General features: G+C 40.5%; 8 protein-coding genes and 2 pseudogenes across 8 annotated transcripts; 8 read left to right on the forward strand and 2 right to left on the reverse strand.

The window, feature by feature from the left end:
* The first annotated feature begins 16,223 nt into the window (after positions 1-16,223).
* Positions 16,224-21,583, forward strand: LOC132593115 (vomeronasal type-2 receptor 26-like; annotated as a pseudogene).
* Positions 21,584-27,012: 5,429 nt separating this feature from the next.
* LOC132593116 (vomeronasal type-2 receptor 26-like) lies at positions 27,013-44,519 on the forward strand (annotated as a pseudogene).
* Positions 44,520-49,558: 5,039 nt separating this feature from the next.
* On the forward strand, positions 49,559-50,506 carry LOC132593117 (olfactory receptor 10C1-like). Its single transcript, XM_060282129.1, has one exon. It carries the CDS (start codon positions 49,559-49,561, stop codon positions 50,504-50,506), a length of 948 nt encoding a protein of 315 aa, XP_060138112.1.
* A 1,223-nt stretch (positions 50,507-51,729) lies between these two features.
* On the forward strand, positions 51,730-59,907 carry LOC118094524 (vomeronasal type-2 receptor 26-like). The gene is made up of 5 exons (XM_060282130.1): positions 51,730-52,017; positions 53,102-53,271; positions 56,653-56,845; positions 57,441-57,567; positions 58,997-59,907. The coding sequence occupies exons 1-5, from the start codon at positions 51,730-51,732 to the stop codon at positions 59,905-59,907; spliced, it is 1,689 nt and encodes a 562-aa protein (XP_060138113.1).
* Positions 59,908-65,315: 5,408 nt separating this feature from the next.
* Positions 65,316-72,623, forward strand: LOC132593118 (vomeronasal type-2 receptor 26-like). The gene is made up of 5 exons (XM_060282131.1): positions 65,316-65,603; positions 67,348-67,677; positions 68,941-69,168; positions 69,994-70,120; positions 71,725-72,623. The coding sequence occupies exons 1-5, from the start codon at positions 65,316-65,318 to the stop codon at positions 72,621-72,623; spliced, it is 1,872 nt and encodes a 623-aa protein (XP_060138114.1).
* A 1,505-nt stretch (positions 72,624-74,128) lies between these two features.
* On the forward strand, positions 74,129-75,088 carry LOC118094525 (olfactory receptor 10C1-like). Its single transcript, XM_035135040.2, has one exon. The coding sequence runs from the start codon at positions 74,156-74,158 to the stop codon at positions 75,086-75,088; it is 933 nt and encodes a 310-aa protein (XP_034990931.1). The 5' UTR covers positions 74,129-74,155.
* A 1,352-nt stretch (positions 75,089-76,440) lies between these two features.
* On the forward strand, positions 76,441-86,370 carry LOC132593119 (vomeronasal type-2 receptor 26-like). Its single transcript, XM_060282132.1, has 6 exons — positions 76,441-76,445; positions 77,755-78,046; positions 79,951-80,558; positions 81,774-81,963; positions 83,701-83,827; positions 85,463-86,370. The coding sequence occupies exons 1-6, from the start codon at positions 76,441-76,443 to the stop codon at positions 86,368-86,370; spliced, it is 2,130 nt and encodes a 709-aa protein (XP_060138115.1).
* A 5,139-nt stretch (positions 86,371-91,509) lies between these two features.
* LOC132593120 (olfactory receptor 6M1-like) lies at positions 91,510-92,499 on the forward strand. The gene has a single exon (XM_060282133.1). It carries the CDS (start codon positions 91,510-91,512, stop codon positions 92,497-92,499), a length of 990 nt encoding a protein of 329 aa, XP_060138116.1.
* Positions 92,500-95,383: 2,884 nt separating this feature from the next.
* On the reverse strand, positions 95,384-96,373 carry LOC118094526 (olfactory receptor 10A4-like). The gene has a single exon (XM_060282134.1). The coding sequence runs from the start codon at positions 96,371-96,373 to the stop codon at positions 95,384-95,386; it is 990 nt and encodes a 329-aa protein (XP_060138117.1).
* Positions 96,374-101,799: 5,426 nt separating this feature from the next.
* Positions 101,800-102,723, reverse strand: LOC132593133 (olfactory receptor 5A2-like). Its single transcript, XM_060282198.1, has one exon. It carries the CDS (start codon positions 102,715-102,717, stop codon positions 101,800-101,802), a length of 918 nt encoding a protein of 305 aa, XP_060138181.1. The 5' UTR covers positions 102,718-102,723.
* Between the last annotated feature and the right edge of the window lie 6,003 nt (positions 102,724-108,726).

Raw genomic sequence — 108,726 nt, forward strand, 5'->3', positions numbered from 1 at the left:
TAACTGTGCCCCTGAAGGACCAGCCTGGGAGTCATTTTGGACTCACAGCTGTCCATGGATGCACAGGTCAATTCTGTGTCAAGGGCAGCTGTTTATCAGCTCCATCTGGTACACAGGCTGAGTCCCTACCTGCCCACGGACTGTCTCGCCAGAGTGCTGCATGCTCTAGTTATCTCTCACTTGGACTACTGCAATGTGCTCTATGTGGGGCTACCTTTGTTTTTTTTTTTTTAAATAATTTTTATTCAATTTCCAATTTATCCGATTAAAATAATAAAAAAAAACATTCTTTTATACACAACATTATAAATTTTCATCTATCATTTTGCTCTGCCGAGCTACGACTTCCCCCCCTCCCTTCATGCGGGTTTCTTGTTTACTACATTTTTGCAGTTCCTTTTTGACTGTTTGGTCAATTCATAGGATTTATTTCAATCCTGCAAGTGTTTTTAAAGATCTACAGTTTTTCTCCATATAATCCACATATTTACTCCAGTCTTTTTGAAACCTTGTCTCCCCCTGGTCGCGGATCTTGCAAGTCATCCTTGCGAGTTCAGCATAGTCCATCATTTTAATCTGCCACTCCTCAATCGTTGGAATTTCTTGTAATTTCCATTTTTGGGCTAACAAAGTCCTAGCCGCGGTTGTCGCATACATAAACAATACTTGATCTTCTTTTCTAATCTCTCCTCCCATTATTCCTAGTAAAAATGCTTCAGGTTTTTTTGGGAAAGTATATCTAAACATCTTTTTCAACTCATTATATAACATCTCCCAAAATCTTTTTACCTTATCGCATGTCCACCACATATGATAAAATTCACCATCTCTCTCTTTACATTTCCAGCAAGTTTTGTCACTCATTCTATACATTTTGGCTAATTTAACTGGTGTTAAATACCATCTATACATCATCTTATACACATTTTCTTTCAAAGCAGTACATGCTGTAAATCTCAACGTTTGAGTCCATAATTTCAACCACGCGTCATAATCAATATTGTGCCCAAAATCTTTTGCCCACTTGATCATCACTTCTTTTGTCAACTCATCCTTCGTATACCATTCTAATAACAAATTGTACATTTTTGACAGAAGCTTTGTTTTGCCTTCTAGCACTTCTATTTGGAATTTGGACCTTTTGTCCTCAAAACCTATTTTCCTGTCTTCCCTAAGAACATCATTTATTTGATGGTATTGTATCCATCCTGTTAAAACTCCTTTAATTTCTTCATAGGGTTTAAGTCTCCATCCTTTATCAGTTCTTATCAAAATTTCCTCATAAGTGGCCCACCTCCCCTCCATATTTACTTTCTTCACTGTTAATACCTCTGCTGGTGAAACCCACCATGGTTTTTTGGTCTCTAACAGCATTTTATTTCTTTCCCACACCTCGTACAGAGATCTTCTTATCACATGATTGGTAAACCCAGTATGAGACTTCTTTTTGTCATAACATAAATATGCATGCCACCCAAATCTATTGTTAAAACCTTCCAAATCTAGCAGGTCAGTATTCTTCAACGTTATCCACTCTTTAATCCAACACATACAAGACGCTTCATAATAAAGTCTTAAATCTGGCAGGGAGAAACCACCTCTTTCTTTTCTGTCTACCAAGATTTTATGTTTTATTCTAGGTTTTTTCCCCTGCCAGAGAAATCTTGACAAAATCTTTTGCCATTCTTGAAATTGTCTTGTACCCTTCACCACAGGTATAGTTTGAAATAAGAATAACATTTTAGGTAGGATATTCATCTTAATTGCTGCTATTCTTCCTAAGAATGACATGTTCATATTAGTCCACCTTTCCAGGTCTTTCTTTATTTCTCTCCATACTGGTTCATAATTATCACTATATAAGTTAATGTTCTTTGCTGTCATCCATATTCCAAGGTATTTTACTTTTTTTGCCACATCGAACCCATATTTTAGATGTAACTCTTGCTTTTCCTCTTTCGTCATATTCATTGCCATCACCTTTGTTTTCTGTCTATTTAATTTAAATCCTGCTAGTTGTCCAAATTTCTCAATTTCTTCTATAGCCGCTGCAACACTCTCATTAGGATTTTCTAGAGTTAAGACCAAATCATCCGCGAAGGCTTTCACTTTAAATTGCTTTGCACCTACTTTAATTCCTCTAATAGTTGAAAGATCTCTTAATCTATTCAGTAGTACTTCCAGGACCATGATGAATAATAAAGGGGATAAGGGACACCCCTGTCTAGTTCCTTTTGTGATGTCAAAATATTCCGTTAATGTGTTATTAATTATCAATCTTGCTTTTTGTTCTGAATATATTGCCTCAATCCCATTCAAAAAAGAATCTTTGCCAACCATTGATTCCAGATTTTTCTTCATAAACTGCCAAGATATATTGTCAAATGCTTTCTCTGCATCCACAAACATTAATACTGCTGGCTTATCTATCTTGGTTTCCAGATATTCTATTACATCTATTATATGTCTGACATTGTCCTTTAACTGTCTACCAGGAAGAAAACCAGCTTGATCCTTATATATCATTTCATTCAAAACTTCTTTCAATCTCTTGGACATAATGTCTGCAAACAGCTTATAATCGTTGTTCAATAAAGAAATTGGTCTATAATTTCTGACTTCTAAGCCATCCGCTCCTGGTTTTGGAATCAATGTAATATACGCTTCCTTCCATGTATTTGGGATCTTTCCTCCTGCAAGAATATCATTCATCACTTCTTCTAAAATCGGTATCAGCTGTCCGTTTAAAACTTTATAATATTTTGCTGATAATCCATCTGGTCCTGGGGCTTTTCCTACTTTCATTCTCGTTATTGCCTGGTGTACTTCTTGCCTTGTTATCCTATTATTGAGTTTCTTTCTTTCCTCTTCTGGGATTTGTTTCAATCCATGTTTGCTTAAATAATCACTGATCTTCTTCTCCTCTTCTTTCTTTTTACAATACAACTCTTTGTAAAACTTTTGAAAGGCTTTCTTTATTTCCTTTGGCTCCTCAGTCACTTTTCCTTCCATATTTATCTTCACTATCATATTTTGATTTTGACGTTTCCTTAATTGCCATGCCAATAATTTTCCTGTTTTGTTCGCTGATTCAAAATTTTTTTGTCTCATCTGCTTTATTTTCCATTCTATCTCCTGACTGATCAACATAGAGAATTGTGTCTGTAACATCTTTATGTTATGTTTGATTTGTTGATTCTCTGGTTTATCTATCAGGTTTTTCTCATTTTCCATGAGACACTTCAGGATTTCCTCCTTCTTCTTTTCTTTCTTTCGTTTCAGGAAACTATTTTGCTGTATTAGAAAGCCTCTCATTACTGCTTTACTTGCATCCCATACCATATCAAGTCCAGTGTCTTTATGTAGATTCCAATGAAAATAATCTTTCAGGATATTCTTAGCTTTTACTACCACCTCTTTATCTTCGAAAAGCTCCTCATTCATTCTCCACCTAAAGGAATTCTGATCTTTGCTTTTCATTTCCATAAATATTGAATTGTGATCTGATAGTGTTCGTGGTATTATCTCTATTTTACTCACCCTGGGTACTAGTTCTTTGGAGATCCATATATGATCTATTCTTCCAGAACTTTGATTTGGTTCTGAAAAGAATGTAAACTGTTTAAGCGTAGGATGCTTTAACCTCCAAATATCCACTAGGCCCAGGTTTTCTACCAATTCAAAGAAGGATTTTGGTAACTTGCCTTCATTCTTCCTTTTCTTTGTCCTGTCCAATTCTGGTACTGTCACTCCATTGAAATCACCCATAAGCACTATCTTTTGGTCCATATACTCTGCTAACCTTTCTTCCAAATTCTTGTAAAATTCCGCTTTGTTCTCATTCGGTGCATAAATTCCCACCACCAACATTTTTTCTCCTTGGGTCGATATTTGGACCGCTATCACTCTTCCTTCTTCATCTTTAAACATCAGATTTGGGTCCAATTTGTCTTTTATATACAAAACCACTCCTCTCTTTTTATTTTCTACTGAATTTATAAATTCTTTACCCAACCTTTTATTTCTAAGAATATAATTGTGTTTTTTCGCCACATGTGTTTCCTGAAGACAGATTATATCCAAATTTTTCTTCTTCAAAATATGATCAATTTTATTTCTTTTCTCTTTGTTATTCAATCCATGTACATTCCAAGTATGTATCTTCAATGATGCCATTTTACTTCCTAATATCAGGAAGATAGGATTTTATCTAGTCTTGGTCGGGTTCTTTACTTAAATCTTTATCTTCTTCCTCTTCTTCACTCTCTGACTCTTTATCCTCTTCCTCTTTTTCCTGTTCTTCTTCTTCTGATTTCTCTTCTTCTCCTTCTTTTTTCTTTCTTCTCCTTCTTTGTGGTTTTGGTTCTTCTTCCTCTTCTGCAGTCGCTTCAGCTAGGATAACCAGGTCTGGGCTCAGCTCTCCCAAGAATTTTTCGTACTTTCTCAAGAATTTCCCAATGTCATGCATACTTGTCAGCACATGTCTTTTCTCTTTATAGAAAAACATTATTCCTTCGGGGTATTCCCATCTATGCTGGATTCCATTTTTCCTAAGCAGGGCCACCATTGCTTTATAATTGTCACGTTTTTTCAAAAATCTTCCAGGAATTTCTTTAAACACGATTATAGGCTTGCCTCCGATGATTAGCTTGTTGGTGAAGCTCAAACTTAAAATCTCATTTTTCATCTCCATTGTATTGAGAACCACCACGCAATCACCAGGTGCTTTCCTTGCCTTGGCCTTTGCTGATTTTACCTTAATTCTGAATACATTCACAATTGTCTGGCTCACTTCTTCATCCGTCTTTCCCATCCATTTCGCCAATTCGGCAATTATCCTTGACTTAATATCTTCTCCCGATTCTTCAGGGATACCCCTTAATTTCAAATTCAATTGCCTTTGCTTCATTTCAATTAATGCCAAATTATCAAGCATTTGTTCATGTGCCCGGTCCATTTTCTTCATACTATCTTTCACTTTGTCAGTCTCTTTTTTAACCTCCTTTACCTCTTTTTGGGTCTTCTTGATTGTTTCTTCCATTGTTTTGGATCTCACCGACAAATCTTTTATTTGGGTTGATAATTCTCCCACAGCTCCTTCAATTTTCTTGTCGATCTCTCCCAATTTTTTATCCATTCGTTGTTCGCTGTGTTTAAATTCATCTTTAATTTTTTGCCATAGAGCTTCTAAATCCTTGACTTCTTCTTGCTTTGAACCTCTTCTATCTTTTGGTGTGCTTGCTGCCTTCCTTTCTTCTTTACCAGCCATTCTTCTACAAAAAAACAGGAAAGAGGGGAAATTCCCCTCTTCACCACTAGGGGGACCAGTATTAATAAATTCCTACAGTTTACCTGCCATAACCCAACCACCCCCAGATGGCGCTGTAATAAATTCCAATACCTAGAATCAACAGTTATTCCGTCTGCCACTGGGTGGATTACTCTAAAACCTCAAGTCTTTCCAGTACTTTTCCACTCCCAGAGACAGAGAACCAGCAGTTTCTAGTTACATTAAATCAAACCCTTCTAGCAAGTTCCTTCTTTATCCCTCCAGCAGTCAAAGCACCCTTGGAACCTGAAACAAAGAAGCCAAGTCTCGCAACTCTTCAGCCACTTATAGGCTTAATCCACAGTTCGCTCCAATAAAACCCAAAAAAAAGAAAGAGAAAAGAAGCCAAATACTTCAGCCACTTGTAGGCTTAATCCAAATAAGGGAGAATCCCAGATCCGCAGTTCCCCAGCAATAAACCCCTCTTCAGCCACTTGCTGGCTTAATCCAAAGTCGACCCCCCCTTTCCAGCCTCTCAGTTGGTGGGAAACGTTTTTACTTTGTTCTTAATTATAGCAAAGAAAAAAAAAGGGCAGCCTCCGTCTTTCTCCCCTTCGGTGCTGCAGCGATACAAGCAAAGCACTCAGGCAACTCAAAGCTCCTCTGCATTCAGGGCTAGAGCGCAGAAAATATAAAGTTCCCAGATCGCTTGCAGTTCCACCCCCAGGAAAGGGACAAGGTAACAATATAAAAGCTCTAAGCAATTCTTTTCCACCCTCAAAAAATTGCCTTGTTACAATGTAATCAAGGACTTCTGAAAAACTCACACCGCAGGCAAACAGTTTCACTTTCCGTCGCTCAGCTCCTACGATCACTTCTCTGCGCCATTTTTCCCCGCTGTTGGGACGGACTCCCTTTTTGCGCCCCACAGCTTCATCAATCCGATTGTTAACTTCAATCCATAATTAATTTCAGCCTTCTTTATTCCTCAGATTAATTATAATTTAAGGAAGCTTGCTGCTTACCATCGGAAGCCAGAGACTGCACTTAACGGAGTCAGTGGTCTCTCCCCCTTCGCGCCCGCAGCTCAATCCTTCTCCCGGCTCCCACGCAGTAAAAACCGGGTGAAGGAGAGCACGCAGGGCGCTGCTGGGTGCCACGACACTCAGGGTAACCCCCCCTGAGGTTTTTGAGGTCCGCGGAGCCTTCGCGTGACCTCTAAAGGCTCCGTTAAGTTCGGGATTCCCCGGAGGGCTATCCCGCGCTTCCTTCGATGGCCGCAGCTCACCGGAAGTCCGTGGGGCTACCTTTGAAGGTGACCCGGAAACTACAAATAACCCATAATGTGGCAGCTAGACTGGTGACTGGGAGCGGCTGCCGAGACCACATAACACCGGTCCTGAAAGACGTACATTGGCTCCCAGTACGTTTCCGAGCACAATTCAAAGTGTTGGTGTTGACCTTTAAAGCCCTAAACAGCCTCGGCCCTGTATACCTGAAGGAGCGTCTCCACCTCCATCGTTCTGCCCGGACACTGAGGTCCAGCGCCGAGAGTCTTCTGGCAGTTCCCTCACTACGAGAAGCCAAGTTGCAGGGAACCAGGCAGAGGGCCTTCTTGGTAGTGGCACCCACCCTGTGGAATGCCCTCCCACCAGAGGTCAAAGAGAACAACAATTATCAGACCTTTAGAAGGCATCTCAAGGCAGCTCTGTTTAGGGAAGCTTTTAATGTTTGATATCTATATTTTAGTGTTTTGTTGGAAGCCGCCCAGAGTGGCTGGGGGAACCCAGCCAGATGGGCGGGGTATAAATAAATTATTATTATTATTATTATTATTATTATTATTATTATTATTATTATTGTTATTATTATTATTATTATTATTATTCCCCGTTTCTCATATTTTAAGACATACCCATAAAATAAACCATAGCAGGATTTTTAAGCATTCAAGGAATATAAGCCATACTCCAAAATAAGACATAGTGATAGGCGCAGCAGCAATGCCGGCCGCGGCAGGAGGAGGAGGAAAAAAAATAAGACATCCCTTGAAAATAAGCCATAGTGTGTTTTTTTGAGGAAAAAATAAATATAAGACGTGTCTTATAATATGAGAAACACAGAATATTCAGAAACAATCTTTATGATTAGTAAATTGTTTACATGAAAGAAAATAGAGAAATAAATGATAAATGTAGAATTGTGATGATATAATTGTGTGGAAATACGAAGTAAGTATTCGAAAACGAGATGAGGAGATGGAGGGAAGTCGAATAGCTCTGTTGAGTTAAAAGATATGTAAAAGGAAATAAGATGTGACTGTATATGTTAAAAATAGAAAATCAATAAAAATATTTAAAAAGAGAGAAATGAAATAGTTTCAATAAGCTTAGCAAGTGTGAAAAGTTATGAAATAAATGAAATATTGAAAAAAAATCATTTAATTCAAATTCATATTCTTCCACCCAATTATTGTTTTAACAAAAGCAGGGATTTAAAGAAACCTAGAATATTCATTTTGAATATTTGCAAACACCCATTTCCCTTGAAAAAGTAAAACATGTTAATAAAGCCTGAAAGGTACTAAAGACTCCTAATATCAATATTTTTATCAGGGAAGAAGAGGGTAGTGCTTTTTCTCTTTAAAAATGTTTAGGGTTACTCTAATTGTGACTCAAGAAAATCACCATTTTATAGCTGAAATCAGTAAAAAGAAATACTGTACACTAAATGGGCAAAAGTACAGATATTAACAAAATGTTTAGGGGTACCCCTGCCTGCCCCAGAAAAAAAGCACTGGGAGAGATTATAGCCCTGACATTCAGGGCCTCCATATACCAGTTTTGAATAAATTTGATGTGGATTTTCAACAAGGTGGGCTTATTCCAGACTCTTGGAAATTATCCAAACTTGTTTTATTACTATACCCAACATTGATACTGAACTTCTTGAATCATAAAGGGCATTCTCTTTTATTAATGTGAATCCTCAATTATTTACTATTGTTCTAGCAAACTACTTAGCAAACCTGACTCCAAAATATGTAAAAGTCGATCAGATTTTTAAAGATTAATTTTGGATCACAAACATAGAATATTTAATGTGATTTACCACACAAATCCAAAGGGCATTTAATTGTCAATGGTGTTACTTGATGCCACAAAAGCATTTGGCAAATTGGAATGGTCCTATCGCTACAAAATTACCCTTTCGTTAAGTGGCTATGTGCTCCCATATCACTTCTTTTTTATATATAATAATTTTTATTAATTTTATACAAACAAAACAAACATAAACAAAACATACAATATAGCACTGTCCCTTCGTTTTCCCTCCACCCACCGGTCCACTTCTGCCACCAGTGGTGTGCTTTAAGAATCAAAGGGGTCCAATTATAAGTTGGGTTTAGCCTCCCCCCTCCCTCCTCCCCCCATATCCCCCCCTGCCACTGAAAGAACAGGGATGGAGGAGTTCTGGGGATTGGTTTTCCCCAGCTCTTTCATAGACATATTTAAACAGATACAAACACAACAAAAAAATAGGGAAAAGTTACAACTTCCCAGTTCTTGTTATCTTAACATTATAATAGTGACTCCCTCGATAGTCTTCCTCCTGGTTTTCCTAACAAACTCTAGTTGCTTGTGGCGAATTTTCTATTCCAGTTTAAAATCCTTTTCTTATAATATTAACTCAATCCTCCTCCTTTTCCATGCTGTCCTCCCACAGGCCCCCTCCTGCCACAAGAGGAACCCGTAGGGCACAGCATTTCCAAGGTTCCGTTATATCCCCTCCTCCCCCCTCTGGGCACCCCCTGCCACTGAGTATCCCAGAGTAAGGAGAGGAGGGTAGGCAGCTTTCTGCCTAAACATCTATCTTAACTCACAAAAATTTATATTAACTTAAAAATTCTTTCCTCAGCCATTCTTCCCTCCAGAAAATACAGCATCTCTTCTTTTTTTTCTTTTTTTACACTCCATCCCCTCTCCCTAAGTCTTTTCCCCCAATTGGATCAGCATTTCCATTGACAAGCCAAAATTTCGAAAACCGTCTTTCAGAAACCAAAACAAAATCTTTTAACTAAAATTTTCACCCCACACCAATTCTTTCCCAATTCCATCTCCAGGCCTCCGTCCCCCCCTGCCCCTGTCCTTCCCAACCCTCAATAACACCACCCCACATTTTAGCCCCTTCAGGGTCTTCAATTCCATTGATCTTCATGCTCCTTTGCTTCCCATTTTCTTGCTCTGCTTGTTTTTCTTCCTTTTGGAATTCATGCTTTGCTTCATCCCAAACATATTTTTTATAGTCCAAGTCCCCTTCAGGATTTTCATCAGGTTGTTTTTCCTCACACATAGTCTCAGACTCAACAGTTTCTAAATCCAAATTTTCCTCTAAGTCCTGAACTTGGACTTCAGCCTCAACTGTTGATAAATTGGGATGTTGACGTTCCTTGTAAATGTCCTCCCATATTTGTAGGTAGTTCAGCACAGCCTCCTGGAAGGCTCGAGAATACTTTGTTGTCATACTTCTCTTAACCGCAGACAAACAGGAGATAGGGAACAAAGGGTACTGGAAAATTCCTTCCTGTTAGACGATCGACTCCATTTTGGCTGTTCTTTTCCTTTGTTCTTAACTCAATCACAAATCCATTTTTAACTCCAATTTAAATAGTTCTACCACATTTTCAATCAGTTTTTACTGTTCACAGCAATGCAGTAAATCCACCCGGTCTTTTGGCAGTTTGACAGCTTTTGACAGCTGTCAAAAGCGCTCTCCCCCTTAATAATGCTGTACCTCAAGGGGTGCCGGAAAGAAAGTTTTTCTTTCTTTCGGGTCCACCGTCCCAAAAACTTTAATGTCTTTCGGCATAGGTTTATTTAAATCGCCTCCCAATTTGCCATTAGGAAGAGACCGACTTCCGTTTCTTTAAAGTCTCTCCTATTTTTCCAATTGATGAATTTAGAGTCCAAATAGAAATTCCACTTACTTTCTGGAAACCTTTAATTTTGTTCGGAAGAATCCGCCGCTTGCCGGGTCAGGACTCGGAGCTTCGCTTCTCGGAGGTAAGATATAGCCCAAAATGGCTCCCGCGGTTCCACCCCGCCGGCTCTCGATCGCTCTACTGAGCTCTCGGGCAGCAGGGGATCCGCAAAACGGAGCAACCGCTGGGCGCGTGAGTCACCGGGACTCTCTACCCGGTGTTTTTACGGGGAGTCCGCTCGCTCTGCGGACTCCCCCCCCCTCCGCGAGGCCAGGGACTTCGGCACGCGAAGTCCCTGCGTCCTTCTCTCCGCCGCGACAGACCGGAAGTCCCATATCACTTCTTAACATATATTGGACCGGAAACGTTTCCTTTCATCATTTCAACCATTTTTGCTTCCACACCTTAGTCAGAAAAGATAGATAGCAGGTAGGAGTTGAGCTGTTCTCCCTTTGCCATAAAATGTGCTTGTATTTCCCCTTGTGCCAACGTTTGACTTTTTCTTAACATCCCTCTCTTAACAGGGTTTAAATAATAATAATAATAATAATAATAATAATAGTTTAAAGATCAATTAGAGATATGCAAAGATATATGAAGAGGAAGATGAATCAAGACAATGATCCATAGGAATATTTCCAATGCCTATTCATTGACTTTCATATTTGATAATGGAATGCATATTTGTGAGTCATTGCTTGATCCTAGCAGCCCCATTTCACATTTGGATCCTACTAACTTTAAAATTAGAGGCACACACACTAAAAGGTACTTGGGCTAAAAATATGTTTTCTTTCCCCTGTTCTGCTAGGCTCCAGACAAGCCTCTTTAATTATTGCTCTTGCTTTTGGCCCTTATTATCCAAATCACATGCAGGTATTATTTCTTTTAAGATATAACAAGTACATGTTCTTGTTCAAGAATTGCTCAGAGGATACACAATAGAGTACCAGCAATTAGCCAGAGGACTGTAATGGAAAAATTCTCCTAGGAATTCCTGTGGCCAATAAGAAAATAAATCACATACATTGTGATGGATGCTGTAAATATACCTTTATTCTACACCAGCACTAGGAAGTAGAGAACCACAAGATAGATTGATTTCTGTCAATATATGTTTTTTTGGTTGTTAGCCTTCAGCAGATCTGCAGATTAGTCATTAATGTCAGGCTGTTGCTATCATGGAGATTCTAAGCATACAAATAGAGGGACCTGTGTGCTGATAGTTGGTCTCTAAGGTGCTACTGGAAGGAATTTTACTGTGTGCTGATGTTAGATTTGTACACAGAGTGGTGACATTAGTAATATTGTAGATATCAATAGATCAGCAGAATTTAGATTTAAATTGAGAATGGTGTTATTAGTAATTTTTTTGTTGCTGCTGCTGCCTCACATAGCATGCAAAGCTCAAGAAGCTCAGTGTAGAAAGTGGCGTTCCAAACCGATTCATCCCAGGTTTTATAAACGTGGAGATTTCACCTATGGAGCCATCGTTCTTCAGAGTTTCGTTTCTCTGTCTCCAATTACATTGAACAGACATCCTGATTGGGAACAAGTACCGAAAATGTTTGTATAAGGAATCATTTCTCCTTCCTACTTTGTCTCTGTCTATATTCCATTCCGCAGCAGAAAATAAAGAGATTGAACTTTGGTTTCTTTCTGATTCTAAAACAGGAACTTTGAACACACTAGACAAGGGAGAGCTGCTGCAAGGTCCACAGGAATCTTAAATTTTCAGCCTCCAGACAATGATATGTTCATTTTGTGCAATAGGAAAATCAGTTAATTAATTATAGGCATTTTGTATTCCACCTCCCTGTATACAAATATCCACTGAATATGTACTGGGGCTTTGGAATGTCACCTGGTGTTTATAACATTGGTTTCTTGACTTATGTGCATTTCCATCCTCTTTCCATTTGCATCTCTCTCCATCACCATGCTGTCTTCCAAAGCAGGATTCTCATGCTGTTGAAGAGTGATGGACAGCAGGACCCAGTTAAGTTATGATACTGAATTCTGCTTCACAAATCAAGCTACCACCCCCACCAAATAAAGGATCTAAACAGCTCAGATTTAGGACAATGTATAGAGTGAGAAGTATCCCTCTCCTCAGCTCTCAAAACATCAATATATGTTATTGAATATGTTTGTAGTTATTCAGTATAGGAATTAAACATGTCATTGCCCGGAGACCATCTTGCTTGTGAATCCTGGATGATCTGCTCCCTTCCATGCAGGCATTTTCCCTCTGGTCTGGGAGGGCAGTGCCCTGACTGAGTGACTGACTGACCACAGCTATAAAACCTGCTGAATAGACTCTTGGGTTGGGGTGTTGCTTAGCATGTTTTCTTGGGGTGTTTCATTGTTGTTATTTATTATCTTTGTATTTTCATTTTTATATCTGATTAAGAATTAAATCCTACTCTGGATTTAATCCTACTCTGATTTATGTGGAAATTCTTTCAGTTTGGCTGTGTATTTGGATGTGTTTTCTTTATTAATTATGACTTTTGCCATGTTTGTAATTATGCAAATATTGTCATGACTTGTGCCAAAGGTACTCCAATGGGTTAGAGGTTTTTTTTTTCTTTTTTACCCTCATTTTATTTTGCAATATTACATTCCATTACATCTTTAATCATTATTTGCAATACATACTATTCATATATCTATATCTATCTATCTATTTGGTACCATATTTTTACCACTATGATGTCCTTCCACCCGTGCTCAGCTTCCATTGTTTTTCATTCCCTTCATATTGTATTTAAAAAAATTATTTACATATTCCCCATTAATCCCTTTTCATCTCTTAACCTTAACTTTAAAAACTTTACAATCAATGCATTTCAATAAATTTGTTTTGGAACAATATTTTGTCTGGGTTAGAGTTTTCTTGCTGTTAACGAGAATCCTGTAGGTTTGAGCCCACCCAGAGATGCCTGTGGAGTAGATTACACATGAGGTTCCTTCCTAGTCTTCTAGGATTCTATGTTGTAAGCTGCCTTGAGCATTGTTTTAACTATAGAAAGGCATGCAAATAAAATGATGGTGGTGGTGTTGATAGGGTAGTTTTTATTTGTTCTTACGTTCCGGTAACGAAGAACAATAACTGAAAAGATTTTAGTTACAGGTAGGTAGCCGTGTTGGTCTGACATAGTCGAAACAAAAAATAAATAAATAAAATACTTCCAGTAGCACCTTAGAGACCTACTAAGTTTGGTCTTCAGTATTTGAAGAAGTATGCATGCACACTTAAGCTCATACCAATGACAAACTCAGTTGGTCTCTAAGGTGCTACTGGAATGATTTTTTTTATTTTTTGAAAAGATTTTGGGAGCAAACCTATGCACGATAAACTGGATTAGAGCAAGTCAGTGTGAATTAAGCTGAGGTAAAGCTACACCACATTCACCACACCACATTTTAATGTAGACCACATTTTAATGTATTTTGATGTGTGTTGGAAGCTGCCCAGAGTGGCGGGGGAGACCCGGCCAGATGGGCGGGGTATAAATAAATTATTATTATTATTATTATTATTATTATTATTATTATTATTATTATTTCCAATCCACATTCAGCAGCAAAGCTGCTGCTGCCGCTGCTTCTCTGCCTAAGCCTGGCCAGTGGTGGATTTTGGGGTCTCAGATTCCATGGGCGCCCTCTGTCTCTCACCTTCCATTCTGCTTCATAGTTGCGGCACACCCTCCAGCTCCGTGTGCAACCGGTTGAGATGTCCAAAATCTGCCTCTAGCCTGGCAGTGGGAACATAAGATTTTAGCATATTTTTGTATGTCGACTTGCTAGGTAATGTGTGTTAGTGAAATATCCTAACTCACTCCTGCTTGGGTCCTGCCCTCATACCTCTGGAATGACTATTTTTTAAGCTTCAGCTCAATGACCCTCAGCTTAGCCAGCTTCAACTGGGCCACCTCAGCCAAGGCTTGGCTACGATGGGCCAGCTTAGACAGGAAGCGGCCCTCTGACTTAGAGATCTGTTGCATTCTAAGATGCTCATCCAAGGGGATCTTGCTATGCTATAGGGTTGCTACTTTAGAAAATAACAGCTTCAGAAAGAGCAGAATATACTTATGACACAATATGCAACTCTCTTTGTAGTGGAGTGACAGAGAACTATCAGCATCTTCTGGCTTTGGCTTTTGCGGTAAAGGAGGTTAATGAAAATCCAAAGATTTTACCCAATATTTCACTGGGATTCAATATATATGATAACACTTTGCATGCTAGGTGGACGACTCCTGCTGCGATGCAATTTATTTCACCAAAGGACAGACTTCTCCCCAATTTTAAGTGTGGGACCCATGAAAATTTATTGACTATCACTGAGGATGTTACTTATTCCTATTTTCCCATACCACAAATATTTGCTATCTACAAGATTCCGCAGGTAAGAGTGTATGTGAGTAAGGATTCAAACAAATATTTACAATGTGAATAGTGCTTTTCATTTCAGAAGTGGTTTCAGATCCACCCACATTGGTTTTATAAAAATACATTTTTATTAAATTTCAATTAAAAAATGAAAACTATGCAAACACGATTTGGTGACAATACAATGGAACTTTGCTCGTTCAACTTAATGTGTTCCGGAAGTCCGTTCGGCTTCCAAAACATTGGATTTCCAATGCATGACTTCTGATTGGCTCTTCCAATGACAAGAGCCAATAGGAAGCTGCTTGTCTGCCACATTGGACGCTTGGCTCTGAAAACGCTTGGTTCGAAAACCAGAACGCTTGGTTCGAAAACCAGAAAATTTACTTCCAGGTTTTCAATGTTTGGGAGCCAAAACGTTAGACTATGGAGACGTTCAACAACCGAGGTCTGACTGCTTAAGTAATCCATATATATTTTAAAATATATTTTTAGAAATTTTCAAATAAAAAAAGAAAATCATGCAAAAATGTGTAAAATACAGTTATCAAACAAGATGTGATGCCTGTATAAGTAATCCATATACAATTATAGATGATGGATGAACAAAGCAGACATAAAATAAACCAAATCAGGGCTTTGAACGCATTGAAGGGAGCAGGTAGAGCTTTTCATAGAATAGACATAAAGGCTAAATAAGACAGAATTACAAAATAATCTATTATGCAAATCGAAGGTGATAAAGTATTCAAATGCCCTGACTCAATTTATCAACCACATTCATTCAAATTAATGGGACTGATGTTTTATCAAGCTGCTTTTTCAACCCTCATTAAACTTGCTGCTAGGGGGAAGGAAGAGGGTGACTTTCTCATTCCTCTCCCTGTTCATCAAATGGAGGGGGTAATTCCCTGGGATGTATTTTTGCAAGAAGGCCAAGCAGAAGATGGGACTGGTGAAAGCACAGAAACACTGTTACACAGAGAGGTGAATCCTTCCTAGTGTGCAGGCAGGAAGCAAAGTCGGCACAATGTGCTTCAATCTTCCCCTGAAAGACACAACCGGCAATCAGAAAAGGTCTTAAAGTTTTCACAATACTTTCCCAGTGCCTGCTTTTCTTCAGATTTAGATTCAGGTAAATCTTATGTACCGTTAAATCCCTAATGTATATCATCATGTTTTTTATCAGTATCATAATTATCTGAATCCGATTTAATTTGCAAGGTTGCTTCTAATGCAATTTCAATGGATAAGACAGTGGTGTGAATTGAGATTTTCTGGATAACATGTGAGATTTAAAATAGTATTTGATGTAAAATCAGAGAATTTACAAAATCTTGGAAAACCTACAGTAAAAAAATACATTACAAAGTATGAACAATCATTCAGATATATACATGGTGTTTTTATTAAGAAATACAGTACTGTAGAAATGTTTTTGCAGTCCCTGAACCCTTTCACACACAGAACACCACCAATGTAAACTATTTTCCCCCACACCGACAATTTGTTTAGCTCATATATGATTCTGCTTCAATTATACTGGAGAACACTGAAATCCCTTCATTCTACAAAATGGTTCCAAAGAGACTTGATCAGTTCAGGGGGATTCTCAAATTACTTGACCATTTCCAATGGAGATGGATTGGATTATTTGCTACAGATGGAATGACTTTACAATGGTTCATACAGAAGATGGTACCAGAATTTTCCACTCATAGTATTTGTTTTGCATTTCTTGATTCATTCACCAGTTTTGAATATGATATTGAGAAAAGAAGTTATATGAGAAGTTCAATGTATTTGTCTGATAAGATCATGAACAGCAAAGTCAACGTTTTGGTCTTCCATGGAGAGGCTACAAACATGATCTATTTGACACATCTTCTAACCCTAGGAATCAAGGCCCAAATGCAAAATCCAAAAGGAAAAGTCTTCATTCTGACAATCGGGATGGAGTTAAAGACATACCTCTTCAGTCATAACTTTGATATTCGAGATTTCTCTGGTGCTTTATCATTTGCACTTCAGTCTAATGAACTTCAAGGATTCCGACACTTTATTCAGAACAGAAACCCTTCTAACGCTAAAGGAGATACATTTATTAAAGATTTCTGGACAGATCAATTTCGCTGCATATCCCAGGATACTGTTATGGGAAGTATGAATTTATTACAGGGTAATTACTCTGGGAGAACTTATTCTTCTCCTTGCACTGGAGAGGAGAAACTCGAGAGCCTTCCTGAGCACGTCTTCCCAAGGAGTGTAACAGGCCAGAGCTACAGCTTTTACAATAGTGTCTATATTGTGGCTCATGCCTTACATGCCTTGATTTCATCCAGATCCAGAAGCAAAGCAGGGATGAAGACAGAAATAAGGAACCTTCATAATCATCAGCCATGGCAGGTGACAGAGTCCAAACCTGAATTAGAGGCTGGTTTTTCTACTTTTCTTATCAATTCCAGTGACATTTAACTGTACAGCTGAATGCAAATTGTTTGTTAGGAAGGGGTTTTTTTAGGTTCAGGAATTCCTTTTTTGCTGACATAAGCACCCGGCCCCTTTGCTTCTTTGTTGCCCATTGTGTAGAGATGTAGATGGGAACTTGTTTGTTCTGTGGAGAGTTTTCCCCCATATTTTGCGGAAGAGGGAATGATAGGGACCATTCCATCCACACAGCTAATTTCTACATACCACATCTGGAGCAGTTGGCCAGCATGTTTTCTTCCATTCAGCAGCTTTTCTGATTGATTGTTTGAATGGTCTTTGTGTGTGTGTTGGTGTGAGCATGTGAATGTGTGATTGGACGGGATTCATTTGGGCAGAGAGAGAGAGATAGGTGCAAGTATGGTATGTGAAAGAGAAATGAAGAGAGGGAGATTTAAAAGGGCATATGACAAAGAGTGGTATGTTTGAGAGATGTACATGGTGTGTGTTTTCAGACGCAGGCAGATCTCTAATGTTGCCTCAGCATGAAACAAATGGATAATAAGTTCTATATAGTAGCATTGGCTGCATCCGAATTGTTGGTCTCAGCAAGAACAGCAATATTACATCTCTAGGTCAAGTTAGAAGCAACAATGAATCAACCGATGGAGATGTTTTTTAGATTGATCCTGTGCAATATTCTGCTTTTGGTTTACCGCTTTTTGGCCAGAGGGAGAGAGAGAAAAGTGTTTTTGTGGGGATGAGAAATGGAGAGAGGTAAATATAAAAGGGTATATGTTAAATATGTATATGGTGTGACTTATAGACTAGAGCATTAATGGCGCTTTATTTTTTATTATTTATAATTGTGCCTCCCTTCAGCATTTATTAATTATCTAGTTACAGGTAGGTAGCCGTGTTGGTCTGGCGTAGTCGAAACAAAATAAATATTTTTTCTTCCAGTAGCACCTAAAGACGAACTAAGTTTGTTATTGGTATGAGCTTTCGGGTGCATGCACAGAAAAGCTCATACCAATGACAAACTTAGTTGGTCTCTAAGGTGCTACTGGAAGAAGAAAAAATATTTTATTAATTTTCTGTTCATAGATAGATAGATTTATATATAGATATATAGATATCCCTCTCCCTACTCTACCACTGTTTCAAATATAGCTGTACACAGACGTGATGATGCCCTGTTTGAATTTATTATTTAGTATATTCCTTTTTAACCCATTGCTTCATATTCTTATCCTTCATTCTTATTTGTATACATAGTTTTGTATTGTATACATATTATTGTATACATAGCTGTCCTGAGCCCCTAAGGGGAAAAGGCTGAGTATAAATAAATTAATAAAAATAATAATTTTGGTCTTTGTATTTTGTCTTTGTAATTTGTTTTGTACCTTTAAGCCTGTTTGGTTTTTTCATAAGCTGTTGGCCATAAATAATAAAGGTTTGATCTAGATTTATTAATTATTAATTATTATTTATTAATATTATCTACATCAAGAGCATATTGTCCACCACAGTGGCCTTCATGAAAGCGGTTTTATTTTTTTAATCTGGCTGAACCATTTTCTTAAGTAGCTTCTTTTTCTGTTTTTGTTCTAGCTCTACCATTTTTTGAAAGCTGTGTCATTTAACAACACTGTTGAAGAGAAGCTTTCCTTTGACCAGAATGGGGAGCTCATTCAAAAGTATGACATTATCAATTGGATCACATATCCAAACCAATCTTTCAAAAGAGTGAAAGTTGGAAGGATGGATCCCCGAGCTCCTCCTGATGAACTCTTGAGCATCAATGAAGATGCCATAGTGTGGCCCAGCAGGTTCAATCAGGTACAACTTCAATGCAGATATTTGGGAAAGTGCCCCAGTTCTTGATGAGGGTGAGGTCTTATGTTCAAAGCCCAACCCTCAGCCCAATTTTGTGCTTGCCTATGCTCATTCTCCAACCACCCAACCCTCTGAGGAGAGATTTGATGGAGCGTTCCCCATTGCATGAAATTTTTACTCTCATTTAAGCAAAAATGAAAAGCAGTTTCTGGACACTGATGAATGTTCACCAGGGGAAGTGGGGCTGGAGTCTGACTGGGAAGAACAGGCAGACATGAGGAAACTTTAGAGCTAGAGGATGAAGGACTCAAGGAAGTGAAGGAAGAAGCAGGTCAGGGAAATGAAGAGCCAGGTGCTTCCCTACCATCTCCTACATCACCGTCTCCCAGAACCAGGAGAGAATTGAAGGTGGAAGAGCAGAAACAGCTACCATGCAAGTGTAATCTCCAGCTGTGTGAATGCAGCCCATGAATGAAAGTGAAAGAAGCTGGTGAAGGCAGTGAGGCCCCCTGTTACTGCAATTGAGCCATCAATAAGGGATATTTGGGTATTGTAAGTGTCAGCTTAGACAAGTGCCATCTGCACTTGTTAGGCCGGGGACCACTCATATTAGCTGATTGCATACAAGCGTCCCTAAATGACGAGAAATTCAAACTAAAAGGCTTATGAATTTTCATGCAGAATTTTTTTAAATACATCTACAAATTTGGGTAACTAAATTTTACACAGAAAAGAAAGAGAAAGCGGAACCAGGCAAACTATGTTCCACTCAACATTGGGGCAGCAGTGAGTGTGTGTGGAAACCACATGAACAACATTGGTTTGCCACAGCTGTGGATGGGCCTGACAGGGCCTGTCACACAATCTAAAGGGTTTTTCAGAGCCTATTGTAGCCACAGGAAGGCACAACAGCATCCCAAAGGAGCCCATTGCACTTGTTTTAGTTTCAAGATAATTTTCACGTTTCCTTCAACATTCATTCCATACGTAAGTCAAATATGATTCTCCTGAAGATCAACATCTCAACCTTTCATTTGTTGATAGACACAGCCTGTTGCTTTGTGTAATCCCAAGTGCCCATCTGGTTATAGGAAGAAAAGCAAGGAGGGGGAGTCCTTCTGCTGCTATGATTGCATTGTATGCCCCAAAGGGTGGATATCTGATCATGAAGGTGAGAGTTTCAGCATACAGGTGCAAGAAGAATGTCTATACTTCACAGCCCAATACAAGGAAGAATAACGGGCACATTAAGTGAATGCAATTAATGAACACTGTGTTGGCAATGCCCTTTTATGCATCCAGGTCTCAAATGTTATGTGCCTTCCATATTTCAAATGAGATTTGGTAGTGTCTATGAATCTGTATTTTTGTGAACCTTGGCATCTAGAGCCATCTAGCACAGTGCCACCTGCTGTGCAGATGACAGAGAGTAACAGCTATAGCTACTTTGTGTTACTTATTTATTACAGTAGAACCTCTACTTACAACCACCTCTTCTTACGGTCGTTCCAAGTCACAAATGCTGCAAACCCAGAAGTAAACACTGGGTTTGCCGTGATTCGCACCTGCGCAGAAATGGCTTCTTCTGACTGCACATGCACATAAGGGGGTTTCAACCAATGATCCATTCCGCCCAGCGGACGGACCTCTGGAACAGATTATGGGCGTAAGTAGAGGTTCCACTGTATTGTATTTCTGTCTTCTCAGAAGGAAAGGGTTAAAAATAATTCTAACCTGGTATTTTTTGTGCTTTCAATTTCAGATATGCCTGTGTGTTCCAAATGTCCAAATGATCAATATGCAAACAAAGGACAGAATGCATGTATTCTCAAGAGTAAAACTTTCTTATCTTATGAAGAACCTTTGGTGTCAGTTTAACTATTTCTGCTGTTTTATTATCCATTATCACAGTTTTGATGCTAATAATATTTTTGAAGCACCATGACACTCCCATAGTTAAGGCCAACAACAGGGGCCTGACCTACACTCTCCTCATCTCCCTCCTGCTCTGCTTCCTTTCTGCACTCCTATTTATTGGCAGACCTGACAAGGTGACATGTTTTCTGCGCCAAACTGCCTTTGGCCTTGTGTTCACAATGGCTGTGTCTTCTGTGCTGGCCAAAACCATCACTGTGGTTCTCGTTTTCATGGCCACACAGCCTGGATCCAGGATGAAGAAGTGGGTGGGGAAAAGCCTGGCCAGCTCCATTGTCCTTTCTTGCTCCATTCTCCAAGGAGGCATCTGCCTGGTGTGGCTTTCCACCTCTCCTCCATTCCCAGATAGTGACGCCCAGTCAATGACTGAGGAGATTGTATTGCAATGTAACGAGTCTTCCCCAATCATGTTTTACTGTGTCCTGAGCTATATGGGCTTGCTAGCTATGGCCAGCTTCACTGTAGCTTTCTTTGCCCGGAACTTGCCTGACAGTTTCAATGAAGCCAAGTTCATCACGTTCAGCATGTTGGTGTTTTGCAGTGTTTGGTTGTCCTTTGTTCCAACTTACTTGAGCACCAAAGGGAAATACATGGTGGCTGTGGAGATCTTCTCCATCTTAGCCTCCAGTGCTGGGTTGCTGACTTGCATCTTCTTCCCCAAATGCTACATTGTCTTGTTGAGGCCTGAGCTGAACAAAAGGGAGCAGCTAATTAGGAGAGGAAAACATTGAAGAACATTGTTATTCTCAAAAGTTTCTTCTTCTTCTTCTTCTTCTTCTTCTTCTTCTTCTTCTTCTTCTTCTTCTTCTTCTTCTTGTTACTTATAGCTCATTCAAAGCTTTTCTGACTTAAGTATAAATTAGGATGTGGATTCATTGTACAAAGAATATCTTAAAATGACATAATTGTGAATGTTCTTTCCCCCCATTATTCACTTTCTATCCATATCATTCATCAAGACAGAGGAAGGCAGAATTCATTGATTTCTCTCTCCATGTTACCATTTCAGTAACACTCATAGGTATGTTATGTTGAATGATAGGAAATGAGCTTAGTTTTATTTAAGGTGAGTCTCCGTCGTTTGAGTAGAATGCTGTAATAACAATACCATACCGACTTTAAGAAGCTTTGGGAAACAAGTGAAGGATAAGCATTCATGAATTGGGAAAAACCTGTAATTCCTTACAGACAGCATCCAAGAGTGACACTCTCAGGTAATGCAATTGCGGGAGCAGTTCACTTCCCCTTCCACCTGTCTGTTCCTTTAATTTTGTGACGACAAACTGGGTTGCTGACTTGCATCTTCTTCCCCAAATGCTACATTATCTTGTTGAGGCCTGAGCTGAACAAAAAGGAGCAGTTAATTAGGAGAGGGAAACACCGAAGAACATTGCTATTCTCAACATGTGACTTCCACTGTTCATTCATGATTTTTCTAATTGAAGTATAAATTAAGATTTAGGTTGTGTTGTACCAAGAGCATAATAAAATGACATAAATGTTGATTTTCCTGTTCCTGTTCCTTTTCTTTTCTTCACTATCTGACTATACCATTCATCAAAACAGAGCAAGGCAGCATTCATTTAGCTCTATCAATCCTGTCTTCTCAAGAACACTGTTAGCTATGCTAGGCTTAGCGAATTTCATAGCAGAGGTTCCATTCCAATGTGGATCTCCTTCATTTGAATACTGTGCTCTATACATAATACCACACTGACTTTAAGGAGATTTTGGAAACGAAAGAGGGGGCAAACATTCATAAATCTTGAAAAATCTCTAATTCTACAGACAACATCCAATAGTGACATTCTCAGATAAATTCTAGTGCATATGTAGATCATGGTTGCATCTCTTTGTATCAATCTAGTTTTGTATCTGGTCTGTATGGTCCCCTGAAAGTAATAAGTCAACTTGGGTTCTCATTTGGAATTGCAGGTGTTGGAACAGATCCCCACCTCCTTGTTTGCTTCCTGAACTACCATAATAAAGCTTTGCAGCTAATCTGGTAATGTGCTATGTTAGGTGTTTGACAGTTACCTGGTGCAACTGTTGTGGGTTTCGCCACTATTACACTACAGAATTCTAACTTGTCAGGGAAATATAGGAAGCTCCCTACTTAAGAAAGGACACTATAGTTGCTAATTACATCTGTTTGGTCACCATGAAGTGAATCTCTTCATGTTTTGGCATGATCAGGAGTTTCTCATCAGATGAGCTTCATGACTCAAGTGGTCAATACAAAAGAAGGCACTTTATCAGGCTGCTTGGTTTCAAGAATCTAACGAAAATTAAAACCTGGCATTTTCTGGTTTCACTTTGTAAATAGTTGTGTGTTATAGAAGAAGAAGAAGAAGAGTTTGGATTTGATATCCCACTTTATCACTACCCGAAGGAGTCTCAAAACAACTAACATTCTCCTTTCCCTTCCTCCCACACAAAAAACACTCTGTGAGGTGAGTGGGGCTGAGAGACTTCAAAGAAGTGTGACTAGCCCAAGGTCACCCAGCAGCTGCATGGGGAGGAGCGGAGACGCGAACCCAGTTCCCCAGATTCCGAGTCTACCACTCTTAACCACTACACCACACTAGCTCTCAGTTATCTGTGTAGTAGGATGCCCTACCAAACAACCTAGCAGTATAGCCACTGCAATTGTCATCAGTGTTGATGCTGCCTGTCACACATCCACACACAAAGGAGCTTTTCCTTTTCGAGTTATGCTTTGTCTCAGTCACCATCCTCAACTTGTTGGTTGTGCTTGGAAGAAATCATTTTCCTTTGGTATGCAGTGCAGCTATATTTCTTTTTTACTAAGTACTGCCTCCTTTCCATCATGTCATATGACCACTATGCAGCTATATCATACCCTCCACAATTTCCAATGACAATAGGGATGTCCTATTCAATACTACTACTACTACTAATAATAATAATTTTATTATTTATATCCCACCCATATGACTGCGTTGCCCCAGCCGCTTTGGACAGCTTCCAACATATATAAAATGTAAAAAAACCTTCCCTATACAAGGCTGCCTTCAGCATAGCTGCCAAGTCTCCCATTTTACGTGGGAAGCCCCCGGATTTTAATCCGTTTCCTGCTGTTATCCCAAATAGAAAAAAATCCCGGAAATCCCCCGGATTTCCTACCTGACAGGGTGGCTCCATTTCGGGTGCTGCTCTGCCCATGTTTGGGCACTGGAAATTGGGCAGCACCGGCATCGGAAGTCACTTTTAAGCATGTCCAGACATGCGCAGAAGCAACTTCCGGTGCCGCTCTGCCCATGTCCGAGCACCGGAAATCGGGCAGCGCCGGCACCGGAAGTTGCTTCTACGCATGTCTGGACATGCGTAGAAGCGACTTCCGGTGCCGCACCACTGCTGATCCCGCATTTTTCAGCGGGACACTTGGCAGCTATGGCCTTCAGATGTCTTCTAAAGGTTGCATTGTTACTTATCTCTTTCTGTTCTCTGTTGAGCAAAAGGAGAGGTAATTCTTTGGGGTGCTCTTTTGCAAGTGTGCCACACACCATACAGGACTGTCACAAGGACTGAAAATCTGCTACACAAAGGGACCATTCCTTCATGGCTGGGGGCACTGTTATGCAGTGGTTCCACTCCTTCCTCCTGGGCCATGTGCAGAAAGGGGTGTTCAGACCCCTGGGCTCTCACTTGTGGGGTGCCCCAGGGCTTTGTCCTCTCCACCATGCTTTTCAACATTTATATGAAGCCACTGGGAGAGATAACCAGTGGGTTTGGGCTGGGTGTTATGCAGCTCTTCCATGCTAAGTTGATTCCATATTTCAAATGAGATTTGGTACTGCCCATGAATTTTTGTTCCTGTGAACCTTTGCATCGATCTAACACAGCAGCCCACTTTATGAGTGAGTGGAACCTGGCTGAGGTTGTGCATCAGCTGACAACATCTGTCTCCCCAGGCCAAAGGATTCTTCTCAAATGGCCCATCAATGCCTTTTGTCATGTTAACAGATTTGCTATTCACCAGGCCAGCTAGGCTGGTTTACATAAGCCAGCCCTTGTCTGGCCTAGTTCTGGAGCTTGAACTTTCATTCAGTTAATCAAAATCCCATCATTTATTAATTTCCAAAATTTAGCAGTGTCCCCCAAACCTATAATAGGATTTTTTTAGAAGGATTCCCCTGTCCTTTTCTTATGGTACTCATTTATGCTGAGTAATGAAATAAAAAGGACTGCAATTTGGCAAATCTAAGATGAAGAAGCTCTGTTTTATCCTTCCTTCAAAGTCATGTTGTTAGAGTGCTCCTTGCTGACTTTTAACTCTTGAACAGCACAACACCTGAAGCTGCTTAGAGGGCCCTCTGCCCAAAGAGGGCAGCACTAGAATCATCTCCCCCTCGCTCATCTAGTAAGAAACCCCTTGTTGTGAACAATGACCACATCATTCTCTCCCTTCCTCCTTTTTTCCAAGGAAGACTTGACTCAACCTATTATTACCACTTTAACGATGGGGGAAGTAAAATATGATTTCAATGAAAACTCAGGGAGGGAAAGCTTCACAAGGGAAAATTCACAGGATTGAAATAACATTGTGTTCTCTTCTTTAACCAAGTGTGCCACTAACTGTACATGCCTTTCATGTGTAATGCAAAAAGACTGGATCTTATGGCACAGAAAACCCATAAAACACTTGAACAGGGGGTGGGAACTCCTTTTGGCTTTCGGAGATGATCCTTGTATCACAATTTTTGAGAAGGATGCTTAATTTTTAGATGAAAATATTTTTGTAGTAGTAGTAATAATAATTAATAATTTTATTATTTGTGCCCTGCCCATCTGTCCCAGCTACTCTGGGTGGGTTCCAACAAATATAAAAGCAGAATAAAACATTAAACATTACCAAGCTTCCCTATACAGGGTTGCCTTCAGATGTCTTCTAAAGGTTATATAGTTACTCATCTCCTTGACATCTGATGGGAGGTGGAATAAGGTGGCAGCTTTGCTTGCAGAATTAGCGATATCAGATCTTCAGCATAGTGTCAGGAAACTATTATTATTTAATATTTGATGTCATATTGTGTTTTAATTTGTTGGAAGTCGCCCAGAGTAGCAAGGATAACCCAGTCAGATGGGCAGCATATAAATAAGGAATTATTATTATTATTATTATATTATTATTATTATTATTATTATTATTATTATTAAATGAACTTTGTTGAGGCTACTGCACTGTTCCTCTGGCATATCGCCCTCCAGGAGTTTTATTCAACAAAGAGCTTTTTTTGTGAATAAGGAACAATGACGTGCTTGAGGCGATCTATAAGAGCTCTAGAGCAGGGGTCCCCAAACTAAGGCCCGGGGGCCGGATGCGTCCCAATCGCCTTCTCAATCCGGCCCGCAGACGGTCCGGAAATCAGCATGTTTTTACATGAGTAGAATGTGTCCTTTGATTTAAAATGCATCTCTAGGTTATTTGTGGGGCCTGCCTGGTGTTTTTACATGAGTAGAATGTGTCCTTTGATTTAAAATGCATCTCTGGGTTATTTGTGGGGCATAGGAATTCGTTCATATTTTTTTTCAAAATATAGTCCAGCCCCCCACAAGCTGACTCCTGCTCTAGAGTCTAGACTTAGGTAGTTGTGCCCCCTTGTACCAACCACATACCCACACAGTAATTTCTGAAGTGCCACAAGGAATTTATTTAGGGTGATCAATGTTTGTGTGCTCCACCAGCTGTTGCAAATAACTGGCATGATGAAGAACAGAATTGAAATGGAGAAAGTAGGAATACAGTTTCATGGTGGAAGAATATCTCATGTATGCTTGCCTGTAAACATTCCCATGTCTTGATTCGGCATAAATCAAGAACAGTGCTGTTGCATAAAATGAAACACATTCTCTTGCCCTTAAAATTATTATTAAAATTATTAAGAGGAAACTACGGTACTTTGAGGATTGTGTTACCTTCCATCCATGGTCTTCATTATTCTGCAAGCCATATGTCACACAAGACAAATGCCAAATATATATTGAGGCCTGCACAAGTAGAAGTGGAAGGAGGCCACACTTCTAACTCCCTTACACAACAATGTTGTGAGTACCCCCACCCTGATCCACAGCAACATTTTTTTAAAATGCAGTGCCACAAATAATAATAAAAAAACTTTGAACTGAATCTCTTGCAATGATTGAAAGCCTGAACTCAGTCTTGCTGCTTGCAAAACCCACTAGGGATGAAAAGGACATTGATGAAGATGGTATTTAATTCCTAGAGGAGCAGAAAACATTTTCTTCATATTCTCAGTTACACCATCTTACCTGACTCCAGATATGTAGATGTCATGATATTGTATACATTTCTGTCTTTGGTTCCTGCGGAGCACTGTGGGAGAAGCGGGGCTTGATGGGACACTGCCCTGGCTGGGAATCTCAACTTTTGAACTCAAGGAAGAAGGGTTTTTTCTAAGCTTTCTGACCCTTTTGATGTAGTGGGAATGCTATCACTTTCGAGCTGTAAAAATCTGGCATTCCTGCGATAAGCAATTTAGGGAGGATGGCTCTCTGTGAGAGGCCTGAGAGTCAGGAAGTTAATTGCTCTCTGGTGTGAGTAATGAGTTAACGAGAGGCACCTGTTTAATATCACCAATTGATGACTGAAGTCAAAAAATTGTCAATTGTGGATTGGTCTATTTGAATGAAAATCAATGATGATTGGGTATCTATCTGTAATCCCCACGTGGGACTAAGGTGTGCCTCAGGGATATAAGCTCCCACTGAGAGAGTGTTAGTTACAGGTAGGTAGCCGTGTTGGTCTGAGTCGAAGCAAAATAAAAAAATTCCTTCAGTAGCACCTTAAAGACCAACTAAGTTTATATTTTGGTATGAGCTTTCGTGTGCATGCACACTTCTTCAGATACACTAGAAACAGAAGTGTCAGACCCTATATATATGATGAAGTTAAACAACAGATCAACAGAGCCAGACTGATACCTAGGGAGAACCTGCTGCAAGACAGACCCAAAAAAGAAAATAACAGAACACCACTAGTCATCACATACAGCTCCCAAGTTAAAACAGTACAACGCATCATCAGAGATCTACAGCCTCTCCTGGACAATGACAGCTCCCTTTCTCAAGCTCTGGGAGGAAGACCTTTCATTGCCTAAAGACAGCCACCCAATCTTAAACAACTCCTCACCCACAATAATACAACCACCAGACTTAACATGGACACTGGTACCAGAGCCTGCAATAAACCCAGATGCCAACTTTGCTGCCACATACACCCGGACAACATCATTACTGGCCCCAACAACATCCAACATACCATCTCAGGACTATTTAATTGCTCATCTTCTAACATTGTGTATGCCATCAAATGCCAACAGTGCCCTTCAGCTCTCTATATTGGACAAACAGGCCAAACCCTACGCCAAAGGATAAATGGACATAAATCTGACATCAGGAACCATAAGACTGAAAAACCAGTAGGAGAACACTTCAATCTCCCAGGACATTCTATACAAGATCTCAAAGCAGCTGTTTTATTACAGAGAAATTTCAGGAACAGACTGGAAAGGGAAGTTGCTGAATTGGAAATCATTACCAAGCTTAAAACCATGGAAGCACCTGGGATGAATAGAGATATCGGATTCTTATCTCATTATGCATGATCAAGCTTTCTTTAGCACCTCAGCCCAGGACTAATTGCAGCCATCAGCAGCCATTAACACCCATCTACAGGTTTACCACTCCCATCAGCCCATCTCCCATTCCCACCCACCCCCACCACCCTCTGTATATATATAGGGTCTGACACTTCTGTTTCTAGTGTATCTGAAGAAGTGTGCATGCACACGAAAGCTCATACCAAAATATAAACTTAGTTGGTCTTTAAGGTGCTACTGAAGGAATTTTTTTATTTTACTGAGAGAGTGGTCTTTGTTCAACACCATGGGCGGGAACCTCTGTCTGTGATGTTTGTTCCATTGTTGCCAGCTGATCGCCGGACGGCTCTAAGTTACTTCTGCCTACGGGAGAGATGTGACTTTGATTTAAGTCTTCTGAGTAAGTTAGTTGCTTTCTTGTTTTAACTATTGCAACCCCTTTTGTGAGAACTGCTTTTTACTTTGTTATATTTTGTAACCTTTTGCTAAACTTGTTTACTTAGCTATTCTTATTAATAAATAGTTAAAAAGGATTTTTGTTCAGTTTGTCCTTTCTTGAGCCACAGTACTAATTCTGGTTCCTACGCTGCTTGGGTCACCTACCAGACCTGTGTTAAAGTAAGAGTTTGCAATTTGCTGGTAAAGGCAATTGCTGGTGGCAGCTACTGTGAGTTAATTTCGCTGTTAGCCCACCCGGTCATAGCTTAGTCGTCCTGAGACGGGGGTGCCAGCCCGACTCTGGAGGGAGGTGGGTGGCACAGGGTGAAGGACAGACGAAAGGTGACTGGGGGCTAACATGACAGTAGACGTAATGGATTCTCTAAGGAATAGGAAGATACTACTTCTGTTCAGACACGACAAATCTGTTCATTACTAATGTCCATCTTCTGCAGTTATCAAAAGGATTGCAATTAATTCTGCTGCTTGCAAGATCCCCCCTGGAGTTCCAGTACAAATCAAATAACAAGCTTTCTGAATATTACTATAAATATACCCCAAACAATCCAGAACCAGCAGAAAGGAATCAGGGACTGTTCAGATGTTCACAGATTATTTCTGTTACATTAAGCTTTATATTGCTGATATTGAGCCTGTCAGCAAGTGCAATGGAAATTCATGTCAGACTGTTTGTGTACATTAATGCAGAGTCTGATGCTGCGGGTGTAGAAAGAAATAGATAAATCTGTGTTTGGGGGACAGATTTGCATGAAGGATGGGGCTATTAGTTCCATTGCTGCTGCTATGTCTGCCTCACATTGCATGTCACACTCAGGTTTTTCAATGTTCAATGTTACATTCCCTGCCTTTTAATCCCAAATTTTATCTTTCAGGAGATTTCATCTATGGAGGCATTATTAATCAAAATTCTTTCCCTGAACCTCCAAACAACTTCAGCAGTTTTCCTCAAGGGCCAACACCAAACTACATGTTCGTATATGGATTTCACACACCCCTGTAATATATCATAGTGTTTTCTGTTGCTAGACCTCAAGACACATCTTTATGACTTTTGACAGGAAACAGATACTGCTGTGGAAATTTGCAACCCTGATTCTCACTGAGTTATATAATGCATTGGAGACAGCGAATGTTGTGAGGATTTGAAACATGATCTGATTTCCATTGTATTTTATTATTTATATTTTTCTTTTCTTATAGTTTTTAAAAGTAAATATGTGTCAATCCTCCAACCTCACTTTCATGGGAATAAGGGACGAATTACAGATCAGGAAAAGTTGGCGTAGCTTAGTTTCCTTGAGGTAGTGAAGGAGTATATCACCCCACAATTTTCCATTTCAAACACATAATGATGATGCTTATAGCAGCTGGATGCACACTTCACAGGTTACCACATGAGCTTCTATGTTGTTCCTGTAAAATTTCTGGCTGGGCATCCAGTTAAAACTGTCACTCAGATATTTCAATTTTTGTGTGGCTATTCTGAGCATCCAGAATATGAAGTCATAATGTTCCGAACCTGTAAAACTGGGATATGAAAAAGCACCCCTTGGCCACCTCCTGTAAAGTAAGGAAAAGCAAAGTACCTCTGAAAATGTTGGTGAAAATCATGACCTAATCTTTCTGATTGTTTTCTTTTTGCTGTAATGGCCACTGACCCCTATCACAAAACATAGTAGATATGTATAAATGAATAATTAGAATTATAGAGTTTCACAACACCTCTTTTAGGGTAGCACCTGCAAATTACCAGCACATCCTGGCTTTGGCATTTGCAGTCAAGGAAATCAATGAAAATCCTCAGATGTTACCCAATATTACACTAGGATTCAAGCTTTATGCCAGCTACTTGAGTCAAATTTGGACTTATCATTCAGCTATGCAGCTTATTTCACCCAAGGACAGACTTCTTCCCAACTATAAGTGTACTAACCAGGACAATCTGTTGGCCATTATTGAGGAGCTGATCTCCGACCTCTTCCACCAGATACCAGAGATTTGGGGGATATACAAGATTCCACAGGTAAGATGTGCACAGAGTGGACAAAAAGAGGGTACTCAATGAGTGAAATCATGGTGTGGAAACTGTTGTGTATTGAGTCAAAGGATTTTATATCTGTATTATTATTGTCTGTATTTGCATTAGGATAAAGTAACTGCCTTTTGGTTCCAGAGGGTACAGCTACTATTGGTTCATTTAAGCTGCTGTATTTGGATCCTCTGTCTTATTGGTTTCCTCCAAAAGGCAGCACTGTGATTGCTTGATATTGTTCCCTCCAAAATGTATCCCTTCCTAGCTAGTCCCCTGTCCCTATAAATGTAGCTTTCCTCTCCTCAGTCTTCAGTCTTGTTCACTTTAATAAAGAGCTGTTACTAGAGAACTGTCTCCAGCATGTTTTGTCAAGAGAGCTGAAATCACAAACCCCACGTCACAACAACTGGCGACGAAGGTGGGATCCGGAATGCTGAGGAGCGGTTAAACACAACCCTGCCTCAGAGTCCGGATTGCAGCTGAGAACAAGACTCACTGGCCAGCTGAGAAGACGACCCTGCCCGCTAGGACAATGGAGAGTCCAAGGGTATTGGAGCCCTTCCAGCTATCAGAGCCCCACACATGGGAAGACTACGTCGAACGCTTCGAGTTCTTTGCAGTGGCTCAAGGGATCACCGATGCCAGCAAAAGAAGGGCCACATTCCTGAGCTACTGTGGGCCCGAGACCTTCAAGCTGGCCAAGGCATTACTTGCTCCAGCGAAGCTGAGTGAGACATCTCTCAAAGATATTCTTGCCTGCCTAACAAGCCACTTGGCGCCTACTGAGACCAAGATGGCCCGGCGGATGGAGTTCCATAAGAGGCAGCAGCATGCTGGGGAGTCTGTATCCACATTTCTGGCTGAACTCCGGAAGCTCGCTCAGCACTGCGGCTTCCAAAATCTGGAAGAGACTCTCCTGGATCGGTTTATTGGTGGTCTGAGCAGCAAGAAAGCCAGAAGACGCATCGTGGCTAAAGAAGAGGTTACCCTTGCTTCAGCCTTGAAAGAGGCCACCGCCACGGAGAATTATGAAAGAGAGGAGCTTGATGCCAGTCGCAAGGCCACTAAGCCACAGATAGAAGTTGCGCATGCCATGGACGAGCTAGAGGCTACTCCGAGCCAGAACCCAGTCCGTGGGGTCGAGTCGGTGCGTCAGGCCTGCACAGTGCACAGAGATCGCCGAGGCAGTTGCCCAGGTTGTGGCGGAAACCATGAAAGGAAGAGTTGTCGTTTCAGGGATGCTATCTGCCGGACGTGCGGAAAGACGGGTCACATCGCCAGGGTCTGTAGATCGGCGGCGTCGGGAGCGACAGGAGCACCTAGACTGGAGCATCGCAGACCGCCCACAGCAACTCGTTTTCTAAAGGACTGCCACTACGTAACGGAGATCAACGGGAGGGCCGTGCAGTTTCCAGCGCAAGGCAAGGCACACGTCAAGGTGAAGATTGAGGGTCAGCAGTGCGACATGGAGGTGGACTCCGGATCCGCATTCACCATCGTGTCGGACCAGACCGCGAAGACATTCTTCCCCAGGGGTAAGTTGCCCCCTCTGGAACCCTTTCCGGCAACCTTGCAGTCGTACTCAGCAGGCCGCATCCATGTTATGGGAATGTGTGCCGTGAGAGTACAGTTCTGGGACAAACAGGCTGTACTCAAACTGGTGATTGCGAAGGGCAGTCGCCCCAGTCTCCTGGGCACTGACTGGTTCCCTGCCCTGGGACTGAGTATCTCAGGGCTTAATTCAATCCAAACCTGCCCTGAGATGAGCGAGGTATTATGCAAGGAATTTGCTGGTCTCTTTAATGGAAAACTGGGTTGTTATAAAGGGCCCCCAGTTGACTTCGAGTTGGACCCCGGGGTGGCTCCAATCCGACTCAAACAAAGGCGAGTGCCATTTGCACTGCAACCCAAGATCGAGGCAGAGCTGGACAAATTGGTCAAGCAGGGAGTTCTCTCACCCGTGGACTCTGCTAAGTGGGAGACTCCAATCGTCACACCCCTTAAAGCAAATGGGGAAGTCAGGATATGTGCAGATTACAAATGTATTATCAATAAGGCACTCAGGGGAAACTCATACCCCATTCCAGTCGTATCACATCTGTTGGCTAAACTGGCTGGGGGCAAGGTGTTCGCCAAAATTGACCTGGCACAAGCTTACCAACAGCTGCCAGTAACCCCACAATCAGCGGAAGCACAGACTATTGTCACACATAAAGGGGCGTTCAGAGTTAACAGATTACAGTTCGGAGTTTGTGTGGCCCCAGGGATTTTTCAAGGGCTCATGGAACGCCTGTTAAGAGGTCTGCCGGGGGTCTTGCCATTTTTTGATGACGTTTTGATTGCTGGAAAAGACCCACAGGAACTGGTTGCGCGTGTCCGTGCAGTGTTGCTCAAGTTCAAGGAGGTGGGGTTGCAACTGAAAAAAGAAAAATGCAGTTTTGGGGTGCCAACTGTGGATTTCTTGGGGTTTAAAATTGATGCATCAGGCATCCACCCCACAGATGCTAAGATTAAGGCCATCATCGAGGCGCCACGACCACAGAACAAGACGGAGTTGCAGTCATTCCTGGGACTTATTAACTTTTATCATTCGTTCTTACCCCAGAAAGCTTCGGTAGCTGAACCATTACATAGACTATTGCAGAAAAAGAATGTGTGGCGATGGGGGCGGGAGCAGCAGAAGGCTTTTGACTCCTTGCGAGAAATGCTGAGTAGCAGGAGCGTCCTTGCTCATTATGATGAGTCAAAGCCGCTGGTCCTGGCATGTGATGCCTCTCAATACGGTCTGCGGGCTGTGCTGAGTCATAGGGAACCGGATGGGTCGGAAAAGCCCATCTCTTTCTATTCCCGTACGTTGTCGCCCACAGAGCGCAACTATGCTCAAATTGATAAAGAGGCACTGGCTATTGTGTCCGGAATCAAAAGGTTCTATGATTATTTGTACGGTCGCCATTTCTCCATTGAAACGGACCACAAACCACTGTTAGGGTTGTTCAACCCAAACAAACAAACGCCACAAATTCTCTCCCCCAGAATGTTGCGTTGGTCAATATTCCTGAATGGGTTCCAGTACACCTTGACCCATGTGCCGGGGAAACAGTTGTGCCATGCTGATGCGCTGAGTCGATTGCCCCTTCCTGGCGGGAGCAATGAGGATCCTGCTCCGGCGGAGCACATTATGATGCTAGAAACACTTCCGGGGGCTCCTGTAACAGCTACGGATATAGCTGAGAAAACTAGGAAAGATGCTGTTCTCTCCCGTGTGCTCACTTGGGTGGGGAGGGGGTGGCCAGGTGGTCCGCATGAAGAAAAATTCAGGCCTTATGCGACAAGGCAGCACGAATTGTCCATGCATAAGGGTTGTCTCCTATGGGGAGATAGGGTGATCATCCCAGCACCACTGAGAAACAGGGTTCTTGAGACGCTTCACATGGGACACCCGGGAATGGTCGGGATGAAGTCGCTAGCCCGATGTTATGTGTGCTGGCCTGGAATGGACCAGAACATAGAACAATGGGTACGAACATGCAAGGCATGCCAAGAGGTGCGGCCAGAAGTGGCCAGAGCACCAGTCCACTGGTGGGAGCAGTCCAGGACTCCCTGGAGCCGGCTGCACATAGATTTTGCTGGGCCATTCCAAGGGAAGGTCTTTTTGGTTATCGTTGATGCATATTCCAAATGGTTAGAAGTGGCGATGGTCCCTAGCATGGCATCAGCTGCCGTAATCAAGGTGTTGAGGCAGCTGTTTGCTACCCACGGGTTACCTGAGACCATTGTATCAGATAATGGGGCAGCTTTTGTATCCCAAGAATTCAGGGCATTCTTGGCTGATAACTTTATAAGAGGGGTCACATCCGCGCCCTTTCACCCATCCTCCAATGGGCAGGCTGAGCGCATGGTAAGAACAGCCAAAGAATCCATTGCGCGCTTAATGGAGGGTAACTGGTCGGCTCGCATTGCGCGAATGTTATTTTTGCAGCATGCGACGCCGTGTACTGCGACGGGCAAGTCGCCAGCCGAGCTGCTCTTAGGTAGAAGACTGGTAACGGTGCTGGATTATGTCCACCCAGATAAAATGCCAAACCGTAATTCAAGAGCAACCCCCCAGGCTGAGACTGACACAACAAGGTATCTCGCCCCTGAAGATCTGGTCTGGGTGAGGAACTATTCACGAGGTCCGCGGTGGGTGGCCGGTGTGATCACCCGGGCTAGTGGACCTGTGTCCTATTATGTGACCTTGGAAAATGGGCAAGTTTGGAAGAGACATATAGATCAGCTGAGGCGCCGGGCGCTCAGCAGGGAGGAGTCAGATAATTCATCCCTGGCTAATGACCCACAGCTGCAAGACCAGAGTGAAAATGGTCCAGAGGTACAGTCACCAGGGGCTTCAGCAAATGAACTAGGGTCTGCTAGTCCTCATGATGACGAGGTACAGGTCGGGGACCCTGAGATGTCTGGGACTCCATCTGTTCCTGATGAAACCCCTATAGCAGCCCCTCCACCACAGGTAACACCCAATCCAGAACCTGCAACACCTGTTGTCAGGAGATCAGGTAGAAGTTGTAGGACCCCACAGTACCTGAGGGATTACGTCTGCTGTGCTCACTAGGGGGGGAGGGGTGTTGTGTATTGAGTCAAAGGATTTTATATCTGTATTATTATTGTCTGTCTTTGCATTAGGATAAAGTAACTGCCTTTTGGTTCCAGAGGGTACAGCTACTATTGGTTCATTTAAGCTGCTGTATTTGGATCCTCTGTCTTATTGGTTTCCTCCAAAAGGCAGCACTGTGATTGCTTGATATTGTTCCCTCCAAAATGTATCCCTTCCTAGCTAGTCCCCTGTCCCTATAAATGTAGCTTTCCTCTCCTCAGTCTTCAGTCTTGTTCACTTTAATAAAGAGCTGTTACTAGAGAACTGTCTCCAGCATGTTTTGTCAAGAGAGCTGAAATCACAAACCCCACGTCACAACAGAAACAAAGATCTGTGCATTATTATTGGCCAGTGTGGCAGTGAGACAAATCAGAAAAGAAGCAGAATTGAGACTGTGTGGATGCACTGGTAGGAGTGCTGGATTGATTTCACTGATTTCACTGATTTCACACAGCCCTCACTCGATTGCTGCCCTGGCTCATCACTCCCTGTCCAGTAAAGCTTGAGTGAAGATGGTTTTAGGAGGCTTGCTGTTGATGCTCTGTCCCACCGCACCATAAATGAATGACATGCATTTAATGCAGGGGTCAGCAAACTTTTTCAGCAGGGGGCTGGTCCACTGTCCCTCAGACCTTGTGGGGGACCGGACTATATTTTTTAAAGAAATATGAATGAATTCCTATGCCACACAAATAACCCAGAGATGCATTTTAAATAAAAGGACACATTCTACTCATGTAAAAACAGCAGGCAGGCCCCACAAATAACCCAGAGATGCATTTTAAATAAAAGGACACATTCTACTCATGTAAAAACATGCTGATTTCCTGACCGTCCGCGGGACGGATTTAGAAGGCGATTGGGCCACATCCGGCCCCCGGGCCTTAGTTTGGGGACCCTGATTTAATGCAAGAAGCAGATATTCATTCTGAGTACAGCAGTTTGCTTGTTTTGTTTAGTTTGATTTAAACAGCAATTTTCTGTCTTTAACCTTTCCATGGAAAACAAGTCCAAAATAAAAAAATCTGACAAAATGCCACATATATTAAAACAAACAGCAATGGGTGAGGGAAGCAGAAGAAGGTATTTCAGTAATCTAGTAACAAGGAAATCACAACTGAAAAGAGATGCTATGTTTAGGACAATTTGGAACTCTGAGCAGCATAGTTTGTTGGTGGAAATGATAAGCAAGGATTACTCTCTTAGTCTTGCTTAGTGAGGGTAGTGTCTACTAAGATTTGCAGGGCCATTTACAGAAGCTTCTATTTCTATTGGCACTGGATTAGGCCTCAGACCAGAATAACAATGAGGAATGAGCTCCTCTTGGAGCTTCAAACAATAATGATTAATCAAAGGAACAATAATGGCCGTGAAATTTTTAAGGCCAATTTTATGAAATAAAATATAAGATTCATGGTGTCTGAACAGGGCACTAACCTGTACACATTGGAGTCATATTTTTGACTTAGCTCATATCTGGGGCTTCTAATGCTAAGTGTTTAAAAACAGGGTGATATGCACATTGTATTATATATACAAACCTGCACTAATCTTGAATTTCCTCATCATCACTGCATCTCCATTTATCTTTAGCTCCTGTGTGGTTCAGCTACAGTAATGCCTGAGGAAACCAAGCTGCTCTCTTTCTACCAAATGGTTCCTAGTGCAGTTGATCAGTACAAGGGGATTCTCCAACTGCTTCAGCATTTCAACTGGAGATGGATTGGATTCTTTCCTGAGAATGGTTTGTGCAGAATATGCTTCCAGAATATTCCAAGAATGGCATTTGCTTTGCTATCATGGAATCATTCACTAGTATAACTTATGATGACAGCCTGGAGACTTTTATGAAAGTTCGACAGAAATTTTATTATAAAGTCATGAGCAGCAAAACAAATGTGTTGGTGTTTAGTGGGGATGCACATTCCATGGCTGCACTGTCATGGATATTAAACCAGCCATTTAAAGGTACAATGGAAAATCCCAAAGGCAAAGTTTGGATATTGGCAATTGGAATGGAGCTGAAATTCTTTGTCACAACAAGCAGTTGGTATATACAAGAGTTCCATGGTGCTATATCATTCTCACTTCACTCGAATGAACTTGCAGAATTTCTAGAATTTCTTAAAAGCAGAAGCCCTTCCAGCTCTGATGGAGATGATTTCATTAAGGACTTCTGGACTCATGCATTTGGCTGTACATTCCAGGATTCTGTTCTAGGCAATGTGAGTGGGAGAATTTGCACTGGGGAGGAGAAGCTGGACAGTTACAATGCATGTAACTGGCGACAGCTACAGTATCTACAATGGTGTCTATGCTGTAGCTCATGCTCTACATGCCATGCATTCAACCACATTGAGAAACAGGGCTATCATGCTGGGAGGGAGAAGGCAATTGCAGAATCAGCAGACATGGCAGGTAATGGGAATGAACCAGGAGTGCTGCTGTCCCAATTTGAGTAAACCTGAAGCTAGAATTGCTTTAATCAAGCACGAATAGATGTAGATATATTTTTTTTCTCCATTGGGAGAAAGGTTGGGAGATGTTCAGGGCAGTCTCGAGCAGGTCGGGCGCCCTGGCGCTGAGGGGCGGAGATCGCTCCGGCGCCCCCGCCCTCGCAGTGCGCAGCATGGCTTTCACACGGCTTTGCCGCGCAGCGCCCTGCGCCACTGGGGCTCTGCCTAGAGCCGGCCCTGGAGATGTTCATTTCTGTGCAGGCAAATGTGGGTCCAATCAAGAACAAAGTGCTGTACATATCTATATATATTGCCAAAGAAAGAAGATCTATGGCAGGCATCCCCAAACTGCGGCCCTCCAGCTGTTTTGGCCTACAACTCCCATGATCCCTAGCTAACAGGACCAGTGGTTGGGGAAGATGGGAATTATAGTCCAAAACATTTGAAGGGCCGAAGTTTGGAGATGCCTGATCTATGGTTTAAGAAACAATGAGATTTGTGTGGAAATGGAAAAATAAATGCTTATAGTACCCAGAGCAGAGCCATTTCACTTAATTAACGTGCAGGCTCACCCATGCTTCCCCTTCTGTCATACCTTGAAAGCACAGGTGCAAGCAGTTTTCCACACTTTCTAGGCACTGATCCAAGTGGGAATACCCACTCTTTAGCTATAGATTGGAAATCCAGGAAAAACCTGAATTGCTGTTTGCTCCAATTAAGTGCTGAGGATTGGTTTTTCCCAAATGAAAGCAGCTGAATAATAGGAAGTGTGGATAAGCTTTAAGTTCATCATGCCCATTAACTTCAGTGGACATATTCTGCATATAACTAGCCTTGGATACAACACAGAGTTGTTTCTTTTTTTATTTCTTTCCTTTACATATTGAGGGCTCTCAAAGTGGGTTGTTACTTAAAAGAACAACAATAAAGTGTTAAAAGTAATTTGACAATCAGCCATAGTAAAGCAATATTCCTATAAAAATAAGGGTGCAAAACCTATAGCCAAAAGGCCAAACTTGCTCCACCAGGCCTCCCAATTTGGCCTGCAGGGTATCTTTGGCAGCCACACTCACCTCTACACCTTGTATCATACAGTCCTTTAGGTCAGAACTGGTAAGGACAAAACTTAAGAGGAACAAACAGGAGCTTATTATGGGGTCCTGGTTATTCCTTTCCAAGAGAAAAGCTGATCATAATAGTTCACCAGCTTCTGGGCAGTGGGGTTGTCCTTTGCAATGAAGCACAACTGTTTGAACCTCTCCAAATCACTATCCATCTTGGCTTTCCCCTTTTAACCCAGCTTCATCAGTTCCTGAAATCTGTGACATTTAACAACAGTGCGGGGGACAAGATAACCTTTGATCAGAAGGGAAACCTGGTTGAAGGATTTGACATTATGAATTTGGTTACATTCCCAAACCAATCCTTCATTAGAGTAAAAGTTGGAGAGGTGGATCCCCAAGATGAAGCTTTGACTATCAGTGAGGATGCTGTAGTGTGGCACAGTTCATTTAACCAGGTAAGACTTTCAAATGCAAGTTTTTAAATGGGAAGGAAATTATTCCAATAACATACATCTGAAGAGTAACATTCTCCTCTCTTCATATTTTGATAGACACGGCCGCTTGCTTTATGTGCCGTGCCCAGTGCCAACCTAGGAAGAATAGGAAGGAAGGGGAGCCGTTTTGCTGCTATGACTGCATTCCTTGTCCAAAAGGATGGATATCGGACCATGAAGGTGAGGGTTGTTGTCAGAAATAACAGCTATAAACTAGAGCAGGAATGGGTGAGCTGTGACCCTCATTATACTTTCATGCGGCCTTTAACCTACTTTGAAAAGCTCTCTGCAAATGATTAGTTGATATATTTAGCAACAGTGATTTCTTCCTTCTCTGAGATGGGAAAGGAATAGGCAGCAAAAAGAAATGAGTGTGACATGAATCATCACTTATGGCTCCAGCCCTGTCCAAAACTATATTTGAGATGTGTGGGGAGCAATGCAAATGGATAAGTTGTGAATGTGTTAGCACACTAACACAGCTAATACAGAAAGATTTTGTTGTTTAGTCGTGTCCGACTCTTCGTGACCCCATGTACCATAGCACGCCAGGCACTCCTGTCTTCCACTGCCTCCCGCAGTTTGATCAAACTCATGTTCGTAGCTTCGAGAACACTGTCCAACCATCTCATCCTCTGTCGTCCCCTTCTCCTTGTGCCCTCCATCTTTCCCAACATCAGGGTCTTTTCCAGGGAGTCTTCTCTTCTCATGAGGTGGCCAAAGTATTGGAGCCTCAGCTTCACGATCTGTCCTTCCAGTGAGCACTCAGGGCTGATTTCCTTCAGAATGGATAGGTTTGATCTTCTTGCAGTCCATGGGACTCTCAAGAGTCTCCTCCAGCACCATAATTCAAAAGCATCAATTCTTCGGAGATCAGCCTTCTTTATGGTCCAGCTCTCACTTCCATACATCACTACTGGGAAAACCGGAAAGATTAGATAGAGCTTAACACTCTCTTTGAGAAATGTTTTCCATTTTGGGATACAGACTGCATTCATTTTCTAAATCTAGCAGCAAATTCTCCAGTTCTGAAGCCGAAAAGTGAACAAACACAGAGCAAAAATATAGACACACACCTTCACATGCTCTCAGGAACGAGGAGTTTGAATACTGTTGTCTGAATTCCTTCTCACGCTATAGCATGTGGAACCTGTGCTGAGGTTTCAGCAGTGAGATGATTGTAATCCAGTGAAGCACAGTAGAGAGGGAATTTTGCTTTATATTTAACTATATTAAGGTTGCTGTTCTACAGTGTTTTAGCAATATCTATGGGAAAATCTAGAGGAGGAATCTAGGAAGGAAACCATTAATGAATTTGGGATATTGAAAGCTGAAAAAAGTACTGGTATATGTGAGCCAGATTAGGAGTTGACACTTAAAATGATTACCCTTCTTCATTTCAAATGCAAAAGACTGGACCCTATAGCACATAATTTACACAGAACACTTCAACAGGTGGAATTCACTTGTGCTGTTTGGGGATGAACCTTACATTATTTTTGTGGGGACAGAGGCATCATTTGTTTTAAGCAATTCATCTTCTAAAATTTGAGAAAGCTGCAAACATAGTTTACAGAACTAATAGCCATCAAGCTTTTATCATAGTATCAAAACTATCAAAATTAAGGGTGATTCATTAATTGAGTTACTGCACTGGACTTATGAGTCAGAATTCCATAAATCTATGGTCTACATCAGTGGTGTCCAAACTTTTTTCAAAGAGGGCCAGATTTGATGAAGTGATGGGCTGTGGGAGCCAACCAAAGGGCCAACCAAAGTTGTTGAGCTTTTTTTAGGATTGAGCTTTTTTAGGGTTGGAGTTGTTGAGCTTCTTTAGAATTGCAGTTGTTGAGGTTTTTTTAGGATTTTACCCCAGGAAATAAACTTCCACAGGGGCTGGATTAGGCCCCTGAAACAGACTTTGGACATGCCTGGTCTACATGGAGCACTGAGGGCATAATTCTAATGGTTGCTTTTCTAAACCAATATGCTCTTCAATAGCTTCAGATATTTATTATTGAAAACAAATGTAAGAAAAATGTGTAACTGAATTTCATGATTTTACTAACTACCTTTCTGTTTTGCTAAGCGCAGCAGTTCTTTGTGGTTTTGAAGGATAAAAAGCACTCTTTGAGATGAAGATCAATAGTTTTATTCATGTACATCAAGAATAAAGCATAGCAAGGCACATCTCTAGTCTGCAGAAAGCATAATTGAGTGGGTCTCATTTGGATGGTAGTTTCCAAAGGATGATGTTTGGGGAGTACTCTTTGGCCCTGTGAAGCCTTTGATGAGGGGTTCCTCAGGGTTCAATTTCACCCTTACGCTATTTAAAATCTACATGAAACTATTGAGTGTGGTTATCCAGAGTTTGGGAGCACATAGCAATATGCTGATGAAACACAGTTCTACTTCTCCTTTGCATCTGCAAATATGTCTGTGGATGTGCTGCACCGTTGTCCTGCCTTGGTAATGGGTGAATGAGAGCCAATAAACTGAAGTTCAATTTAGATAAGACTGAGGCACTTATGTGGGCGGTTCCCTGCACCGAATGGATGGGAGGTTGCCTGCTCTTGATGGGAATACAGTTCCTCTAAGGGAACAGGTACTTAGCTTGGAGGTACTTCTGGAAACATGAGGGTCAGGCATCCTCAGTGGCATGGAGTGGCTTCCATCATCTTACACTCCTTTGTTGGTTCAAACTGCCAGAAAGCAATGGAAATGGTTCCTCAAAGCCAAGGTGCAATGCCTCTGTCAGCTCTGGGTCTTACCTCTCATTTCCTTACTGGGTCTTCAGGGTCCCTTTTGGTTAAAGGTGTCATTCTCATATGGTTCCCATCATATAATGCTGCACTATAACAGAGTTAATTGGAATATTTCTCACATATGTAAAGTATACGTTGTTGTTGTTTAGTCATTTAGTCGTGTCCGACTCTTCGTGACCCCATTGACCATAGCACGCCAGGCACTCCTGTCTTGCACTGCCTCCTGCAGTTTGGTCAAACTCATGTTCGTAGCTTCGAGAACACTGTCCAACCATCTCGTCCTCTGTCGTCCCCTTCTCCTAGTGCCCTCAATCTTTCCCAACATCAGGGTCTTTTCCAAGGATTCTTCTCTTCTCATGAGGTGGCCAAAGTATTAATATACGTTACTAGTCTTAATATTTCTTATGCATTCCTGGAGCTCTTTTGTTGTAAGAAAGTCTCTTGGCTTATCTGTCACTGATAACCAGATTTTGGTTTCCCCAACTAGCGTATTACTTCTCTTACCTAACAGGCATATGACCTTCTACTAGTTTCTACTAAATAATTGCTTATTATACAAATTCATATGAAAAATTGGAATGTTACGGTACATATAATTATAAAATGATGATTCATTACAAGGAGCAAGCGATGTGAAGTCCTGGCCTGTTAGGCATTAGAAAGCAGCAAATACTGATATAATCCAATTCCTCACCTTTGAGCACTCTTCCACATATTCCAAGCCAATGCCAATGAATAAATATAGGATTTCCAAATCAAGTTCCCGTACAGATCTACAGAACCTTCTAAATATTCTGTCATCATCAGGATGTAAATTTCACACACCTTACCGTACTTTATTGAGTGCTGAATGAAAATGTTTTCAAGGGCTCATACTCTTACACACAATAAAAATTGAGTATTACGGTATTATAAATTTACCTGAGATAAACTTTCTTTTTCATTGCAAGGCTCTTGCTGATTCTAAGGCTCTGCTCAGTCACAGAAGTTCATCAATGGTACAAGTTGCAACTGATCACTGCTCAGAGTACCACATTTCACAACAGGAGCTCAATATGTAATATATGAGTGAAAGGAACAGTAACATGTTTGTCAGTTTTGCAATTACAGATTTCCTCCACTGTAAACCAAGTCATAAATGGCACCTATAACTTGATGTGTTTGTATATTTACCCTACAACTTTATTTTATTTTTCAGACATGCTTGAGTGTTTCCAATGTCCAGATGATCAATATGCAAACAGGGACCAGAATGCATGCGTTCCCAAGACTGTAACTTTCTTATCTTATGAAGAACCTCTGGGTGTCAGTTTAACCACTTGTGCTCTTTCATGTTCCTTGATCACAGTTCTCATACTAAGAACATTTATAAAGCACCACAACACTCCAATAGTCAAAGCCAACAACTGCGATCTCACCTATATACTTCTCACCTCCCTTCTGCTCTGCTTTCTTTCTTCCTTGCTATTTATTGGCCGACCTAAAACGGTGACATGTGTCCTCAGCCAAACTGTGTTTGGCATAGTCTTCTCAGTGGCTGTTTCTTCAGTGTTGGCAAAAACCATCACTGTAGTTCTTGTTTTTATGGCCACACAGCCAGGATCCAGCATCAAGAAGTGGGTGGGGAAATGATTGGCCAGCTCCATTGTTCTTTCTTGCTCCCTTCTCCAAGCAGGCATTTGCACAGTGTGGCTGGCAACCTCTCCCCCCTTCCCTGATACTGACACAAAGTCAACAAGTGAAGAAATCATCCTGCAATGCAATGAGTCATCCCCAATCATGTTTTACTGTGTCCTGAGCTACATGGGCTTGCTGGCCCTTCTCAGTTTCACAGTGGCTTTTTTTGCCCGGAAGTTGCCTGACAGTTTCAATGAAGCCAAGTTCATCACTTTCAGCATGCTGGTGTTTTGTAGTGTTTGGTTGTCCTTTGTTCCAACCTACTTGAGCACCAAAGGAAGATACATGGTAGCTGTGGAGATCTTCTCCATCTTAGCCTCCAGTTTTGGGTTGCTGGGTTGCATCTTTTCCCCCAAGTGCTACATTATGTTGTTCAGGCCTGAGCTGAACACTAAGGAGAAATTGATTAGGAAGGGGAAACAGTGAAGATATAGCCTTCTTAATTGCTCATTCAACTCTTCTTCGGTGTCTTCCATAACTCATTAGCTTTCCCCAAAGTTAAAACAAGTTGGTAGTGGGAATTTCACGTGTTGTAGCATTGATCTATTGAAGCAAAAGAGAGAGAAAATAACCAAAAAATTATTATGGCATGATATTTTGTTTACACAAGCCTATAGGTTAGTTGTAGTGGAATGTGTTTGTTTAAAAGCATATTAATATAACATGGATGATCATATTCTGTAATTCTTTTTCACCTCTGCATTATTACATTTATAACTATGTATTTTCAAAGTACGGCATATCACTCAGCACGGCATATCACTCAGATGTCTTCATTCCTGCTTATGTTATCCTCATAACAACTCTGTCATACACAGGCTACGAATGTTGCATAAAATTTATAGTTCATGATATGACAGAGAAGAAGTAAATTCTAACTTTAAAGTTTTTTGGAAACTTTTCCTCATATAAACTGTTACACATGTATGTACCTATATTTTCCTATGACCCTAAAGACAATGTTTCTTTGAGAGTTGAAATCTTGCATACGGTTCAAATTGCTCACTGCTCTCGATATATGTATTAGAGAATTTGGGAATTCACAGGAATTAGAAAGGGTTAGATAAAATAACAGAGAATCCACTTATTAAAGAGAGGCTGGGGAAAATTGAGTTTAGCATTAGGCAATGCAGTGTAGGATAAATTCATTTGTGCCATTGTTTTTCAATCTGAATTGCACGCCATGGAAATAGCAGGTCCTACACATGTACCTTTGGCCTCTGCTTGTACAGTTGTGATATGGACACATTTCCATTTGTACAACCCGATAATGTGGACAATAACCTTGATAGTGATACCAACCATGTATATGATTAATCCTTGCACATCCTTGTTGATTATGGCACAGGCATAGCGGGGGTGGGTTGCTGGGGCTATCGTCCCAGGTGCATTAAAATGTGGTGCAGCAATCCTTTTCTCTGTCCTTCAGATTACTGCAGCAACGTAGCAGAAGTTTGACAGAGGAAGGATATTTTTTTTCCTTGTGTGGATGGCATTTGGGGGCAGTTCGATTTCCCCAAATTTCTCTACCTCCCCACCAAACACTTCCACAACTCACTTGACCGAAGCTGTCAGAAAGCAAGTCCGTATAGAGAAACATCTTACATTGATTCAGGGCAGCAACTACTATTCAGAAACTACTGCTTATGAGTACAATTTATTCAGGTTTTTTTTTTTAAAAAAAAAATTACATTCCTGCGACTGTTAGGTGTGATAATAAAGACAGGAAGGCCTTCCTGAGTTTCTAAGTTCTGCTTGGGCAAGATGTTGCTGCACATCACATCATCCTTACTATTGGTCATAGTGGCTGGGGCCGATGAGAGTTAACTAACATATGGGAAACCAGAGACAATTGACCTGTGTGCTTAGACATTGTTGACTAATGTGGCTAAGAAGTGATACTACCCTGACTGAATGTATGAACTGGACCCAAGTCTTCTTTATGTATCTGGGCTACTATCTACTATCTGTAGATGGTTAATCTACAGATGTAAGTTGCCATGTGAGCCAGGCCTTCTGTGTGAGTGACCTATTGTTTCGAGTTCCAATTAACATGATATTCATCCTTTCTTTTTTTTGAAAGAATGAAGATCATAAGCATTGGGCTGCTGTAAAAGAAGATTTCTTATTCTTGTTGACATATTATTGCTATAATTATGGCATAATTATGAATCAAGAATCATATATATATATATATATATATATATATATATATATATATATATATATATAATCACTGTCCCAGAGGATTGTGTTAATTGGGCATGCTAATAAATTGTTCCTCCTGTGATGAAAATGGTTTCAACGCTGTAATCTCAGGAGTTCTACACCAATCAATTCTAGGGCCTCCTTGGTATTTTGCAACTGATTGCACAAAAAAACAGAAGGAAAGTCTTGGTTTCATTCCATCTCAATCTCTAGCATGGTGGCTAAAGATTTACAGAGTATCACATCACTTGATATAGCTAGGGGATAAGAAGACCAAGAAGAATCATGTAATATTTGAAGCAACCAGCTTATTAAAAGGTTCAATAAGGTAAATAAATATTAATATGCTTTAACCTGTCCCACCAGAAACATGGTTTAATAATAAAAATTGAAAGTATATGTATTGAGTGTCAAGTTGGTGTTAATACAAATAGTTAGGTAATTCACCTTCCAATTCACCAGGAGTAGATTTTTGTTGCAGAGATATTGGTGTTGTACTCACATTATATATCTTAACAGAAGAGATGATTGCTTGCTGTATTCAATGAGTGTGCAATTTGTCCACCTGTGTACACAAATAATTCAGCTATACAAATCAACAGGTGTACCATCTTTTCCACAAACGCTTGTGCATGTGTAGAGACAGTTTGTACCTGTTCAGTGTATCCTGTGAACAAGCCTATAAATGTATATGCTTGCATATAAGACTACTTTTTAACCCAGGAAAGTCTTCTCAAAAGTCGGGGGTCATCTTATACACTGGGTCGTATTTCTTATATGGCGAGTATATCCCAAACTCTATATTTTAACTGGACAAGTTGGGGGTCGTCTTATACGCCCAGTCATCTTATACGCCGGAATATACGATATGTTTTTTCTTTCTTTCAATATTTCTCTGTGAGTAACACTTATATATATAATAAATAGATAATAAGAGAAAGAGCTGCACTGAGCTAAAACAGCACTTATCTTTACAGTTTTATTTGAGAGCTGAAACACAACCTGTAATATATGTGTGCATCATATGAATATCCCTGTCCTATGCCCATAGGGCACTCAGTAGCCTTGCTCACCAAACCAAATCTTCAAAGAGAAGTGTTGCCACTTCTGATGATATACAATGGTTCCTTTGTTTCATCTGGCTTGATCTTCGCCATTTATTTTCCCCAATTCATGGTGGAAACCAGTGCCTTTTTTCAAGGGTTCTCAAGGGTACACTGTACCAGCACTTTTTTCTTCTTCTAGAAGAAAAGCACTGGTTAAATATGTGTCACTTATTGTAATAACTTCATGGTCAGTACCAGCACTGGTGGAAACTGTTCGTGTGAAGCAGTGGTATTCCCTGTAATCTGATTTTGAACACACAATCCTAATTCCAAATTTGAACCCAATAATATATCCATGATAATCTCTCACCAATTTTGCTAAGATACTTCGTAACAAAAATTTGCTGAGGGCAAATCTGCTTATTTTGACTTCAAAGGAAATTCAATCGCTTAGCTTAGTTCAAGATCAGCACCAAGTAAAACAGGTGTGCTTATCCTTCCCCCCAAGCCAATTCCCCCCCCTAAAAACTTGAAAAAGAAGAAGTGAGCTGAGACTGCACTAGCACCCTGATGTAAATCATGCTCTCCCTGGTCATCTGGTTGGCTATTTGATGGGGGAATGATAATCCCCATTCTACAGCTAACCTCCATTCATCAGCAGAGGAGAGATGACTGTGTGCCTTTGTGTTTGTGCCTGCCTATGTGTGTCCTGTGAATGTAATCTCCAGTTAAAAGGCATAGGTAGCAGATGAAAGACCTCTCTCTGTCTCTCTTTGCCTAAGACCCTGGGGAGCTGCTGCAATCAAAGCAGACAATATTGTGCTAGACAGGCAAATATTCTGAGGTGCTGTACAGCTCCACCACTAGAACTATAGTCTAGTTCACACGCATGCATATTCATTGACTGTAGTAAGGTAATAACTTAGATAAGGGTATTAGTCACCACAGATAAAACACTGCAAACCAAAATGTCATGTTTCCCCACATCACATTAGGTTACCCACATGTGTCATTGGACTTTGGAGTACAAGCCAAATTAGCCTATCAGCCTTGGGTTGTGACATGCCAGGTATTTAACATTCACTCTCCACTTCCCTAGGTCTATGCAATCAAGCTCTAAGACAGAGATGGAAATCTATGGTCCTCCAATTGGAGATTGGAGTCCATAAGTTCCATCCAACATATCCAATGGTCAGGGATAATAAGAACTGTAGTCTAAGAACGGGACCAATGGTCGGGGAAGATGGGAATTGTAGTCCAAAACATCTGGAGGGCCGAAGTCTGGGGATGCTTGTCTAAGAACATCTGAAGGACCATAAGTTTTCCATCCCTGATAACAACAATATAGTATAAAAGGACGACATGATGATAAAGAGAGTCAGAATATAAGAAGTCTCTAAGTCCTGTTTTATAATATGTTTTCATTTATTTTCGGTTAGAGTTTAAGGGAGAGATAGAATGGGGAAGTTTAAGAACCATGATTATTATTTAACTTAGCTTCCTCTCCTGAGAACAGAGGACTAAGAAATTGGAATACAGAAATTTTCTTTTCTTTCTATTATTGATGTAATAAGTTATAAATGATCGAGAATTAATTTCAAGGATATGAATATTAGTATTGTAAGGTGATGGAATGTAGGTGTTTGAGCCTTTGTAAGTTTTTTTTTGTATGTTTGTACTGTATGTATGCATGTATGTACCATATGTTTGTATGTACGTATGTTGTATGTATATCTGCTATGTTAAAAGCTCGTAATAAACTTAATGATAATAAAAAGGAAAACTTTTTATGGAAATCTCTGATGTAAGAGATTTGTTCTAGTTTTCCATGTGACTTTACATATTCACACACATAAGAACTTCTCTCTTTTTAAAAAACAAAAACAAAAATCAACATGTTATTTTTGGTTGTCTTACAGAGCAAAGGGTGGCAGAGGAAGTAATCTCACTTATAAGAAGCTGATGCTATGAAATAAAAGCAAGAAAATTACAGTATTATGCTTCGCATCTTCACCAGGAGCACTGAACATGCAGAAAACAAAGATGATCAAAAGTGATTAGGCTACTAGTTGGACATTAGTTTAAAAGAAAATAAGCAGGTGTCATGATTTTGGATGAATTAATCAATGAATAGGTTGGTGGTGAAATAGTAGACTGCTAGATGTAGATACAAGCAGCAGTACTGAGGAAGCTAAATATCTCAGTGAGGCCATGAGTAATCAAGAAAATGCCACAACTTTGTCTGCATTCATACTGGTGGGTTTTTCAGAGACTCACAAGTTCCATGTATTGATATTTGTAGTGCTGCTCTCCCTCTACATAATCACCTTGATGATCAATATCTTGATAATTCTGCTTGTAAAATCTGACCCTATGCTTAACACTCCAATGTATTTTTTCCTTATGCACTTGGCCAGCTTGGAGGGATGCTATATGTCAGTCATCATCCCCAAATTATTAGAGAATTTGTTGGTGGATGCTACAGTTATTTCCTTTCTGGGATGTGCCATGCAGATGTTCTTCTTCCTGTTTTTTGGGGTTGCTGAGTGTTTTCTTCTAGCTGCCATGGCATTTGACCGCTACGTTGCAATATGCCACCCTTTGCATTACACAATTATTATGAGGAGAAATATTTGCTGGATAATGGTGACTGGTTCATACATTTGTGGGACTGCAGTTGGGCTGGCCCACACCACTGTCACATTTCGCCTGCGATTTTGTGGTGTGACCATCAACCACTTCTTCTGTGAAATACAGCCACTGTTAGAACTAGTCTGTGGGGACACCTTCCTAAATGAAGTCCAAGTAATTGGAATTGCTCTGATGGCTATCATGCTACCATTCGTGCTGATCATCCTATCTTACATGGGCATTATCTTTACCATCATGGGGATGCCAATCTTGGAGAGCAGATATAAAGCCTTCTCCACCTGCTCCTCACATTTAATAGTTGTTATTCTCTTCTATGGTACATCTAGTTCCATGTACTTAAAACCCAAATCCAGCTACTCTCCACCACTGGACAAGCTTTTATCATTTTCCTATACTGTTGTAACTCCACTGTTAAATCCAATTATCTACAGCCTAAGAAACAAGGAAATGCAGGGAGCCCTAATAAAACTATGGAAGAAAAAGCTTTTGGTAAAAGTTTATAAGTGAATTGAGGAATAGACCAAATAAATTATGTTGAAATAAATTTTAAAATGTCTCAAATTCCTTGTTAGATTTGGTGATTCTAAATCTTATGCAATATGCTGCATTAATATACTTACTATGTATTTTATGATTATTGTTTTATGTTTGCATGCTATGCTTCTTAATTACTGTGTTGTAAACTGTCCTGTGACCTTTTGAAAGAGTGTGGGAAATAAATCTATTTTCTTACCGGAAATGAATTCTTCCACCTCCAATTGCAGTGATGTGTGTTGGGTCCCGTCCCCCACCCCCACCCCCCGGCCGTCTTTTTATTCATCCCTTGTTTCTGCATATAAGTGTTTTCCCGCCATTGTACTGGAACAATGAGAGAAAGTGTGTTTGTGTGAGAAACACTAGAGATACCATTATCTTCTCTATAATTATTGAAAATACAGTGCTTGAGTCTTTTCATTGTGAACTCTCCAGAGAATTTAAGAACTAACTGGCAGCACCAATAGGAAAACAACTTAAATCAATTGAAGAACCTTGCAACACCTTGCATCAGCGGTGAGATCTACTATAAATGTTCTAAAGTTTATTGAAAACTGTAGATTGAACAAGGATATAGCAGGTCTTTGTCACTATTGACATGAATAATATCTCAAAAGAGCCAGCATGTAATAAGGTTATCTATAACATTGAATCTTGTCCATATTCATGCTATGTCTTGCAAGCTACTGCAGTTGGTGAGAATGAATAAGGCTTGTGGGTTGCAATGACATAAGATGCTACTCTTGCTGTTGCTACAGCTCCTGCCCCAGGCTACCAATAATAATTTGAAGGGAAAATGCAAAGCAACTACTCACAGATATGAAGACGATTTTTTAAAACCAGGGGACCATGTTATTGGTGCAGTTTTGTCTCTGCGCATGGGTGTATATCCTGAAGACTCCTTTAAGATGCTACCCGAGAGCTTCAGTAAACGTGTGTTCCAGTTAAGTGTGCATGTGTTTAAACAAATGGCAATAGCTAGGTAGTTCCAGTTTTCCTTCTTATTGAACATTCTTCCTGATTAGTTTGCACAAAGTTTGCACTGAGATTAGATGATGTCAACTCTTCATTGAGTATTTGTTCTCTTTTTATTTGGGGGAGAGGAGATGATATGATGTTTCAGCAAGCAATGCTTATCTCACCTTTATCTTTAGTGCTGTGCAAATAAATAAAAATATTACTGTCTTTGTAGGTTGATGAAAAAGAATTATCAGCATGTCTTTGCCTTCGATTTTGCTATTGATGAGATCAACAAAGATTCAAACCTTCTACCCAATTTTACTCTGGGGTTCCAGATCTACGATAATATGTTCCAAGCACGATTAAACTATGATATCACACTGTCCTTGCTGTCAGCAAAGAAAAACAGCTTCCCTAATTCCATGTGCGGAAGGCAAAAGAAGATGTTGACAGTCATTGGAGCACTTGGCTCTGAAGCTTCTATGCAGATAGCCACTATCTTAAGCCTCTACCAGATCCCACAGGTAGGATTGTGTGGAGAGGAAGTTTACAGATAACTGTGCAAGAGATGAAATTTTCATGTTTCTCATGTCTGACATGTTGAAATTTCTCATGTTTAAGTACAAAAAAAGCAACTAAATATGGGTTTATATAGATGAGTGATCTGAAATCTGATTTATGCATCCTGCTGCGATTCCCCTTTTGAAAACTCATCTATTTGTATATGGATTTCTATGTTCTTTTGGCAGTCTGAGTTGAGACATGCATTTCCACCAGCAGAAATGTACTGCCTTTATTTGGTGCATGAGCAGCTCACAGAAACTGTACCATATGATGACCAAATTGTATGTGCACTGCACTGTAGTTGTATGCCCAACTATGACATATACTTCAGACTAGAATATGCTTTTTGTATAACAATATTTCCTGTATCAAATGAGTTGTTGCCAGCCATCCTTGATCATTTTGTTTCTTTTTTGGAAAAGTTCTTTTCGTTTCAATCTGCATTTGTTAAGAGGCATGATATTCTCATGTTTGTTGGTTGGTTGTTTGGTTGGTTTATAACACCCTGCTGAAATAGCAATAGGCCCCATCTATACTGACATTCCACTGACTTTTGAAGACATATCTGTTTACACGGAAATTCTCTTGATCACTCTACCTGGGTCTCTTTTAGATAATGTGTTGTTTTAATGAGGTTGTTTTACTGAATATTTAAGTTGTGAATATGTGTATAAAATATATATGTTGCATATCATATGCATCTGCTATTCACTATGTCCAGTTTTTCATAGAACGTCTGTGATGTCCTGCAGAATATTCTAGTTACAGATAGGTAGCCGTGTTGGTCTGCCATAGTCAAAACAAACAAACAAAAAATTCCTTCCAGTAGCACCTTAGAGACCAACTAAGTTTGTCATAGGTATCAGCTTTCATGTGCATGCAAACTTCTTCAGATACCTAGTATCTGAAGTCTTCTGAAGATACTTCTTCAGAATATTCATCATAGATACAGTCAGAGAAATTCTCAGTAAATGTTTTAAGGGATCAACTTTTTAAAATAACAACTTTCACAGCTTAAAATATTGCATTTCACTCTCTTTTCAGCTCAGTTATGGCTCATTTCACCCAGGACTGAGCGATAAAACCTATTTCCCTTTTACCTACCAAATGGTCCCAAACGGCAATACCCAGAGTGAAGGGATAGTGCACTTGATAAAATATTTGGGATGGACATGGATTGGCCTTGTTGTTTCAGATGATGACAGTGGTGAACGGTTTGTGCAAAGCATGAAACGTATGCTCAATGAGAATGGCATCTGTGTTGCCTTTGCAGAGAAGGCACCATTATTCTTCCTCCAATCCTCTAGTGCATGGAATATATTTTCTAAGGGAAATATCCTGGCAACTCTTCATAGGACCAAAGTCAATGTGATTGTTGCAGATGGGGACACTTATTCAATGCAAGGTTTACAGATTATACTGTTTAATGAGTATTACTTGGGAAGGAAACCCAAAGAGAAGGTTTGGATTACCACAATCCAGTGTGATTACACCTCAAGTATTATTTGGAGTGGCTGGAATCTGAAATACTTCCACGGTTCCTTGTTCATGACAATCCACAAAAGTCATGTACCAGGATTTCAGAATTTTCTCCAGATGTATGACCCTCACCAGCACCAAAATAGTTTATTCATGAAAAAATTCTGGGAAGCTGCATTTCAGTGTAGAATCCCTAATCCGTACAACATTCTAAATAAAAAGAACTGTACAGGCAAGGAAAAGTTGACTAGTCTTCCTGGGACTGTACTTGAAATGAGCATGTCTGATCAGAGCTATAGTATCTACAATGCAGTCCATGCTTTGGCACATGCTTTACACACTTTTCGTGCACAAGGGCAAACAGTGAGGGTAAAACCTGCTGGATTGGATCATTGGGCACTGCTGCCGTGGGAGGTAATATTAGATATTTTGTCCCAGTACTTTTGCAATGGGTGCGCGAGTGTTACACATGTTGCTAGTGAAGGTCAGAAATACTAAATCTTTGATGGACTTCAAACACCTTCACCAGTCTAAGGAAAACCAAGAGGAAGACCACCGAGGAAGTCACAAGTATAAGGTTAAGGCAATAAGAATTGGGGAGTTAAAATTCTCCCCTACTGTTGTTATGTTTGTATGTGTCTAAGTATACTCATGAATGAGTTGGGGGAAACCAATCCTCAGAGCTCCTCCATTCCTGTCCTCTCAGTGGCAGGGGGGGGGAAGAGGGGGGAGGAGGGAGGGGGGAGGCCAAACCCAACTTACAATGGACCCCTTTGATTCTCAAAGCACACGGGTTTCACTGGTGGCAGAGGTGAACCAGTGGGTGGAGGGATGACGAAGGGACAGTGTTATATTGTATGTTATATTGTATGTTTGTGTAGTTTGTTTAGTTTTGTGTGTAAAATTAATAAAAATTATTTTTTAAAAAAACAAACACCTTCACCAAAGTCATTGAATAAATAACCACAGTGAAGTTTCACAGACTTTCTGCGAAAGACCGCAAGTTCCCAAATGATGCTCAGTAGCTACTCTAAGAATGAGAGATGAACAACCCTCATCTGACACATGTAATCTGGCAGTGCATAGTACTTTCATTTTGAATGCATTTATAGTGGCAATTTTATTTATTAATTAAACTTATATCTAACTCTTTCTTCTCTCAAAGGAGCCCAATGCAGGATAAAGAATCTATGAACCCCCAATTGCTGTTGAACTCTCTCCCATCAGCTCCAGATACCCCATCAGCTCCAGATGTTGGAGCTTGGGGTGGACAAATCCATCAATTTCACTTTCTCCCCATTTCTCATTTTTCTAGTCTGCAACAATTTGTGTGTGTTTTCAATGTCTGCAACAATTTGTGTGTGTTTTTCAAAGCCCTCTTATCTAGTGTGATTATTTCCTAATGAACACATTTTTGTCTGCAGCTTTACCTAATATGCAAATTTTTTAAAAAAAATCCAAGTGATTTCTGCTAAAGTACTGCATTTTTTAATGTTATTCTCAATACTATTTGAATTTTATACACATTTTCCCCAATGTGTGCATTTAGTGCGCATTGTTTGGGTGGAGAACTGCATCACAGTATTCAGAAAACTGATAGTTTTAGGGACATAGATGTGTTTGTGATTAGTTCAAAAAGAATGAATTAGTTACTTTCTAATTGAAATGCAAATAAAATTGAATTTCTTTCCCATCCTCTCTCAGGGGTGATGAGAACAGTAGTCAAACAAGATCTGGAGAGTCAAGGGTTTCTCATTCCTGATTTATAGCTTCAGTTGCTTTAGCTGCCAAATGGTAGTGTAGAAATTTCAGTGTAGCAATCATATAGTGGCTATCACTGAAATCAGAAGGAGGTGCCTTTTTTTCTTCTTCCTGAAGTACAATTAGAGAGAAGGTAGACAACTAAGACGGTTAGTGGGTTGTTCCACCCAAGCTGTGGACCTTCCAGTATCTAAGTAGATTCATCTGCTTATCCAACACCTCTGTGATTTTCTGGTGACACTTTACTCAACCTTTGGCCAATAATCTGCTAAAGTGTTGGCTTTCATTGGAGATACATACAGTGGTACCTCTAGTTACGAACTTAATTTGTTCCGGAGGTCCATTCTTTACCTGAAACTGTTCTTAACTAGAGGCATGCTTTTGCTAAGGGGGTCTCTTGCTGCCGCTGCACCGCAGGCACACAATTTCCATTCTCATACTGGGGCAAAGTTCTCAACTCGAGGTAACTCTTCCAGGTTAGCAGAGTTTGTATCCTGAAGTGTTTATAAACCTGAGGCATTTGTAACTTGAGGTACCACTGTAATCTGTTTTGATATGCAGAGCTGATACCATACTTGCTTTTAAATTTGTAATTATTTATTTAGATGATTAATATAATGCCCTTTGCATAGGTCACAGGCCACTTTACAGCAAACTCAAATAAGATAAAAAGAATTCAGAAAATAAATCCATTCTTAAAATCAACAACTGATAACAAATAATTATATAGCTAATGATGAGGCTATAGGCACACTGCAGAGTGGTGCGAGGGTTTTGTTCTTAACGTTTTGGTTTTTTAATTTTTGTGTGTGTGTTTGTGCTTATAGCCTGCCCTCTACCAAATTGTCCAGGGTGGGTTCAGTGGCAGACTTTTGGCTCTCAAATTTTAGTGGCACCCTGTGTGATGTTAAAATTCAGTGACCCCCTACCTCTCAAACTCTGTTCTAGAGCACTGTTGTTGCGCCCCCTGCAACATGGCACCAAGTGCGCTACCCTAAAACCTGCTCTGGTGGGTTGTATACAGTATCACAATTTAATTAATATACAGTTCATTATAATGATAAATTTGCTAAACAAGCAATCAATCAATCAAACAAACAAACAAACAAAAACACAGGAGTAAAATAGGAGTGCAACAATTCAGGAATACAATGTTTCAACAAAAACAATATTCATCTTCCTTGCAAAGTTATTAAGCTAAGTGCTGAGTAACAAATACTCCAGTTTCTGATAGCAGTAGTTGAATGTGTTGAATGACATTAATATATAACCAACAACAAATATTTATAAATCCTGAGAATTGGTTTTCCCATCTAGCTTCAGGCATTTTTGAGAAAAATTCATTTCAACAACAGTGCTGGGGAGGAGGTATTCTTTAATGAAAACATGGAATTTTCTACTGGATCATATGATATTGTTAACTTGGTTACTTTTCCAAATAAATCTTTCATCCGAGTAAGAGTTGGAATGGTAGATTTCCAGTCTTCTTCTAATGAAAAAATTACCATTAAGAAGGATGCCATTATATGGCCCAACATCTTCAACCAAGTGGGTAATTCAGATTTTAATAATTTTAATAATTTGTGATTTTTCATAGTGTCCCAAAATCTGTGGGATTCAATCTAGATATTGAAATGAATGAGTTCCATTGTTTCTCAAGACATGAGGTTTTGTTTTGTTTTTGTTTTTTGTTTTCTTTTTTTAAAGAAAAAACCTGTCAATTTGCCATGAAAGAGCTTCTTCCCTTACCTCTAATAACTAAAGGCTTTAGTGACGGAGGACTTGATTTTGGCACGTAACCAAATTGACCTATGTAGAAAAAATAAATAAACCTAAATCACCTACCGTATGTTACTTGGATCAACTGAATCAACTCGATAACTTTGCTTTAAAATGATACATAACTATCTCAATGGTGAACCAGTTAGATTACACATAGTACTTTGACATTGCATGTGAGTGGGACAAGGTTTTTCTGCCCAAGTTTTATATCTAGTTATTTTATTTTGAACACTGGAGTGTAATCACTTTTTCTTTTTCTTTTTAAACAGAGGTTAAAATATACAACTCCAGGCAAAGATACAGAGAAATGAATTTATAAACTGAAATTCACCGAACTGTATTTTCTTATTTTTTTGGTTAGACATTGCCCTATTCAATGTGCACTGAGAGATGTCCCCCTGGATACCACAGAAAAGTTCGTGAGAGTGAACCATCTTGCTGCTATGATTGTTCTCAGTGCCCAGAGGGGACCATTTCACACCAGACAGGTAGATAATTTCAGAGGCACTATCAAAACTATAATATTTCAAATATTAATTGTTTTTAATAGAGAGCCTATGCTATATGCCTGGATTTTTCATTCAGATCAATTGGCTGCATTGGATAAGATAATGCATAAAGATATGTTGACAATGTTTGTGTGTGATGGTGGGGGTAAGTTAGTTAATTATTTATTGTTACGGTTCTTAACCAGCATACACATATATACATAAAACAATCCAAAATACAATCTAAAATATAAGCAATAAATATAAACAACTTTAACCATTATAAAAATTATTAGATAAAAGAAGGTATCACTACTTGGGAGGGTACAGCAAATGGTAGCAATGGATCATCTTTGGCTCTGTCCTGAAATTTTTGGGCACTACTAAGTAGGTCGGCTCGGATTTTTATGGCTCTAGCACAGAACTTGGCTACCTTTGCTGTCACATTAGAGTTAGCATCTGAAAGAAACCACTCTATATAGAAATTGTCCGAGCATCCAGGAAGCTCAGCCAGCGTCATGTGGATGAGCTCGCCTCGCACCTCCTCATAGTAGCTGCATCACAGGAGTATGTGGTCAATAGTTTCCACTTTGATGGTGGGGGTAAAGATTTGGCCCCTATGTCTAAGTGTGTTATCAACCTGCCCTATGAAGTTCCTTTCCCCACGTTTCTGCCAAAGTGACCAGATTCACCTATTTATAAACATGAAACCGAAATGCCAAATTAAATATCAGCCAATTGAACAATGTAGCCAAATCAAGCAATCAGCATGAATGGCCAAGTATTAAGGCACATCACCTAACAATCTCCTATTCTAATCCTACAGTATGGAAAAGGAGAAAAATACAAAAAAAACCCAAAAAACCAAAAACCTTTCTCACAAATTTAGACAAGCCAGCCAAAAATTCCTACTCAGCTCCAAAGCGACTACAGTGGTACCTCGGTTTACAAACACAATTGGTTCTGGAAGTCTGTACTTAACCTGAAGCGTACTTAACCTGAAGCGAACTTTCCCATTGAAAGTAATGGAAAGTGGATTAATCCGTTCCAGACGGGTCCACAGAGTACTTAAACTGAAAATACTCAAACCGAGGCATTCTTAAACCGAGGTATGACTGTATAGCAAACACAATGCAGAAAAGGGTGGGAGGATGCCAAACAAGATAAAGGAGGCTGGGTGGGCTTAAATAATGCCCCTTTCAGTGTATTGGTGTGCTGCACACACTATGTCTGTATGCACACCAGCAAACCATATAACAGTGGTGGCTTCAGTGCCCGCTGCAAATTTGCCCCACTTCCCAAAACAATATCGGACATCAGAATAGGGATTATCTAGCTTTTGTAGATTATTGAGTGGTGTGCTGTGTTGCACAATGTAGGCTACATGCTGAAAAGCTCTGCCATACAGGAAATTTATGTTTTTTTACAGATGCATATGAGTGTGAAACATGCCAAGAAACTGAACATCCAAACAAGAAACGAAACAGATGTATCCCTAAGGTTACAACTTTTCTAGCCTATGATGAACCTTTAGGGAAAGGGTTGGCTTCCACTGGACTTACTTTTGCTCTCTTCACAGTCCTGGTGCTTGCAACCTTCATTAAACACCAGAAGACACCAGTTGTCAAAGCCAACAACCGGAGCCTTACCTACCTTCTGCTAATCTCCCTTTTGCTTTGTTTCATTTGCTCCTTGCTGTTCATTGGACGACCCACAATAACAACCTGCCTTTTCCGACAAGCTGCTTTTGGAAACATCTTTTCTCTTGCACTTTCTTGTGTGTTGGCCAAAACAATCACTGTGGTTGTAGCATTTATGGCCAGAAGTCCTGGAAGCAAGATGAGGAAATGGGTGGGCAAGGGACTATCCAACTATATTATCCTTTTTTCCTCTCTTATTCAAGTTGTCATCTGTGCCATCTGGCTATTCACATCTCCGCCTTTCCCAGATCTTGATATGGTCTCACAGTCTGGGCAGATTGTAGTGCAATGTAATGAAGGCTCAGATACCATGTTTTACATGGTCCTGGGCTACATGGGCTTTCAGGCCAGTATCAGCTTCACAATGGCCTTCCTAGCCAGAAAGCTGCCTGACAGTTTCAATGAAGCCAAGTTTATTACCTTTAGCATGCTGGTGTTTTGCAGTGTTTGGCTATCCTTCATTCCAACCTATCTGAGCACCAGGGGAAAATACATGGTGGCTGTGGAGATCTTCTCTATTTTGGTGTCCAGTGCTGGGTTACTTGGTTGCATTTTTGCCCCCAAAATGTTCATTATTTTACTAAGGCCAGAAGTAAACACAAAGAACAACTTCTTTAGGAAAAACAATTTCACAAAATAACTATGGGAAATCACACTATTCTATTCCTACGGTAGAAACTGACTGCATGAGAGGCTCTGGTATAAACCCAGGAATTTGTAGAGTCCTTCAAGGGTGCACCTCTGCATACAAGAGAAAAAAACACTGCATTGAAAAAAATCAGTTAATGTGATAGCACTGAATTAATTAGAGAGATGCATAATGTATGTTACACTTGAATATTTGTTGTATATGTGATCATAGTTGTAAGTATAGGCAGGCACACACCCAATATATCCCCCCCCCAGTGTGTTCACTAGGGAAAAGTGAGGAGGAATTAAAGAACCTCTTAATGAGGGTGAAAGAGGAGAGTGCAAAATATGGTCTGAAGCTCAAAAAAAAAAAACTAAGATCATGGCCATCACCTCCTGGCAAATAGAAGGGGAAGAAATGGAGGCAGTGAGAGATTTTACTTTCTTGGGCTCCATGATGACTGCAGTTGGTGACAGCAGTCACGAAATTAAAAGACACCTGCTTCTTGAGAGAAAAGCGATGACAAATCTAGACAGCATCTTAAAAAGCAGAGACATCACCTTGCCAACAAAGGTCCGTATAATTAAAGTTATGGTTTCCCCAGTAGTGATGTATGGAAGTGAGAGCTGGACCATAAAGAAGGCTGATCGCCGAAGAATTGATGCTTTTGAATTATGGTGCTGGAGGAGACTCTAGAGAGTCCCATGGACTGCTAGAAGATCAAACCTATCCATTCTGAAGGAAATCAGCCCTGAGTGCTCACTGGAAGGAAAGATCCTGAAGTTGAGGCCACCTCATGAGAAGACTCCCCGGAAAAGACCCTGAGGTTTGGAAAGATTAAGGGCAGAAGGAGAAGGGGACAATAGAGGACAAGATGGTTGGACAGTGTTCTCAAAGCTACTAACATGAGTTTGACCAAACTGCGGGAGGCAGTGAAATACAGGAGTGCCTGGTGTGCTCTGGTCCATGGGATTACGAACAGTCGGACATGACTAAACGACTAAACAACAAAAGTGTGTTCACACTTGTCACCCAAATTTACACACTTACATAGAAAAAAGTTTCATCCAGACTGGACTATGATAATTCCCACTGTGCAGAAACTAAAACTGACTACAAAATTAGGCCAACTGAAAGTTGTTTAGGGGGGTGGGGTGGGGGTAGAAATCAGGACATATCACTTTTCTGTCATTTGCCAGGCAGGGTCATCTCTGTATGAATATTATTGCCTGTTTACCTGTTTGTTTTGTAACACAATCCCCCCCCCATTAAAACTATTTTTTAAAAAAAGGATTACTGTTCTACAGAGCAAATATCTGGCATTTATTATTGCTGGTGGCCAGACCTCAGAGGATATTGAGTGACGGTAGCAATAATAGGACACATCTGCTTGTATCACAAGTCCAGTCCAGGATAGACAGTGTTGGACTAGGCAGTCCAACAGTTAAACTTAATATTAAACACCATAATGTAACTCCAGTCCCTAGAGAACACAATTTTGCCACAACAGTGTATTGGTGAATGGTGGACATTTCTAATCCCCTGATGAACAGCTTTCAGGCATAGGCATAAGAGTGTGCCCAAATGCTCACATCTAGTTGGTTACATGTATTAATCTCTATGAATAAAAATGTTGTACTCTTAACTGGATTGTGGGGTGTATAGCGTGTAGTTTAAAGAAGTGGTAGAAGAGGGTTGTGGGAAAGTTTGTAAGCCTGACTTGAAGAAGAAAGTAGATATCTTTCATGAAATCCACATCTCAACTTTTGGTTGTCCTTAACCTGAAAGGCATCTGGGACTTTTAAGCAGTAGCATAAAGTCAATTTAACAAAATGGAGTAGATGATCTTGCAAAGTGCATGTGGGGAAAGTGGAATTAAATATCTTCAGTGAAGGAGAGCATACCATGTCTCAAGGCAATATGTTCCCTGATCAAACTGGGGAAATGCCTGAAGTTTCTCCACTATTTTATTTCCCTTGAGCAGATTTCCTGTTTTTTGTCCCACCTTCTCTTCTTTTATTTTTCTCCCCCAGATAAAAGTTGTATAGATAGAATCAGATATGAAAAATACATTAATATTAAGAATGTCTGCACATGTTTATTCCATTCAGGCTTTAATAAATGGTGACACATCATACTATACTTAGAAAGGTATTCTGCACTTATTCAAAGGCTTCCTTCAGGTCCATTAAGGTGCATATCTTAATGCCTGAAACATGTGTATGAATAATTTTAGGATCAAAACCCCTTTATTAAAAAAAGACATTCAGAAATTTGCTTGCTCACCTATAAGGATGGGAATATTAAGTTAAGGCAAAGGCCATCTGTTTCTGTGGACATTTACACCCTCATTGAGGCTAGAGCCACAGGGAGGCAAGCCAAGCCACACCCGAGCCAGGCCTTTAGGGTGGTGGTGGAGCATCCTTCTTCTCGTGGCAGGCATAGAACAATGCATGTTGTTAGAAACAGCAGGGGGGGGGATGTTCAGCTTTTCCTGAAGTATGGGATAAAGTGTGGGGTGACTGATAGGAGAGGGGGAAATTGCTGCAGTTCATGGGTGGCAGCATTAGTCTGTTCAAGCAAGGAAAGCATATGGTCTATCTGATGCACTTTTGGCTAGGAGTTCAGCGACTTTCCCCCCATAATGATACTGTACTGTATGACAATTTCCATGATTTCCTATGGGAAGATTTAAAATGCATCATTTATCCAATCAGCGGTTTCTGTAGCGAGATTTGGGTACTAATTCATTGTGTTCCGATAAGTGAATTTTCACAGAGAGAGTGTTCTGATAGCAGGACCTGAGTGGATAAACCAGTATTTTGATTCTTAAGTCAGTTGCATGGCATGTGGCATATTAGGTCTTATGCTCTTTCAATATGTGAAGTTTCTGCCTGTTGGCTATGCCCCTCCATGTCCATGCATTTATGGCCTATGTCCATCGCCATCACACATTTGGTGTCAGGGCCCTGCACATGTATACATGTAGATGTGTAAGGCTTTTCTATGCAAATAGGAACACTGATTGAATATGGTCCCCATTTCTTTGGAGGAGCAAAGTCCAGGTAGGCCACATTTACACCAGTGCCAAACGTGTGTCTTGACAAGGGTATGCCCAGCATAACTTCTGCACTGGATGCGACACAGCTAACTCTGCAATCCTTATTTCACGAGAGGGCCTCTGGATTGTTGCCTTCAGCATCATACAATTCTGTGTAGGGACTACAAAATTCGGTTTCAGGTTAATATCATTTTTCTGTCACTAGGTGGAAAGACAGGTCACACTTTCTCAACCACCCTTTTGCAGAATGGCCATATTACCCCCTCCTTCATAGGGTTCTTTGGTGGATCCCACTTTACTACCCCCCCCCCCCGAATATGAATACACTGTACCCTGCTGGCTGAGAATATGACTTCTTGCATCTGATGAAAATTTATGTCAAAATAAATTGACTTTGCTAGTAATGCAGTCAGCCAAATTCCTCTGAGTATGAAGAATCTTGTGAGGGAAATTTACAACTGTTTTTTTTATAAATTGTGAGCTTTTTAAAAAAAGAATGAAAGAAAAGAGAACAATTCCTTTCAATTTTTTACTCCTGTATTTCTGTTTGTGTGTTTGTTTTTCAAATAATTAAAAAAAAAATAAAAAATCCTGGATGCTATCTTATTTTTATGATATTGTGAACCACCTTGAATTGGCAGACAAGTAGGATATCTTCTAATACAACATACTATAAAATAACGTTATTTTAAGGTAAAATGTGTATGTTTGGGTTGCAGTTTATTTCTGCTGCTTTTGAAAGGTGTTCATCTTCTCTGTAATTATCAGAAGTACTGTAATTCAGAGTTTGCTGAAGCCCCAAGGATTTACAGATTTAATTTTCAAAATTATTAACATTATGAATAAAATAAAGAGGGAAAGGCAAAGTTGCATATCCTCACATAGCCTTTGAATGTGAGGTTATATAATCTCAGATTGGATGCTCAGGCTAGAATAAGTGCATAGATACTGTTCGGTATAATTCCCACTGTCTCTTTTTACAATGATCCATAATGCTGTTCTTTCTTCTGTTGCTTCTGTTGCTGCCTCACGCCATCAGCAAGAACTCGAAGGGATGCCACAGAGGAGAAAGAGACAGTTCTCAGATTGATTATTATAAGCCTGGTGACCATGTCATTGGTGGATTTTTATCATTGCATGCTCTTGTTTATACACACGAGAACTTCACGATTATACCCATGGATTTCAAGAAAAGGGTGTTTCAGTAAGTCTGTATTTTATTTGACTGTAGGGCAAATTCCAAGTTTGATACCTTAGTAACAGTGCTAAGTAACTTGGTGTTGGGAACAATGTATTAGTTCTGCTCAGTACCATAGCAAGAACTTTCATGGCAACTGTAGCATATGCCAGTGTGGAGTCATATGAAGTGAATGGTGCCTATTAAACCACTTTATATGTTCCCCACAATTTCCAGAGGGGTATTTCATTGCATCGTCAAACATAGACTCCTATAGTACCTGAAAAACTGATACTTCCATTGGCTAGGATAAATGTCATCAGATGTATGTGGCGTTATACTCAATTGGTAGGGGTGCATAGGCAAAGAGGAAGGGGAAAAAATCAATGAGAATAAATGCCATTAAAATGAAATCCAGCTCCAAGACAGTGGTGAAGTTAGAATTAAGTGCAGGATAGGACACCATACTATCAATATTGCCTAAATAACACATCTGTAAAGAATGTGGCCCCCAGAAGCTGTAATTTCCTGGAAATCTGGAAATTGAATGAAAATCTCCTATAATATAATATGTTATATGTTATGAAAATGGAAATCTCCTATAATATAATATGTTAATTGGAAACCAAATACCTTGTTGAGAAGGAGGTGTCACCAACAAAGCCAGTTGCATATTTGAAAGTTGCAGTATGAAAGAATGATTCAGATCTACTTGTTGCAGGTCAACTTCTCCATTATTCTGTTCACAGTGCACTGCGTATGCAATGCATCTCTCTCTCTCTCTCTCTCTCTCTCTCTCTCTCTCTCTCTCTCTCTCTCTCTGTGTGTGTGTGTGTGTGAGAGAGAGAGAGAGAGAGAGAGAGAGAGAGAGAGAGCAAAGCCATGTTTCTATGGATGCACCTTAACTGAGCAATTCGCTTTCTCTGGAGGTCATGTAAAGCCTTTAACTGGCCATTTCATGGTGACTACCAGGCAACATAAGAGAAAAATCCTTCTATTCTGGCTCCCCAGAAATCAGCCAATAGTGAGTTATTCTGATGAACTCTAAAGTTTGATTTTTATGCTTTTGCTTTCTTGTGGGTTTGAATCATGTTTCCTATGAGAGTCTTGAGAATGCAAATGAAGCAGCTAAAAGATGTACCCCCCCAAATCTAAGTAAATGGTTCTCATTTTAGGCCGATGTTGAAGAACTTCCAGCATGCCTTCGCCATCAATTTTGCTGTCAATGAGATCAACAAGAATCCAAAACTCTTGCCAAATATTACCATTGGGTATCACATCTATGATAATTTCTTAGATGAAAAAATGAACTATGATATCATCCTCACAAGGCCATCATCTCAAAAAGAAAGATTTCCTAATTTCAGGTGTGGAAAGCAATATCAAATGTCAGCAGTTGTTGGTGGGCTATCCTCTGATGCTCATATGCAGTTAGCCGCTATTTTAGGCCTCTATAAGCTGCCACAGGTAAGGATCTGTCAAACATTTGATTGGAAAAGCCCACATTGGGGAGATAAGCACACTAAAATTGTGTGTTCCAGATGAAGTACCTTTGCACACTTTTTCAGAGTCTTGCTGTTTTTAGGACAGGACAGACCACTTGACCTCTTGTATGATAGACATCTCTTGCAATAGGTCAACATATGCTTCACAGAGACATGAAGGCGTGATTTCACTTCCTCTCTCTTTCCTTCTTCCTCTCACACGTGTTTGCACAAGAATACCAAATAAAAGAGCCCCCCCCAAAAGAAAGAAATAATAATAATTTGGATGGAAATAACTCTGTGTGCATAAGGGATAAAGACACTGGAGTATGTATAGTATGCATAGAAACTGGAAATTGGAAGGTTTATAAGGAATATTATGATGAATATATAATACAGATTGCTTTCTAATTTATTTATTTTAATTTTAAAATGCACCCACCCACCCCACTTACACATGAGACAAAGACCACCACAGCCAATCACAAATGAACAACCATACCCTAGGCCACCCCCCAACATCTCTCACCACCAAAGGAACACAAGTGAACAGCAGAGAACCTACACAAGTGATGCTGACAACCCCCCTACATATATTAAGCAAAACAGAAACATCGTCACCTGACCCCACACCCCACCCATCTACCTCTTTTCTCCTTTTCTTCCCAATGTCTCAACAAATGAAACTGATTTGTAAAAAATGTTATGAGAGACATTGTACATATCTTTGTAAATCAAGAAAACCTTTATAAAAAAATGTCGCAACTTAGAATGATAACAATCTTACAATAGGTTTTTGTTTTTTTAATAACAGTTTAAAACAGTAACACGATCAAACATTAATTCCCTGTTGAAACAGAAAAAATGCTTTTCTTTTCTTGTTACAAAATTATATATACATAAATCATAAAACACGGCATGACAAAAAAAAGGCCATTAGGGTGGTAAAATACATAATAATGAGATGATTAAAGTAAACCACTAAGTGCGTTCTTTAGCATTTTTTTTTACAAGGGATATGTATTGATGTGCAAAAAAGCCCAAACATGTTCTGACTGTTATACAAATGAAAAATGGAATAGGAAATTAACAAATAAATAATGGTACTAAAAACAAAAGACAAAAAAAATGCAACAGGGTCAGGCCCTGGGCCCCTTTCCAGACTACCAGGTTTTTCCCCACTCTCTTGTCCCCCCCCCCAACCTTGCAGAGCATAGGTGCCAACTCCTTGGGGTCCTGAGTGCCCAAGCACCCACAAATTTCCCCACAAAGCGGTTGAGCAGCTACAAATTTAGATGCCAGGACCATGCACACTGTGTGGCACCCACGACCCCAGGGACCAATGGTTGCAGGGCCAAGTTTGCACTCCTGCTGCAGAGGTCAATGTGGATCATAGGCCAAATAAATGTTAGTAACTCTGGTATGGAGTACATGACCTGCATTTCTCAACTTTATTTTATCTCTCTGAATACTGGATAACATTGTTTGCCTCCCTCTCACAACTGCTGGAAGAAGGAGCTAAGCAGTGATAGGAAGAGATTGAACAGAAAAGTGGTTAGCAGTGCCTTCTTAGCTATTTATTTTATTAGGATTCTTCTGGGCCCAGGGAAAACTTCAGAATTCTTTGAAGGTAGAGGCCAGTTCACCTGTGACTACTTTTATGTGACAAAATTAAACTGCAACCAGGTTTTAAAGTCTTTTTCACACTTTATGTTCTTTCTCAACAGCTCAGTTATAGTTCAGTTGACCCAGCACTAAGGGATAAAACTCGGTTCCCCTTTTTCTACCAAATGGTCCCCGCTGAAGCTTCTCACTATGAAGGAATAGTGCATTTGATCAGATATTTCAGATGGACATGGGTTGGACTCATTGTTTCCTATGACAATACTTATTCTGAGGTCTTGGAAAGCTTGAAATCACTATTTAGTAGGAATGGCATTTGTGTTGCTTTCACAAAAATAGCACCTGGTCTCAGCGTTAAGAGGGTGAATGAAACTACAAACCAGATGTTTTATGAAAATGATACTCTGGCAGTTCTTAATATGACTAAAGCCAATGTAATTATTGCATATGGGAAAACTTCTCTTATGCAACCTTTACAGTTCATATTGACTATACATGAACCATTCAAGAAGAGGCCATTAGAGAATGTCTGGGTCATTTCAGCCCACTTTGATTTGACCTCACCTTTTCTTCATACAAACTGGAATTTCAAATTATTCCATGGTTCCCTGTCCATGGCAATGCATGGAAATGAGGTGCCAGGATTCCGGAACTTTCTCCAGACCTTTAATCCTTACAGGCACCAGAATGATGCTTTTATCCAGGTAGTCTGGTATTCTATGTTTCACTGTTCCATCAAATATTCTGTTATGATAGAAATAAATATCAAAAACTGTACTGGGGAGGAAATGCTAGGAAGTCTTCCAGAGACAATGTTTGAGTTGGATATGTCTGGTGAGAGCTACACTATCTACAATGGAATCTATGCCTTGGCACATGCTTTACATGATATTTACTCCTCCAGAAAGCCATTGGTGGGACAAACAGCAAGATCGAACCTTCAGACAGCAGAACCATGGGAGGTAATGTTTTATATTTAGTGGCATTACTTTAACTGTGAGTTATTTTTTAGCTACAGTGGTGCCTCGACTTACGAATTTAATCCCGTTCCGAAGGCAATGCTAATACATACACATAGCATGAATTTCTTCCAGGGACACAAAAATGTCAACAGCATAAGTTTTAAACATTTTTGGATCCATGGCTCACTTGACCAACTACATTCTTTCTGTGGGATGCCTGTGGGGCTCAGGATCCCAGTTATGTCACCCCTTGTCTGCAGAGCCGGCAGCCCCTCACCCCTTTTCAAGCACCCTCCCTTGTGGAGTGTTCCCTCAATCTCCTCTCCCCTCTCCTTGTGAGTGCTCTGGGCAGACACTGCTGCCTCCCCCCACCCCAAAGAGAGGTGCCTCCTCGCACTGCCCCACAGGGGCCAGGGAAGCACCCCCTGGCCAGCCCCTGAGGCACTATTCACCTTGGGAGCTTGTAGCCAGGGCTGCTACGACAAAAAGTTGTGAAAGCCTTTCGGAGTCAGAGATGCGAGAGGGCATCCGAGGAGGGAGTGAAGGAAAAAGGGACCGAGGCCAGTGTTGTCCACAGCACCCCTGACCACCATTCAAGTCACCCCAGGGTGCTATGGCTCACTGTTTGAAAACCACTGACATGAGGACAGCAATGTATCAAACTGTTGTACCAGAAACATGCTTGCAAAACATTGCTCTCTTTTGTAAATCCTGAGGTTTTGTCTTTCTGTCTAGCTCCATTCGCATTTGAGGAAAGTCCGTTTCAACAACAGTTCTGGGGAGGAGATATTTTTAAATGAAAACATGGAATTGTCCATGGGATATGACATTGTTAACATGGTTACTTTCCCAAATAACACTTTCAGGAAAGTGAAAGTTGGTAGGATAAATTCCCAGGTTTCCTCAGACCAGCCACTTAACATTGAGGAACATACTATTACATGGCCCAACAAATTCAACCAGGTGGGTACTCAACATTTAAATATCTTCAGTCTTGTTTCTTCTTTTCCAATCTATTCTAAGTAGTTATGACTGTATATTAAAAGTTGCTTACATGTTGTTTGTCCAAGAGACCATTGAGAGCATAATTCAGTGGCTTCTGGGTCTTTCATTTTTGTTTGTTAAAATCTATTGTACTAATATGGGAAATATGGAATTGTTTAATTCTGGAGAATTCTAATAAATAGTAATATGCCAGCATAGCTGGAGTTTCTCCAATTGTGACATATTGGAAATAAGTTATTGTAAAAAAATATGGGTCATTGAAGGTTTTTTTAAACTGATCTCAGGCAAGGATAAAAAATGAGGAGAATTACAGTAAAAATGTAAAATGATCTCAAACTTAGAAATTCTCAAAAATGCTTCTCAAAGAAATGTAATATAGACTTATATAAAATATTCTAAAGATAATACATAAGTGATTGTGGCAACTATTTTTTTTAAAGAAATAGTTTGAATGCTTTTAATGGCATGGCATGGCAAGTTTTTAATGGCCCCAAACCCTTAAACATTTAGCGCAATTCAAACAACATGTTAGCAATGCCAATGCTCAGAAGCCTATATCTTCTTTTATTTTTATTTTTATTTGATTTTTAAAGCATTTATAAACTGTTTTTTTAAAAAAGCCAAAATCTCCAAATAGGATACATTGTAAAAACTATTAAGAATATCACTGAAATTTGTCACACTTAAGCGCATCACTGAAATTAAAATACAACAGAAAACCAGTGAAAATCAATAACTTCAGATGAATTAAATTAAGCTGTGTTACCTTGCATTTATGATTAGACATTGCCTCTTTCTGTGTGCACTGAAAGATGCCATCCTGGATACCACAAAAAAGTCCGTGATGGAGAACCACCTTGTTGCCATGACTGTTTCCAGTGTCCAGAAGGGACCATTTCAAACCAGACAGGTATGGGATTTTCCATTATATGTCATCTACTATTTGGGACTTTCTTTATATAATTCCAATGTATGCTGGGAACACATCTCTTTATCATGGCCTTTTAGATATATATTTTCAAGGGCTACCTTATTCCTTTGACTGTAATTTTTAATCTTTACTTTAAAATTGCTGTAGTCTGTCCTGGGAGCTTATGGTGATGTAAAAGTAAGAAATTATAACAACAGCAGCAACTGTGCACACTGCCCCCCACCCCCCAAAAAATCCTCAATGTGGGATCCTGATCTGCGGACTGAGATTGGGCTGACCTGAACTTAACCTATCCAGAGAGCACGTGCTTTTATCTGAATCTGGCCCTGAATCAAATAGGGGGTAAATCAATATTTGTTAAGCATTTCTATAACCCAAGGGTTCAATCCTGTGAGGTACAGGGCAATCCATTGAACATGTATTCCCTGCAAGGTGTTTACAAAGGAATTTCCTGCAAGGTTGAATACTGATTCTTCCGCTACGTACATACCTGACCACTAGGCCTCCTTATCTCCCTTTCCCAAGATGTTGTTCCCACAGCAACCACCTTGGCCTACCAAATACTTCAATGCAGCCTTCACAGCTGGGCCTAGGCTGAGCTTGTGCTATGGTGGTTGTGGCTCCCCACTCACTTCTCCCCAGCCAGGGCTCAGCTCCACCTGTATTACTGACTTCATTTGGAGCCAAGCTTTGGATGATGGAAGGACCAGGCAGTTGCTGTGGTAATGCAGCCTTGGATGGACTGTGAGGAGGACTGGAAGGGCATTATTGGGGGATGGAGAGTTGGGAGTCAATCCTGCAAAATGTGTCTTTGCATTCCTTGTGGAAGGAGATGCCTGCAGCTTGCCACCTCACAGCAACAGATTGCTCCAGGTAGCACAACTCACTTGGGGCAAACCAGGGTTCTATCAATCCAACTCACCCCAAGCCAGAATTGGCCCTATTTGTTTTGGAATGTGGGCTTTTCCAAACCCAGCGCACATCATCAACAAACTCAAAAACAATAAACACTACAACAATAGCAACAGAAGTTTATTTACTCCCAAAGTCTGCAGGGCTTGGGGCAATTGATATGGCAGGTACTGGAAGGATTTTTTAATATTTTGTTTCAACTATCACCAGTCATTCTTTTTTAGTTTGCCTAGTTTGCAGATGAAGCCAGAAACAAAATACAGTGGTTTAAGTACACAATTGGTTCCGGAAGTCTGTACTTAACCTGAAGTGTACTTAACCTGAAGCGAACTTTCCCATTGAAAGTAATGGAAACTAGATTAATCTGTTCCAGATGGTCCATGGAGTACTTAAACTGAAGCGTACTTAACCCGAAGTATGAGTGTAATTGGTTCTGGAAGTCCATACTTAACCTGAAGCGTACTTAACCTGAAGTGAACTGTCCCATTGAAAGTAATGGAAATTGGATTAATCCATTCCAGATGGGTCCGCAGAGTACTGAAACTGAAAGTACTCAAACCGAAGCGTACTTAAACCGAGGTATGACTGTAGGAACTAAACCATAGGAACTATGTGATGCCTCTGCAAGTTATACAAACCTGTCATACTGAAAGTCTCATTGCTTCCTACAGATGCAAGTAAGTGTGAAAAATGTCCGGAACATGAATATCCCAACAAAAATAAGAACAAATGTATTCCTAAAGCCACAAGCTTCCTGGTCTACAATGAATTTTTAGGCATCAGTTTGGCTTCTGCTGCACTTTCTCTTGCTCTTCTTGCAGCCCTGGTACTTGGAACATTTATTAGACACCAGAATACCCCCATTGTCAAAGCCAACAATCGGGACCTTACCTACCTTCTGCTGATCTCCCTTTTGCTCTGCTTCCTTTGCTCCTTGCTGTTCATCGGACGACCCAGCAAGGTGGCCTGCCTTCTTCGACAAGCTGCATTTGGAAACATATTTTCTCTTGCACTTTCTTGCGTGCTGGCTAAAACTATTACTGTGGTTCTGGCATTCATGGCAACAAGGCCCGGAAGCAAGATGAGGAAATGGGTGGGCAAAAGGCTCTCAAACTACATTATCTTTCTTTGCTCTCTTATTCAAATTGGTATCTGTGCCTTCTGGCTAGTTACCTCTCCACCTTTCCCTGATCTTGATATGACTACACAGCCTAAGGAGATCGTTGTACAATGTAATGAAGGCACAGGCTCCATGTTTTACACTATCATGGGCTACATAGGCTTTCAGGCCAGTGTCAGCTTCACAGTGGCCTTCCTAGCCAGGAAACTGCCTGACAGTTTCAATGAAGCCAAGTTTATCACCTTCAGCATGTTGGTCTTCTGCAGTGTCTGGATATCTTTCATTCCAGCCTATCTGAGTACCAAAGGCAAATACATGGTGGCTGTGGAGATCTTCTCCATCCTGGCCTCGGGTGCTGGGTTGCTGGGATGTATATTTGTCCCTAAAATGTACATCATTATTTTGAAACCAGAAATGAACACTAGGGACCAATTCTTTAAGGAAAAATAATTTCATTAAACCACAGAGAAGATTATTTTGCAGAGATTCCAGCAATGAGCAGCAAGTCAGCAAGACATAGCCCAGAAGTGGACTCTATATTGTATGTGCTAAGTTGCATAATGTCCATGACACCCTATGTTCCTATCTGAAAATAATAAACTGTGAAAGCACCAAAATGTAATTCATTTCATTTTCAGTGCCATACTTCCTGGCTATCTTCTTAATTGGCAAAATTGACTAAATATTTGTCTCATTAAATGGATTGTATGACTGGATCCAATAGGGAAGATTTGGTGCTGTGGAGGGAGATATTCAATGTTCATATACGATCTCCACCCACATCTACTATATTTTGTATTAGCCTAAAACCACAGTGCAGAGATGGAGAGAATACAGAAGGTGACAATTAAATAGTTGCATCTTCCTTTGTCATCTACCTCATGAGAAAAGTGCTTGTGAAGGCAGGCCCCTTTAATTCCAGGAATAAGGACTGCTTTTGCTGAAAACTGAAGCAGATATGGTGGTATTCAGAGTACACACCTTAAGTTAATAGACAAGACTAACATGTTCATTAATTTCCGTGGGTTTACTCTGAGTATAGCACCATTGATTTAATAAATTTATTTCTTAGGCTCTCTTTTCCTTTCTGAGGAAAATAAAAGGTATCTAATTAGAGCAGATTAATAACCAACATAAACAAACATTTCAATACAGGATTGCAGGGTGAGGCTGCAATCCTAACTCCATTTAGGATTTTTGTAGTGAAAAAAGGAGGAAAGGGTAAAAGGTTTAAGGTGATAATGAGGGTGACAAAAAGAAAAGGAAAGGAGGGAGTAAGAAACGTGGGAATTGGGTTTGAAGGTGAAATCAGAATTTGAGTGGATGTTGGCTTCATAATTGGGTGCAAGGGGAGAAGTATGCTTAGTAGTTGCAATGTGTGGTAAGAGGAAAGTGCAAGGTGTTTTCCATGGAGCTGCAAATTGCAGGCTGTAGAAAATGAGAGGGAAGAGGTGAAGCTGAAAATACAGGTGCAAAACTGAGTTGCAGAATAGAAGGGAGAAGCTGGGGCAGAGATTTCAGCAAGTAGAGTGTTTTGGTGGGGGGGGGGGGTGATGGCAAGTGAACTAAAGGAGGCAGAGTCTCCTTAGATAATGAATAATGGTCCAACAGAATCCTCAAAGATTTAATTGGAACAATCTATTAATTGTAGCTCCCTTTTTAACTAACTAAAACAAATCACTGATTTGCCAGCAATATCATTAGCAGGAAAACTAGGCCAACTAATGAAATTCACAAAGGAGTTGGCCTCAAGAGTAGAAAAGTGGTGGTTAAAATGCCCTGTTTCCAGCATTGATTCTTCTGTTAAAGAGCAAAATTCATAGGCTAGTGAGATATTCTTTATTGTGAATTATAGTTTCCTAAGTATCTCTAGAATAATTTGAAAAATGCAAATAATTCCATTTCCATATTTTTTCTCATTCATGTTCCCCTCCTTTTCTTCCATATCTACTGCATGGACAAAAGATATCAACGAAGAAACAATGGAAAATAGCACCTCAGTGAATGCATTTATTTTACTAGGTTTTTCTAATGTTCCAGATTTCAAACTCCTTTTCTTTGTAGTGTTCCTGTGCATCTACCTTGTCACTGTCTTTGGCAATGTCATCATCATTGTCATCATTAGTGTTGATGCTGCCCTCCACACTCCCATGTACTTCTTCCTCAGGAACTTGTCTTTCCTGGAGATCTGCTATACTTCAGTCACAATCCCCAAGTTGCTTGAGAACATTGTCGCTCTTGACAAAACCATCTCTTTGCGTGCATGTGCCACTCAAATGTATTTTTTCCTCTTCTTCGGTGCCACTGAGTGCTGTCTCCTAGCCATCATGGCTTATGATCGCTACATCGCTATATGCAATCCACTGCGCTACCCGGTAATTATGAGAAAGAGAGCATGTGTTCATTTTGCTGCCTTTTCTTGGGCTTGTGGCTGTCTGGTGGCTGTGGGTCATACCACCTTCATTTTCAACCTTCCTTTCTGTGACTCCAAGGTCATCAACCATTTCTTTTGTGAAATCCAGCCAGTTCTAAAACTAGTGTGTGGGGATACATACTGGAATGAAATCCAAATCATTGTAGCTGCTGCATTTGTAATCCTGATGCCTTTCATGTTGATCCTTATGTCTTATTTCCACATCATTTCTACTATCTTGAGGATGCAATCAGCCCAGAGCCGCCAGAAGGCCTTCTCCACCTGCTCCTCACACCTTGTGGTTGTCTCCTTGTTTTATGGGACAGCCATTTTTATATACATACGCCCCAAATCTAGCTACTCTCTGAATGTGGATAAGCTTCTCTCGCTCTTCTATTCTGTTATTACTCCCATACTGAATCCAATTATCTACAGTCTGAGGAACAAAGAAGTGAAAGGAGCTCTCAGGAAGACAGTGTTGAAACTAATCCCATCCAACTGATATCCTAGTTTTAAAAGCAGAGAGTTGACTATGAGACACTGTCAGCCTGTGCAAAAATTAAAGGCTCTTGATAGAGTTCATCATAGTAATACTAACTATGGAACATAAATATGTACAACAACAATAGTATGGTGACAATAGACTTGGAAGATAATTTGAATCTATATAGCACAATTTTGCTCTGAAGTAAAGAATATGAACACTGTCTTCCTGGAGGACCATCTGGGAACCATATGTAAGTCAATTTATGTTCTTCAGAGGGAAAGTGGTGTGTAAATGTGACTAATACATAAATATTGCAATATTCCTTTGACAGCAAATCCATTTTTACTAACAATTTAGGGGGGGGGGAATGTTGCTCCTCTGACCGCACCTAATGCACACGAGTAGAAGACTAAAGGTACTTTCAGAATATTTCAATTGCCATAGAAACCCCAAAAGCTGTTTACAGTATAACTTTCCATATGTAGTTGTGTGAATGTCCCCAAATGCAAGAAAGCTGCTTCACCGAAAATGATTTTCTTGAAGTTCTCTGCATTTTGATCTCTCACCCTATATAAAACTTTCCATTACACAAAGTATGTGTTTAATTATGCATCCATGCATTGTCTGTTACTATTGGATAACATCAGTTGTGAATTAACAGGTTCTTGGCTAATATAGAGAGATGGATAAATTGGAACCACAGAGTTCTTGATCTTAGGATGCATTGCCATCACACCCGCCCCAAAACAAACATACACCACTACTTCAGTGGCTGTTTCAATATAATCACATTTTCCATAGAGACATTATTCCCTATTTATTTTAAATAATGTTAACATTTATTTAGAGTTTGTGCTCAGGACTGCCTTCAGTCTTTTGCAGTCTGGCAACAGTGTGGTCTGTGATGAAAATACAGAGTTAAATCTCAGCTTCCCTGTCCAACCATCAAGCATTATTATTATTTTTAGCAAGTGCCAAAAAGAATACAGTGAAAACACCTGCTAGAAATCCACAGACAATTGTAAATGGCCTTTAGTAAATTTCTGGTTATATTTTTTAAATCATCACCAACTGTTGTGCAGCACAGAGACCTCCAAAAGTGAAAGGTTTTAAAAATATGATTAACTCCCTTATAATTATCACAAATGTGGTGATTGAGGTTTTCTTAATTTCAAAGCTCCAGGGATATCTCAATGCAACTTCTGAATTGTAAATAATAGACAGAATATCAATTGAAAATAATATAGTTATTAAGGCTATGACATCTGTTATAAATGCTCTTTGCCCTTGAAATGCAAGGATGAGCATGAAAGGGCTCCACCAAAATGAGGGTGAATAATGTCAGATCAGATGCTCAGGTCTACGACATGGAGTATAATTTCAGCTCTTTGTACACATCAATGGATGAATGATTGAGTCATTGACTAAACTGCTCTGATCCAAAATGTTGTTCTTGCTTTTGCTCCTTCTGTTGCTGCCACAGGCTATCAGTGACAACTTCAAGGCGCGCCATGGAGGAGACAACAATTGTTACTTAGATTATTATAAGCCTAAAAAGCATGTCATTGGAGGAATTTTATCATTGCATGCTAGTTTTTATTCACATGAGAACTTCACGATTATACCCATGTGTTTCAAGAAAAATGTGTTTCAGTAAGTCTGTGCTTTATTTGAATGTAGGGCAAATATGTAGATTCCAAGTTTGACGCCGTAGTAACAGCATTGAGTAACTTTTATCTCTTCATACTCCCACACCAAAAGAAGAGTCCTTTGAGATTTTGCCTAAGGGTATGCAAGGAAATGTGATGCAATAACTCTGTACTTTATTAGGTTATGGAGCAATCTGGAGGATTCAAACATGAACATCACAGTAACAGTGCCAAGTAACTAAATCTAAGGGGTAATAAAGTGTTGAGAAATAATCTCTTAATCTACCCTCCCCCAAGATTGGATAGTTCATGCTAACTAGTGTGGAAGAGTGCAGACACATTGTGATAATTGTACACACTGCAAAGTGACTGATGTCTAAGCATCCAGATTGCATTTCAACTCATGTTCACCACATAACTTCCAGAGGAATATTTACCTTTGCTTGTTGCAGCAGCAGCTACAAAGAGTCCTAGTTCACTTAAAGTCTAACATTTATTCTGGCCTAAGTTTTCATGAACTAAAATTTATCTTCTCTTCAATTAGTTGAACCCAAGGCAGCATATAAAGGCACAGTGGCTTTATGGCTGCTCTGTAGCTGAGCAATGATTTTCCTTAAAATGGTTTATTCTTCAGACCCTGAATCCTGACACTGAGGCTGGATCTAGACACATCAAAAAACTATTTCAGGAAAACACGTTTTGAACCTCATAATGGGAAATCACATTGCTGAAAGGCCAAACTCTACACCGTCATATGGTGTCACATTGTTATAACACATTTAAAATGATTTTTTAAAACTAATGTAGCTGTGTCCTGTGGGTTAGCTTTTTTAAAAAACAAAACAAAAAACTTTCAGGCAAAGTAACTGAAAACCATTCTCTTCTAGCTGGCAAGATTTAAGCCAATAGAAAGTTGGGCCAAGTGATGTTTCTTTTTCTTTTTCTTCTGTTTTTCTTATTTCTGCTGTATTTCAAATGTGTTTGCAACAGCTATAACAATGAACAAATAATCCTTTAATTATTTCCTTTTAGGCCCCTGCTGAAGCGCTTCCAACAGGTGTTTGCTATCCTTTTTGCTATTTATGAGATCAACGAGAATCCAAAACTCTTACCCAATGTTACCTTGGGGTTCCACATCTATGACAATTTCAACGTTGAAATGATGAGCTTTGATATCATCCTGAGGCTTTTGTCTTCACAAAAAGAAAGTTTCCCTAATTTCAAGTGTGGGAAGAAACCTCAGATTTCAGCAATTGTCGGAGGGTTAGGATCCGACACTTCCATGCAGATAGCCACCATCTTAGGCCTTTATAAGATTCCCCAGGTGGGAATGTGTGTAGGGGACATTAAATCATATTCATCCAAGGGGGGGGGGCTCTCATTGATTCTGTGTAAGGGTTGAAGATCAATGCAAATACCATGTGCTGCTATCTAGACCTGAAAGTTTCAGTGCTGGTTTTTCTTCTTGGCCTCTTTTGGTTTTCCCTTTTCTCCCTTTTTTTGTGGAGTGGGTGGGTCTATCAAGTTTTGACAGACATAAAAAGTTGCATTGTATACCGAATAATGCCAACCTAGCAGTTCGAAAGCACGTCAAAGTGCAAGTAGATAAATAGGTACCGCTCCAAGCGGGAAGGTAAACAGCGTTTCCATGCGCTGCTCTGGTTTGCCAGAAGCAGCTTAGTTATGCTGGCCACATGACCTGGAAGCTGTACGCCGGCTCCCTCATAATGTGAGATGAGTGCCACAACCCCAGAGTCAGTCACAACTGGACCTAATGGTCAGGGGTCCCTTTAACACTTTACCTTATACCAAATATTTGATTTACTTGTTTGTTCAGCATGGACAAGCTGAGTTCCCAGTTGAGTTCTACATGTCCTCAGATTGAGGGGGAAATAGCCATTTTCTGTTATTTCATATGCACACACGGATGCTGATGCTGTCTAACAGCAACTTTATGCAGGTGAAAACACCTGAAGCCTTTTTCTGCCACTATTTCTGTGATATGAAATGAATGAGCTTCCCTGCTATAAAGGAAGCAGAGAAACCCTTTTTAGGCTGGGGAAATAAACGTAAGGGCACAGTAGCTGGGTTGAAGTATGGGGACTTGGTTAATTCCAAGCATAAATAGAACCTGCAGAGGAAACAATCTTTCTGTTCCACATGGTGTTTCATGCAGATCCATCTTCCCATCTCTTCCTGTTGTTGTTGTTTAGTCGTTTAGTCGTGTCCGACTCTTCGTGACCCCATGGACCATAGCACGCCAGGCACTCCTGTCTTGCACTGCCTCCCGCAATTTGGTCAAACTCATGTTCGTAGCTTCGAGAACACTGTCCAACCATCTTGTCCTCTGTCGTCCCCTTCTCCTAGTGCCCTCAATCTTTCCCAACATCAGGGTCTTTTCCAACATCTCTTCCTAGGGGACTGCAAAAACCCTCCTTAGGTCAACCAGGAATGCAACCCTGAGAAGCAATGTTGTTTCAGGTGTAGATACGTCCACCAATGTCAAGATTATTAACTTGATATTACAACTGGTGGTGTTACCAGACCATCACCATCATTCTATTCTTCCTTTTGAAAACTTATATTTTCAGTCCCATCCCTTTTCTATTTAAAATTTGAGATATGGCAGTGACAAACACTGTCTGAAGGCTTTCAGCTGGAAAACAATCTTCATTGAGCCACTCTTCATCTGCATGTCCTCAGAATTTGTTAATATTTATATTTTTTCTTTGAGAAGTTTTTAACATATTGAATGGAAAGAGATAATAATTCATATATGATTAAGGAGCTGCTGCACATTAGAGCAGCTTTGAAATAAAAATCTGGATAGAAATTATAATCTTCATGTGAAAAGTAGCAGTTTTTAAATTCCACCATACCCTATTGATAATTCAGACAGCATCACAGCAGAGATTGCTGGAGCAGATGAGTCATTGGCCTCCATTTTTTCATGTTTGCTCTTATCTCTTTACTTAGTGTCTCCCCATTCATACTATAAAGGAAGATTAGCAGACAAGTAGAACGATAAGAAGAGAAAGTTAAAAGGGAGTCTGGCAGGTCCTTCTTATCTGCTTTTCAGAAGAATATTTTTCTGTGAAAATCTCAAAATTATACTAAGAAAGAACCTGTCTTCCTGGGACTACTTTTGTGTGTGGTTAGGCTCTTGTGTCTTTTTCAGAACTGCAAAAAAATGAAAATGAAAATATCATTATGTTCTTTCTTACATAGCTCAGTTACAGTTCAGTTCACCCAGCACTAAAGGATAAACCTCAGTTCCCTTTTTTATACCAAATGGTTCCAAATGAAGTCTCTCAGGACGAAGGAATAGTGCACTTGATAAGGTATTTTGGATGGACATGGGTTGGACTCATTGTCTCCGATGATGACAATGGAGCTGAGTTTGCACTACGCTTGAAATCAGTGTTCAGTAGGAATTACATCTGCATAGCTTTCACAGAAAAGGCACCACAAGTCGCTTTCAGTGGAATGGATGAATATGGATATAAGTTTTATTATAAAAAAGAGGATTTGTTTGCCCTTAGCATGACCACAGCCAATGTTATCATTGCATATGGAGACACTTATGCCATGCAAGTTTTTCAGTTAACGTTATATCTACATCAACCATTCAAGAAGACACCCTTAGAGAAAGTTTGGATCATCCCAGCTCAGTGGGACTTGACCTCAACCTTTTTTCTTAAAGAGTGGGATTTCAAAATCTTCCATGGTTCCTTGTCCATGGCAATCCATAGGCAGCAGGTACCAGGATTCTGGAGCTTTCTCCAGAACTTCAATCCTTACCAGCACCAAAATGACCTTTTTATCCAACAACTCTGGTATGCTATGTTTCAGTGTTCAATTTCAAATTCATTTGCGGCTGAAGTAAATATCAATCTCTGTTCTGGGGAGGAAATGCTGGAGCATCTTCCAAATACTAAATTTGAAATGAGTATGTCTGGTGAGAGCTATGCTATCTATAATGCCATCTATGCTTTGGCACATTCTTTACATGGCATGTACTCTTCTAGAAGGATGTTGATGGGAGAAGCACTCAGATTGGACCTTTGGAGAATGGAACAATGGGAGGTAATGTTAGGTGGATCTTGTCTTTGCATTTTACAGATGGGCTAAAAAATTAGACACTCAATTGTGCACTCATGTTATGTTGTGTAGGCTGCCCTGTACACCTTATGAAACCTTCCATGTATTTTCCCGATGCTCCTTTTTGTTAAAAATAACCAAACAGAGACCATACAGTTCTGCATAAGGTATTATTCATTATTAACTTAGGACCTTGTGGTATGTGTGGGAAATTATTATTATTTTTTATGTGATACTTCCTCTTAGTTCTGCCTCTAAAGTGCAGACTGTGCCTGGACAGCACAGAGGAAAGGTAAGTGCAGATAAGTTAAAAAGTTCATGTCTCACGATCTATTAAAAAATTCAGTATACATAACTATTACACAATTGAGACAATTGAGGAACTCAGTAGGACATACTTTCATTGGTCATCTCTTTCTATTATTCTGCTCCTTCTCCCTCTTCCCTCCTTGTGTTTTCCAAAGCTCTGTGTCTCTATTTTCATTTTATTTCCTTTCTCTATTTTCATTTTATTTCCTGGAAGGAAGAGTCAATGGTGTGGAGCACTAGTGAGGAAGAATACTAGGTTTCACCTGGAAAATGCTAGTAGAGTAGATTTATTTAACACCCAAGGAAAAATGTTGCACTCATTCTGGGGTGCGTGTTTTTTAATTAATTGATTTATGAATACACAATTAAAAAGGGAGGGGGAATTTGATGCATAGCAGCACTGAAAAATTGTGTCATCTTTGCAATTTAGGGAAGAATACAACTCAATAATAGTTAGACAGTTCCCCCCTGCCATCAAACATGCATTTCGGCATAACAACTTAATCATTATAAACACTGAAATTTATGCATCACCTTGCCAGGAACATGCTTGCAAACATTTTCTCTATTTGGTAAATTCTGAAGTTCTACATTTTCATCTAGTTTCACACTTTTTTGAGAAAAATCCATTTTAACAACAGTGCTGGAGATGAAATATATTTCAATGAAAACTTGGAATCATCCATTGGATATGATATTCTTAACATGGTTACTTTCCCCAACAATTCTTTCACCAAAGTAGAAGTTGGAACAGTAGTTTCTCATGCTTCCTCAGATCAAAGAGTTTACATGAAGGAACGTGACATTATATGGCCCAACAAATTCAACCTGGTAGGTACTCCAGATGTGTAATACCTTCAGACTTGCATTTTCTTTTCCAATCATCTATGTTTGAAACTTGTCATTTTGTTTTAAAGATTGCCACACATTTTCTGTACATGTTCCCTTGAGGGGAAAATTATTGTATGCTCTACCGCAGGATCTGGAAGGCTTTCTATGAGTTTTGGATATTTTCCTATCATATATATTTTTTGCAATTTGGTGAAACTTTTTGTCAACTTCTGAAATTAGGAAAGCTGATGCAATCATATTTAGCATCCTAAGTTGTTCCCTGATATTTTGAGGTCTGTGTAATGGTGTAACAGGAAGGGTTAGAGCACTTTTGTTGGAAGAAGAAGAGAAGAAGAAGAGTTTGGATTTGATATCCCGCTTTATCACTACCCTAAGGAGTCTCAAAGCAGCTAACAATCTCCTTTCCCTTCCTCCCCCACAACAAACACTCTGTGAAGTGGGTGGGGCTGAGAGACTTCAGAGAAGTGTGACTAGCCCAAGGTCACCCAGCAGCTGCATGTGGAGGAGCGGAGACGCGAACCCGGTTCCCCAGATTACGAGTCTACCACTCTTAACCACTACACCACACTGGCTCACAGGAAAACCTGTGAAGTGTATAACTAAACAGAGGATGCAACTCACTTCAGGGTACAATGTCTGCTGATGGTGGAAAAAATATATAGAAGCCTTTCCCACACCCATTGCTTCACCATTTAATATATTGGGTTGTTTGGAACAACTAAAAATGCCCTGTGGTTTTCTGGTAAAGCAGTAGAAGCTAGCCAACTTAATGAATAGAAGAAGTATATAATAGCTATGGTATATTAATTAGGGAAGGTGTGATTTCATTCCATCTGAAAAATGTGATAGCACTGACTACAGAATGTATGTGGCAACTTTCAGATGAGTGTCAGCTTACCTTTAAAGATGTGGCATGTGAGTTCCCCACCCCTTTTTAACAAGAAGAAAAGCTTAAAGTGTTGACCAACTCTCCCACTGTAGCCCTTTGGAATTTGAGATATTTGAACACAGTGTTTATAATTACCAGTCCTATTTAGTTAACTATTTGGACATTTGGGCTGCCTACATGAATCAAAAGGGACGCAGGTGGCACTGTGGATTAAACCACAGAGCCTAGGGCTTGCCCATCAGAAGGCCGGCAGTTCGAATCCCCGTGACAGGGTGAGCTCCCGTTGCTTGGTCCCTGCTCCTGCCAATCTAGCAGTTCGAAAACACGTCAAAGTGCAAGTAGATAAATAGGTACCGCTACAGCGGGAAGGTAAATGGAGTTTCCGTGTGCTGCTCTGGTTCACCAGAAGTGGCTTTGTCATGCTGGCCACATGACCTGGAAGCTGTACACCGTCTCCCTCGGCCAATAATGTGAGATGAGCGCTGCAACCCCAGAGTCAGTCACAACTGGAACTAATGGTCAGGGGTCCCTTTACCTCACACAATAGACATGTATGTCCAAGACATCAAATTGTATTTATAGATCAATGACTTTCCCTGCATGTTCCCCTCCAAAATTAATGAATTCCTAGAGGAATAGCCCTGTTAGTCTCTTGCAGCAATACCAACAAAGATACATTAAAGGCAAAGTGGATGACGTGAATAGGCAATTTTATTTCCATATATGCCAGGGCTATTTATGGGGTGGGTGGATAAACAAAGTTCAAACCATTGAATCAAAATCCAATTATGTTGATTTAAACTTCATTCACTTGTATTTTTTCTTAGACAGTACCCCATTCTTTATGTAGTGAAATATGCCATCTTGGATATCACAGAAAAGTCCGTGAAGGAGAACAGTCTTGCTGCTATGATTGTTTCAAATGTGCAGATGGGACAATTTCAAACCAAGTAGGTACGTGATTCAAAAATCTCTACCTTCTAATTTTTTGAAAGAAACTACATCTAGTACTCTTTTCAAATAGTCATGCCTTTCTCAATTATTTCATCTTCTCATTTAATACTCAAGGTGCTATCTGTAACCCACAGGTAAACCAGATAGTGCCCCACAGTTTGATCTAAAAGCATATCAGGCCAACATATTGCTGAAGCTCAGCAAAACTGGGTTTGGTTCGCAGCTGGATTGGTGGCCACCTAGGAACCAGACGCACTTAGGGTTTCATGATGGGATAAATATGGGTTATGAATTCCAGAAAACAAATGCATGGATTTTATTTTACTGGTACAAGGTTAGTTAAAATAAACATTTAACTGAGTGGCAGGAACAAGATTTGGAATTTAAGGGACTACAGATTATTTTGTGCATTTTCATCTTATAGAAAATTGCCATTGGGGGAAAAATAGTTTAGTGTCAGATGGACAGTAAAGTATATGACTGGATAATGTAGGATATTACCTGTGCAAGGGTAGGGTTGTCATATGTCTGGGATCTCCTCTTTTTGGGCACCAGCACACCTATGTAGGTGTATCATTTTACCCAAAATGTCCGGGTTTGGAATCTGTTTACCCGTGTTTCTCATATTATAAGACACGTCTTATATTTATTTTTTCCTCAAAAAAACACACTATGGCTTATTTTCAATGGATGTCTTATTTTTTTCCTCCTCCTCCTGCCACGGCCGGCATTGCTGCTGCGCCTATCACTATGTCTTATTTTCGTGGTATGGCTTATATTCCTTGAATGCTTAAAAATCCTGCTATGGCTTATTTTATAGGTATGTCTTAAAATATGAGAAACAGGGTATTTATTTATCTCTTTACCTATTGATCTCTTTACCTATTTACCTATTAAAATAAATAAATGCGCCACCTGACAGTGCCACAGCTGCCAGCTCTGCCAAGGAAGGAGGGTCGGGTGCAGGTGTGAAACTTGGAGAGGGAGGGCAGGGGCACCAGGAAGGTGCACGGGAGTGAGCAGGGCTGTGGGAGGGCAACAGTGTATCACATGCATGCTTGGAGTGCGCTCAGCCCTCCAGGTCACCTTGTGGGTTATGTCCGGTGCAGGCAGATCACTGATTGCCCGCTCACCCCACCACTGCCGATCGCTCGCTCACTCACCCCACTGCTGCCAATCGCCCCCTGCCCACCAACCTCCTACCTCGCACCATGGCCGACCTACAAATATGTCTGGGTTTTTGCTTTTTTTAAAAAAAAAATACGGCAACCCTATTCAAGCGTGATACTTCTACAACAGCTCTGTGCTGTTTTTGACCCATTAATCTATATGTTGTTGGACTGCAACTCCCATCAGCAGTAACTATATGGTAAATGGTCAGGAATGGTTGAAGCTGTAGATCAATTAAGAAAACCTGGAAGGCAACAGGCTCCCCCTACCTGCATTAATTCCACCACCTTTGCAAAGTGTTTTACTCACCAGAAAGCACTCTGTTTTGGATTGAGTTGCTTTCAGAGCAAGGAGGCACCAAAAAATAGGAAGCATGCAATCACATGGAGCAGGTTGGCCATATTACATAAGGCATTTAAAAGAGGTATGTACCTGTTATTCAGACAGTATATTTATTTCTTACAGATGCAGATAAGTGTGAAAAATGTCCGGAAGATGAACATCCAAACAACAATAAAAACAGATGTATTTCTAAAGTCATAACTTGTCTAGTCTATGATGACATTTTAGGAATCAATTTGGCTTCTGTGGCAGTCTCTTTTGCACTGTTCACAGCTCTGGTGCTTGGAACCTTCATCAAACACCAGAATACCCCCATTGTCAAAGCCAACAATCGGGACCTTACCTACCTTCTGCTGATCTCCCTTTTGCTCTGCTTCCTTTGCTCCTTGCTGTTCATTGGACGACCCAGCAAGGTGACCTGCCTTCTTCGACAAGCTACCTTTGGAAACATATTCTCTCTTGCACTTTCCTGTGTCCTGGCTAAGACCATCATTGTGGTTGTGGCATTTATGGCCACGAGGCCTGGAAGCAAGATGAGGAAATGGGTGGGCAAAAGACTATCCAACTATTTTATCCTTTTTGGCTCTCTTGTTCAAGTTGGCATCTGTTCTTTCTGGCTCTTCACTTCTCCCCCATTCCCGGACCTCGATATGATCACACAGCCTGAGGAGATTGTGTTGCAATGTAATGAAGGCTCAGATGCCATGTTTTACACGGTCCTGGGTTACATGGGCTTTCAGGCCAGTGTCAGCTTCACGGTGGCCTTCCTAGCCAGGAAACTGCCTGACAGTTTCAATGAAGCCAAGTTTATCACCTTCAGCATGTTGGTCTTCTGCAGTGTCTGGATTTCTTTCATTCCAGCCTATCTAAGTACCAAAGGCAAATACATGGTGGCTGTGGAGATCTTCTCCATTCTGGCCTCAAGTGCTGGGTTGCTGGGTTGCATATTTCTCCCTAAAATGTATATCATTATTTTGAAGCCAGAAATGAACACTAGGGACCAATTCTTTAGGAAAAAAGAATTTCATTAGGGTTGCCATATCTTGAAGAGCAAAAAAGAGAACAGCCTGAGCCACTGCCAGCCTGAGCTGGGGAAAGAGGTGTGCGGGTGCACTTGGCTGTTGCTCCACCTGTGCACCTCTTTCCCCAGCTCAGGCTGGCAGCAGCTGCAAAATGCAGAGCAGCCCAAGTCCAAGCCCTAGCTGCCCAAGCCACCTGAGCCCCCAACCTCCCTGACATCTCCTTTAAAATGTAAAAATCCACATGGAAGGACATGTTGGACATGTCTATGTTTTCCTGGACGTATTGCAACCCTAATTTTATTGAACCATAGAGAGAATTATTTTGCAGTGATACCAGTTGTTTCCAGCAATGAGCAGCAAGTTGACAAGACATTGCCCAGAAGTGAACTATATAGTGATTGTGCTGACCCGTATAACCTCCTATGTGCTTATCTGAGAATAATTACGTGTTCAGAATAAAAACTGTGAGAACAGCAAGTACATTTCATTTCATTTACAGTGTCATACTTCCTGACTATCTGCTTAATTGACAATAGGCATTATTTGGTACTGCCGGGGTGGGGTGGGAGGATATTCAATGTCAAAATATGATTTCCACCCACATCTATGATGTTGTTGGATCTCCTTTTGTATCAGCCTAAAACCACACTGTAGAGATGAAGAAGATACAGGAGATGACAATTAAATGTGCACCTTGGTCATCTACCTTATGAGAAAAGTGTCTGTGAAGGCAGGTCCCTTTAATTTCAGAAATAGGGACTGCTTTTGCTGAAAACTGAAGGTATTCAATACTAGTTATAATTAGAGTGGACCCCCTTAAGTTAATAGACAAGGCTAACATGTTCATTCATTTCCGTGGGTTTACTCTGAGTACACCACCTTAATTTAATTAATTCATTTCTTATGTTTAACAATACTATCCTATTAGAGCAGGTTTATAACCAATGTCGACAAATATTGCAATACAGGATTTCAAGTTGAGGCTTCAGTTGCAACCCCACTTACCTAAGAGTGAGCCACACTGAATCCAATTCTACTTACTTCTAAGACATTATAATTATTACTATTACTCTTATTATTAATACCCCACTCATCTGCTTGGGTTTCCCCAGCCACTCTGGGTGACTTACAGCATATATAAAACATAGTAAAATATCAAACATAAAAAAACGCAAAACAGGGCTGCTTTCAGGTGTCTTCTAAAAGTTACGTAGTTCTTTATCTCCTTGACATCTGAAGGGATGTTCCATAGGGAAGGCACCAGTACTGAGAAGGCCTTAGGAGTTTGCTGTTAGGAGTCTGCTGAAAATCTCTTTAAATTCATTTTTTTTAAAAAAAACACCAAAAAGCAAGGGTGACAGGAGGGGAGGGCATCAACTGGCTGCTAGGGTTGGCTGAGAAGAAGATGACAGGGGCTATAGAGGAAACATAAGGGAATGGTGCAGTCTTTTCACTGAGAATCAGGCTTAACCTCCGTAGGTGAGAGTAGGATGCCTACCATGTTTTCATCTTCAAAAGCTTGTTGGGACATCTCTCTTATTTCTCTCAATTTCTGAATGTCTTGTTTGGCTCCTGAACTCTTGTCTCCTACTCCTTTATCTGCTGCTGAACCTATACCTTGGTTCTCGAACTTAATCCATTCCAGAAGTCTGTTCGCGACTCCCAAAACCATTCAAAAACCAAGCCGCGGCTTCCAATTGGCTGCAGGAGCTTCCGGCACTCAACTGAAAGCCGCGGAAGTCAGATGTTTGGCTTCCCCAAAATATTTGCAAACAGGCACACTTATTTCTGGGTTTGCGGCATTCAGGAGCCAATTTGTTCAGGAGCCAAGCCATTTGGGAACCAAGGTACCACTGTACTGTTGAGCCTATACTATTACTTGCCTGAATTAAGATCTATTTTATTCATAAATAATGTATTTTGTTGTTATATTTTGAGACTATGAGTATGGAGAGACAATTAAAGGGGGAAAGTGGTGTTTGAAAGCAACAGGAGACGTCTGAATAGATTGGGAAGAAAACATTGGGTTAAACTTTGGGTTGTTTGGTTTTTTTGAAAAGATACCGGTAACCTTTACTTGCTTGCCTAGATATTGTTTTCTCGTCATTTAAAAACACATGAATACATTTAATTCTCTCTAGGCTAAATTGTTCAAAACCCAAGAGACATGCAGTCTTGGAGATACTAATCCTACTAATAATTGATATCACAGGCAGTGATCACTGCTTTGGAATAAAAGTACACCGCTTATGATGATTTCTCCTATAGTTTATTTCATTGCATGTTGTAAACAACTATTATAACATATCTGAATTAATTTACAATAGTCCTTGCTTATGAATTTCTTTTTGGGCAATAGACACAAAGGACAAAAACAGACCCTGAACTCCATGTGACAATTTTAAGCCTGTACTATACAGTAAGTCTGTTGCATTTTTTGTTTCAGTGTGTTAATTTGGTTTGCAATGACTCAGATCTGGGGTTTAATTTCATTTTTATCATCATCATCATCATTTATTATTGGCCAAGTACATTTTCCAACATACTTGAAATTTGTTTCGGTTACATTGCAATGTAAACATAGACACACTGTTTTTTTCATTATTCCTTTTGTCGCCCCCCCCCACTCCATCAAGATGTTTGTCCTTCATAGTCCTGTGAGATGGACTTATTTATTTATTTAAAATAATAAAATTAATCTAAACATATCAGTAAATGTTAGGCATTCAAATTGCCTAAGGCTAAGAAACTCAGGATGCAGTCCAGCCAAAATAAGTGTATGGTTAACTTCCTCCTATTGAAATCTATGAACCAAGGAGAAGAATTATATTGTAATATATCCTGGGATGAGTGGGGTTAGAATCCAGCACTTGTCTGGCTGAGCTGAGGGTTACCTAGCATAGCAAGGCAATGACAGCATAACTCCCCATTCCTGGCTTAGCTGGAGATACACTGCTGTATCTACCCAGGTGAGCCAAGCCCAGCAGATCTTAAGTCAACATAAATAGTGAAAAGGGGGCATTCCAGGGCATTCCAGGACCAGTGAGGAGGATGAGGCTGGATCCCAGGCTCATATGACATGGCAACCTTGCAAAAGTTAAGCCGGCAGATAGGGTGGTGTAACTTAAACCCTATTCTAAACCCCTCTGCAAGTCTTAGGCAGGGTCAGCCTGCAGGAACCCATCTCCTGAACAGAGTTTGGATCTGGTAAAACCTACACCAGTTTAACTTATGCCTGGCTTACTTTATGCCAGTTTCTTGTGCATAGGATTGTTCCTAAAGACATCTTTAGTTTTATTATGTCACCCCAAATACATTTTTTAAAAAATTGCAACACATCACTTCTACTGAAAATATTCTGGTGTCTCAATAAACTTGCTTAGAATTATGGCACAATTCTATGCAGATTTACTTGCAAAGTCCTATTCAGTTCAATATACATGCCTTGAACGTGCCATTGAATTGCAGCCTGAGAATATTATTAATAACAAACAAACCTGTCAACAATTCAACAAAAGTATCTTTGGACACATTCTTCCTCCTTGACTTTCAATTTATTTGCATAACATTTCAGCTACAGATTTTGTATCCCAGCCTTCAGTTATTGGAGAGGAGATGGAAATGAAAATGCTTCTTGCCAACGAAGATACAATAATACTGAAGTGCTACTGAAGAGTTTATTAATTTATTTTATTACAATTGTATACCCACTTTCAAAAAGAATTGTATACCCACTTTCAAAAATAATTTCCACATCTGTATTACTATTTTGCACTAGGTTAAACTTCATATTATCTCCATGCTTCCATTAGAGAAATATAGGAAGCTGTCTTATATGGAGTCAAACTATTGATCTATCAAGCTAAGTATTATATACAATGCCAAACAGTTTCAGAAAGGATTCTTTCCCAGCACCACCTGGAGAGATCAGGAATTGGTAAAGCAGGTGCTCTACCATTGTGCAATGGCTTCTCTTTTTAAAAACAAAACAAAAAACTTTATTGAGATTTTAATTAAAACATATCAAATCATAACAAAACAAATTGAAACAAATCAACTCAAAATATAAAAATTCATACAGATATCATACTTCCAAATTTACATCTGAAAAGTAATTGATATCTAATACATAATTTGACTAAACCTTCCTGTCTAGTCTTTTCCTCTATGACATCCAAATAAAAAACACTTAATATTTCTCCTAAACAGATAAATTTTCCTCCTTTTCCATGTACTTCCTCTTGCCTTGATCTTGGTCTCTTTAAGCTTTTGATTGATTACTGCTTCCCTCACCCAATGTTTCACCTGTGTTTCCTTTTGTTTTATAATCTTTACCTGCAGTACTGGTCTCTAGAAATGAATCCAGGATTTTAATGTGGGACATTGTTGCTTCATATAATTTCCGAATCCCCCCCCCCAATTTTGTTCAAAATTCTGTTTACTGCCGCCTCTAATCGAATTGGTTAATTTTGCTAAATCTACATATCCAAATCATTTTTCCTGCCACTCATCAATTTTTGGTATATCTTGTCTTTTCCAATACGTGGCTATTAATATTCTTGCGGCTGCAGTTGCGTATAAGAATATTTTTTGATCCTGGTTTTTTTTTATCCTGTGCAATGGCTTCTCATAGAAATGCCACATCCAGAAATGTTGTTTTCAGCTGTAAAAAAAAGAAATCTTTAACTGTTTTAGCCACACAAAAACCCAAATAAACCCTATGAAATTTTGCACTTTGCAAAATTCTGCTGGAACATTTTGTCTATAAATTGGTTCTATAATTCTATGATTGCAGCATCTGTTCTAACTTTTTATTATTTCCATTTTCAAATTCATATTTTCAATACAAAATAAAAAAAATTCCTTCAGTAGCACCTTAATGACCAACTAAGTTTATATTTTGGTATGAGCTTTCGTGTGCAAGCACACTTCTTCAGATATTTTCAATAGTTTATCAATACCCACCCACACCCTTTCTGTGTTTGTGAACAAGCTTGCACATTAATGAAAGAAGAGGATAGGGACAAAGCCAAGAGTGTCTTGCATAGTTTGGTGATAGTTTGGGATTAAAAAAAATAGTTTGGGATTTTAAAAAACAAGAAGACAAGACATTGTAATACTGTTTGTTTGTTTGTTTGTTGTTTGTAGATGCAAGAATACTGGTTTGTGGAACCTCTGAACCATACCATAGTGACAACGTTCATTATTCTGGGCTTCCCTAATACTAGGAAGGTGGAAATTGTGCTCTTTTTTCTCTTCCTTGCTATGTACCTTCTTACAATGACTGGCAACATAATCATAATCATAACAGTTAAGACAGACAGCCACCTTCAAACCCCCATGTACTTCTTTCTGGGAAACCTCTCTTTCTTGGACATTGGCTATACATCTTCAACAGTCCCTAAGCTGCTGTCTATCTTGTTGATGGGGGTGCACACAATTTCCTTTGCTGCCTGTTTGCTACAGTCCTACTTCTTCTTTTTTCTTGGGACAGCTGAGTGCTTCCTCCTTGCAGTGATGGCCTATGACCGATATGTGGCCATATGCTATCCGCTCAGATATTCAACAATCATGAATAAAAGAGTGTGTGTGTTTCTCGTGGTTGCCTGCTGGGCAGGAGGCTGTCTGGCCCCTATGGTAGCTGCCATAGTGGTGGTGAATTTACCCTTTTGTGGGCCCAACGTGATAAACCATTTCTTTTGTGATATTCCACCATTACTAAAACTGGCTTGCGTAGACACATCTCTTACACAGAAGATTGTATTCTTCCTTTCTGCTGTGGTGATTCTGAGCACGTTCCTGTCCACTGTTGTCTCCTATATATACATTAGCATAACCATATTGAGAATACCTTCCTCACATGGGCGCCGCAAGGCTTTCTCCACTTGTGCCTCCCATCTTACTGTCGTCTCTCTATATTATGGGACGGTGATCTTCATGTATGTAAGCCCAACTACTCGTTCATCTTTTGACCTGAACAAAATCATAGCTGTGGTGTACAGTGTCGTTACTCCAATGCTCAACCCTATGATCTACACGTTGAGGAATAAGGATATGAAAGCAGCACTGAAAAAAATAATCCTCAAAGTGCAGATTGCTAAGAAGAAGCTTGATTTCTCCAGTGAATTCAGTCGCTGAGAAAATTATGTCTGCAATGGTGAAAATGGAACATCATAGGCACCAGACGGGTGGATTTGCATCCAGGGATGGGCATATAAGTCTATTTCCGCTCTATGTAACTTTAGCATGTGTGTGATCCAACTCATCTCATTGCCACATCAGTCTACAGCTTCTTTTTAATTTAAATAGAAATATCCAATAAAATACGTTTGCATTCAGATTTTTCTCAACAAAATAATTTTTTTAAAACATGCATGTTATTTGTTGTTTGAGCAGAGAACAGTGTCAAAATATATGGGAAGTATGAACACTGGTAATCATCATATTCAATCTGAAGTGAACAGGACAGAGTGAACTAAAAAGTAGCTCCCAAGTATTAAGAATCATTGACTTCTTCTCCAACATGCCCATAACAAAAGAATTAATAGTGGAATATGCAATTATCAATTTCCTTGGCCAATTTTTCTTCTTCCCTATCATTATCTGATGCAATAATTAAAGGGGGTCTACAAGTAACTTGGGACGTGGTTGGCGCTGTGGGTTAAACCACAGAGCCTAGGGCTTGCTGATCAGAAGGTCAGCGGTTCGAATACCTGTGACGGGGTGAGCTCCTGTTGCTCGGTCCAAGCTCCTGCCCACCTAGCAGTTCAAAAGCACACCAAAGTGTAAGTAGATAAATAGGTACCGCTACAGCGGGAAGGCATTTCCGTGTGCTGCTCTGGTTCACCAGAAGCGGCTTTGTCATGCTGGCCACATGACCTGGAAGCTGTATGCTTGCTCCCTCGGCCAATAACGCGAGATGAGCACCACAACCCCAGAGTTGGTCACGACTGGACCTAATGGTCAGGGGTCCTGTTACCTTTACCTTACAAGTAACTTCCTCTAAGCTACTTCAAGTCTTGCACTGAGTTTCTAAACTGAAATGGAGCTGATTTTATGAATGTTATTAATGATGTATACAGTATATTAATTTGCTTTGTTTTTCATTTTAAAATTATTCTTTTTTATAAGCATTAGGTACTCTTCAACTTTATATACCTTTGCACTTTCACACTTTCACACCCACCCATACCCATGTTTCTACATCTTACTGGGAGGTTTAGGGGATGGGGAGAGGTGGCAATGAGGTTATTAGCAAGCTTGGTGTGTTTGCTTGGAAATGGCAGCTGGGTACTCGAACACACTCTCAGTTCACATTGGAAAAGGCCCTCTTAGCAAGTCAGAATCCCATGTAAACATGCCGTAGAAGGAGGGGGGTTGTGGGCGCCATGAGGCCCTCACATGCTGGGGGGATGGTTGCCAGCCCCCCCAGCCCATTGGCTAGCTCCCGGTCGGGCGCTCCCTTGGCGCGTCCAATCCGGACATTCCAAGGGGGCGTGGCTCACTGATTTAAGCGAGCGTGGCCGGGAGTCTGCTTCTCTTTCCTGGACCCCCCAGCTGCTTCGTTTTCCTGCCCACCCTCCCTTTGGGCAAGGCTCTCCTTTTGACATTGCTATGGACCTCGGTTGGTTGCCGTTGAGGGGCCTGGTAGGAATTTTCCCACTTGGCAAATTGGCTCTGGCCTGGTGGTTTTCGCCTACCTCGTAGCAACTTGTCACAACTTTGGTTTTTTGGCGGTAGGCATTGGATTATCTCTGAGAGGTTACAGTTATGGGGGGGGGAGGTTGCTGCCATCACCGCCCCCAAAATGTGGAAGGGTACTCCCTTAAGGAATCCAGGGGCGTGGCCATGTCTGAAGCAGTGGTAGGTGAGGGCCTAAGGCACGCCCCCTAGTGGTGGCCCCAGGGTGAGTTCCTAGTTGATCTGCATCGCAGGGCTCACCCAACGGTGGTTCACCCTTCACAGACTGCCAGCAGAGCGGGCTGGAGTCGGATATAGACGGTTAGAGAGCCAATACCTCTCTACACCTGTAATCAATAAAGTTGTGGCCTTTTACGCCCATTAAATTTATGCAGTGTGTCCTGTGTCTTTATTTATTCTGGGAGGGATTGGGGTATCGCCACACAAATCCAGCATACTTTGATATGCACCAAAGGGGATTCATCACAAACAAATGAATATAATTTTTTTTTCCAGAAAATAGAAAACAAGTAGGAACAGGTATGTAGCTTGCAGGTGTTTCTGGAAACATCTCCGTCACTTGAGGGACAGGTAACCTCAGTGGCTAGGAAGGCCTGTGCCTGGGTTTGGCTGATGTGATAACTGTGGTCATTTCTGGATAATGATAGGCTAGCCATGGTTATTCATGCAGCGCCAACCTCCAAGCTGGACTTACAATGGCAATGCATTCTACATGGGACTGCCTTTGAAGATAGTCTGGAAATTGGTAGGGCCAATATTCTCTGAGCGTGCTACCACTATCTTAAGTTACCACTGCCATTCCCTGCCTCCCAGCATTCAATACCTGAGGTTGACACCTCTCTTTGCCTAATAGTAGGGTCACTCCTTCTGATGAGATATGGGATACAGGAATTAAGCATTATCCCATGCTGAACAGGTGGTTGAATGTACAGCCCTAATATCTATACTGCACACAGAGTAACAGCAGTTTCATGGGATCGGCTCTTATTGTCATCAATGCTATCATCCAACCGAATGACTTCAATCAAAAGAAATTAAGAAAGAAACAAGTCTTGGAAAATAATTGTAAACAAGAAAACAAGTTGATTAATAAAAAATAATATTTTACAATAAAAGTTCATTACATGCTCTATTCCCCATTTAATTCCTGTACCCTTCAAGTGGTTGGATATATATTTTCCTAAAAAATGAAGATATTTTTTGAAAATAATTATAACATAAATTTATATAAGATATAAAGCTGATAAAAGAAAGCCCATTCATACATCTAAATCACCATTTTATATCATAGCCATCAAGTCATGCACATGCCAGATCTATGTTAATGGTCAACAAATAATATTGTGTTCTGGGCAAATATTCTCCTGCACAATGTCCTTTTCAAAGCACCTTTCACCTCTTTGTTTCTCAGGCTATAGATGATTGGATTTAACATGGGTGTGATGACTGTATAGGAGAGGGAGAGGATCTTCTTTGTATCTGGTGAGTAACTGGATTTGGGCCGGAAATAGGTAGATGTAGCTGTACCGTAAAACAAAGTAACCACTACGAGATGAGATGAACATGTAGAGAAGGCTTTATGTCGTCCCTCTGCTGAAGGCATGCTCAGGATAGTGGTGATGATGCGAACATATGTGAGGAGAATCAAGAGGAAGGGAAACATGATGAAGAGCACAGTGGCCGTGAGAGCTTCAATTTCAAACATGTAAGTATCAGCACAAGCCAACTCTAGCACGGGGGGACTGTCGCAGAAGAAATGATTGACTTTATTAGGTCCACAAAATGGCAAACTGAAGATCCATGTGGTCTGTACAGTAGAGACAGGGAAGCCTGAGAACCATGATGCAGCAGCTAACTGGAAGCAGGTCCTTCTGTTCATAATGTCTGGATAACGTAAGGGATTGCAGATGGCAATGTAACGGTCATATGCCATGGCAGCAAGAAGACAGCACTCAGCTGCACCAAAGAAGAAGAAGAAATACATTTGTGTGGCACAGCCAGCATAGGAAATGGTCTTGTTCTCTATCAGGAAATTGACCAGCATCTTTGGGACAATGACCAAATTGAAGCAGATCTCCAAGAAAGAAAGGTTCCGGAGAAAGAAATACATGGGGCTTTGAAGCGTAAGGTCCAAGGTTGTGACAAGAACAATGAGGACATTTCCTGACAAAGTTATTCCATAGATGATAAGGAAGAGGGTGAAAAGAGGTACCTGAAGCTCAGGGTGATTGGAAAAGCCAATAAGGATGAATTCTGTAACACTGGTCCAATTGTCTTGGGTGATTAACTTTTTCTCAATCTGTGTCATCATGTCTTGAACACTGTCAGATAAAGCTGTCAGGGTCTTCCTTCTTCTATAAGCAATTTTCTAAAGAGATGGTGGTGTCTCTCTACCACTCTTCAACCATTGAACTTGTTCCTTTCTGTTAGTAGATGATATAGAAAGCAATAAAGGATGGACAGGTCAAATATGGGCAGTTTAAGGCAAGATAAGGGGAAATGTATTGTCATCAGTCTTTAAAGGTTGACTTACTCTGTCTAATTGTCCATAACTTTGTTAATCAGTGTTTTTTTCTTTAATGTGCTAATTTTGTTCTCAATGCTTTTCTCCCTCTCCAACACCCTGCATCACACAACAATTTCTTGTAGCAACTTCACATAAAATAAAATACTATAGTGTGCGTAGGAGAGTTGTTCACTCTCTCATTGACAAACTGTTAGATGGAATATGTTACATGTTTAACTGTGGCTGGGAAAAATCAATTTGAAACATATCATATAGGATGATATGCTATTTATCTGGGGTGCTGAAAGTGCAAAAGTGCTGCACTGGAGAGGAGCTGGAGGTGGACTAAAATTATGGAGGTTTACTCTGAAATTATGTGAATTCTCCATTCATCATGTAGAATGATGAATGCAGGCTAATGCAAGTGGACAGAATACATTATGAAATGGAAAGGAAGCTTTGCGAATTCTAAAGTAAGTATTATACCATATAAAGTTTAGAATCACAGTATGTCCACAGTCAAAATGGGATGCTAGACTAGATTGGCTTGATCCAGCAAGCTTCTTCTTTTGTTCTTATTCCTAAATTGGAATAGGTGATTTAAAAAAACAACACCCCAGACATGTATGTGAATACACTAAAGTTGAACTAATAAATGTCCTGTTGATTAAAGCAGCTACATGACAAAGGTTTGCTAAGTAAAAATGAATAAATTATTTACCTACCTGCAGGATCTTAGGAGCTTTGGAGCCACCCAGATTATGAAAGATTTGTGCTTTGGTGACCAAGTTTTATTATATTAATTTCCTTGTGTGACACCTGGGATTAGATTGTCCCCTCTTCATTCTCCCTAGAGTAGTTAATGCTAATTAATATCTGATTAAACCAATTTTTACTTTTCAGAAAACACAGATACAATTATGTTAACAGGGATGTTTTCCCTACTGACATTTTGTGGGTGGAATAGAACATGTTTAAAGTAATATGCTGTTTCCCCTATCTACAATAGTAGATTAACAGTGTAGATAAATTTTAATTCTGATATACGTTTCTGTCTTCATCAGCTGTGCATTTTGTCATCAGTACTAGAGGGCTGTATTCCCACCACCTCAATAGTATCCAAGATACAGGCTCAGACCACAATGTGGAAGCAACGTGAGACCCTGCAATCCAGGTAGTTGGCCTAGATGACCCTTGGGGTCCCTTCCAACTCCACAACTCTATGATTTTATGTTCTTAGCATGGCACTAGCTGGCCTGGCCACACATTGCTGTGGCTCATCCCTGTGATTGGCCCCATCCTGTCCCGACCCATGACCTCTCCTCCCCCTCCTTCCCCATCCCCCACCCAGGAGAGCTCCCACCTCTACTCAGTCTAGTCTGCAAAGCCAAGCCGAGATGTTGTGGAGAGGGAAGCTTCCCTACTTGCAGTACCAGTGTACCCACCGCTAGAGGCCGCTGTTGTGCAACCTCTCCTGTGCTCCCAGCATCTCCGGCTGTCTGAGTTTTGTGTTCGGAAACAGTGGGTTTTACCTGCTTTACCTGCCATAGGTGTGACATCTGTCTACGCAAATTGTATGCAAACCCTCGGATATTCATATGTGACGATGTGTCCAAATTTCAACGCAATCAGTCAAGCGGTTGTGGAGAAAGGTCATAAAACACAAACATGGACCTTTTACATTTTTTTATATATATAGATAGTGTGCTGTATAAATTATCAGTTTTATAGGAAACTATCACTTCATTGTGATAGCAACCCATAATGGGTTGTATTGAAAGGCTGCTTTTCTCCAACAGAAGGGGCTTCTTCCAAGGAAGATCATTCCACTGGAAGAAGTGTGTTTCATAAGAGGACAAGAATCTTTGGATCCAACACCTTGAGACAATCTAAAGAACTTAAGCACTGAAGTTCATATATAGGAAATACATAAACCAACCAACCTAACACATACATGTTCTTATATGCAGTGCTGACAAACACTGGCACAAAATATTTTAAACAACAACCACAAAGTCCATTCATTTTTCACATCATCGAGAACCATAACAATAAACTAAACTAAATATCATCCCCAATTCCTTCCCTGTGCATCCTGCTCCCTCCTTCCCTATTGGCAGCCCTCCAATGAGTGGAGAGCTGCATTCACAATAGCTGTACACTTATGCAGGGCTTGTCTCCAGATGTTGAACTGCAGCTGTCATCCTCCATGTCCTTTGGCCATGTTGGCTGGGGCTGATGAGAACTGGAACTAAACAATGTCAGCAGGGCATTGGCTATGCCTGACTTTATGGCAGGCTAAGGAATTTAGTGGATCCAGCCCTAACATTTATCTGTTTCTATAAATACAGTACTTTCTGTTAGGATTCATTCCCCGTCTGCAGTCATAGGGTTATTGTGTATCATATGCCTGTATGTGTTTTCATTCCCACAGAGTGGAAGGGACGTAGACAGGATGTTTATCTTGGAACTGTTGTTCCATTGTTCTTTCTCTTTACTGGCTGTGATGCCAGAGAGAGGGAGCCATGATGTAGAGCTCCCAGTTTGTATATATGTAAATAAAGCAGTTTAGCCTTATTTACTGACTTGTGTGTTGTTCATCACGTTTGTGAGAGCAATCACATTGTTGGCCTGTGGGACCAGTCTAACAGCTGGCCCCCAGGACAGCCGAATTATTGGCACTTTCTGTCAAGATTCTCAATCACAGAACAGCAGAAGGGGTCACTTACAACTTTATATCTCATTCTCAAAATATATTTTCAAAACAGGGAGATAAGTTAAAATGCAACAACAAGAAATGATTGAAGGAATAATTCAGTCTGTTACCTTTGTAGGGTACGTGCAGGTGAGTGAGGAATATAGGAAGTTGCCATATGCAGTCAAACCATTAGTTCATCTAGTTCAATATTGTCTACATTGTCTATGTTTAGGGAGGCTTTTAATGTTTAAGAAATTAGTGTATTTTAATGTGTCTGTTGGAAGCCGCCCAGAGTGGCTGGGGAATTAGTGGATATTAGTGGATCTCCAAGATTTCAGACACTGAGTTTCTGTTATCCCCTTTTGTCATTGTTGGAGTCTCAACCTGTGCCCTTCTGCATGCAAAACAGATGCACTACTACTGAACTTCACCCCTGGAACCCTTCCAGTCTTTCATGCTGCAATTGCAGTGTTTTTTTACTCAAAAGTCTCTTCATGGCTTCTTTCACGTCCTTGTTTCTCAAACTGTAGATTATGGGATTCAGCATGGGAGTGACAACGGTGTACGATAAGGACAACAACTTCTCGGTGTTTGGAGAATATCTGGATTTGGGTGGGAAATAAGTTAACCCAGCTGTGCCGTAGAACAAAGTCACCACAACAAGATGTGAAGAGCAAGTGGAAAAGGCTATGTGTCTGTCTTGCCTTCGGCTGATGGCATTCGTAAGATTGTAGTGATGATATGAACATAGGAGCCAAGATGAGGATAAATGGGCATAGTACAGTTAAAATAATCCCTGTGACAGCATACAGCTCAAACAGATAAGTGTCTGCACAGACTAGTTTTAACACTGGTGGACCGTCACAAAAAAAAGTGATTGACCTTATTGGGACCACAGAATGGAAAACTAAATAGCCATGTTAAGGAAAGGGGGTGGTTATTTTTTCCCCCTGTTATGTTGTTCCTGTAATGCTAACCAGTCTCAAAGGAATTGTGATAGGAACAATATACCATTCAGCCTGGACACGGAGGTCCACTTCCGAGGGCCTTCTGGTGGTTCCCTCACTGCGAGAAGTGAAGTTACAGGGATCCAGGCAGAGGGCCTTCTCGGCAGTGGTGCTCTCCCTATGGAACACCCTCCCGTCAGATGTCAAGCAGATAAAGAAAAACACAACTTTTAGAAGACATCTGAAGGCAGCCCTGTATCAGGAAGTTGTTGATGCTTTTATGTTCATTATGCTTTTATCTATGTTGGAAGTCACCTAGAGCGGCTGGGGAAACCCAGCCAGTTGTGCGGTGTATAAATAATTAAAAAAATATGATTGAAATTATTACAATAGAATTATTAATCAAACAGCATTTCATAAATGTTTTGCACGTTGACAAAAATTCCCATTGTACTGTATAAGAATTCAGATATTATTAAAGGAACAATCCTAGATGGAAAAAGCTGGTGTAAAGCATTCTGGTGCATAGAATCATAGAGTTGGAAGAGACTACAAGGGCCATCCAGTCCAACCCCCTGCCAAGCAGGAAACACCATCAAAGCATTCCTGACATATGGCTGAAAAGCCTTCGCTTAAAGACCTCCAAAGAAGGAGACTCCACCACACTCCTTGGCAGCAAATTCCACTGCCGAACAGCTCTTACTGTCAGGAAGTTGTCAGGAAGTTCTTCCTAATGTTTAGGTGGAATCTTCTTTCTTGTAGCTTGAATCCATTGCTCCGTGTCTGTTTCTCTGGAGCAGCAGAAAACAATCTTTCTCCCTCCTCTATATGACATCCTTTTATATATTTGAACATGGCTATCATATCACCCCTTAACCTTCTCTTCTCCAGGCTAAACATACCCCGCTCCCTAAGCCGTTCCTCATAAGGCATTGTTTCCAAGCCTTTGACCATTTTGGTTGCCCTCCTCTGAACATGTTCCAGCTTGTCAGTCTCCTTCTTGAACTGTGGTGCCCAGAACTGGACACAGTACTCCAGGTGAGGTCTGACTACAGCAGAATACAGTGGTACCACTGCAGGTTGAGGCGACATAAAATTGGACTAGTTCCAAGCCTCTTCCAGCTGCTGCTACTGCTGCTGCTCTACCCAGAAACATAGCATTGGGGGGGGGGTGGTGCAGGTGAGCCACGCCCCTGGACACAGATTTTTGAGGGGACATAGAGCCCTGGCAGCTAAGGCGCAGTGCCAAGTTGGTCTAGTGGGCAGGTGGATGGAGGCAGCAGGCAAGGCGGATCAGGATTACTCAACCCCTAGCTTGGGGAGGAGGCATTCATCAATAGTTTCAATAGCAAATCATTCATTTTTCGTTAACCGTTTTGAGGTTTGTTTTCTACAATTATGCAGTATATAAATGAAATAAATAAATAAAATAATTGTTCTGGCTCTGCTAAACCTCCCCCTTCCCAGTCCCCTCAAATGTACAAAAGTGTGCATAGGTTTTTGTCACATAATTTCATTTTAAAAATCAGGGTAGTATGAAAATCACGATAGTATGAAAATCTACATCTGTCAAGTCTTGGCCAAGGTCACTTTCTTAGGAGCTTATTTAAAGCTATCTTCACTTCTTTGTTTTTTAGGCTGTATATGATAGGGTTGAACATGGGGGTGAGGATGCTGTACTGAATGGACACCAGTTTGTCTAATGTCTCTGAATACCCAGATGCAGGTCTCATGTACCTAATGATTGCTGTCCCACAAAACAGGAGGACCACAGTGAGATGGGAAGCGCAAGTAGAAAATGCCTTCTGCCTTCCTTCCGCCGAACGTATCTTGAGGATGGTGTTAATAATGCGCATATAGGAAGCTACAATTAGAAGGAGGGAGGCAAACCCTAGTGTCATGCTGAAGGTCAGAATCACCATTTCATTGGCAAAGGTACTACTGCAAGACAGCTGCAGCAGCAAAGGCAACTCACAGCTGAAATGGTTAATATTTCTGGGACCGCAGAAGTGCAAGCCAGTTAAAAAGAGGGTATTAACAAGGGAATCCAAGAAGCCTGATATCCATGCAGCTACCACCATTTGGACGCATACACGGTGGCTGATAAGGGTGCTGTACCTCAGTGGGTTGCATATGGCAGCAAAGCGGTCATATGCCATTGCTGAGAGTAAGAAGATCTCCGTTCCAAACATGAAAATGAAGCAAAAGATCTGAGTGATGCAGCCATTGAGAGAAATTGTCTTCTTACTAGCTAGGAGGCTTTCAAGCATCTTGGGAACTGTTACTGAGGAATAGCAGATGTCAAGGAAGGATAAGTTAGTAAGAAAGAAATACATCGGGGTATGTAACTGAGGGTCCGCCCTTATCACCAGCATGATAAGCATGTTTCCTACAAGGGTTATTAGGTAGATGGACAAGAAAACCGGAAACAGGAAAACTTGGAGTGTTGCATCATCAGAAAGCCCCAAAAGAATAAACTCATCCACAATGGTCTGGTTTTCCATTGCACTTTTCACAACAGGGCTATGATCTAGAAAGAAATGTAGAGGGTGGGGGAGAGGAAGAAGATGAATTAATACATTCAAGAGGAATTGTGCAAAGCAGGTAAACAACAAAATGGGTTCATTAGGCTCATATATGTTGAAGAGAGTACAACAACGTTCAACCTCCTTCTGGCTCTTTGCTCTGAAGAACAATCTGTTGCTGAGTTTCACACATTATTCATACCACTTTGTGTCCAATTGGGCTAAACTGCATAGGAAGAAATATAGTTTGTTGACTGCAATAAAGGCCACCACAAAATCCACATTTACTATTGCTTCTGGTTTTAGCTCTTTTCTGTATATACCATTGCATTGTCACAAATGGTTTCTTCTCATTTTTGCCACAACAAATCTTAGTTTTACCATCTGAATGTGCCATCTACATTCCCATCAAAATTTTCTTTAGGCAAAATTCGAATTACATCTCTAATATTGATGCCCAGAATGTTGAGGTGACTTGATGGGAAATGTTCATTAGTCTCATAAATCCACTTCAGTTCTTCTGTATATGAATATATTGTAAGTATTCCATCTTGAGCAAGTCAGCTGAAACTACAGCTTGAAAGCCCACCCCCATATACCGTGTTTCCCTTATTTTAAGAAATAGCCATAATATAAGCCATAGCAGGATTTCTAAGCAATTGCGTGATATAAGCCATACCCCCAAAAATAAGACATAGTGAAAGACCCTTCAACCATTAGCAATAACCCCCTCCTGCCAGCCAAGTCCCCCCCTTAAAACCCTCTCCCCATTTTGCTGTCGCTCCACAGACGCGTATTTCTTTTAAAAGCTTGTAAAAATGCACCGAAGAGCCATAGCTGCTGGCTGCTGTTTCTGAGAGCTTTTTTTTTTTTAATAAAAGGATCCAAAAATATTTTTTTAGCCAAGCTGTGTGAGCTCTACTTGGTGAAGAGGACAAAAATGGCATTTGCGGTGGGGAGGAGATGGAGGCCGAGGAATAAAAGATGGACAATTGAAGGCACTGCCTCGTGAATGCAAAGGCTGTTTTCCCTTTCCGCTTGTGCGTCTCTCCCCCCCCCCATCTCTCTCTCTCTCTCTCTCTCTCTCTCTCTCTCTCTCTCTCTCTCTCTCTCTCTCTCACACACACACACACACACACACACACACACTCACTCACACACACACACACACAGCGCCCACCTCTCGCTTCCCCCCACCTTGATGGCTTCTTCTCCCACGTGTCTCCTTGCTTTTACCGAAGGCATAAAGCAGCCTTTTTTTTTCTTTCTCTGCCGCTTGCTTGTCTGTGGAGCTGTCCCTTTATGGATTTTGTACCTGGATCGCTGCTGATGGTGCAGTCCTTGCCTTAGAGATTAAGGACTTTTCCATTCTCGCTGTTTATGGGCTGCTAAACGCTGCCCTTCTCCCTGCACAAAACTTTAAATTTTGTGGGTAAAGGAAGCATGGGCAGTTTATCTCACCCTGCTTTCCTGCTGGCTCAATTGCTCTTTAATTGCTACAATTGTTCCTTAATTGCTACATTGTCTGTTCTCAGCCGGTAGCCTCTTTGCTATCAGTGAATGCAAAGGCTGTTTTCCCTTTTGCCTGCTGATTTCCTCTTGACGGCAGCGAGGCAGGCAAACTGAAATTAAAACTGCAGCAAGGAAAGTGCAGAGCTCTCGCAGACACGTGGGCGGTTTTTAAAAACTGACATTCCCTCCCGTCTTGTCTTGCCAAGAGACCCAGACCACTTACATTCCTAGGCTTCAAATGTTATGCATATGAAAGAGGAGATTAAGGAGATAGAGAAAGACAACTTCCTATTATCACCTTGCCTTTGTTCTGAAAGATAGAAACCTTACGGTAGCCATGAGTATATTTGTTAGGACCATCAACAAGGAACCCACAAAGGCTGTGCCTTCAGATTGAGCCAGGTGGAGGAGGGAACAAGAGTTAAGTAACCTCTGGATGGGGAACCATTTCCCTGAAGATTAATCAAACATTTGGGATTTCAGTTATTAGCATTTTTAATGCTTTTGAGATTGCTTCCTAGACATATCTCTTTTTTTTTAATGTTTACCCCATTTATCTCCACATCTGGGACTCACAGCAGCTTACAAAAATTAATGCGGACAATGTACAAAATATAAGACATATATTAAAACATCTAAGTATAAAACATTATAAAAGTGTTTATGGTGCAAAGGCCTTCTGATAGACTGAGAGGAGCATCAGCTATTGAAGGAAAAATAGAAATAGTGTATAATATTAGTAGTAGTTAGGAACTGTAAAAATTAAGGCTGGATTTGGTCAAGGCCCTAGCCAAATTGGGCATAATCAGAAGGCCTCTCCCCTCTGATGAGCTGGGTACCAATACACATGGATTTCTACAGGTACAGTTGGATTGGCTCAGAACAACCCATGCCTGTCAGGAAGTGATGTAACAGATAGGGAAGCAGGGTGTCCCTAAGGCAAGGCTGGGTGGCGCAAGGTGCCAGGGGGGCGCCGCGCTGCTCTGCCAACGTGGCAGCCGCGCTTGGAAGCGGGAGGGAGGGCGCCGGAGGGACAGTTCGCATCACGGCACCAGGGCGCCAGCTATGCTCTTCCCTGTAGGGAAGAGAGGTGGCCAGGACACAAAAACATGTGAAAAAAGGCAAAGACCTACCCAGGAAAAAGTAGGTTCAGTGCCTCCACTCACTGCCTCCACTCAACATCCTCAGGAGGTGGGTGCCTGCTTAACAAATTCTGCACAGTACTGGCTGCTGTTCCTTTGCGAGCAGCTTGCTTGCACAACGAAAGCTGCTCACAACAGCCAGCTTGCGGAGAAAGACACCATGCAGCATCAGATCCTGGGTGGCATGCACCACCCCTGACTTTTTCTACAGATTGAAAAACTCTTTGAAATACCTTAGCCCTACCCACCCCAAATTGCATTGGGGTGGATCTATGGTGGTGTGCAGGGCCCCCAGATAGGCTCAGGGCAAATCACCCTGATATTGGAGCTAATATCAGGGCTACAGTGTGAATGGGGAGGGGGCTGTTCCTGCAAAGCCCTAGTATAAATGTGTATATTAGGCAAAATTAAATGCAGAAATATGGATTGTATATTGGGGAAAATGTACATCAAAATGGTGGTGAAGTTTTGCGAATACTTTAAAAGCTTGGGAAAACAAGAACATACCCCTCAACAGATGTATTTTGAACAGGATAGCCCAGAACAACAGAAGCCATCCCAGCTTCTGATCAGATCCTAGAAAATCCCACTTTTTCGTCCAGTGCTCTGATATGAGTCAGCAGGCTTGCTCCAGAGTGCTGGACCAAAAAATGTTTTTCTTCTTCTTCTTTTGTCTTGCGCTCTTGCACAAATCAGCTGGCTTCCATGGGAGTTGGGACCCAAAAAGTGTCCCAATTTTGATCAGTATGGAACAAGAGAAACCTAAATTAACAAATTTGTACACCCCCTACTATGGGTTCTATTATATTTGTATACTAACTGTGCAATCCTAGACATATCTGCACAGAAGTAAGTTAATCCCGTGAAAGTATTACTACAGTTTAGGTATGATTTTCTTTTTCCTCCTTATTTTATAACTGCAATTCACTAGGCTTAAGTATGCTGAAGAATTTCAGATTATGATGAATACCCTGGAGAGTATTAATAGGTTTATTAAAACATTCCATCAGTGCACTTTTTTTTGGCATCAAGGGGGCATGCAGGCACTGATAATAATTGATTTGCTTGGTAGACTTTCTCTCCAGCAGACCAGTACAGAATGTGAACCATAAATGTCTGATTCTTTGAGGTGGTATATCTTGGCAGAAGTTGATGTACCTGATTAGAATGAGCATCAGTCCTCCAAAAATAGGGGGGGGAGAGAAAGATTGTTCACTGACACTGCTCTAATAAAAGTTGCTCATTGTTTATTTAAGAGTCTTAAGGCTTTAGAATATGCTGGAAGAGGGAAAAAAACTCATTTCAGTATTTGTTCAGAGAAAGCACTCTAGCTTTTAAACCAGACATCCCCAAACTTCGGCCCTCCAGATGTTTTGAACTACAATCCCCATCATCCCTGACTACTGGTCCTGTTAGCTAGGGATCATGGGAGTTGTAGGCTAAAACATCTGGAGGGCCGCAGTTTGGGGATGCCTGTTTTAAACTCACCATAGAAACACATCTAAATGCAAAATTGTAACTCCCTGTTTATAAGTTACAAACTCCCCATTTGTAACTTCTGTCATCATCTTTGCAACATGAACAGAGTACGCCTTAGGTTAGTCTTCATTTGCAATTAAGGGAAGTATGGGCTGCCTCTCAATATTGCATCAGAAATTAATGGGGGAATATGTCTCATGTGGTCACTGAACATATACATGTGCTTGTGTGAGATACTGGGGGACATGTTCGATGCCTTCAGCTATTTACCGTCCAAAATGCAACTGAGTTAGCTGTTTGAAGTGCCCAACTTTTCCTTTAATATATCAATGAATGGTACTGGTAAGTACAAAACAACACTGTCATTTTCTTGGAAATGTATCTAACAACTGTGGAACTCAGTGTGCCTGCTTATACCACTAGTTGCAGCTTTGCTGACTTCTAATGACTGCCGTTTTTATTTCAAATATGCATTTGTATTGCGAGATCCACCAGAAGGGAATCTGATCCAGGATTTTGCAGTGTGCTTGCTCCTTGACATTTGATGTTACCTCTAATCAACTGAATTGTGACAGCTGTGTGTTTTAATAAAATGTGATCCTAGGTATGTTCTTAGTATCTGAAGGGCAAATGAATGATGTTTTATGGTTTATATGTTTCATTGTTTGTTTTCTTTCCTTTTGTTATATTTGCTTATATTTTTTTGAATTGTTAACACAAAAGTGCAATTTTATTAAGAAGTTCAGTTTTAAAACTGTAACTTAAAATCAAGAAGGGGACTTAGGGTTTCTATTCCAATATACAGGGTAAAAGGTATATGGGTATGTTTGTATTAGGAGAAATTCATTTCATTTCATTTATTACATTTCTATGCCACTGTTCACTCACATGAGTCACCAAGCGGCTTACATACAATAAATAACACAGTAGGACATCACAATTGCAGCATAAATTATATAAAATAATTCACATGTACATGCAGATGAATTTTCATAAGGATTTTAAAGAATTAAAATATAACTGTGTGGAAACGCAGAGAACTGAACTGAATGTAGGAAAACTGAAAAAACTGACAGAAATGAAAATTGCCAGATTTACCCATTTCTACCTCCTGTACCTGTAATACAATATACCATCCTTTTCTCTGTATAAGATGCCCCCATGTATAAGATTTTTGGGGGACTCCAATTTAAGACAATGGGGGGGGAGATGGCACAGAGTTGTTGAGCTTTCTTTTTTTGCGGAGAATTGCCCAGTGTTGTTGAATTTTTTGAGGGGGGAATTAACCAGGGTTGTTGAGCTTTTTTAGGGGGCATTGCCAAAAATCGATCACCCACACGTGTCCAAAAATCCACCTCACATCTGTCCCCTCACTGGTAGAAGCTGCCAATCGCCTGCCGAATTGCTGCAGCATCAGCCAATCAACACCAGCCATTGACACAGCAACCAATTACATCCCCAATAGCCACTGAGAGCCACAGCAACAACAAATCAAATGTCCACCCTATCAACTATACATGTATAAGATGATCCCCACTTTTTAATCATAATTTTTAAAGAAAAAAACCTAGTCTTATACATGGAAAGTATGGTATATAGCTGCATACTACATATTAAGCTAACATTTAGTTTGACCCTGAGGATGAACATCTTCTAGACATTGCATTAAATAATTCTATTTTACTTTCCATCCTGTTGCTTAGGCCCTATGTTGGGTGCCACTCAGATCCCAGATTTTATTTAACACATACACAGGTTAGGGTTTTTAATATAGTAGCACTTATAGTTTGACTATGATTCCACTGGAAATGCGAATGGTACTAATAATCTCTTCTTTTTAATGCATATCATTAAG

The sequence above is a fragment of the Zootoca vivipara genome, chromosome 13, assembly GCF_963506605.1.
Source record: "Zootoca vivipara chromosome 13, rZooViv1.1, whole genome shotgun sequence".
NCBI classification, from domain to species: domain Eukaryota; kingdom Metazoa; phylum Chordata; class Lepidosauria; order Squamata; family Lacertidae; genus Zootoca; species Zootoca vivipara.

Coding starts and splice junctions, on each gene's coding strand:
- LOC118094525 (XM_035135040.2), top strand. CDS start 74,156: ATGGAAAATAGCACCTCAGTGAATGCATTTATTTTACTAGGTTTTTCT.
- LOC118094526 (XM_060282134.1), bottom strand. CDS start 96,373: ATGATGACACAGATTGAGAAAAAGTTAATCACCCAAGACAATTGGACC.
- LOC132593133 (XM_060282198.1), bottom strand. CDS start 102,717: ATGGAAAACCAGACCATTGTGGATGAGTTTATTCTTTTGGGGCTTTCT.
- LOC132593117 (XM_060282129.1), top strand. CDS start 49,559: ATGAGTAATCAAGAAAATGCCACAACTTTGTCTGCATTCATACTGGTG.
- LOC132593118 (XM_060282131.1), top strand. CDS start 65,316: ATGTTGAAGAACTTCCAGCATGCCTTCGCCATCAATTTTGCTGTCAAT. Junction 69,169..69,993: donor GGCCCAACAAATTCAACCAG/GTGGGTACTCAA, acceptor ATTTATGATTAG/ACATTGCCTCTTTCTGTGTG. Junction 70,121..71,724: donor GACCATTTCAAACCAGACAG/GTATGGGATTTT, acceptor TGCTTCCTACAG/ATGCAAGTAAGTGTGAAAAA.
- LOC132593120 (XM_060282133.1), top strand. CDS start 91,510: ATGCAAGAATACTGGTTTGTGGAACCTCTGAACCATACCATAGTGACA.
- LOC118094524 (XM_060282130.1), top strand. CDS start 51,730: ATGAAAAAGAATTATCAGCATGTCTTTGCCTTCGATTTTGCTATTGAT. Junction 52,018..53,101: donor GCCTCTACCAGATCCCACAG/GTAGGATTGTGT, acceptor CTCTCTTTTCAG/CTCAGTTATGGCTCATTTCA. Junction 57,568..58,996: donor GACCATTTCACACCAGACAG/GTAGATAATTTC, acceptor GTTTTTTTACAG/ATGCATATGAGTGTGAAACA.
- LOC132593119 (XM_060282132.1), top strand. Junction 78,047..79,950: donor GCCTTTATAAGATTCCCCAG/GTGGGAATGTGT, acceptor TTTCTTACATAG/CTCAGTTACAGTTCAGTTCA. Junction 83,828..85,462: donor GACAATTTCAAACCAAGTAG/GTACGTGATTCA, acceptor TATTTCTTACAG/ATGCAGATAAGTGTGAAAAA.